Here is a 144,179-nt window from a genome sequence, read left to right as displayed (position 1 = left end):
CTAAATGTATTTCTGAATTAAAACTGCTTTCTGAAGCCTGCACGCTAGGTGCAGTCCTTGTTCTTCTGTCAGGTTGCCAAAATGGCCCTCAGGTGGGCAAAGCTTAGTCATTCCTGCAGTACTGAGTTTGATACTCTCTGGCTTTTCCTAGCGTAATGTAGGTTGTCACAAAATAATCCTTGTGGGCTGGGTTACACTGCATCAGCCTGGGAGTTTGGAGAAGTATTCCAACAATCCAGCAATTCTCAGACCCATCTTTTTGCACTTTCAGGTACAATGTGAGGATGCAGAAGTTGTTTACCATCAAAAGCATGAACGTTGGGAATGGCAACACAGTCAGCAATGAGCTGGAAGATGGTAATAAATGTTATGACATAAGCTGTGATGACCCATCCATGCCATTGCTATGGAAAGGTAAGGCTGAGCAGACAGGAGTTGGACAAAGAGTTGACATACATTGTGTGTGGAAGTTTTTTCCAATGGTGATCAAAACAGTGATAATATTCAACCGTAAGCAAGAAGGACAATGGCATATTTATTAGACTAAGTTGACAAATTCAGTGCAGCCAAGCCTTTGAGAATCATACTTCCTTCTAGAGGTGATGGAAACATGCTACTTTGAACACCTGCAGCATTGCTGTCTTCTACTCTCTGGTTCAGCAATAGGTGAATGAGTTACAAAACCATAAATGAAATAAATATTTTCTTGGCTGTGTATGCAGAAGGTAATTTTCACTTTAAGATGTGTAAGAATTAAGTTCCAGGCAGTAGGTGAAACCTGCATTGGGGTGCGATGGCCAGGGTGGCAAAAGGAACCATCCTAATGTGAGGTTGAGTTTGAGTACTAGGATGGCAAGGTCTGTTCCTAAACAGATGTGGAAAGTATTTGGGGGGGGAGGGGTTTTGGCAGCCACATGGGGAAGATGGTTTCCTGCTGCCACTACAGCATGAGAGAGTCAGCACGTTTGTTCTTCTTGAATCTTTCAGCTCTTCTGCATTTTCTTCTGTCTGGGGTTTATATCCCCTCCTGTCTTCAGAACCAAGTCCTTGCTGCCTGGCTCAGCCCCTCTCACTCCTTGAGTCCTTCCTGGCTAGTCAGGTCTTGCTGCTTCATTATTTTCAAGCAACTTCAAGTATCTGGAAGCTGCAACTTCTTGAAATGTGTGCAGCATTTGGATAGGGTGGCTAGTGGTATAAGAGAGGTGGGCTACGGCTCTGTTCGCTCAGTGCATTTTGGATCAATCCACCTCACCGCAGACTTGCAGTATGAATATGCCCCCTCCCCTTTTCTACTTTGTGTGTTTAGATTAGGAGCTGTCCAGAGTAGGCATTGTCTTTTACAATACTCTACTGTGCCTAACATAATGTGGCCCTGGTCTCAGTTGGGGTCATAGGCACTATTCTAGTATAAATATTAATAATCAAATAAATTAATCCATTTCTTATATGAAACCATGGCATGATTAAGAGAGAATCACTTTGTAGCAAGTATTATGATCCTCCTTTATGTTGGATCTTCAGGTAACAGAAGGACTATTGCATAGTGAACTATCCATTCTCTCTTGGATGGGAGATTCCCTCAGGATTAGAGAATAATCTTCCTATATGACAAAAAGCTGGAAGTGCTGCATATCACTTAATTGGTCAGAGTCCTTTCAAGGGATGTTGAGGTTGGTCTGCTCCACCAGGCAGATGGTTAGAATGCAGGCCTAGGAGTTGAAACACCTGAGTTCTGTTTCTGGCGTGGATGCCATCTTGCTGTGTGACTTTACCCAAGTCATATATGTTCTTTAAGCTTCAATTTCTCTAGCCACTGTGTAAATTGGGGCTAATAATATTGAATAGTTACTTACCTCATCTGCCTCATGGGCATGTTGTGAGGACTAATTAATGTCTGTAAAGTGCTTTGAGTTTCTCAGAGGCATTACATAAGGAGGCTAAAAATAGCCTAGATCCACCCAAATTTCATTCCCTTCAAACTTTCCCTACAACAGATTTCTTCTCTGTTAACTTTTCTGCTGTCTTGAAATCTGAGGCCAACCCCCTCCCCATATCTGATGCTCCTCCCCTTCCTCATCCCCAGCCGCAGTCTCCCCCTCTTACCACAATCTGAGACCACATGGCAGGGACCAAACCACGACTAGAACTCAGAGGTGGGGTAGTGTGGGAATGGGCATTACCATGGGGACAGTGGACAAAGGGAAGTAAGGGGACCTGCCTAGGGTGAGAGAGGAAGAGAAAACATGGGTGGGATAAAGATGAGGGGATAGAGAAGGAACTGTGGTGGGTAGTGGGAGAGGTGCTTCATCCAGGTTGTTCACAACTTTGTGCATCAGGCAGCAAGATCCTTCTCCTAAAGACAGTCACATGGCTGTCTGCTGCACCTCATTCCTCTTGGGCAAGAACGTGCCATGACCTTGCATTGCCTCTGCCTTGGCCTGCTCTTGGCCAGCTTCCTCCTGAGTTGAACTCCATCTTCCTCAGGTACTGCCAGCAGTCTTCAGGTGTGTGTGTGGGAGTGGGTGTGGTGGGGGGCTGCCATCAGCTGGCCTGCTGCCTTGCCTCCTACTTGTGGCAAGCAAGTTTCAGAATCCACTACTATACCACCCCAGGGTTCAATGGGCTGGATCTGACCTTAATCTGCTGCTGCCCGTACATACCAAGTCTGATTATTTTCTAACAAAGAACAGCTGCTCTCAGTTAGGTACTTTCTTCATACTGGTGATGGGAATTCTATTACTGTAGGTGCAGATAAAAGGGAGGTTCACATACTGTACAGCTGCCTTTGATGCTCATACATTTTATTACTTTCAAGAGCTTCCACTGGTGAAACATAAAAGGTTCCATTACTGGATTTTCATACAGAGAGCTTTTCACCCTGAGAAAAATTCAATTTCAAGGACGAGTTCTATATGCAGAAGTGAAGGCAAAAGATTTGTACTCCTGTTAATAATGCTCCCATTTTAAAAGTACAGGCACCGTGGCTCAGTGCTCTGGGCTTTTTTTATATATATATATTGACCCCATGTTCCCCTCAGATGGCGTGGGTTTGATTCCTCCCTGGTAACAGAAAACGCTTGCTAAGAGTGTGTTGTGTGAGTCTGTATTGAACACAGGCTAGATGCCACAGGGCTTGATCTAAAGCCTGTGGAAGTCAATGAGTCACTTTCCACTGATTCTAGTAGACTTTGCATCAGACCCTGAGTGCTGAGCAGAAAGTTTGCCTATTTCTGAAAAGAAAATACCATGGCTGGAGGATATTCCCCTTGCAGAATGTACAAAGGAGTTGCAGAAAATGCTTTTCCTTTATTTGTAAAAAACACTTATGCCATTTGTGAAATGGGACCCATCTGGACCATATGGAGCTGGGCCATGTGTCTCCAGAAACAGATGGAATCAGATTGAAGAGAAAAACAGGCAGAATAAATGTGCTGTGTTAGCCTTGGGGCTGCAGTAATTCATACTCCCATAATCTGTGCACTGTACCTCGATGGTGAGGTTTTTACCCTGTAATTCATCAAAGGTCCTTCTGACCTAGGGTGACCATATGTCTCGTTTTAGCCGTGACAATCCCTTTTTTAAGCCCTGTCCCGGCCATCCCAACTTTTTTAGCAAAGCCAGGCATTTGTCCCGTTTTCTCTTGCCAACTGATCATCCGCTGGCAAGAGAAAACTGGACAAATGCCCAGTTTTGCCAAAAAAAGTGTATCGCAATTCCTAGTGGGGCATGGAGGAACATGTGGGTGGAGGTGGAAGAGCAGCAATGCCAGCCCTGAGCAGAAGGGAGGGAGGGATCGGGAGAATGGCTTGGGCCAGGCCAATCCCATGCAGGCAGGCAGTAGGGGCCTTCGGGGAAAATAAGGTCACCCTATTCTGACCTGAGCATGTTTTGCCACAATCTCATTAGTGCTCCTAGAATTAGTTCCATTGTGACTGCAGTACTTCCGTGTTGTTTTCACTGACAAGTTGCATGATCAAGGAGTGCTTTGGAGATTTCACTGGAGAAACTCACTTGAGAGTTGCTAGTCTAGCAAGACTGCGTTAAATCAAAGTGTCAGGGCTTTCTTCTTTTCCAGGATTGTTGTGAAACATTTTTTTTTCTCAACTAAAGCAAATGTTAGGCTGCTATGGTTGAGTCTTCTTTAAATGAGAGTCAGATCACAACTGTAAGTGTTCAGGCTATCTTGGCTATACACTGCTTCACAGGAAAAATAGCCTCAGTGCAATCACTTCCTAGAGAGCCTTCGGAAGAGCACTGCTCTTTATTTTGCATTCACTGCAATATCCCATTAAATTTGGATGAAGATATTGGGAGTGTGAGGATAATTGCTGCTTTACCTTCACCCAATACAAAATTATTCCTAGTTTCATCCTTCATGGTAGATTAAACTGCAAGGCCAAAGCTACTTAACTGACGCTCTGGATAGAACATGTTTTCTTTTGAAACTTTAAGATATCTTTATGTGCTTCATGTGAGCACCATGCCCTCACCAAAAGCCTCATTTTAATGAAACACAAAACAGTGTCTTGTAAAGTTCTGCCTCCCCCAGTACCAAGAGGCTCAAGCACAGGAAGGTAAAAGGGTGTATTGCAGATTTACAATCTCATCCAGGAGTTTTTTGGGGGTGGACGTTAATGGGAGGATCTGTTCTCAGATCCCAAAACGTATGTGTTAGAAGATGCTACAAGTTGCAAAGCTTTAATAGATGATGTAGTTTGCACATGTATATTGAAACTGACCTCATCCTAAAAAAACAAAAATATTTAATCACTGGAGTGAATAACAGATGTAGGCTCAGTAACTGTGTAGCTTTCTATGCATTTACATGACAGATCAATTCTAATTCCTTCATTTGAGTTGAATGTTTTCCCAGATTTCCTTTGCTTCCTGACTGAAACTATGCACTAATGATTGTCTTTCACTTTTGCCTCCTAAATTCCGCTCCTCTTAATGTAAGTAACCTGCTGTCCAAAAAAAAAAGGGCAATAACCCAAGCAGTAAAGAATGCTGTTTTCTCTCTTCCCCCACACACTCAGGGGATAATTTTTTATTTCAATCACATGCATACTTCTTGCCCTGTTTTCTAACTGCACATGGGTATGTCTCCTGTCTGCTGAGCCTTGCTGTGCTTGCTATGTGTAGTTTGTAGCATTTATGGAAATACTGGCATGGATTTGTGAAGTTTAAGAAGCCTTTGATTACACTTGTATTGATTCCTAGTATAATATAGTGCCTTTTATTATTGTAATACCATACCACAACTCCGACCTTTGTATAATTTTAAAGTTCCTTTGTATTAAAGGATCAATTGTAACAATTATCCAGAAGTAATTGTGTTAAATTTGGATGGTTTGAAATCCCATATTGTTAGAGATATTGTTAATATTCTATTCAATTAAAGTGAAGTTCTGCAGAGACTGGGAACCCAACACTAAGGGACCCTGACAGGGCTCTAGAAGAGACCACAGGCTGCACAGCTGCTAAGCACCTTAAACAAACTGGATAGCATTACAGTTTTCAAAGAGCTGTATATGCTCTCTCAGTTGTGCGTGGTCTGTGCAACGCTTGCTAACCCATGATGAATGGTGATGGTCTGCAAACAAAGAAAAATGGTGGCCCAGTATGAATGGCTAGATGAGAGCCATACCAACCTATTTCTACTCAAGATAGTGAAAACCTCCTTCAACACATGATCTGAATCAGGTAGAGAGGGAGAGCCAATGATGATCAAATTTGTGAGACTCAAGAAACACTGTGGAATTGTTGCTAGCAAATTCAAGAACTCAGGTAAATGTGATCCCTTGCATGAGTCACAAGGGGGCAACTCTCGGCAAAGGGAAGCCTGGTGAAATGAATTTCCCAACTAACTCTTGGCATTGTGATCACTAGTGAAGGGAAAGCAGCAATATGGCAAAAACCCGGTGGTGATGGTGGATGAGATTATCTGCTCCAGTCCCCCGAAATTCCGCTTCCCTGAAGCTGGCTTACGAATAATGATTACAAATAAATTTGGACCCAGAACCAGGCTGCGGATGGCAAGCAGGCTCATTATTAACGAGGTAAGTTCACTAAGAGAATAACAAATGACTGCTTTGAAGGGGGTTTGCCAAAGGACCACTTTCCCCACTCAGTGTTCTTTTATAGAGATGCTTTTGGCATTGGAATCACAGGTTGACTCTCCAACTGAGCTCCTAGGGCAGCAGAGACTGAAGTCACTTTCTAGTGACTATACTGATTGGTGCCTAGGACAGGATGATAGGCGTCATACTAAGCCCTTTTCACGGAAGGGTAGGTCACGGTGGAAGGGGGGCCCTTGAAGGTACAAGGGGAGTAAAGATTAAGAAACTCCTCTTGCTAGAAGAAGATGGATTTTTTTCCTTTAGTCACTGGAAATGCATTTGAGCACTTCTAAGAGTAGTGAACTGAGGGAAGATAACATAATAGATAAATCAACCATAGGACCTTATTAGTTGTTTTAATAGTTGAGCTTCAAATCACATCAGACATTTGCCTAATGCGTTTAACCTTTATAGTCCTGAGTTATGTATAACAAAGGAGAAAGCAGATCAAACTTTTCACAGGGGACATTTTCTTCAGACAGAAGCAGCAAAGAATCCTGTGGCACCTTATAGACTAACAGACGTTTTGCAGCATGAGCTTTCGTGGGTGAATACCCACTTCTTCGGATGCATCCGAAGAAGTGGGTATTCACCCACGAAAGCTCATGCTGCAAAACGTCTGTTAGTCTATAAGGTGCCACAGGATTCTTTGCTGCTTCTACAGAACCAGACTAACACGGCTACCCCTCTGATACTTTTCTTCAGACAGGCTCAGATTAGCCCTCAGTGAACATGTTGTCACCGCAGGAGCCTGTCTTTCACATAACCCTGCCGCAGAAGTCCTGAGAATGGTCAAACAACAAGGTCCTGAGCTTAAATGAAGTCCATGGCAAAACCCCATTGACTTCAGTGGAGCTAGGATTTCATCCTTTGTTTCTGAGTAACATGAAGACCAAGTAAAGGGCTTTTTATTTTGTGATTTACAAGGATAGGAAAAATAGGTTCTTGCAAGTTCCAATAACATAGAGGAGATAACACAGCTCCCAGGACTATAGCACACTGTGAACAGTCCATGGCAGTTTAGCAGAAATTCTGCATGTTTGGGGGGGGGGAGGGGAATCCAACTAACAACCATACATAAATATGTTTTTAGAAAGTGAGCTCTGTGGTGCAGTACAAGGAGTGGGAGAAGTTCAGCTAAACCACTTAGCAGCAGCTGGGTTGCTTTCCAGCCAATTAGCTGATCCATAAGAAAGTATTTTTGAGTAGTGAAGTGGCCAGAAAGCTGGCATTTTTAGTTTGCAAAACTAAACCCCAAACCAGATGTGGGTTCCACTGTATGCAAACCACCAAAGTTTGGCAACGTATTGTGGATTTGAGTTCTCTCTACTTTCAATTCCCTTTTCAGTTACGTTAGGCTTAGAATTGTTTCACATGCTGGCAGCACCTTTCATGTTCAAGGTACTGTAAAGCACTTTCAAGTGAGTTGGAGCAGCTGCCATTAAAAAAGACAGCACTTGCCAATAGTTATTGCATCATTCCACCTCAGATAGCACAGCTCTCATGCCTTTCCGAAATGTATGAAATTAGTGCAGTGTCCCAGCTCTCATTATATGGTGAATATTTATTTTGAATAGCAACCATTGTAGCTACTGTAGTGCAGTGAGCATAGCAACATGTGCTCCACAAAAGCAATGAACAACCCTCATGTTTAATCAGACCAGGGATGCTGCAGGGCTAATCCTCACCCGTTTGAAAAGTGTCACAGGATCTTTAAATTCTACCTGTGGGGGACTGGGTGGGGAAGGAATTGGAGCGGGACAGAAGTGACCTCAGTTAATGTTTCATCTGAAGGACAGCACCACTGATAGTGCAGCAGTCCCGGGAGTACAGCACTGCAGCATCACCACTAGGTATGAGCCCAACTCCTGGCTTGAGGCCTGAAGACATAGGTGAGAAATGCTTCCAAATGAGCCATGTTCATTACTCTGTGCTAAAATAGGATTCATCTGAAAATTTGATCAGGGCCTCCAAGGTGGTAGGGTTTGAAAGAACAGAACTGACCAGGTGAACAAGATTAGCGAAGTTAAGAGTTTTTCAAAGATTACTTTGTTTTTTTGGTCTGTGTTCCTGTGCAGCGTCAGCGACTGATCCACTCTGCCAATGGCACAAGCAAAACGCTTCAAAATGGGAAACATGAAAATATTGAAAATGGGAACATCATTGTGGAAAATCAAGAGGAGGAGAATGAGCATGAAAACACATCTCCCTTTTCAGCACCAGGTAGGTTTGATCTTCAAGAGAATGAGGATGCTAAACAATGAACAACAGAACGGAATTAAAATGCCAAAAATGGGTTGTAGAGACAATCAAGAGTCAGTCAGGTGGAACTATGCAATTGATTTGAAGTTGTTTTGCTAGGGTTGAATGACGACAAAACCCAACTGGAGGTCACATTAAATGAAAATGGGCCATTGTTAGGTTCAGGCCATTGATTTCCAATTGCCATGTGCAGAAGTGGTGAAGGTGCTGCTTGAGTGGAGATCTAGGGTAAGAACTCAAGACTGATCTGGAGTTCTCCAGGGCTGGGCTGGATGTATAACTGTGGTAGTTGGAAGAGGGGAATAAATAAATAACCTACATAGATCAATCTAATCAGCATACCCCCAATAATAGCCTTGGAATGAATTATTTACACTGGCCTCCTGATGAAAGGTAAGCAGGTGCACACACGTATGTTAATGACAGGGCAGAAAGACTTCTTGGAGGAGAAGGAATTAAAAAGGAGGTTCAGAATAACAAGTGGAAACACAGGCCCTCATGGTTAAATACATGTTTGGTTCTCATATGTAAAAAGTATCAGAGGGGTAGCCGTGTTAGTCTGGTTCTGTAGAAGCAGCAAAGAATCCTGTGGCACCTTATAGACTAACAGACGTTTTGCAGCATGAGCTTTCGTGGGTGAATACCCACTTCTTCGGATGCAAGTAGTGGAAATTTCCAGGGGCAGGTTTATATAGGCAAGCCAGAAGCAAGCTAGAGATAACGAGGTTAGTTCAATCAGGGAGGATGAACTATGTAAAAAGTGTAAATATGTAAAAAGTGACTAATACTACCCACTTTTTGAAAGCACTTTGAAATCCTCTGATGAAAGGGGCTATATACAGGAAAAGTGTTATCGTGATGATTTACATAGCACTTTATATGTTGATTCATTTCAAAATGCTCTACAGATCATATAGCAGGGATTAATTCACCTGCCACTGAAATGTAGCCACATCTGGGGTGATGCACACCAGCTGTTTAACAGCAGAAAACAACATTTCTATACAGTGAAAAATAATGCCAACCCCTGTTGAAACTGAAGAAGGAATTTTAGATGTTGAACATTAAAGAGTTGAGAATGCTCTTTGATTTCTGTGGGGCCCCGTTTCTAAAATGTGAATGAGGAAAGCAGAAATGCTGTTGATTTTAGGAAATACACCTCTACCTCGATATAACGCTGTCCTTGGGAGCCAAAAAATCTTACCTCTTTAAAGGTGAAAGCGTGTTATATCGAACTTGATTTGATCTGCCAGAGCATGCAGCCCAGCCCCCCAGAGCTCTGCTTTACTGCGTTATATCTGAATTCATGTTATATCGGGGTAGAGATGTACTGGAGCCCACTGAAAGAGAACCCATTATATAATAAATACCTGTTCTCCTGTGAAGATAAAACATGGTAGACAACTGATCTGCTAAAGAAACACACCTGTTAGATGGATTGATGGCAACAAACGAGTGCATTTATACAGGTTTTTTTACTGTTTCTGAAGCAGAATAAATTGAGCTTATTTACACATATAGACGCACAGGACCATGCTAATATGACAATTTAAAATCACTGTAAACTTAAACAGATAATTATAAACACAAGGGTGAATGGTCACGTTTGTAAAGATAATTTTTCATCTAGATATTTTCAGCACATCCTTTGCTACCAGTTTTGTTTGGAGCATCACAGTCCCGTGTTTCATTTCCTATTTCTGCACAGAGCAGAACTTGAGCGCAAGGGAAATGTTACCCACAGCCTAAAGCTTTACTACTATTACAATAAATAACTCCTCTGGTGGCTGGAAGTTTTATCATTTCTGGCTTTGTTCAGTACCCAGGAGACTTGATTGTAAATGGGGGGACGAGGGGGGAGGGATCCGATAAAGGCTTCCTGTGTCCTACAATATCCATGGTAGCATAAGGGTTTGAATGAGGACAGGGCTGCAAGTTATGCCATTGGCGTTGTTTTAAGGCAGTCTTTCTGAATGTATTAAGAATGTTTTTCAGATAATTGAGGCCCAAGAGGCCGGAGTGGAATAGGTGATGAGACACTTCAGACTACGATAGAGCAAAAGTTCAGCTAGAACTGGAAGAGTTTATATAAGCGCAGAGAGACTAGATATTTAAAATCCTCATCATTATTTTCAGCTTTTCTTACTCCCCTTTTGTCTGTGGATGATTCTCTTGCTTGGATGCTCATACTCTGAGGGAGAATTCTGTTATTTTTTGCTCTCGAAAGCACCCACTTCAATAACATTGGGAAAACGTAAAGAAACAACACCATGCTTTGTTGTTGTTTAAGAGCCATGGTACAATCAGCAGCCTAAAAAAATCTGACATTCGAAATTGGCTTTAGGGAGAAAGGTAATTTTCAGACAGTTTCCCAGCATTCCCTCTGTCTATCTTTTGATGCATTTTCAGGCCAGGAATAAGGAACATACATTTTCTAAAGATCAGTAGTTCATGTATTCTTTCTGTACTATAAAGAGCACTAGGAAGAATAGACACTGAAAGGACTTTCCAAGTTAGGTGCTTGCAGTTTGCAAAGTAGGGAATTCACTTTAATTAAAAATATATTTTTTTTTTTTTAGCGCCCCAGTTAAGATGGCCAAGGATTAGTCCAAACTTTTTTCTGCTGTTCTATAGTCACATCTTTTTCTGATTTTGATTTGCTTCTTTAAGTTACACACCATGGTTACTTTTGTCAGAACATCTTTCTTCTGAAAGAGATGTAAGTGCAGTTTAATCTACCTCAGAGTAATGCTGCGTTTGAATGTACTGTCTTAAAGATCTACTCCCTGTTATGTGTGGTGCCCTCTCAGTGGTGGGGCTCAGTCGTAGAACTAAGGCTTTCGGGCATGGGAATTGGGAGTAAAGGGAGAGTTACATGAAGGAGGTAAAGATAGTCTCAAGCTACAAAATACAGGCAGGATCCTAGACTGAATTTCAAACACCCCAAATTTCAGAGAGGTTCTAGGTTTGGTTCAGGGCCATCTCCAAACACACAAGACAACAGCAGCAGTTGCTGGGGAAGGGATTATTATACTACCAGATTTTGGCTTTGGCTTGTATAGAAAAATAACCGTTCTCCCTAAAAAGAGAGTACCTTGATCTCTCCTCATCTGCAGGTTAACATTTGGACAATTAGCTCTTAAGACCTGAGGCTAAACAGCGCATGGGCTAAAAAATGTGACGAGTGAGACAGTTAAAGCCCTGTTACAACTAAACTTTTTTTTAAAAATATTCAGTTTATAAAAGTATTAAAAAAAAAGGTATAGTCCCCCCCGCCCCCCTCACCCCGAGATCACAGCTACTTAAATCCCTTTTATTCAAACCGGGGTTGTTAAATAACACAATTTAAAGTAGAATTTAAATTCAGCTCAGCCCTGTAGATTGTGCACAAACTAATAAATTGTTGTTCCTCAGGATGGTTTTAAAGACAGAATCCCCTCTGGTCTGTCAGCGCCCATTTAAGACAGAATGATCTAGGAGGGAAGGCAGTGCTCAGTGTTAAATGTGGAGAGACTGAGTTGAGGAATGACCACAGGATTATTTCATTTCCTGAGCAGGTGGAGGCCAGGTATACAGTTATGGAGACGGCTCACTTGACCTTGCAGGGGAGGTTTCCTTGTGAATCCTTTGGAGCAGCATTGTTAAGAAATGCTGGAGTACATCAGACTGAGATGGAGTTGGCATATCTTGAGAATGAACTGATGTGTAAGAGCCCTGGCACAGCTTAGCTGCCTTTTTAGAGCCCCGATTCAGAAAAAGCACTTAAACACATGCTTAGCTGTAAGCACGTAGTTAAATCCCATTTATTGCCACATCTTCAAGCCTCTTGTAAAAGTGTGGATTGTTTTGAACTCCCATTGACCTAATGGAAATTGAGAACTCCTTGTTGCACAGGATGGGTCCTAAATTCACTATAAGGAAATAGTATGTTTGTGAAGATAATTTTTTTCCAGAACTAAAAATATAGAGCTACTGTCCAAGGAGGTTAGCAAATCCTACCCATTATCCTATGGCACTGGCATCTTGAAAGACAATATTAAGAACAGACAGGTTTGGAACTAAAGCTTGCAGATTTAATGTTGCTCTAGGTCATTCCACTGGTAACCCACCAACTGAACAGAGCTATAACCACAAGACAAAGATACCTAAAAGTAATATGTTGTGACGAAAATTCTGTTTCCCCTTTTGGGCTGCATATGTGTCTCTGTTTGCAATCAGACTTTGGATTGCTGTTCTCTATCACAGCACAGATGTCTGTGCCGATTCACATGATACAAAATATAGACTGATTTTTCATAAATTAGACAGGAAAATGTCTGTGTTTGCCAATTGTTCTCCTCCTTGGTAAGAAAGATGTTGGTCCCTGTTGTGACTGGATTTATATTTGTAATTTTCAGTCCAAAGGTCCACATTAAGGGATGGTGAAGTAACAGGTTATGACTTTCTTTTTAAGTAGCACTTATGTTTTATCCATCGCTTAAAAAAAAAGCTATAGGAAGCCTGTTCTCTGCTCAAAGAAGTGGTAACAAAATAGACAGTAATAAGAAAAATCAAACAAACAGTGGAACTAACAACAGATATACTGAGCATCTCCACTCAATAACTTTATTTTTGTTGCATTCTCTCCTTTGTAGATCTGGAGTAACTCCATTGTAATGGACAGCAGAATTTGTCTTTGTAGGTCCCTGACGTGAAGAATTTATCTGTCTTCATTGTACTGGACTGAGCTTTTAAGAAACCCAGTCATGGCATACACTGAGAAGTGTAACATGCTGGATCCAGTCGTGGTGCAGGCAGAGTGATCTCTGAGGGGCTGTAATAAGGATCTGTTTGTTGGAAGTAGAACTGGCAGGGAAAACAGAATTTTCATCCCACAGAAACTTTTGAGGTTTTGGATACAATTTTCCAGTTTAGGATGAAAAATAAAAACCTAACGGTTTTGCAGATCAAACTCTGAAAAACTGAAATTCTGAAAGGGCATTTTCCATCAATAAACAGTCAAACGTAAAATTCCTGACCCGCTCTAGTCTGAATCTTTTGGGTTGTGTCTCTGGCTTCCATGATCGGTACCGCAGTAGGGATGTAACATATTCATTTGTTACATATTTGTAACATATTCATTTGTTAAGTGCCTAGCATGCAGTAGACTCTTAGAAACAAATTAGGCTGATTGGCTAATTTACATACACTAAATTTCACACACTAGTCCAATCAATCCTTAGCCCTTGAGAATAACATCATTTTGTTGCAGAATTATACTTCTTGCTTGGGTTAGTACAAGAGCTCCTATGTGGAGTTGTACACTCCTCATTACTACATGACTTAAGATCAAAATTTGAATTAAATATTACTGATGATGATTAGTCCTAAATCTCAGCTGTAAATTATATAGTATAATTAGGACCCAGGAGAAAGGGAACTTAAAATCCGTTTTCATTAGTGGAAAAAGACTGTTTTGTTTAAAAAGTTAAAGTAACAAATTTTGAAACTGATAAAATGAAACAGTTTTTAAAAAGCGAACACACTGACAGTGCCAGCTCCTCAATTGGTGTAAATGGACACAACTCGATTGATTTCAGTAGAGCTACTCTAATTTACACCAGCTGAGGATATGGATCAATTTATAATTAACCAGTGGAATTCATTGCCACCAGTTACACTGAAGTGAAATGCTTGGTAGAATTCAAAAAAGGACTAGAGTGGGGATGGCCAGCATTTTTTCTTCAAGTTTCAAAATTTCAAAGAAAAAAGAGGAAGAAATTGCAGAAAGGTCTACAAAATCTTTCCTGTTTCTCAACCAGCCCTACAGCTGAGATTTATGTGAATTAGTAAGAATATCTGTGGTATCACCAATTGGGATAAACATTTATAAGAGGTGTCAACACTCATGCTTCGAGACTCCGACTTCAACCACTAACTACCTGGGGTTAGAAAGAAGCTTCCTCCATAATTGTCCTTTTTTGAGGATTTTGACACTTTCTTCTAAAAAGCATTTGGTACAAGTCACTGTCAGAGAGCATACCAGCGTAGCTAGACCATTGGTTTGACTGTGTCTGGCAGTCCCTAATTTAAGTTACTCAGTAATACACTGAATAATGCACTCTTCCTGCTTACCTGCTCCTCCTTCATTCCCAGAAGAAATGATTCAGTGGCCTGCATATCAAGTTTGAAATACCTAAGCTCCAACAGTGCATTTGACTCCTGGCAGTGTCATCACAGCCTTTGGCCCATCTAAGCTAGATAAAACTAAGTTCCACGTGTAACGCTGCCTGCAGCAGCTCAAGAGTATGAGGACCAGCCTCAGGGCAGATTGTTAGGAACCAGGGCACAAACCCCAAATTGGCTGTGAATTCTATACTTAGAGTTTGCCAGCCAATTGTCAAGTGTAAACTCCTCAGGTACTATAAGAGCCTAAACATGGAGCCATAGACAGTCCCGTCGGTACGCCAATCTGTCTCGCCATACAGGTGAGCATACCTTTATGATAGATCGTCCCTTACACCAAGAATCACAGCAATATTCAGGTTACTCCCAGTCCCAAAGGACCAGTCACTTACCCTAGGTCAATGGCACTTTAGAGCTCACACCAAAGACAACAGTGGTAGCCAATTCAGTAATAAACTATATAGAGATTTGTGAAATAGAAAAAGGAAACAGCTATTTTCAAGGTGAAAGCAGGTAAACATATACACACAAATGAGTTACAATCTTAAGTTTCAAAAGGTAATAGAAGCCTCTGTGTTCAGCCAGGTCTATATATTCTTTACGACTATCCCAGGCTATAGACTATCCCTTCCCCTGTCTCCCCCGCCCAAGCAGCATAGAAAGACCTAGTTCCTTTTGTCTGGGGTTTTTATTTCCCTTCTAACATGTGCTCTGAGCTGCAAACTCAGCTGATTGGGGAGGGCAGAGGAATCCACTTGCATGACTCATCTTCATGGGGTTGGGGGAGAGCAGAACACCAAAGTATTTTATCCTCTTAACATCTGGTGTTGATGGAACTTTCCTGTTGGGAAGGATGTAAAACCTTCTGTTGATGAGCAGCCCTTCACACTAATTTAATGTCTCTCTCCTGTCTGGTGATTTACATAGTCACAAAGGCTCACAATACAACCACTCAAATACTGCCTTACAGTATGAGATACAGCTGTTACCAGTGAGATTAATGCATGCAGCAGCTCACATGCATTCAATAAAGCCTAAACACATTCTTATCATTCTAACACCTGACGTAAAATACTAACACACAGGCAAGCCAGACTGATTCCAGCTATGTATTTGTCAGTGTTCAGTTGAGACATGGGGACTTTGGCATGAGCTGGCACCTGGTCTTCCAGCATCACACTGTGTGGTTTACCAAGTGTGAGGGTTTTGGGTGAGACTTTAAAACTGAGCTCCTGTCTGCTATATGTGGATATTGCAAATCTTATAACATGTTTTTTAAAGTAGGGCATTGACCAATATTCCCTTCCCATCACCGTTGTGCTGTGTGTTGTTTACCTGTTATCTTTCACCTAGAGATGGCCACGTTTCAATGGGAAAGTGATTCCTGCAAGTATAAAGTCTGTAAAGCTCCTTTGTGAGGAAATAGTGACATACAGCATTAGAGGAATATACTGAAAATTAATATGACTTTTCATTGTAGCACTGTCTCTTTGGAATGTTCGGCTCCCAAAGCTTCTTATATACAGTGCAGAGCATATGGATTTGAAAAAGATTAAAATACTTTAAACAAGACAGGAATTATTCTGCTCTCAGCTACACTAGTGTAATTCACAAGTAACTCTGTGTTAGTCAGTTGCACCCAGGGCCACCCAGAGGATTCAGGGGGCCTGGGGCAAAATGGGGGAGCTGTGGTGCTTGTACTCACCTGGCGGCGGTCTGGGTCTTCGGCGGCATTTCTGTGGCCGGGGGCCCTTCAGTCGCGCTGCGTCTTCAGCAGCACTGAAGGGCCTCCTGCCGCCGAAATGCCGCCAAAGACCTGGAGCGACTGAAGGCCCCCCCCCCCGCTGCCAAAATGCATGCTGCCAAAGTCCTGGACCACCTGTGGGGCCCGGGGCAAATTGCCCCATTTGCGCCCCCATCCCCACCCCCTCCCCAGGCGGCCCTGGTTGCACCAGTGTAAAACTTGTGTAAGTTAGACCAGAATCCAGACTAATGTTTCTGGATGCTTTCTTTAATGAAGCAAAAATCCTCCAACTGCAGGATGAGTGGGCAACTGTCTCACTAAATTACTGGAAAAGCTAAGGACCTGATTCTGATCTCTCACTGGTGGAACACTTCGTTGGGCTTAGATCTGATTTACACTAGAGTAGAATCAGGCTGGCATGTTTTCCCTGTCACATGGGTAAGAAGAGATCCCTGTATTGCTAGATAACAAGTATGGCATTTGCAGTTGCTGTCTTTCATTTTCTTTGTTGAGGGCATGTACCCTGACAGGGATCCTACTTAAGGTCCTGAATCAACAAAGCACCTAAAGACATGCTAAACCAGGGGTCTCAAACACGCGGTCCGCAGAGTTATTTCCTGCGACCGCCAAGCTCCCCTCCTCCAGCACCCCTCTCTCCCAGCATGCAGCGTCCCTGCTCCTCTGCCTATCTCTAGGCACTTCCTGCTGCCAAACAGCTGTTTGGCAGCACTTAGCGCTTTCCAGGAGGGAGGGGGAGGAACGGGGAGTCATGCGCTCAGGGGAGGAGACGGAGAAGGGGCAGGGGTGGGGCGGGGATTTGGGGAAGGGATTGGAATAGGGGTAGGGAGGGAGTGGAGTTGGGGCGGGGACATTGGGGAAGGGGTTGGAATGGGGGCGGGGAAGGGGTGGGAAGAGGTGGGGCGGGGCCTCATGGAAGGGGTGGAGTAGGGGCATGCCTGGAGGCAGCGGGGGGGGAGGGAGGGTGTGCATCACTGATGCGGCCCTCGAGCCAATGTACTAGTCCTCATGTGGCCCTCCTAGTCATTTGAGTTTGAGATCCCAGTGCTAAACCATGAATGTTCACATTGACTTTCCACTACTTTTGCTAAATCAAGGCCTAAACTAATAGCGTTTCTATGACAAAAAATAGAAATCCCTATTACAAAGCATTGGTCCAGCTGTCTTCATTGCAGCGCAGGCTCATGTAAGCACTGGAAAGCTGGAGTTTCAGCATTACTACTATCTTTTAAAGCTGAAGGCAGCATAATATTGTTTGTTGCTCTCTCTGCAACTAATATTTGCTTCATTAAAGAATGCATCGAGGGACATTGATCCAGATTCTGGTCTCACTTACACCCATTTTACAGTGGTGTAACTCTGACTGCAGTGGCGATGTATCTGGTGTTTTAGTCTTTTCCTTTGGTGTGATTATCCATCTGTTTCAAAACAGCACATTTGTATAGATCTTGCACACACAATGATCAGGGCATTTATACTGTTTCAAGCATCAAGAAATCCCCTGCTAGCTTAAATATACCCAAAATAAAACTACATAAAGGGCACTTGACTGTGCCCCTCATTTGTCAGCCCAAAAAACAAACTTGTAGAATGCTTGAAAAATGTCTCAAGGGATATGAATATAATCCGTAGTCTGTGAAAATCCTGTAGCTTGCCTCTGATCTCAATAATTTAAATTTACATGCACATTTGCAACACTTCACACTTTCGAAACATTGGCATTTCATATGTCTTGTCTGTGAAGCAAGAGTGAGTGTATTGTTATGCAGATAGTAAACTGTGATTTGCAAATTCTCTAGCACTAGATCCTTCACAGGCACAGCTCAGAATGAAGGCCAGCGTCTGTTTTTATATCAGCTAAAAACGTTCACTGATATTGAACAGAAGTGGGCATTTTTTTACACTGTTCCTTTAAAAAAAAGTTGTAATTTGCTTTTTATTTCAGGTGAGGGGCTTAATGGTAAGATAACATGCCCTTGAAAGGGCAGTACTACCAGCCTTCTGTTTTAAATTCAAAAGAGCAATACGTTGTGGCTCAATTTCATCATTGGATGTATGTACATTGTCTGGTTTGAATCAGTGAGAACCCTACACATGCATCCAAGGGCAGAACTCGCCATATTATAAAGAGAGACAGAAATTGCGGACATGGGGGCAAGGGACACAAATGACCCTCAAACCAAAATGCACAGCTGCAACCAAGCCTATTTATTATTTTGTCCTCTGTCCACGTAGTGTGCATACATGTGTAACTGGACGTGGTGCGGCAGGAACAGGAAAGTTAAATAGGTTGTTTTCCTTTCTTTCTGCAGATGGAAAAATGAACAAAGTCAAATGGATTGTCACGTGGCCATTGCTATTCCTGCTCTTTTGTACCATTCCAAACTGCAACAAACCACGTTGGGAGAACTTTTTTATGCTGACATTCATTTTATCCACTCTGTGGATTGCTTTGTTCTCCTATTTTATGGTGTGGATGGTAAGTGGATGCAACAAAACCTTCTTTTAAGAAATGAAATGTACATGCCAGATGGAGAACGTCTTTAGCTCCAATCCCAGTTTGTTTTAGGTGAAGAAGAACGTAGCCACATTGGGATGTGTGCCATCTAGTAGTTATTCTAATATCTGACCTATGTGCTAGTCACTCTTCTGGACAGTACTTTTGGACCATACTTTTAAAGGTAGGCACTTAAAGATGCAGATGGGGGCCTAGTGTGATTTTTTTCAAAAGTTCCTCAGGGCCTGCTTCCTAATATTGGGAGTTAGGGCTTAGGTGCTTTTGATAATCCCACTAGGTGCCTATCTGTGTCTTTAGGCACCTAATACTTTTAAAAATATGGCCCTATGGCCTGATCTTGAAATATACTCACACAGTAACTCAGGTGAGTAGTAAGGGGTGCAGGATCAGATACACTAAGTGTAAAATGCTTTGGGTGGAATGGAGTATATTAGTCGCAAGTATTATTATCCTTCTTAGTAAGAGTGCCATAGAGGTTACCCATACATCTTTTCAGTTGCTCTTAACATGTGCAAAAATGTAGGCTCTGATGAAGATATATCAGGTATGATCCGTTCAGAAACACACTTACTTTAAACGCTAGTCCAGGTGATTCACTCTTATTTTCCCTCAGTTTTTATAGCTAAAATGTACATTTTCACTCAGAAGAGACATGAATAGTAAAGTAGCTCAAATTAGACTCTTTGTCATTAAAAAAATATTTTTGGAAGTTTAAAAAGGCATCTTTTTTCTATTCAAAGAGAGGCAAAGCTAATGAGAAGTTATGTTAGTACTGATGAAGGACTGGTAGGTCAATGGCAGGGTAGATAAAGTGTTCACATGCCTATATTTTCCTCCAATTAAAAATCAGTAAAATGAAAAAATCTAACTTTTTCATAATACGTACCCTGGAAAATGAAATATGTAACAGTTTCGTGTGACCTTTTGGAAGCATTTTCATTTATGAGCAGCTGATCTTCATGACTTGCGTGAGGCTTGTGTTATATGACACAGCTTTACCTGTCCGGGATACATACCGATAGCTCTGTCAGTATGTTATACATTTGGGAATTATTTTATTTTTCCATTTCCACTTGGATACAGTATTTTCCCTTAAGTTAGTATTTAAAGTATTGTATTATAAAATAAAACCCTCTTCCCCTGATTTTATAATATGTAGCAAAAACTGAGAGATTCATATTCCAACAATTCATTCTTGCTGATGTACCACATTGCCACAACTTCATAGCATCTGTACTTCAGTAAGACCTCTCTACCCTGGTTCCACTTTCAGAACTTCTGTTGAAAACAGTGGGAGTTTTGTGGAAAGACCAAAAGTAGGATGTGTTCAGAGATGCTGTAACAGTGTCTCTGATCTCTTTCAAGATGTGTCCATGCCTCAATGTCCCCATGGTTACTTGCCCTTTCAGTGGGAAAATGTCTTACTGATCGGATAACTTAATTTAATCCTCTGGCTAAGTTAGAAAAAAGACTCCATCCCTTCTGGGGTAACCACAACTCTAACAAAAAAAAGAGTCCAAGCAAACACTTTTGGCTTCTGGGCCACTGCCTGCTTTAAGAGTCTGTGGGAACTCTTCCACTTGACTGCAGGGGTTCCAAAAAGAGCCCCTTGATTGCACGGATCTACAAATAGGCTTTTCTTGTAGGAGTGCCAGCACAATACTTCAAGGTGGCAGCACTGAGGTTTATGGGAATCTATGCCACCCTTTCTACCCAGGCTCCAGCCCTAATCCCCTGAGCAATGAAGTAGCTGTCTGCTCCAGTCTCAAATGTTCCGGCTTCACTCTTACTCTTCCCACAGGCTACTTCCTAGGCTTGCTTAGGTTGCTGGCTATTAAGCCTTCTTTCTGGCCCCTTTTTCAGGGTATTTTAACACTCCCCTGCCTCTTGAGACCCTTCCTCCCATCCTTACTGGGATCCCCATTGCAGGCTGCCGTCTCTCCCTAGGCTCTTCCAAAGCTGCAGCTGGGCCATTTGTCTAGAGAGACTCATGTTCTGTTCCCTTTAGGAGTGTCTCTGTCAAGACCCTCAGAACAGGTCTCACTTCTTCCCAAGCCATTCTCTTACTATGGCAAAGGGAGCTCTTTTATAGTTCTTCGTTCTTCCCTCTTCCCAGCCTGCATTGCTGCCAACTGTACAGCAACCTTCAGACCTGGGAACCACCCAGCATTCCATTGTTCCAGGCAGAACATAAGAACAGGCTGCACCGGTCTGTAAGTGCCCTTAAGGGGCCAGCGCATCCTGTTACAAATGTATAAAGTGGAGCACTTTAAATGGCTTTCATAAAACCCTTAAGAATGTGCCTACAAGTATTTATTGTTTCCTAGTAGGAGGCTTTTAGTCAGATTGTTGTAATGATTTTGTTTCCTTATAGAAATGTGTGTGTGTGTGTGTGTGTAACTGTCATAACGGCCACATCCAGAAATTAAAGTGAAGAGTGAATCACAATTGTATTGGAAATACAGTATCAGAATAAGAGAGACTTCCCAATTATTTTAAATGGCTGGTTTTGCTTACTGTGCAGGTTACTATAATTGGATACACTCTGGGGATCCCTGACGTTATCATGGGCATTACTTTCCTAGCTGCAGGAACGAGCGTACCAGACTGCATGGCCAGCTTAATAGTAGCAAGACAAGGTATCATTTCTGTTCAAGTGTTCCAACAATTTCATGCTTTGCTTCTGTAATATGCAGGTTTTTTCAAACTGTTATTTGAATTACGATAGCACCTAGGAGCCCCCGTCATGGACCAGGGCCCCACTCTGCTTGGTGCTGTAAAAAAAAAAAAAAGGTTCCCGCACTGTTACATCTCTGGTTACGAGTACAGGGCATTTATTACATCCAAGAGGCATGGAGCATCAGGAGAAATTGCATAATGTTCTGGCAGTTCATTCAGCAACCAGACCTCACATATGCAGCATAGATCAGTCAGATCAGAAAGATGTAACATACACATGAGCTACACTAGAAAAGATCAGCCATAAAAATAGGATTGTACACCAAAAAGGTGCATAGAAAAAGGGTTTGCTTTTTGGATCATGTCCTAAGTCCTGCATGTAAAACTTGCATTGATTTCAAATTAAGTTGATGGGGAAAGATATTGGGGGAGAAAGTTAACAAAAGTTAACAAAAGTTAACTTGCTTCAAACATATTCCTCGTCCAACTAGAGACAGCCAGCATCTTCCTTTTGGCTCTATGAATATTAACACTGAGTAGGGAAAGATGAACCTTAACTATGGCTAGTTTAGCTTTCCGATTTAAAAGGCCAAAGATTTTTCCAGTTCATATTTACATGGCTGAGCTTTTGATTTTTTTTTTAAAGCTTTCCTTTTTTACATGAGAAATATTTATGGACACATCCTTTACCATTGTTGCTTAAAACAAGCACGAGTGTGTTCATTTGTATCACACTGAGAAAGGAGCAGATAGTAATAATAGCATTTTGCAGTATTCCAACTCCTACAGCCCTTAATGCCAAAGGATGGCTTTGTTCTCCCGGCTGCCTACAGGCTTCAAGAATTCTGAAGCCCTAAACTAGCCACCAGGAGCCAGTAGTGTCCCACATCTGAATGATGTGAACTGCATGAACATATTTAAAATGTTTCATTTATAACTGTAAGAGCTATACAGTTCACACAATCTGTTTTTAAATGTTTTGGATATGCCTAATAAAAAAGAATTGTATATTAAAAATCATCCATTCTCCACTTCATATTAAGAATTACATGCAGGAAAATCTCACAAAAATAGATCAGCTGTGTTAAGAACTGTTCTGGGACACTGCCCATTAAAATTGGTTTCTTCCGTGTATGATATTAGAGTCAGTAGATCTGTAGAGTAAATACGGGGGGGAAGTGCTAAAATGATCAGTGTAATGCCTTCATAATGCTTGAACCTGTACAGAAGATAAATGCTATCATTCTTTATCTCTGTTCACTAGAGTCTCTACCAGAAGTTTAACTCAAAATGTTAAATGAGTAATCAATGAGGAAAAAAAGATATCTGCTTAGTTTAGTTATTTCACAGTCCAGTTAATATTCTATTTGTAGTTTACTATTGATTTCTGTGGGCCAAATCTTTGCAATAGAACATCACCACATATCAGGCAAGGAACAGCTTGGTGAAGTGGCAGATGGAGAATCCCTGATTCTCCCATGTAACATGTGTGGGCCATGCATGGCACTTTAGTAAAGGGTTTCCCAAAGGGCAAATGCGGGTGTGCCCTGACAGTGAAGGGAAGCTGCAAGTAGCCATAAACACAAATCCCGAGGCTATCCCAGGGATGGACAGTCTGCGCTACTGACCATGTCCCACTGTGTCAGGCCAGGCCTTGGGAGCAGACGTCGTGCATGTGATCCAGCTGGAAGTCTCTCACGGACTTGAAAGTTCACCACAAAGCTGATCTTCTCTGCAGGGCACTTTCCAACAATATTAGATCTTTCCCGCCTTCCTGGCACGTGTTTTGTGGATTTGGCAATAGCACAGATAACTAAGCAGGTACTTGAGAGAGAAACAAATTGGGGTGAGCACTCCGGCCACCATTATTATGGTATCAGAATCAGACACCAGCTAATATTGAGCACAGGAGACAGAGATTCAGTAAGAACAAGGTTCTGGTGACCTTACCACCCACTCACACTTTATTCTCCTATTTTATTATTGTTTGGGGTTGTTTTTAAAAAATGAAATTTCTAAAGTGAGCTTGATGCTCGCACACATAAGGGCCCACTCCTGCTCAGTGCTGAATGTCCTCAGCTCCCACGCTGCTCAGCCCCTTTCACAATCGCCTTTCAAATTAGCTAGAGCCCACGTCCCCAAAGCACATCCCAAGAGACGAAGACAGACCACACACAGCTTCCTACAACGAAGCTCATGGCCAGTTTTGCCCTGGGACTACAGAGAAAACAGGACAAAGCTTATCAACTTGTTTTTTTAATTGTCATCAAACTCAAACACCAAAAAATTTCTGCTCACCCCTCAAGGATGATACGTGCACAAAGTATATTGGTTGTGAGCATTTTTTTATTTTAAAAGGTTATGTAAATGTCACGCAAAGTACGTTTTGATCTTAGGTACTTGGCAAATAGCCCATGTGGGGATTGCACGAGTGCTTAGTTAGCTAATTTTAAAGTGTCAGCTTACATTGCAAAGCTGCTCAACAGTCATTCTCTTTCTCTCTCTCCCTCCTCCTCAGACTTGTTACAGAATGTTTGTCCTGTGTGTTGTTTAGATCTGAGAATTACTGTTTGTTTGTTTTTGTTTCCGAGGTCTCGGTGACATGGCAGTATCCAATACAATAGGGAGCAATGTATTTGACATTTTAGTAGGTCTTGGAGTACCATGGGGCATGCAAACTATGTTGATTGATTATGGATCAGTGGTACGTATATATATATATATATATATTTTTTTTTTTAATTGTTTAAATTTTTTGTGTGTTTTGTTTTCAGAAGAAAACATTGTAAAAATGTTAAGCATTTTCATTAGTCATTAAATAAGACATGAGGTTATTTCCTGGCCAAAGAACAGGGAGACATGCAAACAATTTTCCTGTCACAAGATGCAATTAATTCCCATTGCTTTCAATGTGAGTTAATTGTATTGGGTGGCAGGAGAATATGAGCAATTGGGTTTATTCCTGGCTCTGCTATTGTCTAACTGTGCAGCTTTGAGCGAATCTCTTTGGCTCTCCATGTCTCAGTTTACCTGTTTGTAAAATGAGGATAATAAGGCTTACTCTCCTTGAGAGTTATTGACCAAAGGCAATATACAAGTGCTGAGGGGGTTTAGTTCAGCAAGACTGATTATTTACACATTTGTTCTGATTCTTTTAATCATGCTGGTCTCCCATTATTGTAACTTTTGCCATGAATTAAACATCTAGGATTTATGTTGTTTAAAAATGGTAAATGGGGGCTTGTCAATACAGTGAAGCAATGAGCACTAAGTGATGTGATTTCTAAAGTGTACTAACATATTGCACATTAATTGGGCCATGTAGACCCCTAGTGCACTTTAATGTAGTGCAGGCACACTAGGAAACCTTTAGTGCACCTGAGCAGGGTCAACACAGGCCAGTTAATACACAACATGTTAGTGCACTTCAGAAATCATACCCCTGTAGAGTGCGGAACGCCGTCATGTAGACAAGCCCTTCATTTTAAATTTTAGACATTACTTTAAAATAGAATAGAGAATGTGCTAAGTCAAGAGGCAGTTAACTTTCTATTGCACTTACTATGTCCTAAACATTTTAAAGTTCTCTTTTATGTCTAATTTTCACAGGTTAAGATAAATAGCAAGGGACTGGTCTATTCAGTTGTGCTTCTGCTGGGGTCTGTAGCTCTTACTGTAAGTATTTCTGTGGTTTAAAATATGACCCAGTTGAGTATTCACTTCATGTCATAATTTGATACATGTATTTACTTTGCATGTAGCAGTAGGAGAAACTGGAAGTACTTACCATTCTGACTAGCATTTGTTCATATAGAGCTTGATCTAGCAACCAGTGACATCAGTGGGCATTAAATCAGGCTCTCAGCACCCAGTGGGGGCACTGAGGACCTTCAATTCCCATTTATTTCAGTGAGAACTGAGGACCTCAGCTCCCAGGAGAAGCTAACTAAGTACCTCTCAGGACTGGGCCTTTATTTTGTAACAAAGGGCCTGGTAAGTGAAACATTAATTTGGGTCTGAAGTCGGTTCCAATGCATCTAGGGACTTCACTGGAATGCATTGAAGTCAGTGGCGAAACTCCCATTGAGCCTAATGTAGGCAGAACCAGACTCTGAAAGTGTAAATATCCATCCTCGTTAACACTTTGCTAACAGTGTTTCTCAAACTGTAGACTCCCAGTGGAGACTACATTGAGAATGTGGTCATCACCATAGACCTCACATTTCTGCATCGTGTCTGTAGCTTACCAATGTGTTGTACCAATGACACACTAAATTTGGTGGTAGGATGACCAGTATTGCAAAAATCAGACCCTAGTCAATATACAATTAACTTGCCAATGCATCTCACAAGTGACATGTATGGACATAATCTCTTTCCAGCCCAGCCCTCAGTAGACACCAACACTGGTACTCATCTTTGCCACACTGGGAAGCAAATGTCCCAATAATATCTTAAAAGACAACAGTTGTGTTGTATTGTGTCATAAATCTTCCCCTCCCCCACCCACCTGTCCAGCAGTTTGGCCAGGTATGGGAAGGTTAGCTAAACGTTATTTTCAAAGGTGTCCACAGGGTATTTATGGGCAGAATGACCAGGCTTCTGACACAGCTGAAGCAGTGTTATCTGAATGGAAAAGCTTCTGAGCATTCCCATAACTCTCTCCCTAAATGTCAGCCTAAATGTGGATTTAGGGGCCTAACTTTAGGCCAGTCACCCAGGTTTTGGAAATTTTGGCCAATGTCTTTGCACAATACAATTTGAGTGGCATATATTTTGGCAAACTGTCTGTATGAAGGAACAAGCCATCTAACTCTCATTACTTCTGACCGCCTTTGATACTATGTTCTCGGCTTCTCTGCAGCTATTGAAAGAAGTAACGTTCTGTAAGGGCCAGAGAACATAGTAGATCTAGGGGGCAGCACTGAAGGTTCTTTTACCTGATAATTTAGGCTGAAGCAATTAATGGGAGCTGCATGACTCAGAGTATATTGAAACTATACACTTATGGGCCTGATTCTCAGTTACATTAAAAGCTCTTCGCCGAGCTCAGATCCTGTTGAAGGGTTCTGAAAATATACCACTCACTTGCGGTACATCTATGCTGCAGCATGTGTAGACATACCTATACTAGCTGTGATCAGTTGTCATGCTATAAAATAACAGTGCAGCCACAGCAGTGCAGATGGCAGCATGGACTAACTGCCTGAATGTTATCTAAGACAGAGACAGCGCTATTCCTACCTAGGGCTCCCAATGGGCTAGCACCACCTCTGACCTAGGATCTCAGACCGCTAGCTTGTGTCACCGCCTGCACTGCCATGGCTACACTGCTGTTTTTAGCAAGTGAGCTTGATCAAAGCTAGTGCTTGTATGTCTGTCCAAGGACACCTCCAGTTGCAATGTAAACACACCCTAAGTTACAGCCACTAAAGGCCGCTTTATATGTTAGAGCAGTGTAAAGAGGCTTTAATCTATCTGAGAATTAAGCCCTCATGTTTAACTCGATCAGTTATGTGCCTTATCTCTATCTGAAAAAATGAACACTGTCCTTTTTGATCTGTAAAATACCAAGATTGCATTTTTAGCATGTTTAAGGACAGCAGATTCAAATAGACCTCATTTGAAGCTCGTAGCATTTGTGTCCTTTGAGACTCCATTAACTAACACTTTGTATACTTGCAGGTGGGTGGAATCCATATAAATAAATGGAAACTTGACAAGAAACTAGGCTTCTACGTGCTGTTTCTTTATGCCATTTTCCTGTGTTTCTCTGTATTGATAGAGTTTAATGTCTTCACCTTTGTCAACTTTCCAATGTGCCGAGAAGATCTTTAAAACAAGCCACAACCATGAGAGAGGCTGACATACTCTTTATTCCTTGTGCTATAAATGATAGGAGATATTTTACATTTCCACCTTCTCATCAGTAATCTGATTTTCTTTCCTGCTTTGTCATCCAACAAGCACTTTTACTTATCTGGAAGGAAAAAAAACCTTTCTTTTAACATGCTAGCTCAAGGCAACCAAAGCATTTTCCTCTTTGGGTATTGCTGTTCAGTCATCCAACTTGTGGATCTCATGCAGAGCGATCAAAAGTCCAATCTTCATGGTGTTCTGCTGTGGTTTTCATTCTCCTTATGTAGACAATAATGCACCACACTCAATTGGAACAAGACTAGAAAAAACTCTCCTCTCTCTTTTTTTGACATTTACTGCCCATGGAAGAAGAGGAGGCTGGCTCAGAACTTTTCTTGACTCCATTAAAGCATCGGAGCTACAGGACCAGAAAGTCTGATGCACATAACATGGCATGCACTGTTGTGGACATATGGTTTTTTCCCCTTCAAGTGCTCTGTTTATAGAGGAACTGCATTGACATTTATAAGCCTTTGTTGGTGATTTCTGAATATTTAATCACTCTTTTTTTAAAAAATGTGAAGAACACATGAACAATTTTACAGAGAAAGAAGAGAAAATGGTTAATATCGTATCACTTTTGATGATGCACACTAAGAATAATAGAATCTGAAATCTTCAAAAGAGAATATATGTGCAAAATAGTCTTACTTGAAAAATGTGTTTTACCATCAGCAAGGAATACTGTACAAATATAAATTAACATTTGTGGAATATTAAAGCCTGTAAGTAACATTTTGCATTGGTACTAGTAAGCCCACTTGTAATTTTACAAGAAACTAAAAGATTAACGCCCAACGGGGCGCTCAGTTTCTAGTGGCAATTGTTATCTGAAAAATAGAACATGAACACATTCCAGACCTTCTTGCAATATGATGCATCAGGGATTTGGGGGGGAATTTATTTCATTATTAGTATATTAATCTAGAAGCTGCTGCATCTTCTCCATTTTGTTTTGTTTTTGTTTGTAACCACAAACTTAATAGAGATGGGTACCCAACACTAAGTAATGCATATAATAAACAACTCTAACAAGACTAAGTCTGTCATGGGAACTATCTCCTTGATCAGATTGTATGCAGGAAGTTTTAAAGCTTGTCTTACTTTAGAGCCAAATTATTTTAACCCCACAGAACCAGATTTTGATTTTCTTTGCACCTGTATAAATCTAGATTAAAAGAGTAACTCTGAATTTTCCTGGGCATAACTGAGAACAGAATCTGGCTCAGAATAATGAGTAACATTACCAAAACTGTGTAATGTCACAGTTCGAAGTGGAGTTACAAAGAAGATTCATCAAAAGAATTTAACATATTTTGAAACTGCTACTTAACTCTAAAATGTATTTTAAAGTTGTATATGAACAAAATATATAAGGTTTCTAAAGAAGCACAATTAACTTTATACATAGATTTATTTTTTATTTTTTTAATGTTTATATAGCAAAACATCTATCGGATTACTAAAGATTTGATGCATTTTAAATGCATTAATATTTTGCACTTAAGATTATATATCAAGATGCCCATTATTTGTCAACAAAAATACTTTAAATCCTTAGGAAATAAAATTGATTAGAGAGGTTCCTTTACATATATTAAATTTATCTGACTAATATTTGACCAATAATTCCTTTCCAAGCAAAATTGCATGCACAACCTTAATTACCCCAGGCAATGTGTTATCATTAAGGCTATTTTTTGATGTGTGTGGGGGTACCAATTAATGAATGTATTTTGCTGTTGAATTTTAATAGGAATGGGATCCTTTCAACACAGTCCTAAAGAAAAAGGGCAACATATCTGTTATTTGTCTTACTGTTCTTTGTTACAAACATCAGTATTAGTAACCAAGCTAAGTTTTTGAGTTTTCCCCCGCACTCAAGTGGTTGAACTCACCAATCCTAAAGATGGCAACAAATGGCATTTGATTAAGAGGCTTTATCAAATAGGCACGTGTGACCAGTATGTGTAAGTCACTGGGATGCAAATGTAATGGCATTTAAAATACCTTCACTGTGGTTTAACGTGGGAAGAGGTGGAATCTATGCACACCTGTGTTATTCTTATATTGTAGAAAGGCTGCAAGCCAGGGCTAGATTGTGCCTCCAGGACACAGCTCCTGCCCCTTTTTCTTCCTTCAATTCCAGGAGGATAATTGTCCTGTTCTGGTAGTAATTTATTATGCCCCTTATATTGGCTCGTATGGGCTGGCTGGCGTGGGAGAGCAGAGACAAGGCTCCATTCACTCCCTACCTACTTACTGCTGGGTGGGTAGTGGGGAGTAGCAAGCTCACAGCACCCTCTCATATTCAGATGCAACTCCTAGGCAGCCCATGGTGGGGCATAATGGGGATTCCTAAACTACAGGAGAATGGCCCACGTTACAGTCTAGCCCCTAGTGATCAGCTGAGGCATCAGCGATTTGTGCAGCAACAAGTTGCACCATTTTACACATTTATGGGCTCAAAGACAGAAAAGCAGATTGGATCTGGATATTTCGGAGCCAAGCAAGCCTCAAAAGACTAAAGATCTTGTGCTGGTTACCTGGCAGCCAGTCCTAAACATGCTGCACAGCCAGGCATGGAATTATTGGGTGTGCTAATATGGATTAGAATTATGCTGCCTAAAAGGATGCTGTTATCATGGTTGAGTTAACCCATTCTACAGCTATCTGTTATATTTTGTCCTAACCAGAGATTGTCCCAAAACAAAATGTTCGACCCAAATTTCACAGGCTGGTCCCATTTCTATAATGGGCCCGACCAGAACACTGACCCATTTCTTCCGCCCTTCAATTTGGAGGATATTTGGATTCTGAATCAATTCTGACTCTGAACCCCAGGGCTCAGCCTCATGTCTAACATTTAAAATATTACAGATAATCTACCATGCTTACCAGAAATAATTATTGATAAATGTCTCGTCTAACGGGACCAGGTGAGCAGGGATATATGCTTTGCCAAAGAAGTATTATGCGCTGTATCAGGGCCTTGATGAAAAATTGTCATGTAAATTAGCTTACTCTGAAGATTTCTCTCTATACACTTTATCCATATACAAAAATAAAGAAATCAATATAATCCAAGCCATGCAGATAAACTGAGCGGCCTGAGAAAAATTGTTTTGATGGTCAGGAGCTGCTTGTTTTATGCTGTCTAAATATCTTCAAGATGATATATATCATACCAATAATATTATACTTGTGCCTTCTGAATGTAAAAAAAAACACTCATATGGTCTGAAAAACATGACACTTTTGGGAGCTTTCCAGTAAAAAACAAAAGCAGGGATTCATGTTTGCCTCCCTGAATTGGCAAAATTATAAATCACATCTGTTCACATTGTGTATGTAAAAATCTGCATCTGTTTGTTCTATTAATCATGGCAGAGAGTAAGCTAGCGGAGTCTGGAATTTGTTGTGTTTTTGCATAATATAGTTAATGTTTAGTTCATGAGTGAAAAGAAAACTGGTGGATGTGAGAGGGGAAACTGTTAATGTGATACAAAAGTTGCCAAGAAAATATAATTGAAAAATGGTACTACAGAAAAAAATATTCTCAATCCAGCAAAGCTTGACTTCAATAAAACTGGTCACATGCTTAAAGTTAAGCAAGTGTTTAAGTGCCTTGCTGAATTGGGGCCTAAATAAACAACAGATCATGGTCTCTGGGTTTTGTATCACTTTCATTTCCTCTCCATCTCGTATTTTGTAGACTCCCCCGCAGAAGTCACTGTGGATTTACATTGCTGTAAATGACAGAACTTGCTCTCTCCCCCTTGTTTTTAAAACTCGTGACAAATTGTGCACCTTTCTAAGTGTTTCACACTTAGAAAGTGTTTCACACTTATCTGTAAGACATGAAAAGTCATTTGTCTTCAGTGGAGCAGGTGTAAGGAAAAGAGTTACCCCCAAAATGCAGTAAACTATCAATGAAAAGGGAAGGAAAGCAGACTGAGGACCTGTTGACTGCAGAACAGTTCCTTTCCTCTACGACTCCTTCAAAGTAGCACAGTGACAAGTCATGGGATGAACTGCCCCGAGTGAAATCAATGGGCGTTTTGTCATTGACTTCAATGGGGCTAGGAATTCACACATATGCTGTAGTGTTTATGTTATAAAATTTTGTAACTTAGGGCCTGTTTCTGCAGTGGGAATCTGCATCCCAAGCTCCCACTGATTTTACTGGGAGTATTACCTGGATCAGGCCCTGAATTGTTTAACCTAAACTTAAAAGCTAGCTTTAGGCTGATTGTGACTATTTGATGATCTGAGCGCTGCTCTTTGATTGCAATCCAGCCTGGAAGAACATGTGAGTCTTCCCCCATGTACAGCAGAGTGGCCATTTTCCTCTTAGCTCAGTCATCATTAGTGTGCCAATTTTATTTTATTTATTTATATATAGTTTTATTGGTTTGGGTTTTATTTATTAAGGATCATGTTCATATTTAAGAGAAAACACCACATTTTTCCTAGTGTTATTTTTACACTCTAATTACACAGAATTTCCATTTGAATTCCTTTGTGAATGAGCTTAAAATTCATGCACTTGTTTCAATTTATTCTTCACATGTTTCATTCTAGTTGCACAAGTTTCTCACCTGTTAGTTTTGTCATTTTCCATCGCAAAGCTCATTCCTGGGTTGATTGAAATGGTATGTCATGTATTTGTAACCTAGGTAGGTGTTCTCAGTGGAGTTTATAAGCACTGCCTGGCAAGGAAAACCTCTGAGCTTCTTGTGTAATTTAAGGCAACACTGAATGAAATGTATACCCAGGTGAAACCAAAGAATTTTGCTATTAAATAATCCAGCACCTTGAGACATAAAATTCTGTAGTAGCAGGCTTAATATCCTTCACTTACATGTGATCAGACACTAAAAAGAAATTTAAAAATTTGTACATGAGTACTTAATATATATTTTTGTTTTTATTTCTTTAAGCCGGAGCTCTAACTTGTTCTAAATGTGCAGAGTGGTAGGATTGATGTTAGCTAACTGCAGGCTTCTTAAGGAATTTAGTTCCAGCAGTGCTGCACCAAAACCAGTTTTCAGCTTTTTTGAAAAACTGTCTACCCAAGTGATCAATGCTCCATTTGAAAAGAAAAGAAAAAATGCCATTCAAATAAGCCCAAGTGTACATTATAATTTCTAACATATCACCGCTAAAATATCGAGAGCAAAATATGCACATATTAAAAAACTTTCCAAGGGGGCATCTTGAACCTGCATTTATCTGTTTCCAGTAGCTTTTACTGTACTGGCCTCATCATAGTACCCATGGCAGAACACAGTGCACCAATGTGTGGAGTCCTGAAGCTTTTTCCCAGGGAAAACAGTAAGATCCTGCACATCTGTGCATTGAAACTGGTGGTATGTGTAGCACCCGCTACATTCGCTCAAATGGGTGATGAACATGGCCATTCATGTATCACATGTTCTGCATGTTACCATACTTCTGAAATGCAAATAATAATAATACTGTCTGAAAGAAGCAAATGGTAATGGGAAACTAGTGTCATTTTCATATTACCTTAAAGGTGATTGCTAGTAAGTAATTAATCATGTTTCTTTTTATTTCTGCACAAAGAATGTATAGAATCTTAGGTCTGTTGATCTTTGAGATGATCTTGGTAAACTTGAAAGGCAAATGTAGAGGTTGATGTATAGTAAGAGTATGTAAAGGTATCAGAATGTATCAGAGTCAGACAGGAAGCCTCCAAAAAATCTACATCCTGAGCCTCTTCTTTTCAGAGGATTGTTGCAGCAAGATTATGCCCATTATTCATATACTATTTCTGCATGAAAAGAAATAAACCTGCTAACATGGCAGCAGTTATGTTCAAAATGGCTCAAATTGTGCAACAAAGCTATGCCCAAATTCCTGCCCTCACTTACTCTGGATTTACACCTGTGAAACTACTGTAATGTCCATGGAGTTAGTTCAGGGTTACACCAGTGTAACCAAGGGCATAATGTGGCTCCCACTGTCTTCTCTGTTGCCAGAAACTCTTTGGCATTATTTGTGAACACTGAAGGTACGTCTACAGTGCAGTCATGGGGTGTGGTTTCAGCTCCTGTAGATACACATGAGCTAGCTTTAATCTAGCTAGCTCACGTACTGGAGCAATGAAAATGCACCAGTGCACACTTCAGTGAAGGTTGGCTCTCTGTCATTTACCCATGATTCTTGGTGGGCTTGTATAGCCCAAGCTGAAGCATGCGCTGCCCCCTGGCTTCGCTGCACTGGTACCTGAGCTAGCTAGATTAAAGCTAGCTTGGGTGCGTCTGCATGAGCTGCAGTCGCACCCTGCGACTGCAATGTAGACATACCATGAAATAACTTCTGATCCTGTTAAATTTCCCTTTATTTCACACTTGCAGGCATTTACAATGCACCCTGCAGAGGTGCGGTACCTCTTTAATACTATGACACATTTCTTGAGCTGCTCAGTTTGAAATCAAAGTGACAACTTTGTAAACTGTAAATAGCACAAATCTATTTATCACGTTATTTATTTTTTCAATGACTGTGACCTTATGCACTGTGATATGGGGTCCTTTGTACAGAGATGTATGTCATGAAAATCAAATGGAATTAATGTGATAATTTGTTACAAAATGTTGGCATGGTATTTGATTATTTTTATTGTGAAAATTTTAAGATAGTTAAAATGAACTATACATTTATAAAGAACCTAGCAGTCAGTATTGTAATGTACTATATATCAACATGTACACTGTCAATAAAATGTATAAGAACACCTTGAGTGTTGCTCTCCTGTTCTCTGGAACACACGGTATGAAAACAAGTGAAACACCGTCATGACAACTGTCAAAAATCTAAAAACAGAGGACTGGAATATGATACCCTTCCTTATATCTGGCAGCACCTCACTCTGCATTGGGTGAAATCCTGGCCCCATCAAAATCAATGGTAAAACTTCCATAGACGTCAGTGGAGTCAAGATTTTCACCTATTGACTTCAGTGGGGCTTCACGTAGAGTAAATGTATCACAGTTTGGGCTACGGTAATTCTGAAACACCTTTACTTTCACTGGACTGCACTATGATACAAAGTACAGCCCAGAGGTGTAGGAGCTACATCACCCCAGGAGGAACCATAGCCAGGAAAACACCTGAGTCACATTACCTCACCTGCTTCCTCTGGCTCTGGGGAGGGGGGTAATGCACTGCTGCCTGTGACGCTTCCTGGGGGAACCCAGAGTTGTGAGGCACCTCGCTGTCAGCTGCCCTTGGCATGAGGAGGCCATGTCTGTGCCGGCTGTGGGTCAGTCCCCAACTCCACCAGCTCCGGGCAATGCAAACACGTCCCTCAAGCCCCTGCTTTTACTTTTAGGATTGCCAGGTGTCCGTTTTCCGACCAGAACATCCGGTCAAAAAGGGAACCTGGCGGGTCTGGTCCACCCCAGTAACCAACCTCTGCCACTGCGGGGCGGGAAGAGCAGCAGCTGCAGCTGGAGCCACATGGAGGAGCTTCTGATGCCTGACAGAGCAGTGGCTGGCTTCTGGACCAGGTCCAAAAGGTAGGAGGTGCTGCCACCCTGGGGTGGGGGAGTCTCCCTGTTCCCTCTTCTGCTCCAGCCCTGGCCCCTCACTATGGGGACCAACCTGTCCTCGCCCTGGAGCATTGCTCTGGGGACCAGCCCCAGCCATGCCCCAATTGACCCAGCCCTGGCCCCTCGCTCCAGGGACCAGCCTCTGCCGTGCCCCAATTGCCCTGGCCCTCACTACAGGGACTGACCCCTGCCAGGCCCCGATTGCCCCGGCCCTCACTACAGGGACCCCTCCCTGCCTGTCCCCTTGCTATGGGCACTGACCCTCTCCCCGCCCCCTTGAGCCAGAGATCAACCCCTGCCATGTCCTGCTGTGCCCCAGCCCCTTGCTATGGGGGCTGATCCCCCCACACCTCTCTGGTTCCTGATTGTGCAGGTGGGCAGGCTCTGCATCAACTCCTCCCAGCCTGGCTCTCCCCCCAGCAGGTGAGTCCCAGGAGAGGAGGGAGTGAGCCGGGGGGCGGGGGGGCTGGAGAGGAGTGAGCGGGGGGCAGAGCCGTGGAGGAGGGGGCAGAGCAAAGGTGTTCGATTTTTAGCAGTTGGAAAGTTGGCAACCCTACTTACTGTACAGGTTAGCTATTAGCACACCCCAAATCTGAAGCTCTCCGAGCAGCTCCCTGGAGTGTCTAGTCCAGGGGTTGGCAGCCTTTCAAAGAAGTGCTGTGCCGAGTTTACATTTATTCACTCTAATTTAAGGTTCCGCGTGCCAGTCATACATTTTAACGTTTTTAGAAGGTCTTTCTATAATATCTAACTAAACTATTGCTGTATGTAAAGTAAATAAGGTTTTTAAAATGTTTAAGAAGCTTCATTTAAAATTAAATTAAAATGCAGAGCCCCCCGGACCGGTGGCCAGGACCCGGGCAGTGTGAGTGCCACTGAAAATCAACTCGCGTGCTGAAGGCGGCACGCGTGCCATAGGTTGCCTACCCCTGGTCTAGTCCCTGGTCCACTGGACACTGACCGTATTCACTGATCCGCTGCTTCCAAAAAGCAGCACACCCCAGCTTACCAGTTGCACCTCAGATCACCACTCCATAACACGCAGCATTTATACTTGATTTCACTGTAAACATATCTAAGGGCTTGTCTACATGCACAGCGCAGCACCGCTGCAGCTGCATTGCTGTAGCACTTACTGAAAACACTACCTAGGCCAACAGGAGAGCTTCTCCCATCAGCATGGGTACTCCACCTCCCCGAGAGGTGGTTGCTGTGTTGATAGAAGAAGCCAGGGTTAGGTAGGTATAACTCTATTGCTCAGGGATGTGGGTTTTTCAAGCCTAAATTTAGCATAGACCAAGCCTAAATTTAGCACCCACAGAGATTCAAGTAGCAGCAAGTTGAAGTACTGGAAACAAATGGTTACATATAAACTCATTCTAGAACCTAGACATAACGAATAAGAGTGAAGCACTTTACAGTCAGGCTGGCTCAGACTCCCCTTTCATTAGACAGGCAAACATGCTGTCAGTTTGCCTCCTCAGTGAAGGACCCAGTGTGTCACTTTGCAATCCAAGATATACGAGAACAATTCTTTGTCTGCGCGCGCGCGCACACACACACACACACAGAGTTTGTTTATTCTGGTAGATTTCCTATCTTGTAGATTTTGCAATCTCTTCTTCTGTGTGTGACTCGATATGCAAGTATGCATGCATTGTGAGGGATTCAATACACAGTATGCAAATAGCCAGACAGAGAGATAGGCATCCATTACCTTCTGCTTGAAAGCAACATCTGCAAAGTATGTCACCTGCTGGTGACCTGACTTAACTCACCTTGAGAACATAATTATCAGTATAGATACAGAGCCCCTTAAATATTATCCGTACACACATTTTTCAATGATTGTGACTGTAGAGATATGTTTGTGGAAGATTATAATTTAGAGACGCACCCTCATAAGGGACAGTATTATGAATCTAGGAATTTAGAGATGAGCCCCGGAAGCTGGGGTTGAGAACACGGTGCAGTTGTGTACAGCTGTTCACCACAGCTCTTTAGTTTGTTTTAATACAAGTTTTATTCCTATCTCATTCGCTGGTTTGTTGTAGAGTGAACCCTAAGATCATTACAGTGACAACCAGGGGGCTATTGGCTCTCAGTAGAGACTTCACGTGCCACCCTTCAGTGAACGATTGTGCATCAATCTGTCCCAGGATATACCTGTAAAACCCTATGTACCCCCTGTGCCCTCTGCCAATAGGCACTACGGGGTCACTGGGTCACACTGACCTATACTTTTGCCATGCTGTGAAGGATTGGGATTCAAGGCCCACAAACCCATTCCCCACCTCTCCCTCCTCCAGCAAGGGAGGTAGCAGGAGAGTAGCCCCACTTACTCCTATGCACCCTAACCCAAGACCTGGGCCACCCATATCAGGGTCTAAGCTGGGTGCAGAGTCCATGTTGCAATCTAGCCTGTATGTAAGAGAAACTGTCACATTCCAAAAAAAGAAATGAGATGTTAAGAGTTTGTTCTAAGCTTTATCTAAAGCCTTGCTAGGTAATTTATTTACAATTTAATTACACCAGTGTCTCTAGTCGGTGGTTTCACTTGGGTTTTGCTAGGTGTCCTTTACATGCCATGAAAGGTGCCTTTCTGACATCAACATTGGACCGCTGAATGCCTTTATTTCATCTATTTTTTCACCGCTAGCTTTATCTGTGATCAAAGAACTCTCCTGCTTGTAAGTGTGACTTGCAAATCAGCAGAGGAAATGATAAGACATCTCGAATCCTAACCTGTTGCTGGGCTCTGCCTAGATTATCAGGCAACAGCAGCAGCAGAGGAAGTTGAAGCAATTCAGACATGGAGATAGCAGAAGCAAAAGCAGATGGAGGAGACAGAAACTGGAATCACAGCAGCAGCAACCATACCAGTAGTTTGTGAAGGAGCCGCTACACGTGGTCTTTTTGGAAATGCATCCCAGAATATTCCCATTTTCTTTGGTCTCCAGGTTGTATTTTCAGGGTGAAGAACTGAATACTCTAGTGCAAGAAACTAAATGGTGATGGAGAAGGCCACACACTGCAGGAATCTGGAAAGAGTTCTTGCAAAAAAGAGATGACCCAGGAAGGACCTGCCTTCTGGTTGACTTTACTCACCTTTGTTATAGTGGCTATCTCAAAGGCAAGTGATGAGATCACTGAAGACCAATGGAAGAGAAGATGGGAGGAACGTAGATAATGAGGGGGAGAGAGAACATGGTGGAGGGAATGACATGCATTCATTAGCCCTGTTAAGAGAATGGTAGCACTCACGTTGACCATGTTCTACAAGGGAAAGCTGTGCTCTTTGGTGTACTGTTTTCAATAATTTGGGAGTTGGATGGGCTGTCTGTTGTAAAGGAGACACTAACCAGATATGCCTTATGCTGGGTCCTCTGCCTCAGAACAAGAGGGAACAGTTTGTTACTTCCCCTTAGAGCACAGTGGTTGGTCTCCTGCCAGCCCTCAGACCTTCCAGAACTCTGCAGTTTCTGGGTCCCCCTTTCTTTTAATTGATTGACAGTCCCTAAAACCCAACATTTACAGCCCCAATCCCCAGCGCTCAATAAACCTGCGGCCATTTTACATTAACCAAGAGCATATCTGATTAAGGCAGCCTTAGTCTGACAAATTACAGTGTTGAAGGGACAAAAGAAAAACTTTAAATTGTGAATGTGCTCAGAATGGCAGGAGTTCAGCAGTAATCTTCTCTCATGGAGACTGAAACAGGCCAGTTCTCTGCCAGGGGAGCAGCTCTGAGCATACAGCACATGCTGCATGGCCTGGTGAGCAGGGCAAAGGAGGCAAGGTGAAAGGGAAAGGAAGGAGAGCTTTGAATTTCTTTGCTTTTGTCTCTTTTTGTGACGTCTCCTTAACTGGGGAAATTAACAGGTTGGTTTTTAAACGTGCCATTGTTTAAACGAAATCAATACCTTAATGCAGGAAAGTCCCATTCTTCTGATCTGCCGGCAGTCTGAATGATGGCCCATTATGTGCTATGAAAGGCCCATGCTGTAAAGAGACACAATAGGCTTGACGGTTTCTTCATCCTTTTTTATCACGCATTATATTGATGATGCGACAGTGTGTACATGTATGGAAAATATAATTGTCATGTAATCTGCACATACATTGAAAGCATCTAATGCAGTCAATGCGCTTATTGTGCTTAAGTGCTTTCCCCAAAAAACCATTTAAAACCTAACTCAGTTGCATTAAAAAAACCTCAGATGTATGACAAAACATTGTGTTTTTAAATGAGGATGTGTGGACTAGTTTGCGGGAAAACAAGAATCCATCCACCACCTTGAATTTGCGTCAGTTTTTAGGCAAGATGTGGGCTTGACTAAAACACCAGATCTGCACACCCCCAAGTTTTGGGGAAATTCAGATCTGGATCCAAATGCTGAGTGGCTTGGATCCATCTCTTTTTCACAAGAGAACCAGGGTTTGTAATATCTGGATATTGCTCTGTCTTCTAGCTTTAGTATAATCTTTTCACTTCCAGGGCTCAATGCCATAGTGCAGAGCCAGATTGCACCCCCTAGCATATTGTTGGGTATAGCTGGTAAAAAGATATTTTTGAAAAAAATTGTTATTAAAAATTGGCCTTTTTTTCAAAAATGAAATATTTTTTTAAAAAGACCCTTTTTGCTATTTTTTGTGATCTTTTTATTGAAATCATTTTCAAAATGGGTATCAAAATGTTCACTTATTTAACAATCATTTATATTTTTTATTAAAAATGTCACCAGAAAGTTTGTGAAAAACAAACAATGGGTCCATTTCAAACCCTGTAAAACAGAAACAATGCCAAAAAATATTTTTTCAATTTTTAAAAAACATTTTTAAGGCGTTCTAGTCTTGGGGTTTGCGCTCCCTTAAGAAACATGTTTGGATGTTCCTGACATGTGGTGAATTCTGTTGCCTTCCCTGGGCAAAAATATTTGTTCTTCAAAAGTCTCTCCAAGCCTTTACGTATGGCGTGTGAGACAAGATTATGAACTGTGTGAGAGGCAAGGAAACATCTGAGCCCCCTTCACATTGGTGTAAGAGTTTAACAAGGGGCTCTGGGAGCCTGTTCATTGAATGGAACCTGAAACTCAGCTCGCAGCTGCTGAAAAGTGAGGCTGAATTCTGAAAGAGCCCAAGGTCATTCCAGGGTTTGGCCAGTGGGCAGGTGGAATCCAGCGATTTGGGCTGAGTTTTTTGTGATGCATTTATGAGTTTGTTCAAATCCAGAACCCAAAGTGAAACTCAAATGGTGCCAGCTTGGTGAAACAAAACGGGGGTAAAGTTTCACTCAAACTCCTGTGAACATAACTTGTACTGCTTTGCTCCAACCTTCACAATCAAGGAAAGAGCCCAGAAAAGAGCTACAAGACTGATTCAAGGTCTGGAAAACATGCTTTCCAATGTTAGACGATAGGAGCTCAATTTGTTTAGTTTTATCCAAGAGAATTTTGAGGTGACTTGATTATGGTCTACAATTACCTACACAGGGAGGAGTTTTCTAATAGCAAACAGCTCTGTAATCTAGCAGAAAAAGGCATAATGCTCTCCATTGGCCAGAAATTCAGATTAGAAATAAGGTACAAATTTTTAACAGGGTGGGTAATTAACCATTAGAACAATTTAGCGACAAATGTGGTGGATTCTCCATCACTCAAAGTCTTTAAGTCAAGACTGGATATCTTTCTAAAAGAAATGCTATAACTCAAACGGAATTTATGGGCTTGATGCAGAAATTATTGGGTGAAATTCTTTGGTTTGCATTCTGAAAGAAGTCAAAAGAGATGGTCAGATGGTCCCCTCTGACCTTAAAAATCTATTACTCTACCAATCACACCATGCCTGATTCTGCTGTCATTGCAGTTAATGTCAAAACTCGTATGGACTTCAAAGGGTGCAGAACTGGGCCAATATTCTATACTGAAACCTAAATAGTTGCCCTGATGCCGAGACACCAATGACAGCTAGTTATTACCATTTGCTGCTGTGGCGTGCAGTGCACAGCCAGCTTGCTTTTCTCTGTCGCTACACCGACTACTTCCTCAAGACATGGGACACTCATCCCAAGCATAAGAGAGGAAAAGAAACCTTTGCTCTTCTCTGTCTCTTATGCTGCTCCTCCCCTCAGCTCCCTGCCCAGCATAACTCCCATTTCAGTCCGATTACAGCTCTACTCCAATATAATGCCACCCTATATAACACGAATTGGGATATAATGCGGTAAAGCAGTGCTCCGGGCGGGGCGGGGCTGCGCACTCCGGCGGATCAAAGCAAGTTCGATATAACGTGGTTTCACCTATAACGTGGTAAGATTTTTTGGCTCCCGAGGACAGCGTTATATCGGCGTAGAGGTGTATTTCCATTATACATTTTTCTCAACTGGAGTATTTGCTGACTAACAGGAATACCATCCAGATCTGAATCTCCGCATATCTGCCAGTCCTTAAGGCGCACACACAGCGCTTCTATGCTCAATACATTTCCAGTGCTTCAGATACTGTAAGCAAGCACTGCTACTGTAACTGGGTTAATAATCCACTTGATGAGTAATTCCAGGTCAAATATCTGGAATAAATAGAGCTTTTATGTCGCACGCAGTAGTTTTCTTAGGGTATGTCCACACTACCCGCTGGATCAGACATGCTTCACATCGACTCTGGAACTCCGCCAGGGTGAGAGGTGGAAGCGGAGTCAATGGGGGAGCCGCGGCCGTTGATCCGGTGCCGTGAGGACGGGAGGTAAGTCGATCTAAGATACGTGGACTTCAGCTATGCTATTCTCGTAACTGAAGTTGCGTCTCTTAGATCGATCCCACCCACCCCCCACCCCCAGTGTAGACCAGGCCTTAGTAGCTTCACTGTAATATTAACATCCCTTCATTACCCTTTGCACTCAGTGGCGACCTCCTTGAAAAGCTGAACTTCTCCAGTGTTAGACGCCTCTTTCCCTCAGGTCCTGTGTAAATATAAAGGTTTCCAGACTCCATCTGGTTCCAGTTACTCACTCAATACAAATACACCCGCTTTAGGAATTTGCAGAAGGAGACTTACTGCCCTTGCATTGCCTTATAAAATCCTTTACAAAGTGCTCTGCTGCCCTGATCTACCTGTAGGTCTGCAAAACTGATTTCCCCCAGGGCAGGGATTAACAACCCCGGGCCCTCCTTTCTCAGATTCGGAGCCAAAGTTCACTACTAAAAATGGCTTTATAAAAAAAACCAAACCACACACCCCCCCCTTGACCACCAAGGACTGCCTCTTCCTGAAATCCCCCGTTCGTATAAATACAGGAAGTAGAAAGAAGAGGCTAAAAGCAGGTTTTTTTCTCACTTCAGTACTTGTTAGTCCACTGTCCCCTTGGTACTACTGAGGCAGAAACCGATCGTAAATCACCTCCCCCACCCCGGCTTGACATACCATCTTCCTGAGACTAAGCCATGAGGATGCGGAGGCTTTGCCCAGGGATGGGGAAGGATCGCTGGCTTGAGGAAGGAGCTCTAGCGCCATTCTGAAACAGAACGGCTCGCCAAGTTTGCTGGAACGATGAAAGCCTCGGCAGAAGCGGAGGGAGCCTGGGGTCTCGCAGGGTAAGTCTTGAAACTTTAGCGACGGCAAGTTTGGAACCAGAATGTTGCTCCGCTCGCTGCAGTTTCCGAACAAAGGGCTTGCTGCTCCCTTCAGAGGCAGTACGTGCAGTTATCAGCTGGTTCACACGATCGCCCCGCACTGCCTTTAGCTACTAGGTGCCTGTGTAAAACAAACTCGAGGACCTTATGTGAGGAGACAATGCAGGTATTTGGGGAGGGAAGAAAGCGGGTGAGCAGAGCGCGGTTGTCGCTTAAAAAGTGGGCACCAGGGGAGTTGGGTGCTTTTGCAAACATGGCAAATCGTTTCCAGGAGACTTGTTTTGATTTCGCCGAAATGCTGAAAGAAATGAATAAGGGCCCCATTCTGCAGCATGCTGCTCCCTCGGGCTCTGCTCCACCTTTGCATTTCGGTGCACACTTAACCGTAAGCACCTGAGCAGTCCGCTGCCTCCGGCAGGCTTCAAGTTAGGACAGGGTGTCAGCGCTTTCCTGGCCGAGGGGCCGCCTGCTCCGCACCTTGCAGGATCAAGCCCGAAGAGGCGGGAGCGAGGGACCAAGCTGGTCTTCGCATTTGGAAGAAGTCCAATTTCAAGGGCTGATTGGCAGCCGCCCAAGTCTCAGCTATATTGAAAAGTCCACGCTGAAGCTGGACATTCCTGTTTCCTATGCAAAACAATCAGGGGGAAATGACCTAATCGCGGAACCCTCTGGTTACCCAAGTGGAAAAACATAAGGTGCCAGGTATTGTGAGTGCCTCTTATCGCTCTGACACACTCCTTGAACGTTTCCCATTGCTAAAGACTGCCGGAAATCCTGGGGATGGGGGTGGTAGAAGAATCGGGATAGAGCTAGCCAAGGAAGGGAGACAGATACGTTTGCGTTATCAAACAGGAGACCATTGTGTGCCTGGAGGAGCAAGGGGGAAACCTCTGCAGCCAGAGGAACTGCCCTTAATGTCACCAACAGTGGATTGAGCCAAAGGGATACAAAGATGTGTGCACAGGTGGAGAGGAGGCGGGGGGGGGGGGACTCTGCTCTTGAAGTATCAATGTGATTTTAAGCATTGTGGGTATATCCAAGCTCCAGATACGTAAGGCTGGATTATGCAACCTTTATTCACAGGGATGAACACATTTACTCCCACTTAATAATAATAATAGAGTTACTCATGTAGGGAAGTGATCACTGAAGTGAGCAAGGGCTCCACAGTCTGGCCCTTAGAGCTGGTTGAATGATCTTTCTGTAACCTTTGTATCTTGCCTTTGCAATATCAAAACGTTTTACCCAATTGATATGAGCAAGGTTTGGTTCCGTTCCAGATTGCACTTTTCACATTACTTCGGTCAACTTAATGCTAACCAGCAAGGGACCAGGTTTACACAGTCACAAGATACCAATCAAATAGACCGGTTCTTCAGAGGATCGGTGGGGACCCAAAAGGGCAACGTATTAGATGCTGTTGTAAAGGAATAAATATGCACTTTGTAGATATTTCCTGCATCCATGATGATTAAGGTGCCAGCTATTGAGAAATGAAATGAATTAGGCTCTTTATGTCTTTCTCAGCTCAGCTGAAAGGATCCACATGTTTGCATAGCAGAGAGATTTGCTTTCAGTTTAGAGGTTCACGGGAAGTAAATATATCATAGAACAGTGATTTGGAGCGTAATGAAGCTGCTTTCAGGGATAATGCAAAGTGTATGTGTTCCCCGATCTTGTTCAGATACTAGCATTGGTTAGATTTATTAGGAACACATTTGATTTTACTTTTTTTCCCACTTACAGTTTCCCCTTCTTATCAATAAATCCCGACTTGCAGACAGTAACTTCCATATTAGGAAATTCCTGGTATCACTAACTCTTCAGATTTGTCACACGATTCCTGAAGACCTGTAATGTGATATTTATAATATATAATTTGCGGCCTCTTGCCTGATACACTATAGAGTTAAGAACTTGTGTGTGTGGTGCCCAAATGACCTCCTATTACAACCACATGGAATAGAGCATAGAAATCACAAAATGTTTATGGAAAATATTAAAAAGCTGCATTTTACATTTTTCACAAACAACTTTAAGATGATGGAAGAAAAATTTCTGGTGAAGGATAGAGAGCTGATTTTTAGAATTCTGTGCATAAAGAAATGCATGTGCAATTGACCAAACAATTTTCTTAACTGCATATACCAATGCACTACATGAGTCTGCAGGTGGCTGGCTAAATCCATAGTAGGCCAGTCAGATGCAGAATTTCTGTTTACATTTATAGTATCTGTATGAATATGGAACACACATATGTGCACTTGCAATTTACAAAGTATCGGTCCCTAGAAATGGCATCAGAATCAGCCCTGTGTAATCTAAATCAGTAAATATAGACATTTTTCCAGATGACACCTTAGAAATGTGAGAGAGATGCTGAAGGGATTACTGGTCTAGAGAATGGATTAATAGGTCCTTAGAGAGATGTGGGGAGGGAAGGGTAACTAGGAGCTGCGTAGCAACCAACCTAATCAAAGTCTTTAAGAAAGGGATACAGGAGGAACCAGGAAATTATACACCAGTAAGTCTGACCTAGTGTCAGGCAAGTTCCTAGGAAAATTAATAAGTGATGAGATCATAAAACATCTGGAGAAATGTGAGCTGATCAAAACTAGGGAGCATGGTTTCATAAAAAGTTACATGCTTTGACTCTAACATCTGGCAAATTTCTGGAGGAGATAATGAAGAGAGCAGGCAAGAGCTAAGTGAGAAACATAATGTGTAGTACTTGCATACTAAATAGTCATTTAGAAAAATAGATGGATGGGAACTTGGAATGAGTTATGGAGGTTTTCACTTATGGGTCACCAATTTGCATCCAGTTTAGTTCTCCAGTGACTCAGTTTTCTGTGTGAAATGAATTGATGGTCTCAGTCCATTTCTTAGTGACAATTGGCCCTGGCACAAAACATACCATCACAACTGGAACTAACTTTGTACCCATGTGACCAAGAACTGAATGATCTGGAAACTGAATTACCTTCATAGTTTCATAGGTTTTAAAGTCAGAAGGGAGCATTATGATCATCTAATCTGACTTGCTGCATAACACAGGCCAAAGAACCTCACCCAGTAATTTCTGCATCAAGGCCATAATTTCTGTTTGAGCTATAACTTTTAGAAGGATTGTCTCATCGGGTCAAATTGAGACACGTTGCAAAGGAGGACTGGAAAAGCCAGCAATGGTGCTGCCTGTGCTGTGTGGTTGTATAATTAAACAAAGATCTAATCTCTAGAACCATCAGTTTGGCACATCTCACCAGCACTAAAAACCAGAAGTAATGTGTCTTTTCAAAAACCCTCAACAGTCCTCAGTTCACAAGGGCCCTGATCCAAAGCTCACTGAAGTCCATGGAAAGATTCCTATTAACTCCAATGAGCTTTGGACTAGGCCCAAAGTTCCACTTAGTAAGGTAGGACTGAAGTATCCAACTACCACGTGTGATGCATCTTCTCGGAATGAGAAGGAAGGAGCTGGTCAGATGGTTACAGATAAATTGCTATGGTGAGATGTTACAAGTCATGGTGGAGAAAGGGGGCAAGCAAGTAGTGCCTAGATTAATGGTTTCCATTCTGATTCCATTCTGATTCCATGCTGCTGGAACAGGGCCCCATCCTCCCTGATTGATCTAACCTTGTTATCTCTAGCTTGCTTCTTGCTTGCTTATATATACACACCTGTCCCTGGAAATTTCCACTGCTTGCATCCGAAGAAGTGGGTATTCACCCACGAAAGCTCATGCTGCAAAACTTCTGTTAGTCTATAAGGTGCCACAGGATTCTTTTCTGCTTCATTCTGATTATAAATGACTTATAGCAACGGTGGGCAACCTGCAGGGATGTGCTGGCTGCCGCTTCCCGCAGCTCCCGCTGGCTGGGAACAGAGAACCGTGGCCACAGGGAGCTGTGCCTGCGGACAGTCAATGGAAACAAACTGTCTTGTGACCCGCCAGCAGATTACCCTGTTGGGCCGCGTGTGGCTAGCACGTCCCTGCAAGTTGCCCACCACGGACGTACAGGAAAGAAAGTACCACCACCGTGACTTACATGTTTGTAGGTAAGACCAAACATAGAGGCTTGCTATAAAGGTGGAAAGAAGAGATGATATTGAAATAAACCTGTGGGGGATGAGTTAAGAGTTTGCACAGGAAATGCCTCATGAAGTTAATTTTAGATAAATACAAAGCATATCTGCACCTGTGCCGCTGGAGCTTGTGATCTTATCAGCTGTCACAAACTAAGCAGGATTGTCTCTGGTCAGTATTTGGGAGGTGATGCTGGAGGGAGTCCTGCCTCTGACTCAGTCTTGACGCTATGCCTCAGCATGGTACTAGGGGACACTGTGAGACTAGAAGGTCTGTCTTTGAGACAACAAACAGAACTGAGCTCCTGATGGCCACTGCGTGGCTCCTGAGGGCCCAATATTTCTGTTCACAAAATTGGGGGGCATTAACCTGGGCTGCCTGTGCACATTCGAGTTCAACTAATTACGTTCTGCTTATCGAAATTTCCACTGCCGAGTTAACTAAATCGAGCATTCTTCATTTCCTGGCCTAAATTGCTAGGTGCTGCTTAACAGTTTTTGTGTTCCACCCAGAAGTCACGCAATGGTGGGTGAGATAAGGTGTGTGCATGTTTGTGTACATAAACTGATATTACATGTATGTGGAATCCTTAGTGGTGTAGTGTGACATAAAGCTTTTATCAGCATGAGTTTGAGATGGCTGCATTACTCATCAGTGTGCATTACTTATCATGCCTTTGTGCATTTTGTATTGATACATGCCATGTGTTTTACCAAAAATCTATTTTATATCGTTTTAACCTATTATATAGAAACGTCTTTTGTATCCCTCGACTAGTAAAGCCTGGTGGCTTAGTTTCCCAGAATCCAATCAAAGTCTTTGAGGGAGCCATAAAGATCTCTTAAAAATTACCTGAAATATATACATCAAGATGTCTCTCTTTTAAGGCCTGAATATCTGAAGACTTCCCATGGGAAAGTGGGGAATGTCCACTTTCCAATGGCACAAAATTTCCCATTTAGATTTCTAGAGAATGGTGAGTTATTGGACCTTAACCCTGAACCTGAAACGAAAACTAAATATTGTCCAACCTCAGCTTTGGACTAGGGCTGTCAATTAATCACAGTTAACTCACACAATTAGTGTAAACCAAATTAACTAGATTTTAAAAAATAGTTGTGATTAATTGCAGTGCTCAACAGGTGTTTTCATGGCACTATTATAGCCAGTGTTGCAAAATATACTAAACATTCATATGCCCTTTCATGTTTCGACCACCATTCCAGAGGACATACTTCCATGCTGATGATGCTCATTAAAAAAATAATGCATTAATTAAATTTGTGACTGAACTCCTTGGGGGAGAATTGTATGTCTCCTGCTCCATGGTTTTACTGCATTCTGCCATATATTTCATGTTATGGCAGTCTTGGATGATGACTCAGCATATGTTGTTCGATTTAAGAACACGATCACTGTAGATTTGACAAAAAGCAAAGAAGGTACCGATATAAGATTTCTAAAGATAGCTACAGTACTTGACCCAAGGTTTACAAATCTGAAATGTCTTCCATAATCTGAGAGGGACAAGTCAAAAAAGAAATTGCCCCAAGTCAGCAGTAATGATTCTACTATTCTGAAGGGATGTTTAGATCAGAGTTAGTATGCTGTATCCAATGTGGGGCACCATAAAAAAGGACATTGAAGAAGTAGCACAGGTCCAGAGGAAGGACTGAGACTGGAATAATTAGGACACTTGGCGGTCAATCCATTGAGAAAATACGGTTAAGATCCAATGTGCTTGAAGTTTTTAAGATGCTAAAGGAGCCAATGCAAAGACATAGATTTGCCCTTTGAATGCGCATGGAACAAAACCAAGAACACAGACAATGGAAAAAGACAATATATGCATGTAAAGGAGTGAGCTTAAGGGTTATTGGAAGCAATCAATCCAGAGACATGTTAAAACAAATGAAACAGGTGCTACAATAGAGGTTTAAGGGAGAGGGGTATGGTCTGAGCATTGGTCTGAGAACCAGGAACTCATCAGTTCTAATCCTAATGCTGACACTAACTCCCTGTCTGTTATTGGAGAAGTCATTTAAGCCAACATTTTTAAACTTGAGTAACTAAAGTTAGGTACCCACAGTTAATTCCATGGTTAGGGCCAGATTCTCTCCTGGACCAAGATCTTGGTGCAGGGAGGAGCAGGAACTAGAGCGAGCCAGTTTCTCCTCCCTGATTGTGAAACCACAGCACCTCTGGTCTCTGTCCCTAGGCACTAATTTAACTTACCATAGCTGACAAAAGGCCCTACAGGACCACATTCCAGATGAGAATTTGCAGTGTGCCATCCACCTCCTCCTTCTCCCACCCTCCCCTGCAAGCTCTCCTAGTCTGATTACGCATTGGATACTTCAGATGGAATCCACAAAGGGACTTCGGCATTGCAATGCTGAGCAATTGTGAGGGGGGTTTTGGACAGCAAGCAGTTTTTTCTTTCCTGGGTAGTTTTTGGCCAATATGTTTGGTTTGGAAGAGATTTGAGCCTCCTTTATCATGTATTTTAACATGTAAAAGACGTTCAGCCGCTGATGTCCAGATTGCCTTTTAACGCAGCTGGACATATGAGAACATGTCTCTATTCAAATTTGAGGCACAGCTGGTAATTGGGGGACTTAATATGTTAGATTTGCCAAATCAAAGCGTACTAACCCCCTTAGAATGCTGATGAGGAAGAACTAGACTAGCAGCTGTGCTACTGGAACCTATAGGGCGTGGCAGAAAGCCCATGAAAGTTAGTGGAATGACTCCCATTGACTTCAGTGCACTTTGCCAGAAGCTACGACTGGATGACAGGGGATGGATCACTCAATAATTGCCCTGTTCAGTTCATTCCCTCTGAAGCTTCTGGCACCGGCCATTATCGGACGACAGGATATTGGGCTAGATGGACCATGGGTCAGACCCAGTATGGACATTCTTCTGTTCTTGTGAATTCTGCAGGCCTGGTTCAGGAGTCTAGCACCAGAGCAAGGAGGATCAAAGTGTCTTCAGTCTCCCAGATCTTTGAGCACCTGTATGAATGATGAAGGGATGGAGAGAGAGTGAGGGGATGTGCAGTAGTAAGGTAAAGTACAGATGTAACCCCTCTCAGAGCTGAAATTTCAGCAAAAGCGGTAATACACTGTGCTTCTGAACAGGAAGCTGCTTTCACTACCTAACTTTTCATGAAGTGTTAGGAAACTGTGGTTTTTATAAGCTAGTGAAGTAATTTTATAGACTCTGAAATAAAGACAAAAGAAGTAAGAGGTCTTTGAGTTAATAGCCTTTTAAAACAGAGGTGGCTGTAGACAAAAATAGATTAAGGGCCTAATTCTGTAAGAATAATGATGTGCATTTATAGTGCACTTTCCATCCTGCAAGATCCCAAAGAACTCCATGAACACAGCACTGTTTACATGCAGCCACCTCTGGGGTGGAGCGCAACAGCCAAGTGTTACATAGCATGCTGTGCAAGTCTGAAGAGAAGAAAGTTTGATTAAAGACATAGGGGCAAAACCATGTGACATTTATTTTTTAGACAAGGGAATCAAGACTTTGTCCATCAAACTCTATCCAGCCCCTACATGCATACGCTGTCGATTGCATCTTCCTATGACAGCTGTGCCAAGTTGCAACTTTCAGGGTTGAAACCTCAGGAGGGAGGGTAGGTAGTTTAAGCTAAACTTTTGCACTGTTAAACCACCCCGTAGTACTTGGCGACACACAGACCATGCAAAGATGGTTGGGAAATGTACTGGCCAGTGAGAGAGTCAGCCAACAATGCTGTAGCACATGCTGAGTGTGCTAGAACACCTGCGGCTGGCCCATATCAGCTGACTGGCTCATAGGGCTCGGGCTGAGGGGCTATAAAATTGCAGTGTAGACATTCAGGCTCAGGCTGGAGCCCTGGGGGAAGCAGGGTCCCAGAGCCCAGGCTCCAGCCTGAGTCCAGATGTCTACACTGCAATTTTATAGCCTCAAAGCCAGAGCCCCATGAGCCTGAGTCAGCTGACATGGGCCAGCCCAAGGTGTGTTAGTGCAGTGTAGCCATACCTGAGTTGCTAAGGAAGGCACTTACTGCTACCCTCTAATTTCTGCATGGCACCTACTTTCCCTCCTTTCTCCCCTCCCAGCATCGTGCTGGACAGCACGGATGCTACATAAAAAAACTGGGAACACTTGAAACCAGTGGGCCGGATCCTTCCCTCACTTAGACCCTGATTCAGCAGAACAGTTATGCGCCTGCCCATTTATAACTGCATCACTGAATTGGAGCCTTACACTGGTTCCAATCCAGAGTAACTCTGCTGAAGTCAGGGGAGTTACATGGGTAGAGGTGAGGTTAGAATCAGGCCCAGTATGTGCTGTGCTCACTTTACAAAGAGAACGCCCTTTAATCTGGTATTTTCCACTGTGAAGTAAAAATGTGGGTTTTATTTTTTTGTCACAAAACAGCAATGCAAGCAGCTGTGGTCAAGCAAACTGCACGGTCTAAGCTCTGGAAATGTAGCAAAGCTTCAAGCTTCACCAGATGTGGTTACTGCTGTAGCCACTAGCACATTTTTTCTGTCCATCTGCTACCTTTCTGAGTTACCTAAACAATTCCAACTCACCCCAGACGCTCGGGCTTTAAATCAATATGAACTCTGAGTTGGGGATAGAGGGAGTTGGCATTTCCTTAAAGATTCCACATGGTGAAGGTTAACACTTAAAGTGATTTGCTCTGCTTTGGTCAGTACCAAAAATAGTATAAGTCAGATCTTTGTGTGAATGAAAATGATTACTTGAGCGGGAAGAGAACAGCAGATGTGAGCGCTGCATAGCTGATTGTGCTAGTCACATTTTCCTAAATGGGCTTTCTATTAAAGACCCTCATGCAAGCCAGGCAGTACTAGGGCATGTAGCTTGTTTAGATGTATATCAATGTGTCTTTCCCGGTCTTTTGGCATCTTTGCTAAACACGGAATGTATTTGCATCTGGGCAAAACACAGCGGGAAGCGGAAAACCTGGAGTTAAGACGCTGACCTGGCCTGATGTGAAATCCAGTCAGGGGAGAACACCCTCTGCTGGTCAGGGACAAGCACCCTCGTCTTCAGCCTCCTGGCAATTAGGATAACCACCCCTGCTTTGGGCAAATCACAGCAACAGGCTGGGAAGGGCCCAGATGAAACCTAACCAGAGCGGTTGGCCAACCAGCCCTGCTACCAAGAGGGGGTGATATGGACTTAGATGCCAGACCCCTCCAACAGGCAATCCCATCCTCAGATGAGAGAATGGGCCCAGACCATAACATGGTGACCTGTTTCTTGTGTGGGCAACCAGGACACATCTGAAGAGAATACTCCCTTATGAACGGCAAATATGCCAAAGTGTGGAGAAGAGAGAGCAAGGCATGGAAGAAGGGACTTAAAATAACAGTCCCCCTATGGACCAATGGGGTGAAAGCGCTAGGTCTGTTGGATGTAGTCAGACCTTGGTGCAGACTCCCTTGGTCAGGCAGAAGGAACTCTAGATGAGACAATTTTCCTCCAGTGCACTCATGGGGATGTGAAGGCCCATCATAGAAGATGAATACATTTAACTGCCCTTCTGGTAGCTCTGTCCTCCATATTGGCTATTTTGTTATTATCGGTCAGAAGGGGCATTACTTTTGGGAGATTATCTGTGAGTAGGAAAACTGGAGACTGGGGCTGCTGACCCAGTCCCAGCACCTGGGGCAGGTCTGAGACTGGAGGGACAAGCCAGGTTAAGAGAACTAGGGAACTCCTTTGAGGTGAGTTTGAGGTCCCCAGGACGACCATCCAGGTCACAGATGGGATTGGTCACTTGGGAATTGCCATTGCCAGGTTTAGAAGCTCTGATTCATGACAGATTTTGTCCGCGAACAAAAGGTGAGCTGGGCCTACGATTAAATTGCTGCTGGGAATGATGAGGTGATACAACCCCAACACATGAGACAGCGCCCCATCTTATACTCCTGGGAGAATGCCTATACTGCATCAATTACTGGTACCCTGGATATACCAGCTAACACATGACATCCCTTGTGCTGGGTAGCTAGACTGGGAGAATAGCTTGTCCCAAGTGTTGGCTCATTCTGACTGGCTGGGCTTCCCCTTGGAGGTCAGAAGAATAATTTGCCTCTTGTCCTGAGTGCCAATTAACCACCCCAAGGCTCCCTCAATACCACTTCCCCAAATTGAAACTCCCTTAGAACCAATTGGGATGGATATGGTGGATCCCCTGGAGAAAAGTGCAGTGGGATACCAATACAGTCTTGTGATTATAGGCTATGCCACATGGTACCCAGAGGCCATCCCACTGCACTCTACAAAATGAAGCAGTCACCCCAGAACTTGTGGCACTCTTATCTCCAGTAGGGCTCCCCTGAGAAATACTGGTGGAGCCGAGAACCAACTTTACATCCCAGGTGCTGCAGGAGCTATGTTCCTTATTGGAAATCAAGTCACTAAAAACCTCCATCTGTCATCCACAGCTGGACGGTTAGTTGAGCGATTCAACAAAACCATGAAGGAGATGTTAAAAAAACAATTTGGGGCTTCTTGTCCCAAGCATTGGGACCAGTTACTTCCTCCTCTTTTGTTTACTGTAAAGGAGACAGCACAAGCTTTCATTGGATTATCCCCCTTTGAACTATTATTTGGGAGACAGCCTCAAGGAATATTAGCCCCACTATGGGAGGGCTGCGAGAGCAGGATCCAAGGTATCCAACATGGCCCAGGATATTATCTAACTCAGGGAGCGCCGCAAGAAGCCAGGAGTTTTTGCTCTTGAAAATCTGTTGAGAGCCCAGCAGGCACAAGAACAAACATACAGCCAGGTGAATGTCTACAGCCCTTCCAACCCGGGGACACTATTATTGCTTCCTAGCACAGACCCTGAGTTGCTAACCAGATGGCAAGGACCTTTTGAAGGGGTTTGTCAGGTTGGCCTCATGGACTACAAGATCCACCTACCTGGGAGGCAGAAAGAACCTAGGCTCTAACATGGGAACCTACTTAAGCGTTGGAAAATCAGAGTGGGGGTGTTAATAGCTCTTTACCTGCCAGAGCCAGGGCTCCAAGTACCCATTTCCCCAAGGCTAGCACAGGTGCAGATGGGTGCCGAACTCCTGGCTGAGAAAAGAGCTCAGGTTTTACCCCTTGTTGAGGCCTTCTCCAATGTAGTTTCCTCTGTACCAGGCCAGGCCCAGCTGATACACTGCCACAGCGAGACAGTCCTGGGTTAGTGCTATAGAGAGACCCTCCCGGCCCTTATCACAGAAGATGTGGGAAACTGTTTGGGAGCAGATGCAGGCTACACTGGATCAGGGGTGGTTGAGGAGTTCCAAAGTGACTGGCCGAGTTCCATCATGCTTGTCCCAAAATCCAATGCATAGACTTCTGAAAAGTTAACGTGATTTTGACTTTTGATGGATACCCGATGCCACAAGTAGACAAGCTTTTGGAACAGGTAGGGCCTGCCAGGGTATTGGCACATCCCCCTGTAAACCACATTGCAAGAAAAAACAACCTTCTCAACACCCATCCGGCTCTCCCACTTCCAGACAATGCCCTCCGGCTTACACAGAGAACCTGGAATATTTCAACGTTTAGTGGACAAAATACTCAGGCCTCATCAGCAATATGGTGCTACATATTTGGATGATATCGTTATATACAGCGACCACCTGGAGTCTTTCTCCAGTCCTTGGCTGAAACAGGTCTCACAGCCAATCTGGCCAAATGCAAACTAGCAAATAAAGAAGTTTCTTATTTGGGTTATAATGCAGGAAGTGGTCAATGTATGCTGCTAGATAGCAAAGGGCTGGCATTGGCAGTATGTCCCATTGCTCAAACAAAGAAACAGGTAAGACACTTCCTTGGGCTAGCTGGCTATTACAGGCAATTTCTCTCTGGTTTCACTAGTATTGCAGCCCCTTCAACAGACCTAATAAAAGGTGGGAGTCCAAAGAAGATCCACTGGAACAACAACTGTGAAAAGGCCTTCAACACTGTGAAAAACTGGTTGTGCCAGGAGCCAGTCCTGTTCAATCTGGATTTCTCAAAAGAGGTCATTTTACCTCAGATGTAGGCCTCAGGTGTAGGCCTTGGCGCTGTTCTGTCACAGGAAGTGAATGGTGAGGAGCACCCAGTCCTGAACCTGAGTAGGAAGCTGTTTCCCAGGGAGAAGGCCCACTCTGTGATTGAAAAAGAGGCACTAGCCATCAAATGGGCCATGAGTCTCTTAGTCGTTATTTGCCTCGCTCGGGGCCACATCTCCCTCTAGCAGCTCAAAGAAAGAAAGAGACAAATACCCATCCTATGCAGTGGTACTTAGCTCTCCAATCCTATAATGTTAGGATAGAACATCATGCTGGAGCAAAACACAGCAATGTGGACTTCTTTTCACGGGAAGTGGGGGAATCCAGTCTCTGCACCGTGAAGTCTTTAAACCATGATTTGAGGACTTCAATAGCTCAGACATAGGTTAGGGGTTTGATACAGGAGTGGGTGGGTGAGATTCCGTGGCCTGCGTTGTGCAGGAGATCAGACTAGATGATCATAATGGTCCCTTCTGACCTTAAAGTCTATGACTCTAGCTAGGGGGGAGCCCAAGTTCCATCTTAGATAGTGGAGTATGTGGTGGGGCAGGTGCCCACCCTGGTCAGGGAGGAGTGAAAAAGCTCCTCTGCACACAATCAGCCCCAACCCAGCACACCTGTGAGGCCTGTGGCACATAAAGAGGGGTGGCTCCTTAAAAGGGAGAATCCAAGCCCACTGGGGGGTAGTGCTTAGATAGCAGCAGAGCTAGAACCCAGAGGGCTGTGCCCTATAGAGATGGGGCTGCTTGCATAGAAAGCTGGTGGTGAGCCTCTGCCAGCTGGACTCTCCAGAGAGGTAGAGGGACCATCTTCACTTTACTTAACTTTGCTTTTCACCAGTGCCCAGAGCACTGAGCCTGGGCTTCTCAGGGGGTCGGGAACCAGCTCCCTTTAGAAACTATTTACCTTTGGTCTGACACAGCCCAGGCTGCTTGTGGACTGCAGGATTAATTGGTTTGCCTTTTCCTTTGTTTTGGACTGTGATCACATCCAGTGTGTGGGATATCTCCCTCAGACTTGGAGCTGGGAGTCTGCTCTCCAAATCAGAGCTACAGCAACACCTGCAGCCAGAGATGCACTGTGCCCTGTGTCCTGGGGTACACCTGCTCTGAAGAACAAAGAGATGGCTCTCCAAAGGCTGCACACGTGTGGTTTTTTGTTTTGTTTTTTTAAATACAGTAAACTGTATTTCATAAAGCATGAGGCAGTTGCTGCAATGCAGCTATCTGAGAATTAGGTTATCTGTGAATCAGGTTAAGCAAAGAGCTGCTTGGGGAAACTTAACCAAGCAAGAGCAAACACTAAAAGGCCGGCAGCCTCCCAGCTTCGCTGGCTACCTGCAATATTGTTTTGCAAATCTCTATTAGTCTCCTATGTAGACAGCATCCCTAGTGACATAGGCACATTTGTCTAAGTTGCAGCCTGTGAGCTGGCTCAGCATTTCAGTCTAGCTGCCAAAAATGTGTGTTTTTTGTTTGGGGTTTTTTTTTGTGTGTGTGTGTTTTTTTAAGTCATCTCCAAGGAATCTGTCAGTCAAGATGCTCAAGAAAAAAACAGAAACCACGCAACATGCTGAGCTCCTCATGCTTACTCAGCTCTGAAATAGCTTAGATTTGGGCCACTTTTCTTCTTGTCCAGAAACTACATGTATTATTTAGGGTGGCTGCAATTTGAACTGCACTGGGTCTGGCAGTGAGCTTCAGTTTGCTCCTAATCATTAACTCATGGGATGCATTATGTAGTTTGTGAGGATAAAAAAAACCTAGACAGAGGGACGTGGACTTCTCTTCCTCACATTTAATGAAGGCATAGTGAAGGGATCCTCAGTGGGGTTCTGATCTCTCTTGGGCTAGTTGCTTTGCTAATTGCCTCATGCTCTAGCCATGTGTTCAGAAGCATATTTATTATGTGTTTAATTAACTGCTGATCATTTTTCATGTGAAACCACCAGTGTCACTAACATTTACTTTTGTGCAGCTCTTTGTAATGCTAAGGAAACTTTTTGTAGCGTACTTTGAAAATGAAGAAGGGCTGGATAGGTGCAGAGTATTTTTCTTATAATTGGGAACCGTTGCAAAAAACGTGGTGAGTTCCTAAAGATTCTTCAAATCAGCCTTGTTTCAGTGATGTCCCCCAGTGATTGATAACATTGGTCTGGCAAAAAAACCTCCAGAGTTACAGGTTCCTAAGGTGTGACAGGTATGCCTCAGTCTTCCATGTACAAGGGTCCCAGCTATAAGTAAACTATGGTTTAGCAATGCATGGATATAACTGTGTGACATCCCCTTGCTCTACGTGGTGGAAGACCAGTGTAGAGGTGTTAAACTCTTGGACTTTAAGCAGCCACCGGTGATTTCCTGCTTGCATACAACTCCATCCGGCTCTTACAGTTCAGATGGCCAAATTTTACTCTCTGTTACAACAGCATCAGTACAGAGCATCTCCACTGAAATCAACTAAGGGCTTGTCTCCAAAGGCAGTTATACCAGGGTAAGGTACAGTGTGAATTTACAATGCAATTGTTACACTAGAATAAGAGGACCCACACAGGGAGTTACACTGGTATAACTATTGTGCTGTAAATTTACCCCCTATTTATATAGGTATAAGTGGCTGGGGTAGGTGTTTTTTGTTGTTGTTGTTTGGTGTGTGTTTCTGGTTTAGCTTATGTTTTGCAAAGGGTTTAAGCTAAACTGAAAAACACTCTTAAACTGGGATAAGGATGTGCACACAGGCAGGTATATGGGTACAACTGTATTGGTTTAACTATACCGGTATAATTATACTGGTATAACTGTTAAAGCCCTAAATTATTCTGGATTTAAGTCAACATATCTAAGTAGAATCAGGCCCTCGGTCCTTAAAATGTGGAATGTATTTTAAGCTTCACTGGAATGGAGTCATGTAAACTCTGTAGAAGATTCACTGGACTGGAATTGCTATATCGTGAGCTGTATATAACTATTCTTAGTTATCTGAGAGCAAATGTAGGGCCCAGTTGGCCACTCCCCAGTTAAGCAGTACTTCACTCTGAGTAGTCTCTCATTTCAGGGGAACTACTCAGCAGGAGTAAGGATAGCAGAATGGGGCTCTTTATCAGCTGGAAACTGAGTGCCTGATTCTGTTACATTAAGGTCCCATTTCAACACTGGCAGGGTAAAGGGGCTTTAACTGTTTGTAAGCGTAACTTTTTTATGCCTACTTGAAGACGCCTTTACACTGCCAGAGTGGGGTAAAGGGACCTAAGTGTAACTGAGGCCTTGTCTACACTGGTGGCAGCGTATAGGGTATGCAGAGCTACGTGCCACAGTGACAATCAAGCTGCGTCCATGCTGCAGTGAGTGGCTACATGTGGCAGTGAAAGCCTCAGGCATAGGGAGGCAGCTGGAAAAGGCTCTGGCAGCTCCCTACTGCCAGAGCCTTTCCCCACTCCCTGAACGTTTCTCTGGGGTGGAGAAAGGCTCCAGCAGGAGGGAGACAGTGGGACACTACATTGCTAAAAATAGCCCTGCTTGGGCATGTAGAGGACATACCCACCGGGTTCAGGAGTGTCTTTATTCTCCTAAGTAGTGCCACACCCTCTATGCTGCTATTTATACCCGGGCTAAGGGTAGCGCACAGTGTATGTACTCTACTACACGTCGCCAGAGGCATAGCCTTAGGATCAGGCCGTGACGATGGTTCTTTTTCCATCAGTTCAAGGGAACCAAAAAGCAAATCTTCCTGAAACGAGGGCTCCACAGGTCTGTTTGCAGGGTAATTCTATTGCCAATTGTTTATGAACAAGGCACACAGGGATACAGTCTTTTTGTACCATAGCAACCAGAAAAAAAAGTGTAGGAAGGAAATTCTTGTAAGTAGTTACCTGGGTTTTTTTTAAAGAAGGGGGAACTAAAGCAGGTTTTCTGAACTTCCTCGTGCCATGAAGCAGCACACTAGGGCGTATTTGGAAAGCCACCAGCAGGGCAAAGGATAGACAAGTTTGCTTTGTTGATTTCAAAGCAGGTCAAGCAGTTTTAGGTTAAGACCACTCCAACTGTGACTGAATGGCCAGTGGTATTGACAGAGATTTCTACTCAATCCCCAGTCAATTGGGCCAAAGCTATTGAGTGGGCTACATACATAATTGATAGGGACACCCTCTGGTTAAAAAAGCATGCAATTTCTTTGGCCGACAGTGGTTAATAATACTTTATATTATGAAAATGGAAAACTTTTTTTTTAAATCTCATTTTACTTCTCATTAGTTGTGCTTTGTGTTTATATTTTGCCTTTGGGCACTATGTGCAAGGGAATTGATTTAATGTTAGGTGAGCAATCTTAACTATAGCATTTCCTGCTTTTTTTTCCTGCTGAGTCCTTCACTCTGCAACCTTTATGTTCTTCTAATCATGTACGTATATTGTCATGAAGGGGCTGAAAAAAATTTAGAGGACAGAGTGCTGACTGGTCAGTTTGGATTTAATGCCTCCACACCAGGGGTGGGCAAACTACGGCCCAGGGCTGTATTCAGCCATCCAGATGTTTTAATCTGGCCCTCGAGCTCCTGCAGGGGAGCGGGTTCCGGGGGCTTGCCCCACTTCAGCCAGGGAGTGGGGTCAGGGGCTTACTTTGCTCTGCATGGCTCCCAAAAGCAGCAGCATGTCCCCGTTCTAGCTCCTATGTATAGGGGCAGCCAGGGGGCTCCACACACTGCACCCACCCCAAGTGCCACCCCCACAGATCCTATTGGCCAGGAACCACAGCCAATGGAAGCCACTGGGGCAGCACGTGCAGACAGGGCAGTGCGCAAAGCTGCCTGGCTGCGCCTCTGCATAGGAGCCGGAGGTGGGACATGTCGCTGCTTCTGGGGGGCTGCTTGAGGTAAGCGCCCCCCAGAGCCTGCACCTCTGACCCTCTCTCCCGTGCCCCAACACCCTACCCCACCCCTGAATCCCTCAGTCCCAGCCCAGAGCACCCTCCTGCACCCCCAACCCCTCATCCTCAGCCCTACTCCAGAGCCCCCAACACCAACCTAGAGCCCCCTCCCACTCCTTGAACTCCTCATTTCTGGCTGCACCCCAGAACCCTCACCCCCAGCTGTAGCCCTTATCCCAATCCCCAATTTTGTACATTCATGGCCTATCCCTGCTCCATGGCAATAACTATACTGAGATGTTTGTACTCTGCACAAGATCATTTGTGAACAGATTCATAGATTGCTAGGCCAAAAGGGACCATTGCGATCATGTAGTTTGATACCTTGTATTATACAGGCCATAGGATTTCCCTTAATTAATTCCTATTTGAACTAGCCCATATCTTTGGATTTTTTCCTAAATCTTGTTTTAAAACATCTCCAGGGAATCCAGCATGACAATTGTCCCTATGGTTAGTTACCCTCACTGTTCTACTCTAGATTTGTCTAGTTTCATTTTGCAGCCAGTGGATCTTATACCTTTGTCTGCTAGACTGAAAAGTTCTGTTATCAAATTTGTGTTCCCCGTGTAGGTATTTATAGACCTGTGTGGAGAGATTCAAGTGGTGCAGAGCAGTCTGGGCTGTTAATCCTATAAGAGCAGCCATGCCTCACTCCAAACCCTGGATCCATTAGCCCCAAATTTAGGAAAAGTTTGGATCTAGATCTAAACTGTACAATTTGCCCTTATTTCTATAATAGGCTGAACCAACCCACAGATCCAAATACCTTCAAGCTTTTGAGGAAGTTTGGCTGCAGATCTACACTTTGCAGTATGGGCCTGAGATGGAGTGTACTTCCCACATTGACCCTCAGAAAGCTGAATTAGGCCAGATGGGCCCAATCCAAGGGAGAAATTTAGCCTAGGAGGAGGCCACTAATTGGAAGCAAATTCATATGTGAGGGAACAGGCGGGGCTTACATAAAGCCAAGGCTGGCAACAGCTGCAGCATGGAGAGCGGCAGTCATTCCCTTTCCTCCCTCTCAAGGGAAGGAGGCCTAGCAATCCTGAGACCTAGTAGGCCCTAGGAGAGATGGGTTTGACTAAAATCAGGGAAGCTGCACCCCTTGACTGCTTGGTGAAAACCCTAGGCTGGAATTCAGAGCAGCGGGTGGGTCTGGGTTCCCCTACCAACCACTGCAGAGAGGTACTGCATGGGCAGTGAACTAGAAGACTGCCTGAGTCACTGCAGGAGTGACAGGGTTAGGGCAGTGGGTGTGAGGAATGCTGGATGCCGCTTGAGCAGAAAGACTTTGAAGGACAGTGCCCCCCTCCCCTCCAAATGTGACTCTCGATGTGACCTGGTTAGAGGGGAAAGTTGCAAAGCAGCTGTGCTGCAACTCTGTGAGCAGGAGGTGAGCTGCGGATGGTGGAAAAGAAGAAAGGGGGTGCTGAACTGGGCAGAGCCAATCCCCAGAATTGCCTAAAGCGGGTGCTGCCCTAGTGTGAGTAGTGAGCCCTGTGACAGGGCCCATCTAATGTAACCATAGACTGTCATCTCTTCTACTGTAGTTTACCACAATCCTGATTAATCATTATTTTGAGATCTAGGATTGGAATTTATGATTAAAGCTAGGAGAAATGTTTTGGCCAAAAAAATGCCGTTTTGGTGACACCAAAACATTTCTTGCAATTGAGTTGATTTTGCTGAATTGTTCATTTTAAAATCCCCCTAAAAACTGAGACAGCCAAAACATTTTGTTTTGACATTTTCTAAACAAAATGTTTCAATTTTTTTCATTCAAAACTACTACTTTTCATTTTGAAATTTCCTCCAATTTTATGAAAATTGAATAAGAAACACTTCATTTTGACCTGAATGAAAAGTTTCATTTGACCCAAATCACTTTTACTTTTAAATTTGTCAAACAAGTTTTTTAAAAATATTTTCTTTGAGTCAGAATTTTTTTTACTTTTCAGAATTGTCAGTGGGAAAAAAAACAAACAAAAAAAATAAAATAAAATCAGTTATTTGCACAGCTCCACTTACTCCACTTAGTAGTTAGCTTCTATGATGGTCAAGGTGAAGGTCTGGACTCAAATTTGTTTTAACGTGGTTGGCTGTGAGATATGCCACAAATGTATATGTTCTCCTTCTCTGCCAGTCTTTGCATGCGTTACAGATAAAGCATCCTCCTCGTGTCATCCCCACTCAGCCCCTTGCTTACAACTGGACTCTCTCTAGGTTTGTAATTACCATCATTCTCCATCTAATTCCAACAGTGCTGTAACATCAGCTCCATAAGGTCTTAGCTTTCTCCCTGTATTGGATCTGATACTCCTTGAAGATAATATTACAGCGTTTGACAATCTCACCCAGACTTGTATGCTTCTGCCACAAGCTGGCTTGTCCTCATTTGCAGTCTCTTGGTATTTGATGCTTTTGGTACAAAGGTTAATCTGTTCTCATCCTTACAAGTGATGTTTGACAGCTGTTGCCTCTGTCTTTCTCAGTAGCATGCTGGCTGACTGATGCCTGCTCTTACGCCAATTCTAAATCTGTCTGAGCATCATTTTTCTCTAGACAAGGAAAGCATAGCAAAACTCTTGTGTTTCTCTCTCTCTCTCTCTCTGTCTGTCTAGATGTAATGTAAGATTCAAGAGAAATGTAGATGCAATAATTTATAAGAAAAGGAACAAATCAGTTAATTCTGACAAACAGCTTATTTCAAAAATCCCAAATCAAGACAAACTGACAAAATACTATATATGACTTTTTTTTGACTTGTGTTCATTCTTAAGATCTGATGAGTCTTCTCAGTATAACTGGTGCTGGCTAATGAACAAAATTGAAGTCATCTAGTGCTGTAGTTAACTGGCTAGTGTGAGTGTATACTACTGCCCTCTCATGGCTGGAATTGGAATAGCTCAGCTGTGTGTCATGGACCCTATACTGCTGACCATTGACAGGTTCTCATTCAGATCAAGTGATAAATATCTGTGCTTCTGCAGCCAGACAACATACACTCTCTTTATCTGCTCCAGCTGGTCTTGGTGTATATTACAAGTGACAGCCCTAAGTCCTAGACAGCCATGAGTTTTGCATTATTTTTACACAACTGAAGATCAGGACCCAAGTTTGCACTGAGCTGACTGGCTCACTGCCCTTGTCAATGCCTTTGACTTCAGTGAGGTTGTATAGATTGTAAATTTGGCTCCTTAATGGTAAAGAAATGAGTTATGGTGGTGACATGTATTTATTACACTGTTACCATGAGACAAAGCAAATTACCGTGCTATTTCCAACAGAGCTACCATGCAATCCTGCCAAAGAAGGCATGGTGTTTTAGTGTAATTATTATGCAATTAACTAATCCATGTTACCAATGAATATGCACTGTACGTGTTCCAGCAAGCTGCTTGAATTCAACTCAGCAGAGGGGCGAGGGGATTTAATCCTGATTTGCAGTAAGAACTCAATACAGAGATGTGGTGCAGGCAGCTCCAGGGCTGGCTTTTCACATTTACATTGCAAAGAACAAAAAGTCCGGGTTGGCCCAAACAAATATCTCTGCTGAGCTGGGGGGAGGAGGGCGGCAGGATGTCACTTCAGAAAGGCTGGGGATAAAAATCATCTGCTGTGTGTGAGGGCCGAGCAAGCGACGGCTCACTGTGGCAGGCTGCATGGCTCCTGACACTTGGCAGAGCAAAGGAAATTCTGAAGCTGTTCACTGCTTTTTCCTCTCCCTGCTCTGTGCAGCTACCTGTGGAGTCTGCTGTTAAATGACTGGGTTAAGCCCTTCCACAGCCTGGCATCTAGGTCTTGTGACTGTGGCACGCAGAGAAGAAGTCAAGTGTTGCTACCATGTACCGTATTGACTAGCATGGCATGGGGGTCTCAGCAATTAGAGCTGGAAAAGAGCTGTTATGTCACCCACTCCAGCCCTCTGCCAATGCAGGATTTGACTCTACAGTGCTTTCTAGAATTTAAAATGTGTAGCTTTGAGAGGTTCAAGCAATGGGGCTCCTAGCCCTTCCCTGGGGAGGTTATTCCACTGTCTAATACAGAGGTGAGCAAACTATGGCCCGTGGGCCACATCTGGCCTGCGGGACCGTCCTGCCCAGCCCTTGATCTCCTGACTGGGGAGGCTAGCCCCCGGCCCCTCCCCGGCTGTCCCTCCCCCACAGTCACGCCACCGTGTGGGCAGCGCTGTGGGCGGTGGGACTACACGCTCCTGCAGGGCAGTGCAGCAGCGTGTCTGGCTCCGGCCAGATGGCGCGGCTGCCACACATGCTGCTCTGCATGCTCTGCTTGGTGTGGTAAGTGGGCTGGAGCCAAGGGGTTGGATAAGGGGCAGTGGACCCGGGGGGCAGTCAGGGGACAGGGAGTGGGGGGGGTTGGATGGGGCAGAGGCTCTGTGGAGGGGTTGGATAAGTGTGAGAGTCCCAGGGGAGCCTGTCAGGGGGCGGGGGTGTGGATATGGGTTGGGGCAGTCAGGGGACAGGGGGCAGGGGGGGGTTGGATGTGGGTGAGGTCCTGGCAGGGGATTAGGGGCGAGGGTCCTGGGAGGTGGCTGTCAGGGGACAAGGAGCGAGGCGGGGGTTGGGGGTTCTGAGGGAGGCAGTCTGGGAGGGGGTGGATAGGGGGTGGGAGCCAGGCTGTTTGAGGAGGCACAGCCTTCCCTACCCGGCCCCTCATACAGTTTTGTAATCCTGATGTGGCCCTTGGGCCAAAAAATTTGCCCACCCCTAGTCTAATAGATCTCACAGGCAGGAAGTTTCCCCTATGTCCCTTTCTTCATTTTTCCTTATTACTTGCTCCCCTTTGCACCCCCTTTTACCACCCTAAATCATCCTTCTTGCTTCCACTGCCTATAGACTGGCTGTAACTGAGCCAAGCTATGCATGTTCAGCTCTTTTATTTTTACTCATCAATCAGCCCCTTCAGGCCCCTAATCTGTTCTGTTCTCAGATCTCCCTGCAATTTGACATTACCTCTCTGGTAATAAGGTGCAATATTCCCAATTTAATTGTATTGGAACTGTACAGAGAGAGACCTGCCCAATTCCTATCCCACAATGTGATGACTCTGCATTTGCAGCTACAAATTGGATTTATCTTTTCTGGTGTCCTAGTGCATTGCAAGCTCATCAGTTCACTCTTGCCATCAGGTTTCTCCCAGCAGTGCTGTTTTCCACATTCTCCTCTCTCATTGAACTGCTTTCAGTTTCCATTTATTAAACTTGCATTCTTCCACAATGAATTCTGCCTGGGTTTCTAATCTCCGACTCCAGGCTGCTTTGTCTTTGTCTTTTGGCCCTGCTGGTATTTGCATTTCCTCCCAGTTTAATAACTTCTCTGGATGTCATTAACATGGTGTGTGCTGTGCTGGATCACTAGCTGTGAACGCTAGATCTAAAAACACCAGTCCCTGCAATATGCTGCTTCACACTTACCCTCACCTTTATATATATATATATATATATGCGCCACTGATCATTAAATCTGGCCCTGATCCTGCAGTGTGTAGTAGACAGGTGGGCTAACAGCTCCAAGGAGCTCCACTGAAGTCAGTGGGACATGCACAGGCATAGCAGCAGACTGCCTGCATGCTACATACGGTATTAAAGGACTGGGGCATTGCGCCTACCCAGCTGTTTTTGCAAGGCCAGAATGAGGCCTCGGAGAGCGATGAGCTAGATTTTCAAAAGCAGCAAAGAGTCCCATGGCACCTTATAGACAAACAGACATATTGGAGCCTGAGCTTTCGTGGGTGAATACCCACTTCGTCAAAAGCTCATGCTCCAATACATCTGTTCATCTATAAGGTGCCACAGGACTCTTTGCTGCTTTTACAGATCCAGACTAACACGGCTACCCCTCTGATACTAGATTTTCAAAGGGATTTAGGCACCTAGGAGGCGGACACTTTTGAAAATCCCAGTAGGTGCCAGTCTGAATCTTTAGGCCCCTGAATATCTTTGAAAATCTGGCCCTTCCACAACACAGATAACAATGAACATTGTCCCTCTTTTCACATCAGTTTTCACTTTTTATTGGCAGGGTTCAGGATTCCAGGCTTGTTTGTCTGATTTTAATCCACATATTTTGCTTCTTCTGACTTCTTTCTTCCACTAATTATCATCATCTCCCATGTGTTTCCTTGGCTGGTATCTTCATGACTAAATTAACATGGGGATATTTTGTTGCAAAGGGGAAAAAAAAAGGAGGGGAGGAAATATAAGATTAATTGTATTAATTTGCCACAGCTCTAATTCATTTTTTGTAATGGATCCTTTGTACTTCTGCCTAAAGGGCACTGTCTGATTAAGCATCATCTTCTGTAGTTTTAAAAAGAAATTCCCTCACCTGTGGGACAAATAATTTTGTATTAAAATTGAAAATGTGTACGTCTTTCACTTATCCCTCTCTGTGCTGTTTGTCTTGTGTTCCTCTCTGCTTGGATAATGAAAATGGACTGATCAATATCAGGTTCTCCTGCACTACCACGAGGCAGCAATGTTTAGGCTTTGTAACAGGTTGCTTTGACAAAACCTGAATTGGGGGACCAAGTGTGCTGCACTGACTTAGTGCCTTTGACAGGAGACATTCAACTAGTTCAGGTCTGAAATGTGACCTATTTTACGACGTGCCCTAGATACAAAGAGCTGTATTTTCCCTTTTTCTGAAGTAATACCAAACCCAGAGAAAAAAAGGAGCCGGGTTAATTTCAGCTCTCGGATCAAAAGGATGAAATTCATACTAAAAGAAACAGAAATTTCCTGGAACCATGTGATTGTTTTTAAACCCCACCCCCCCACCCCACCCCAAAAAAGTGATCTTTTAAAAATAAACATATACAGAGGGGTCAGTGGTGGGAATGCTGATAAAACCTAGTGCTTTTCACCAGTAGGTCTCAAAGTGATTTACAAAGGAGGTTAGTATCATTATAGGTAGGGAAACTGAGGCACAGAGGTGCAGTGACTTACCCAAAAGCATCAGCAGGCCAGTGACAGAGCAAGGATTTGAAGCCGTGTCTTCTGAGGCCCAGCCCAGGCTCTATCCTTTAGGCAGCATTGCCTATGAATACAGGCTTTGATCCAACAAAGCACTTAAGCGTGTGTTTAACTTTAAGCACAGGGGTAGTCCCATTTACTTCGAAGTTGAGCATGTGTGTAAATTCTTTGCCAGATTGGGGCCAGGAGCCTGGATCAACCTTCGCTTCCGGGTGGTAATCTGACTGCAGTAAGATAATAGCAAATAGGAGTAACCTTTCTCTCTTCCTCCTCCTTCCAGACCCCTATTTAGGATCAGAGCCTAAAAGAACATCTATCCCTCGTTCTCAACAATGCTTCCACTTCACTATTCTCACGGTTTCTATCGGGCTAAAAATAAGCAGCCAGAAATAAAAGCTAATGAGAAGTAGCGATTGCACCCTCTTCCCAGCACTGCCCCTCACACCGCATCCCCCCCACTTCTCAGCAGTCTCAACAACGGTGCACACAGTGGAGGTCGCTATTATAAACCTAACAGCTGCCACCCGAAGGGTGGCGAGGACTGACGCAGTTTCTGTCTTTACTTTCTCACTTGACAAATGCTCCCTTTCCAGTGGTTTCTGAGATCAAAGCAAGCGCTGCAAACATCTTGGGCCTGGCTCTTCCCGGCCGTGCACCTTGTGCAGTCTTTACACCAGTGCAAACTGGGTGTGAGATGACACTACTGGTGTGTACTTGTGTGAAGAATTCTCATTGGGTAATCCTTTACCCAGGTGTAAATGACCATACACAGTGCAAGTGGAGTTCGCTGCTCAGTGTGCACTACCCACCACCCCCCTCGGTGGCAGATTCGTGAAGTGTGAGTCTGTTCTGCTCAACCTGTAGCTACTCATAGGGCTGTGTGTGTGTGTGTGGGGGGGGTGTATTTATTTATTTTTAAAGCTCCGGAGTTTCCCAGTTACATCCCCAATGTTGGGTAAGAGTGTAGCTGTCACACACAGGCCCCTTGGCTTTCTAGTCACTGAGCTCCCTCTAGTGTTCACATGTACGCATTGCAGGCACTCACTTCAGCTCTCTGGTTTAGTAGCATGTGAGGGAGGAGTTCCGCTGGTGCTCTTTGGGTCCAGTCTTGCAGTCTCTGCTGATCTGATCTGACCCACCCTGGATCCATGAGTAAGCTTTTTAGGATCGACCTCTTTTTCAGTTCATGCTTGGTGAGGAAGCTTTGTAAAGAAACGCACACCCTTACTCTGACGTAAATTAAACTGTGCACAAAAAACACTGAGGCCCAGCTCCTCAAAGGGCCTGCGCTCCTAAGCACACCACCCCCTTCTCTCAGGCCATTTGTTGCCAGGGTGTTAACCAGAGGTGGGGAGCAGCCCCACCCCACACACCTCCACCCAGGCTACACTGTGGCTGTGGGGTGTGCTCGCTGAACCCTGTCACCAGCATGTACAAGGGTGGGATTTCAAATGTCAAACTTTGCAAATACTGTCCCACCTGCTCCTGGCATCAGCAGAGAAAGGTAATTACAGAAGGGGGAAAATCTCAGTGTTACAGGGTCTCAATTTGTGCTTAGGTCAAGTATCTGTGAGGACCTTAGGTACAGAAACAAGGCTTTCCAGCTAAATTAGACCTTTCTAACTCATTGTGTCTTACAGGTGATGTACTCCTTTAGCTGGGCTTGGGTTAGGTGCTAATCATTAAAGCTACTGTATGATGCCAGAAATCCTGAGAAGGATAAAGAAGCAGGCTGACCCGGAGGCATTCTGGTGGCATGAGCTGTCAGGGTCCCTTGCTCTCTTTAAAAGTACAGTATAGTGAAGTGTATTTGGCATTCCTTAAAGCATTCCTGCTAGCTTGGGGCTCCTATTCTTCCAGTGTAGAGGACAAATACCTCGTTTTAAAGTCAAGGTCAGTCACTCAGATCCTTCAGCTGGTGAACTGGGCCCCTGGAGACTGAAATCTTGGATCCACAGAGGTACAGCATGGGGCAGTGCTAGCTTCCCCCCAGCTGCTGACAATCTGCCTCCACCCTGTTCTTTAGGTACCAGCACTGGGAGGTTGGGAGCAGGGTAAGTCCAAATACCACCAGCCCCCAGAGCAGAATACCCACCAATGTCTAACCTGGCTGGAACCCCAGAGGTGAATTTATAGCTCAAGCTAATCTTATTTTGGGCAGGAACTGTCATTTCCTGTATGTTTGTGCCAGTACCTAGCACAATAGGGCTCTGACTTAGTTGACTTGTAGGCACACAACAGAACTGTTAAATAATAATAATCTCTAGTCTGATGCCAGTCATGTAGTGGAGTGTGTGTGTGTGTATTTACATTTCTTCACAACAAAGTGTATTGTTCTTCACTTCTGCTTAACGGGATTTTCTTGTGCTGTTTCAGTCCTGTCACAGATCCTGGTGAAGAAGACAATGATGTGACACGGCCATCTCAGTCCATCACACTGCAAAACTGCCTTCCAGTGCCTGGCATCTGTGTCCTTGATAAACTCATCAAAACGTGCCCAGTCTGGCTTCAGCTGAGCATGAATCGGGACAGGGCTGGAGAGATACTCAGCAAAGAAACAGCAGGGGTAAGTCTACATTTGTCCAAAACAATTTCAGTTCAGATAACCATATTTCCTATTCCTCAGGGGAGATGGATAGCTGTGGTGTGTTTTTGTTTTTTTTCATGTGAAAGCAAACATATTTAGCAGGTTTTGGTGTTTGTTTCCTTTGTCCATGGTTGTTGGCTAGTCTTATGTTCATGGGATAGACATTTCCATTCTCTCTAGAGTGGTGGTGTGTGTGAAAGAGAAGGCTTATACCTTTGATTTACTTAGCAGTTGGTGTCTGGGAACAGTTTTCCTATTTGTTTCATAGCTCTGCTTGTTGTGCTTTCAGATATCTCCATACACACTCTGTAGTCTGATGCAGTATTTTTCCAATATCTCTGACTTGCAGCTTCCTTAAAAAGTGAAATCTTAAAGGTGAACAACCATGCCCCTAGTTTGCTTCTTTGGGGTGTCAATTTTGCTTGTTGATTTTTGTACCTTAGGAAAACCAGCAAAATCAAGCCTTGTCTTCCTTGTAGGAGGACATGAGAACTAGTCGCAGGTCTTTCAGCCCTTCTTGACAAGATATGGGGTTTGGAGCTATAAGAAAAATATTTTCTCCCAAGCACGTCAGGTGTTTGAGATAGAGAAGGGTTGACAAAAACAACAAACAAAACGTGTAGTGTTCTTTAAAGTTTTGATACAGTTGCTCAGATTTCACGTCCTTGGTACTGTGATATCATTATAGTACCTCTCCGGTCATCCATAGAAGCTCCCAAAGTAGACAAGAACAGAATTTCTAATGTAAACAAAGCAAGATATAAAATGCTTTTTGTATTGTTTAGTCTGTGAGGGGAAAGCTCTCAGGAATTCTTCATATGTCATAAGGAATTGGGAGGTGATTAGGAGGAAGTAGGGTAGATAAGCCCAATTTTCCCCTCTACTAAAAAGTGGCCTGCTCCCACTTCTCTTCATTCACTGGCTGGTGTTCTAAAGGAAGGTAACGATCCTGTGCAAACCAAAGAGACTAAAATAACTAAATGAAAACTGATCTGGAATGAGGCTAGGATTTGGGGTAGAGATGCTGCTGCAGGGAAACTTGAAGCACAGCCAAGCTGAAGGAGACATTTTAGGCTGAGTGTTATGGTTTCACTGTTCTTTGGCTTACCAATAAAGCCAAATCCCAGGAAGGGGTTAGGTGAGCACAGATGACACAGAGTGAGCCCGGGCCTGCCGCCTGTACTCATGTTGAGTTGTATATTGCCATCTGAGTAGTGTCACTGAGCTCAGTGTGACTCCTCAGTCTGAGTAAGCATAGCAGAATTGGGCTTATTGGAGAAAGAGTCTGTTCGGTCTGATCGTGTCATGGGCCTTGAAATGTTGCTGGGTTGTTGAGGGTTTTTTTTACATTAAATCCTCATGCATGAGGAGGCCTGATCAAAAAAATGTGGGCCTGGTGTTTGTGATAAGGGAGGTGTTTTCAGTAAAGGCTGTATCTGGGTTAGAGTAAAGCCTGTGCTAGGCTCAGCCCATCTCCCCAGATGAAGGGAGTAAGTCTCAGGCACACACGGTAGAAACTAGATGACTCAGACCCAGGCCCGCTGAGATAGATATATAAGGGCAGCTTGAGTTGCAGGAAGCAGGCTAGGAAGTCTGGGAGCCAGTCGACTGGAGGAAAACTTCGGCAGAAGGGAGTAGCTGGGCCGCCCGTCTCCACCCCTCTCCCAGAGCCTCAGCGCATCCAGGAGCGTCCCTGGATAACGCTGCAGTGTGGCTCCGGCGGGGCCCCTGAGCTCCGCCCCGCTCAGAGCCGCGTGGTGAGGGGGCGGGGCTGCAAGCTCCAGGCTGAGCTCAGCTCCTTCTGCTCGGCCTGGAGCTCGCAGCCCCTCCCCCTTACCATGTGGCTCTGAGTGGGACGGAGCTCAGGGGCCCTGCCGGAGCCACGCTGCCGCTATCGAGGGAAGCTCCTGGATGCGCTGAGGCTCCGGGAGAGGGGTGGAGACGGGGGTAAGGGGCCGGGGGGGTTGGCTAAGGGGCAGGGAGTCTCGGGGACAGTCAGGGGACAGGGAGGGGGCAGAGGTTGTGGGAGCGGTCAGGGGACAGGGAAGGGAGGGGTTGGATCGTGGGCGTTCCGGGGGTCTGTCAGGACTCAGCGGGGGGTGGGGGAATAGGGGTCAGGGCAGTCAGGGGACAGGGAGCAGGGGTGGGGTCCCAAGGTGGTGGTTGGGGGTGGGGTCTCTGGGGGACGGTGAGGGGACAAGGAACAGGATGGGTCGGGGATTCTGAGGGGGGCAGGAAGTGGGTGGGGGTCAGACAGGGGGCAGGGCTAGGAGGCTGTTTAGGAGGCACAGCCTTCCCTACCCTAAAGCTCATTCAGCAGTTTGAGGCTTGCAGAAGAGGCAAGCTGTTAGCTTTTCCATTAGGGCTACCATCCCTTTCACTTCCCAAATGCCAAATTATAGTCTATATTTAATTTCAGTGCCATAGGGAGATTCATGTCAGGGGAGGGTAGTTTCATTTCAAATTAGCCATTGGGGGAGGGATCACTTGAGAAGAGCAATATCCTTCACAACCCTACCAAGGGAGACCCTCCCCTCCCCTGCATTTCCTGAGGCTTCAAAGGGGTTAATTCAGTGGTTCTCAAACTTTTATACTGCTGACCCCTTTCATGTAGCAAACCTCTGAGTGCGACAACCCCCCCCCTAAAATTAAAAACACTTTTTTATATATTTAACACTATTATAAATGCTGGAGACAAAGCAGGGCTTGAGGTGGAGGCTGACAGCTCGCAACCCCCAGTAATAACCTCGTGACCCCCTGCGGGGTCCTGACCCCCAGTTTGAGAACCCCTGGGTTAATTTAATTTTAGCACCCTGTGTCCATTCACATGCATGTGCTATTTTGAGCATTTGTTTTCACAACATAGGCTCATCCCAGATTCTGGAACACGCTCAAATGCTCAGTTCGTGGAGTATGTACATAAGCTATACTAAAGACAAACCCACAGTGACCGTCTCCAATTTGTGAGGGACCCCATGGAGCCAGTCTCTAGGAAACAGATAAATGCATGGAGGTTAAGTCCATTAATGGCTATTAGCCAGGATGGGTAAGGAATGGTGTCCCTAGCCTCTGTTTGTCAGAGGGTGGAGATGGATGGCAGGAGAGAGAGATCATTTGATCTTTACCTGTTAGGTTCACTCCCTCTGGGGCACTTGGCATTGGCCATTGTCAGTAGACAGGATACTGGGCTGGATGGACTTTTGATCTGACCCAGTATGTCCATTCTTATGTTCTAACCTAAATGAACCCAAAGTTATGGAGACAGATATGAGTCAAGGAAGCCAGCGGAGTATCAGAAACCTGAACAAATCTCTGACTGGATGGGCTCAGGCGTTTGGTCACAAGCTGAGGTCGTTCAAAAGTTTTGGATTTTTTTTAAGCAGAATTTTTTTTGTTTCTTTAAACAATCAAACACAGCAAGCGGCAAATATTTGGCCACACACTTCTGAAACCCCAAACCATATTCAGGTTTTGGCAGACTAATTTCAGCTTTTCAATTAAAAAAACCACAACAAATTTGAAGGAAAGCAGACATCGTCCGTGATTTCTTTCTGCTTTTTAAAAACCCCTAGTTTTCGATCCAGAAAGTTTTGACGGAAAATATTTGTCCAACCCTTTTAATGAGCTTTAGTGCCTTTTAGCACTAGCTGATGCTGAGAACCAGTGATACCTTGTAAAGAAGTTTTCTCAAAACTGAGTTCGTGCCGAGATGCAGAAGGTTTATTTTTCCCAGGGCCACCTGTGGGTGCGGAGCAAGTGGGGCAATTTGCGCCGGGCCCTGCAGGGGGCCCCACGAGAATATAGTATTCTGTAGTATTGCAATTTTTTTTATGGAAGGGGCCCCTGAAATTGCTTTGCCCCAGGCCCCCTGAATCCTCTGGGCAGCCCTGGGGAGTAGAGAGACTCTCCTTAGCTCCCCGGCAGGGGGCCTGAAGAGTAAGACCTGCAGGAGTCCCTGGCCCTGAGGAAAGGACCTGGTCTGTATGATGAACCTGTGCTTCATGGTTTTAATTTAGAGAGAGAACACTGAATCCTGAAGAAAAGGTCTGGAAATCCTGATGCTGTTGGGCGGAGGGGGGTTAGCGCACTAGCTGGTGAGTTCTCCCTCAGGCTCATGTAGCCTCCCTGGACAGAGCATTAGAAAATAGCAGTCTGGCTAAGAGCTTGCCTCCCCCTTTTCCTTCTTTAATCTCTTGCTAGCAATAGAAGCCATAGTGGGTGTTTACACCAGTTCCTGTGGAAATAAACAAACCACCTTTAGCTGAAGGAAAGGTGGGAATAGGCTGTGCGGATTGCAGAGTGCCCAGGCTAAGTTAGAAACCAGCGTCTCCTCTGCCGTTTGCTGGTTCTCGCAATGGCATCCAGCTGCCACAACTTTAACATTTTTAAAGCTCTCCAAGACATCCAGGGATGGGCAGTGTCTCTGAAGGACATTCAGGGGCAAATCCCGCTTCTGCTCCCCCAGCCCACCTTTTCCACAGGCATGATCCCTCCCCCTCTGCAATAGGTAGCCAGGAGAGGAACCTGCACAGAGGTGTGCCTCCCAGGGGAGAACAGCTGGCCAGCAGCAGAGGGGAGCATGTGCTGATGCTGTATCCTGCAGAAGGGGGTGCAGTGGACATACACTAGTTAAATGTCAGAAAACTGGGGCAACACATGCTCAGCCTGCTCCCGGAGCTCATTTTAGGATGGAGCAGCTCTCCAACACCCCAGAGGCACAATCTCTTCTCGCAAAATCAAAGCTTTCCTGGTGTAGTTCCAGTGCACTGCAATTATTTAATTGTTTTTCAGAATCACACTTCTCCTCTATAATGTTAATACTGTGGTTCTAGAATTAGCTAAATCTTTGAAATCACTTTTATAAATACCATGACTCTCTCTTACCTAAAGCTGCTTTAAGGAAGAGGTGATGACAAAGAGTCTTTGCCCCTAGGATTTCAAGCTAGAAGTTAGATACATATTTGACATGGAAGTCTGATTAGAAACACTCTGAGGAAAGCACACAGTGCTTACAATGCACAGAGAAGGGACTGACTCAGCAAGAAAGCCCTTTCCCTTCTTGATTAAACTTGCTCCTGTGCTAGTCCAACACACCCACTCCTTTGAGCCACTCAGGACCAAAAGTTAGTCATTTGCTATAAGATCAACTTATGGCTATTTTAATCCTTTTTCCTGTAAAGGTCTAGGTGGCCCCTATTCTATACTCGTGCTAGAAACTTGGGGCAAATTCACCATCACTTAGGGCAGTTGCATCAGGGGTTGTCACTTGGCAAATTGTGTGAAGTTGTGCAGCTTTACCTTCAGGTTAAGTGGGATATCAGTGGTGCATTGGGATTCTCCTAGTCCCTACTGCAGGGCTGAATTTCACCAAGGGAAAATATCCCCTTAGTAGTAGTTATCTTTTTCATGAAAGGTTTGACATACTGGAGTGAAACTAGAATGAAATGTGTTAGATGTGAATTGAAAAAGACCTTTCTCTGGTTACCGGAAAGAGTCTCATTCTCAGATGCCTAACGAGCTCCTACTTCTTTTTCTCTGCTTTAGATATTCCTAGTTAGGAGAGATGGTAACATGAACAACATGGTACTCTTGGTCCACTCCCCAGCCCAGAATGCAGCTTCTGATGTGCAAGAGTACAACGTTAAAGAAGAAAAATCACGTAAGTTTTCTCAAGCCTTTTATCTCTTGCTCTGACCATCAGGTGGGCTCTTCTTTTGACTGCGAAGTATGTACACAAATGTGCTTGCAATGAAGAAGATCCTGCCACAGTTGGAGGAACGGTAGATCTTGACTCCTCCAGAAAAATTAGTTCAGATTCGTTGTGACCAATTGGCCCAATTCTCCACTGATCTGTACCTTGTGTCATCATGTGTACCTGTGCACAAGGTAGTGTAAAGTGCTACCACGTTCGAAGGGTCGCATTTTATTCAGGCAAATGAGAATGGAAGCATTTACACAGGTGTGAGTAGTGATAGAATGTGCAAGGCAATGGAGAATCAATCTCAATCTATCCAATTAATTTAGTCTTTATTTCTGCTCTTGAATTAGCTGCCAACAGACTTTGATTTTTGCTAATTTATTCTTTATTCATTTCTTATTCAAACACTTTGTACAAATATTTTGACCTATTGGTTGTTTTGTTTTGACTGTGTCTTCAGTATTCACAGTATACGATTGGTCCCCAAAAGAGCATAGTGTTGTTTCTATTCCCTGATTGGATGACTGAACTTTTTATAAGCAAAAAAGGGGAAACCAAAGAGACTCCAAAAGGCACATGTCCGGTGCAGACTTTTGTGAGAGCACAAAGTCACCAGAGCTTAATTTGTAACTTGGCTGAGCCCTGGCACCTCTTTTCATGGTGGGCCGCAGTCCGGGCACCTCTTCTGTCGGTGTGTGCAAGATCATGCTATGCAGAGGATGCCAATTTGTAAAACAAAATGGCATCCTCTATGCAGTGTGACCTCACACGTACGGTGCATGCAAGGTCACACTGTGTGAAGGAAGCCATTTTGTGTGCTCTGGCACTTCCCTCTTTACAAATTAAGCACTGAAATTCACACCTGTATTGCAAGACATTTTTGCTTTCCAAAAGATGTTTGCAAATAATTTCTTTGATAAGCTAGTCACAGAAGAAGGGTCCATGGAAGAATGTTCATCGTTTTAATTTAAAAAAAAAAGAACTTTCACACCTTCGGTTCCACAGTGTAAGTCCTGTGGCCTCAAGCCTACATGAGACGGGAGGTAACTAAGTGAGTGAGCTCTAGATGGCATCGACTGGAGAGCAAGGGGAGCTGACTCAGCGAGGCAGTACCTCATTTACATATTAACTATGGGTAGTTTGGGGACACTGGGGTATAATTTGACCAAGTTTTGTTCTTGGGGCCCATATTTTTGAGATTATCCTGTTGGGAACTCACCAGGCATGACTGGGCATGGGGTCACCCTGATGAAAACTGACGTTTGTTGAGGTGGGGTAAGAGTCCCTAGACAGAGCCATAGGGCAAGGAAAGAGAAATGGTGCGTTGCTGGGAACCTCTCTGAGTGGTAGGGACTTGGATAAGTTTTTAAGACCCTTGATCTCCTTGATTTTAAAAATCTGAGCTAAGAGATGTAGTGGCTTTATGTAAGCCAAGCTCACCAGAAGTTCCAGTTTTCTAGCCAATGGCAAGCAGAAGTGAGAGACCAGCAGCAGTTTTGATCACCTGAGCCTCAGGCAGAACAAAGCAGCAGTTGGACTCACCACAGGCCACAGCTCCTAACAGGAGAGCAGCAGACTGAGTAGCAGCATGAGAGCAGTTACATGCACTACAGTGGGATCAGAGGAATTCAGAGCAATAGTCTGTCAGCCTAGTGGGCTCTGGCAAGGCCCCCCCAGTCCTAGCTGCTGAAATCAATATAGCAGGAGAGGTGGCAGAGCCCCAGAGCAATCTACAAAACAGGGAGCCTGATTTTCCTGGACTCTTGGAACCGCAAACTGTGAGTGAGGAAGTTGGGGACCTATGAACTGAGAGTGGGACAGGGCCGCCCAGGGGGGGGGGCAAAGGGGGCAATTTGCCCCGGGCCCCGCGCTTCGCAGGGGCCCCCAAGAGAACAGCTGAGGCTCCCGCCTCCGCCCCTCTCCTGGAGCCCTAGCGCATCAAGCGCTGTCCTCAGACAGCGCCGCAGCGTGTCTCCAGCGGGGCCCCTGAGCCCCGCCCCCTCAGAGCCGCGTGGTGAGGGGGCAGGGCTGCGAGCTCCGGGCTGAACTCAGCTCCCTCCGCTCGGCGTGGAGCTCGCAGCCCCGCCCCCTCCCCACGCGGCTCTGAGCGGGACGGAGCTCAGGCCCCGCCGGACACACGCTGCAGCTGTCGAGCGAGGCGCTGAGACTCCGGGCGAGGAGGGAGCCGGGGGTAAGAGGCTGGGGCCAGTGGGGTTGGCTAAGGGGCAGGGAGTCCTGGGGACAGTCAGGGCACAGGGAGGGGGCAGAGGTTGGGGGAGCGGTCAGGGGGCAGGGAATGGCGGGGGGGAATAGGGTCAGGGCCGCCCAGAGGGCGCGGGGCAAGAGGGCGCAGGAGCTTCTTCGCTCCCGGTCTTCGCTCCCGGTGGGACCCGCCGCCGCCGTGCAGCCCGGTCTTCGGCGGTAATTCGGCGGCGGGGGGCCCTTCCATTCCGGGACCCACCGCCGAAGTGCCCCAAAGACCCGCGGCGGGGACTCCCCCGCCGCCGCCAAATTACCACCGAAGACCAGGCTGCACTTCGGCGGCGGGTCCCGCTTCGGCGGTAATTCGGCGGCGGGGGGTTCCCGCCGCGGGTCTTCGGGGCACTTCGGTGGCGGGTCCCGGAACAGAAGGGCCCCCTGGGCCCCTGGAATCCTCTGGGCGGCCCTGGAGTGGGAGGCCGGGAGATAGAACAAACTGCATCAACGAGTCAGGGTCCAAGTGCCTGGGACTGGGACTTATGCCCCCTGAGGTAAATGGTGGTGGTAAATTGTAAATATTTGTCCCCATTCAACCTGGCCTTTCCCTCCCCCACATACAGTTTGTTTGTTTAAACCTCTGTGCTCGTGCCATGAGTACAGATTTGCCTAGCAAATGTGCCTAGAGTAGTTATAGGTTCCAAGGTTACAGGAGGGGGTGGGCCGTGCTGGATTTACTATGGCGCCAGGCCCATGCTCCAAAGGGGCCCTGGCCCAGCCTGCTCTTCTCTGCCCCCTGCCCACCGCTCTCTCCTGCGGGGGCAGTGGGCCGAAGCTTGGTCCTGCCAGCTCCTGCTGCAGCAGGGCAGGCTCCACTGGCAGCCAAGCTCCCCGCTCCCCCGCCTCTTCCCTGGAGCGTGCCGCGTTCCTGCCCCTCCCCCTCCCAGCAATTCCCCTGGTGCCGAACAGCTGTTCGCCCATGCGAGGGAGGGGGAGGAGACAGAGAAGAGACGGGGGCGAGGCCTTGGGGAAGGAGGTGGAATCAGGGCATACCGCCTCTAGCCCCCTGCCCTGAGCACCCCCATGACCCCAGCCCTCTGCCCTGACTCCTGCACCCCGCCCACATCCCCACCCCCATCCTGAGCACCAAATGGGAGCTCCTGAACCCCCTCCTCACATTCCCACCTGCACCCTCGCACCAAATGGGAGCTGCCCCAGGTAAGAGCTCCACACCCCAACCTCCTGCCCCAACCCTGAGCCCCCTCCCTAACCCTAGCATCTGGCCAGACCCTGCACCCCAACCCCCAGCCTGCTCCTACACCCTAACTCCCTCCCAGACCTTGCACCCCCACCCTCAGCTCAGTGCAGAGAGAGACAAAGAGAATGGGCTAGAACCAGGGAGAAGGTAGGTACCCGCTTTATGTTTACCCCCTCCCCAGCCCTGCTGCGCTTGCAGTTAACCCCCAGCCCCTCCCTTGCTCAAGGGACCAACCCTAGCTCCTGCCCCGCTGTGCTTTTGCCCCCAGCCCCTGCCTTGCTCCAGTCAGCAGGGACTGATCCTCCCCCCATCCCCCACTGTGCTCATCTTACCCCTGGCCCCTGCCTCGCTCCAGCTGGGGACCAATCCTTCCCCCACACCATACCCCGCTGTCAGGGTGGATAAAAATCAATGACTTTAAAAAAAAATCAGATTTTTATTTAAATTGGATTTTTGAGGGAAAAACCTGTCTAAAGATAGTTTTAATTAAGCTACATTATATCTCATCATGGAATAGGGATTATAAATTCGAATTCTATAGTATCAGACAATATATTAATGTAATGTTTAAGAAAAGTTTTTTGTAAATGAGTTCCAATAGTTCATGGTTTAGGGACCCAATCTTACGGGGCTGCAGGGGCTTCTGTATAGATAATTTAGGTTAATCTTTCTATCTACCCCATGGGACTCAGTGCTTAGTCTAGAAGATACCATCAGAGATGCTTAGTTTTGCAGTTCTCAAACTGTGAATTTGTCTCCAGAGGTAACATGCTTGTTAACAGCAAAAATGTTTTTAAATAAATAAATAATATATAGAGGTGAGAAATAACAGACCTCAACCCTATTGTCCCTCTGCAAATTTGTGTACACAGAGTCAATCCCTTACCTCTCTCTAAAAGTGAACTTTTTTAAACTTTGCAATGAATAGAAGATTGTTGGGGGCGGAATAGATCTGGACAAGGAGAAGAACTCTGGAGATAAATGTGAGAAGCGAGGGACATATGCATTTTTGTTAAAATATTATGTTTGCTGTTGAAGAAAAAAATCCAGAATACTTAACGTTGTTTTTAGTAAAATAAAACAATTTAAATGTCTGTCTGGTGATGCTCTCCTCCTAATACAGCCTGGCAAGAAAATCCTCCAAATATTAATGATTAAAGTTTTCAAAATAAATCACTGTTTAAAAATGTATAGTGTGAACCTTCTAAAAAATGAAACCTACATCTATCTGAGTTGTGAAGAATATGTATTAAGGTTATAACAACCAACAAGAATGCACTTTTATGTAGAAATCCATGATTAAATCAAGTCTTCCTGACTAGTGATTTAAATCAAATCCACCCTGCCTGCTGTGCTCTTGCCCCTGGCCCCTTCATTCCCCCAGGGCCCCCACAAATATGTTTGGTCCAGGCCCACAAAAAATTAATCTGGCCGTGGGAGTGGGGAGGTCTGTAAAATAAATATCTGGCCCTTGTTGCTGCTGACACCATTGACAGAGGGGTTAAAACAGTATACCCAGCCCTGTTACATAGCCAGCCAGAACAAGGATTACGTTTTACTCTTGGATTCATCCTGAAATGCTTGATATTAATTTATGATAACCAGCATCACAAGCTGTTTCTTTTCCCTCACAGTTACTGGGTTTATTTTTGTATCATATATTTGTTTGACTGTCTGGATTATCAAACAGCGAGGGCACAGGAATATTCCTAGATTAATGGAATAATAGAATTTAAGGCCAGAAGGAACCTTTAGATTATCCAGTCTGATTTCCTGTATATCACAGGCCAGAGAATTTCATTGTTAGTCCTGTATTGAACCCAGTAACTTGGTTTTGACAATGTCTATCTTCCCGAAAGGCATCCAGTCTTGAATATGTGTGTGCATAATGGTATATCATGGCACAGAGTGGGTGAAATCACCTTGAACAATTTAAGAATTATTAAACTATCTATAACATCTATGCATTATTCATAAAGAAAATAATACGGGAACTTTAAGGAATAACTGCATGATCTGAAGAGAAAAGATCTGTTCTTTATTGTAAGTTAACCTATCATTTAGATTTTGCTTGGAGAGCTATTGTTTTTTGATACTACCAGTTATTCTTTGAAGCTGTTAGCAAGTTCCTTTCTTGAACACTGGCATTATCACAACATCAGATCCAGATGCTGCACTTGTTCAGCTTGTATCTGCACTATAAAATCTCTGGCTCCTGTGAATAAAGGTAAAATTAAATACTCTTATAAAAAAATCACTATATAATGCCTTAGCTATTTTTTTAATTTGCTATCTTAATGAACTATCAATAGAACCATGGGCCCTATTCTCAGCTGGCATAATTCACTGTCACTCCATTGGTTATATTGATTTACTCCAGCTGAGGATCTGGCCCCAGGAACGCTAAGAAAATGAAGGATTTAGTGTAGCATTTCTCCAAATTATTACCTCCCAGTTTATAATTCATGTATAACACATGTATAGTCTGGGGCGCAAACAGAAATGAGCTTCCTGTCATTTACCGCAAAAAATTAAATGCACACCATATTTATAGAAGTGGCACAATTCATGGAGCGGTAGAATTAAAACTTAGTTCCCATTCAGGAATATGAGAAATGGCACCACATAGTCATGCAGAAGTCAGATTCCTATCATGGTTCTTCATATTATTTTTAGCCTTGAGTCAGTGATGTGTCCTAGATACCTTGTCAGTTCTTGTACTAAGCAAGTTTGACAGCAGCAGACTAGAGCAAGCTCTAAGGGTCATGCTTTTGGGTGGTTCTTCATTTAGGGTAAGTTGCCCACCTTGTTGAATCTAGAGGAATACAAATGAATTCTTATTAATAAAGCTAAAGGATTGTATCCTTTGTATGATGCTACATGAGAAGACAGGAGAATTGGAAAAACCTAATACATCTGCTCTGATTTATGTCTTTTTGGACAACTGTATCTCCTTCTTGGAGGTTTTATACTTTGAAAGATATTTATTTTAGCAAAGAATTTCATGTTGTCAGAAGACTTTAAGTGGATTAAATACAGTTGCTGGGGTTTTGTGATTAGTATTGTGATAATTCATATTCTCTTTTTACTTTTCTAAAGTGCATTTCTTTTTTCCTTGGAACCCTGTAAGTAGTGTAAGCGTCAGGGTTGGGACATTTGCTGACGTCGGTGCTGAATGATCACAGACAAAAGAAATTGCCTAGCTTGGGAATGTGCACTGAAGGTGCAGAGTACTCTTATTATTATAATATACCACTGAACCCTGGCACAATCTGCCAGATCTATAGTTAGAGCTGCCATACAAGGAACTGCCAAACCTGGACGGGAGTGTCATGCTGTCTGGAGTGGATCACAACTGTGAGTGCCAGCCTCAGGGCAGACTGCCAATAAGCAGGGCAGACACCCCAAACTGGTGGTGTGTTCTGTGATTAGATTTCACCACCGCAGTAACAAGTGTGAACTCCTGAAGCACTACAACAGTCTTACCATGGAGTCACAAACAGTCCCTTGGGGCATTCCAGTCTGTCTTGGCACCCAGGCAAGCTGGACTTAGTGATAGTTGGTTGCCATAAACCAAAGATCACAAAAGATTCAGGTTACTGACAGTCCCAAGACCCCAGTCACTTACCCCACATCAGTTTGCATTTCAGATCTCCTACCAAAGACAATGCTTGTAGCCAATCCTATAGTAAGCTAACTAAGGCTTTATTAACTAGGAAAAGGAAATGAGAGGGTTATTTACAGGTTAAAGCAGACCATATATATACTTTTAAAAGATGACAGCATTGTAGTAATCTGTCAGTTCTGAATGTCTTTTACGGCTAACCCAGGTTGACCCTGGGGATCTCTTCTTCAGTTTCTTAGCTCCAGCCCTGTGAGTGTCCAAACAGCAAAAAGAGAGGAAAATTTTCTTGTGCCCCTGTTTTAGTCCCTTGTTCCAGCATTCAAGCTGATGGATGGACTTTCTTGCAAGTAGCACCTTCATGGGTGTGAGAGGGCCATTAACCAAGTCTTTGTATTGTGATGTTCCACAATGGCCCGTTTAGTTTTTGATAGTCCTCCTTGATGGGCAGTGGACCATTCCTCCTGTCTGGGCTCACAGGTTCAGAGAAGGCTTTTTTACAATTATAAAGCAATACTTACAAATCCCCTTATAGCATGGGATACAGACATTACAAGTGAAATTAATGCATGCAGCAACTTACAAACATTCCATAGGGTCTAAACACTAAACGCATTCTTCTAACACCTATCTTGACCAATATGAATGTACAGGTGAGCTGGTCTAGTTTTCAGCTATGAATTTGTCATTGCTAAGCTGACACCTACAGCTTTGGCAAGAACTGGCACCTGGTCTGCCAGCATCACAGGGGGTTTCCAAGGACATCACTCATCCTTTGACTTTGAAAAGTCCCTTTCTAGTTCCTCTGAGCATTCTAAATTGAGGCCTTGTTGAGCCACCCACTCCCCTCCGCCCCCCGCACATCACAAACCCGAGTTAATCATGGTGACTCCTAGCTGCTCTTTGGATCTACAGTCATAATGAAATAAAGGAATGTGATATTTGGATAATTGTGTACCAACACCACTCCCAGGATATTGCCACTCCTCAGTCTTGTGTAGAATTAGAGTTTCATAGCATATTCTTGAATGCCATCTATGACCCTTTATCTATTAACATCTATAAATCTTCTCTATGATTATAAAAGTGAGAGAGGGAGATGTCTTTTACTGAGCACTCCTCGAGCACCATATGTTATGTTTCCTGCTTAATACTGAGAAATTATGTGAATTCAATATTTTCATTCCTAAAATCCAGTTTCATAAAATGTCTGATTCAAGCTTAATTTCTTTCTGTAGTTCTGCAAATACATGTGAATTTTTAATGTGTACCATATAACAATTGTGTTTCCCCTTCCTCTTGACAAAAGAGAGGATGTGAGTCCTTTCCAAATGCGCAGAGCACAGGGTGAATAAGAGAAGTAACTCACCTCACCTACAGAATAAGGAAGAACAGATCATTTCTGATAAAGCCATTAGAGAATTAACCTGGCAAATAAACCAGTGCTGAGGGGAATTTTAGAGTATGAGACATCTAAATATGGCAAGTTCAAGTACTATGAGCATCAGGGCTTCAGCATGGGTATTGGTTTATTAGCCTAGGTTCCTAGGCCTCATTCTGCCACCCTGACTCATGTAATTAGTCCCATTGACGTCTGGACTGTTCATAGGACTGAGGGTTGCAGGTTTGGCCATGAGTTCTTGAAACTGACTTTAAATAGGTGCTGTTGATTTATTTTTTTTATTTTATTTTTAAGGCTTTAACTGAGTTGGCCCTGGATGTATTGTCTTCAAAGGTATCTGCACTCTGGCACCATCCGCTCTAGGGACCTCACCCTCAGGTGTTTAGAGTGACAGGTGCTGGAGCCTTTGTGGCGGTGTCCCCTAGGCTGTGAAAATCACTCTCCCTTTGAAATCTAGATCAGCAGCTTCTGCCTCACACATGAAATCTTTCTCTTCCTAAGGTGTTTTCTTTAGCACCTTCTCCTCCACTCAGACAGATGCACCTAAATCTCCCATTATTTTTATTTGAATCCTCCCTCGTTGTGTTTTTCTTTATTTTTGAGACTGGTCTTTTATTTATTGCTATAATGTGTATTTCATGTTGCTCTGATGAGGATGTTCTCTAATGTGTCCCAAGTACCTTGAGGAGGACAGTGCTTTAGAAACAATATTGGGCCCTCTCACTCCCTACTGCAATAACCCCCTTGGGAAAGGGGGTACAGGGTAGGGAATCTCCACTAGTTGTTTTAATTTTCTTGATGGAGATTTGTCCCCTGTCATTCTGTTGGGAGGCAGGGTTTGCCCCCTCTCTGGAACAGACCACAGGGCGAACCCACAAATCCTGTGATCACCCGGAGACAAAGAACTTTCCCAGAGTCCCTGTACCTCTGATCAGGTTCTATACCCCAGGTATTTCCTCTCCTGCCCCCAACTTTGCTCACTGGCAGAGCTCCAGCAGCTGATGACTGATCCAGGATGCCCCCTTTAAAAGCGAATCCCCAGAGAAGTAGGGCCCACTGGAAAGATAACCCAGCCTAAAATGTGTATTCAACTCATAAAATCACGCTGAAGAACTCCAAACACATAATGCAGATGGCCCATTGGATGTGGTCTGAACAAGAACTGTGGGCTTGATCGTGTAATACTTACTCACCTAAGCAACCCGCTGGAAGTCACACTAATGAATAAAACCCAACCACCCTCCTTCCAAAGTACATGTAACGTGGTGGTTGTGCTGTTGTAAAGAGGATGGTGATCAGTTGTTCTGTATGTCCCCTGAGGGTAGGACAAGAAGTAATGGGCTTAATCTACAGCAAGGAAGATTTAGGTCAAATATTAGGAAAAATTTTGCAGCTATAAGCTATCGACATCAGTGAGTTTACTCTAAAGGTATATTTGGCCCACTAACTTACTGTGTGTAAGACTTACTTCAGCAGTCGGGGCTTTTTTTTTTTTTTTAATTACTGTTCTAGTAAGAAAAATTCTGAGGTTTAAGCCAAAATAATGCCTGATGTAACTCCATTGACTTCAGTGAGATTACTCCTGGGTTGAATTTGAGCATAATTGAAATTCTTAAACAAATTTAACAAAAGCAAACAACTTTGATGTTATAAACGGAAATAAGATGTCCCAGATTATCCAAACATGGTATTATTTGTAAAGAGAGACAGTGCTGTAGGTACCATGCACCATAACCTTGGCTTATAGAATGCTGTGTATATCTATATAGTAGGTTATGCTAGTACCTTGGCTTATAAACAGCAATTGTACTTCGGTGCACACAAAACAGTTCTGCAGCAAAGCCGAAAAGAATACATAATACACCTTGATAAGAAAGGTGCTGAAAATTACTGCCCTCAGAAGACATTTAGGAGCAATCACTGAATATTCTCCCAAAACTTGCAGAGATAATAGCAGAGATGTTGACAAAGCAATCCAGTATCAAAGCACAGGTCCTGGTTGGACCAATCAGAGTTTTGTATCCAGCACTGATCACCTTATTTGGCCTCTCATAGAGATAGGCCCAATTCATGAAGTTAAGAGCTAGATCCAGATTCCAACTTCTCCAGAAGTGGAGGAGGAAGGATGGGATTTCAGAGATCAAACTTTGGACCACTCCATTCTGGACCCATCTCTAGTTTACGTTCATGTCAGGACCGCCCAGAGGATTCAGGGGGCCTGGGGCAAAGCGGGGGAGCTGCGGAGCTTGTACTCACCCGGTGGCGGTCTGGGTCTTCGGTAGCATTTCAGCAGTGGGGGGCCCTTCAGTCGCGCCACGTCTTCGGCAGCACTGAAGGGCCCCCCGCCGCCAAAATGCCACCAAAGACCTGGACCGCCGCTGGGCTAGGGCTCGCGGGGCCCGGGGAAAATTGCCCCACTTGCCCTCCCCTCTGGGCGGCCCTGGCTCATGTATATGTTCCCACAAGCAGATGGGTATTACTACTAGAAGCAGCTGTGAAAGCAAGCAGCACTGACGAGTCAAAACACCAATTCACGTAGCCGAAGGAGCTCCTGCAATAAGGAAGTTCAGAAGGGTGGGGATCAGTTAGGCAAAAGGAAGAGACAAAGAACAGTGGAGCAGGGAAGCTGGTCCAACAGCTGAGCTTCTGCAACTGATTTCCTTAGCTACACTATTTCAAGCGGATATGCTTTCTAATGCATCACGGCCAGCTAACTTAAACTAACTACCAAGTTGTTTCAGCTATCTCCTGACTCCTCCTTTCCAAGCACCAATGAAAAGAAAACACTGTGATTATGGACTGCTGTCATTTGAACTGAGTGATATGAGGAAAGTTTAAGATGAACTAATGGTGGCTTTGCGTGTACTGTGAGGTGCTTTGTAGCAATGGCTCTCAACCTTTCCGGACCACTGTACCCCTTTCAGGAGTCTGATTTGTCTCGCGTACCCCCAAGTTACACCTCTCTTAAAACCTACTTGCTCACAAAATCGGACATAACACAAAAGTGTCACACTACACTGTTACTGAAAATTGCTGACTTTCTCATTTTTGCATTATACTTATAAAATACCTCAACTGGAATATAAATATTGTACTTCCATTTCAGTGTATAGTATATAGAGCAGTATAAACAAGTCATTGTCTGTCTGAAATTTTAGTTTGTACCGACTTCACTAGTGCTTTTTGTGTAGTGTGTTCTAAAAATAAGCAAATATTTAGATGAGTTGTACCCCCTGGAAGACCTGTGTGTGCCCCCAGAGTACACACAGCCTGGTTGAGAACCATTGCTCTGTAGTGTGTAAGTAACATTGGCCAACAGCTTGTAGTTTTAAAAAAAGTCTGCATATTTTACACATAGACATGCAATAGGTTGGGATAGACACATCTGAGCGGGACGGGGGGCTCTGTATATTGCCTGTAAGCTCAGATATAAGTAAAAATGACAGCTGTGATCATAGCCCCTAATCAGTGAGAGGTGAAGGCCGTGTGCATACAGTCACATCTCATCCACATGGATATGGGGCTCAACTGCCTCAGAGGCTGAGTCTCCATTTCCCCCAGCCGTGCACAGGGTGTGCCAGGGTTCATAATGGGCACTGAGCAGGGCAGGGGAAGAGAGAGCAGTCTGAATATGAATTAAAATAAATAATACCTACATTGTTGTTAGATGTTCTGCATTGGCTCAAATTTCCACAAGCCACTTCTAGTGGAATTGTCTGCTGTGCTTTGCTTGCACCAGTAGAAAAACTAAATGTCACCATGGTAATCAATGGCAGATCCCTGTGATTTACTTTGTTTAAATTTTTTTCTAGTGCATATAGTGTTAAGGTTGCCAGGCATCCGGTTTTTGACGGGAACGCCTGGTTGAAAAGAGCCCCTGGAGGATCCGGTTGGCACCGCCGACCAGGCCATTAAAAGTCTGGTCAGCAGCGCAGCAGGGACCTGGGGCTAAGGCAGGCTCCCCGTCTGCACAGCTCCCAGAAGCAGCCACCAGGACTCTGCAGCTCCTACACGCATAGGCAGCTAGGGAGGCTCTGCGTGCTGCCCTGACCCCAAGGGCCGGCTCCACAGCTCCCACTGGCCGGGAACCATGACTGATGGGAGCTGTGGGGGCAGTGCCTGTAGGCATGAGGTCCGTGCGCAGAGCCTCCCTGGCCGCCCATGCGCCTAGGGGCTGCAGGGACCTGTGACCACTTCCTGGGAGCCGTGGTAAGGGCTGCTGGGAGCCCGCATCCCAAACCCTCTCCTGCAGCCCGACCTTCTGCTCCAGCCCAAAGTTCCCTCCCACACCCAAACTCCCACCTGGAGTCTGCATCCTGCAACCCCCACCCCAACCCCCTCTCCCAGCTCCAAACCCCCTTCTGCATGCCAAACCCCTCATCTCTGGCCCCACCACAGAGCCTGCATCCCCAGCCAGAGTCCTCACACACACACCTGCACCCCACCCCATGAAAGTGAGTTAGGGTGGGGGAGAGCGAGTGACGGAGGGAGGGGGATGGAGCGAGCAGGGACGGGGCCTCAGAGAAGAGATGGGTCAGGGGCGGGGCCTCAGGGAAGGGGCAGGGCAGGGGTGTTTGGTTTTGTGTGATTAGAAAGTTGGCAACCATAAGGGTTATTCTGGCATCTATAGCAGCCCTGGAGACTGACCTCCTCGCACTCTGAAAAAGATAGGCCCCTGGGAAGTTCTTCTGGTTTGGTTATTTATTTATTTCCCCCTATGTTAAACTTAGTCTGATTTCCTGTTATAAATGTTATTCCTAGACAGAGAGAGAGAGAGAGAGAGATACTGATGATTGTTCCTATGCCTGTTTGCTTTTCCAAAATATTTCACCAGTTTATGAACCTCTCTCTCTTCCTGATCAGTGAAGGAATACTTCTTTCTCCATGACCCATTCACTCCTTCGGGCTTGTCCACATAGTGTATTAGTCTGCACCAGAGGGGTGTAAATTCTAGTGTGCACAAGCGTGTTGCACGTTAACTGGCCTGTGTGGGTCCTGCAGGCACGCACTAAAAGTTCCCTAGAGTGCATTATTGTAATTCTGTTTCACACAGTACTCATTTAATCACTGAGTGGCCACTTGAGCTGATGATCTTTGTAATGTGAATATTTGTCTAGCAGGATTACCAACTCTTGCAATTTTATCATGAGTCTTGTGATGTCTTTTTCTTAAAGCACCAGCTGATGGAATCAATAAATTACATGAAATCTTAGCTTTCATTTTTTTAAAATAAATAAGTCCCTAACCCTCAGGTTAGGGTTGCCAGCTGTCCAGTTTTCGACCAGAATGCCTGGTCGAAAAGGGATCCTGGTGGATCCAGTCAGCACTGCTGACAGGACCACTAAAAGTCTGGTCGGCAGCTCACGGGGGGGCTAAGGCAGGTTCTCTGCCTGCCCTGGCTCCGTGTGGCTCCCAGAAGCGTCTGGCATGTCCCTGCGGCCCCTAGGTGTAGGGGTGGCCAGGGAGGTTCCGTGCGCTTTGAGTACTGGCTCCACAGTTCCCATTGGCCAGGAAGACCAGGGACATGCTGGCCACTTCCAGGAGCCACCTAAGGTAAGCACTGCCCAGAGCCCACATCCTCTCCTGCACCCCAAACCTCTCATCCCTGGCCCTACCCCAGAGCCTGTACCCCTAGCCGGAATCTTCACCCCCTCCCACATCCCAACCCCCTGCCCCGACCTTGAGCTCTCTCCCACACCCAAAGTCCCTCCTGGAGCCTGAACCCCAAACCCCCTACCGCACCCCAACCCCCTCATCCCTGACCCCACCCCAGAGTCCACACCCCCAGCTGGAGCCCTCACCTCCTCCTGCATCGTTACCCCTTGCCCCAACCCAGTGAAAATGTGTGAGGGTGGGGAAGAGCAAGCAAGAGAAAGAGGAAGATTGGAGTGAGTGGGGGCAGGTCCTTGGAGAAGGGGCGGGGCAAGGGTGTTCGGTTTTCTGCAATCAGAAGGTTGGCTACTCCACCTCAGGTTTACAGTGAAAAGCTTGTAAATGTGGCCTGAGAGTTTCCTAAAGGCTGAGAAACAAAAACACAAAGAAAAAGAAACCCAAATATATAATTTTTGGCAACTATCTGCTTAGAAAGAATTTGACCTATCAATTTTTGGGAGAAGAAGGAAATCCAAATTATCAAATGGGTCTGGACTGAAAGAATCCGTCATTCTACTGAAAAACAAGCTCTCTGAAGAGAATACAGGTGTTCTGAGTGTGACTCTCACCTCTAACGTGAAGTCTTTTAGGATTGCTGCAGTCAGAGAGAGAAATGACCTTTTAGATCACATCCATCCCTGTGACTGATCAGGAAGAGAGAGAGGTTCATAAACTGGTGAAATATTTTGGAAAAGCAAACAGGCATAGGAACAATCATCAGTATCTCTCTCTCTCTCTGTCTAGGAATAACATTTATAACAGGAAATCAGACTAAGTTTAACATAGGGAGAAATAAATAAATAACCAAACCAGAAGAACTTCCCAGCTTAAGATTCACACCACTACTATGACCCTGGCCATGGACTGTGACCTTTCAGAAGAGGGAGATGCCTTTGATCTACAAGTTTCTCCTGAATATGGGAAAGGGGAGCCCATGCTCAGGTCTGTCTAAACAAGGATATAGGTGCACTTTTCCAATTGAGTTAGCTCATTTGAGTGAGATTAATATTTTTTAAAGGTCCATTAACACCCATGTAGACAAGTTTAACACATTTAAAGTCATGTGGTCTTGTCGCAGGCTCCCACCTAGGATACAACGTGACCTGCTAGCAGCACTGAATGGACGTTAAACTGTGCACCTTTTCCTCCCTTGTAGGCAGGCCCCTGGAGTTAACTGCTTGCTCAATAGGGACTATGCAGGATCCCAACTCTGTCAAGGCACCTATCTGATATTACATACAAGGCACCCCGTATTGTAGCCCGTTCTTCAGAGTCTCCGAGAGAGCATTGTTCTTTTTAATGGCTGCTGTCGCCAAGACCACCAGCCTCTCTCACATGGCAACTCTGCAGCTTTAACCATTAGACAAAAGAATGCTTAATAATGTAAACCTCTTTATGATTTCCGGCTCGAAGGAGACTGAGTTTTTGGACATTAGGAAAAAGTTCCTGTCAGGATGGTTAAACACTGGAATAAATTGCCTAGGGAGGTTGTGGAATCTCCATCTCTGGAGATATTTAAGAGTAGGTTAGATAAATGTCTATCTGGGATGGTCTAGACAGTATTTGGTCCTGCCATGAGGGCAGGGGACTGGACTCAATGCCCTCTCGAGGTCCCTTCCAGTCATAGAGTCTATGAATTAATCTGTGACTCTATGATAAGCCGTGAATACAGAAACAAAGCAAAAGGCTATTTATGTCTGATTTCCCTCAAATAGTGTAAAGGCTAAACCTGACCTCGTAGAGCGGAACAATCAATGTTTATTTTAAAAAATAATTACTGTCATTCAACGATAAATGACACCAACAGACAATTACCATGGTAACCACCCCAGTGCACTATGTGGTGACAAAACCACTATCCACTGTCTATGAGCTTTTAGATTATGCTAGGGACCGGACCAGACTGTGGCCAGCCCCAAGATCAGAAGTTTAAAGTCACTTATGTCTCCACCTCTGCTGCACTAAGGGCTTCTCTCCACAGCAAATCAGAGTGTGAATATACAACAATCGCCTCACTATGCACCAACTGGCTGTGTGGACCCTGCTAGCATGCACACAAAGCAGTGCACTTTGACGTACTACAGTTTGAAATGGGAGTACATCAGAATGCACTAGGGAACTTTTAGTGGATGGTAGCAGGGTCCACGTAGCATGTTAGTGCATGGCAGGCTAGTGCGCTGTAGATTAACACCTAATACCATACACTGACTCCCTGTGGAGACACACCCTGACTGTATCTTGTCCGCAGCTGAAGATCCAGAGTGAAATCCAGGCCCCAGTTGAAGTCAATGGCTAAAGTCCCATTGACTTCAGTAGGGTCAGGATTTCACCCTTACCCTGTTTCTTTTCCGCAGCTCCCCCAAGATGAATCTATATAGGTGAGCCGTGGCAGAATTTCAGATTAAATATGTTAAGCATACAGCTTGGGGGTTTTTTGAATGATTTTCGGTGTATCCTAAAACTTAAGAACATCCTCCCAGAAATTCTGGGAGTGGAAAATGGGTTTTGAGATCTGTGTTAGGACATCTCTAATTTATAAGAGAAATGATTGTCCCAAATGCATTCAGTGCATTGAAATATTGCATCCGTGGTGCCTTTTGCAATCCTGATAACCGTGAACCTCCACGTAGGGTGAAGACACCTGAATCCGATCTCGCTTACACAGGTTTAATACCAATCTAACTCCATTGGGTGAAATCCTGGCCTCTATGAAACCAATAGCAAAACTCCCATTGATTTCAATGGGCCCAGGATTTCACCCATTACTTACAGTGGAATTATTCTTGATTTACACTCGTGCACATAAAAGGAGAATGAAGCCCAACTAGTTTAATGAAAAAATGGCGTACTGTGTAGATGTTCCATTGTTTTACAGAATAATAACACGCACGGACAGGTGGGGAGCAGCTAGTTAGAATGTCACTTGAAATCAGAGAATCCCAAAATGGAAATTTTACCTTCTATTCAACATTAGCTAAGGCATTCCAAATCTGCATAACCCTGCATGCATTGTAATACACTGCTATTCATAGTGGAGAGGAAAAGGAAGATTCATTCTAAATACTTTTAGTAGGTGATGCTATGGTAAATGTGGCAATATTTCTCTACTGCTGGGCTGTTATAAATATGTTGGTGCTCCATGTGTCACTTTGTTATTATGGAAGGAAATTCTGAATCAGACAATCAAACAAAAGATTCCCATCTAAGACTGTTCTAAAACTGATTATGCTGCCCTGTCTGAACCGTATTCAATGCGTTATGTATCCAAATTGGACTGAATTATATGAATCAAAAGCTCACTATGAAGCCTCTGAAATTCAATAATCTGAGGTGCATTGACATCCTATAATATAATTATTACTAAATGCTATGGGTCCTATGTAGTATGTTAGAATTCCATCTCTCACACACACACACACACACACAGAGTATTTGTAAAATTGTAGCATTCATCTATGTATAGTGGGGATGCTGAATGCCATTGAACCCCCTGTAAACCCTGTGTATGATGGAAACCATTTCAAGCCAGGGGGTGCAGCTGCACCCTGGCACCCCTAGTTCCAGCATCTATGCAGTGGCCATAGCATTTACTGGTAGCCCAAGATGGATATAAATATATATAGTTGATACAGAGGTTTTGGCCATTATTGTTTCTATTGTTACATGGTAATGGCCAAAACCTCTGCAATTACGTAACTATTTTGCACTATTACTGCAAAACTCTCTAGTATATATTTCTATGATGGAGGAAGCCTTAAAGAATCTTTGCAATAAAAATTTATACTCTCTTTAATCATTAAAAACAAATCTCTCCCATTGTGAAATACATAGAGAAAAGCATATACAGAAAGGGAGAAATATACTGACACACTACGGTTGCCAACTTTGTAATCACACAAAACTGAACACCCTTGCTCTGCCTCTGCCCCTTCCTTAAAGCCCCGCATCCACTTGCTCCATCTCCCCTCCCTCTGTTGCTCACTATTCCCCACCCTCGCTCACTTTCACTGGGATGGGGCAGGGGGTAAGGGTGCAGGAGGAGGTTGGGGTGCGGACTCCAGGAGGGAGTTTGGGTGTGGGAGGGGGATCAGGGCTGGGGCATGGAGTTAGGGTGCAGGAGGGGATGTGAGGTGCAGAGTGCAGGAGGGGGTTCTGACCTGGGGCAGGGGGTCGGGGCGTGGGAGGGGGTTCAGGATGCAGGCCCTAGCCAAGCGGCACTTACCTCAGGTGGCTTCTGATCTGCAGCACAGTGGGGCTAAGGCAGGTTCCCCATCTGCCCAGGCTCTACACGGCTCCTGGAAGCAGCCGTCATGTCCAGCTCCTAAGTGCAGGGGCGGCCAGCTGGCTCTGCATGGTGCGCGCTGCCTGTGCCTGCAGGCAGCCAATGGGAGCTGTGGAGCTGGCGTTCAGGGCAGAGCTTCCTTCATTGTCCCTCTGCCTAGGGGCCACAGGGACAAGCAGGCCACTAGGAGGAGCCATGTGGAGCCAGGGCAGGCAGAGAGCCTTCCTTAACCCCGCTGCACTGCCGACTGGACTTTTAATGGCCCAGTCAGTGATCCTGACCAGAGCCGACAGGGTCCCTTTTTGACCAGGCGTTCCCATAGAAAACCAGATTCCTGGCAACCCTATGAGACACACATACAGCAGAAAAATAATTATTTGCATTTTTAACTTCAAAATGCTTTTCCCAACCAGACAAACACACATGTAGGTATGAGGAGAGAAACATGCAAATGAGAACAGCCACATATATGTTCCAAAACTTCCATCTGTCAGTGACAGATTTAACTAGAACAAAGTGTGTTTGGCTGTGATCTATTTTTTTATCCCACTGTTTCTATTATCATCATAATACATTGACTTCCTCTAAATTAACTAATATTAAGTTAAGCAGGGAATCCAAGTGATGACTAGGAAACCACTTATGCTCAGATGAGTGAGCGTCAAACCCATCCAACTTTTTCCCCACAGGGCTCAGTGAGAGCAGTCGCTGAATACTTTTCTTTTTTCTCATCAGTACTGTACCTGGAAGGATCTGTTCTAGTGTTTGAGGACATCTTCAAACTGGTAGCGTTCTACTGTGTCAGTAGGTAAGTTGGACTCCTTGAGTTCATAGAGGGATTGGTTCATGCATGGCTGTAACACCATGGCCTGAACTGGTTTTTGCTCTTGTGGTGGTGTTTCTATACTTGACGTGAAGGCGTGCATAGGACAGAAGGAAGGACAGCTTGGTCTATAATATGCAAGTTTCTGTGTAAACTAATGTCATATTTAAGAGCATGCAGAGTAACCAATTCTTAAATGATCTTTCTCCTTTCCTTATGTGCACAGCTTCAATTGCAGAGGAAGGGGCAAGGTTTTGTTGTCAGGGTAACTCCATTGACTTCAGTGATTCACGCCGGTAACAAAGAGCAATATCTGGCCTTAGAAATGCAAACGTTGTTCTTCCTCCTTTTAAAAGAGGAAAATGGGATGACGGGGGGAAGAATATTGTCATTGAGAATTAATTTGAGATTGGCTCACATTGTGAAGTTCTGGCCCAGATTTAAATTCATACTTCCCCAGATTTTGGAGTTCAGACCATTATGCAGAGAGGCCCAGTCACAAGATTCAGGTCCAGGTCTGAGACCAGAGCCAAACTTCCCCAGTGTTTAGGGATAGGATTCTCACACACTGTATTCCCATCTCTAAAAGCTCTGCTACACTTTTGGCTTTCAGACTCTAGTTATTACTACAGAGCTGTCCTTAGTCATTACAAACATAACTCCCATTGACTTCACAGACAATCCAGGAAGTTTCTGAAAGTGTAGGAGACAATTTCCTGGTGCAAGTGCTGGAGGAACCAACTAGGGGCAGAGCTCTTCTTGCTGCTGCTTACAAATTGGGAAGAATTAGTAGAGAAAGCAAAAGTGGATGGGAACCTGGGAGGCAGTGACCATGAGATGGTTGAGTTCAGGATCCTGACACAAGGAAGAAAGGAGAGCAGCAGAATACAGACCCTGGACTTCAGAAAAGCAGACTTTGACTCCCTCAGGGAACTGATGGGCAGGATCCCCTGGGAGAATAACATGAGAGGGAAAGGCGTCCAGGAAAGCTGGCTGTATTTTAAAGAATCCTTATTGCGGTTGTAGGAACAAACCCCATCCCGATGTGTAGAAAGAATAGTAAATATGGCAGGCGACCAGCTTGACTTAACAGAGAAAACTTTGCTGATCTTAAACGCAAAAAAGAAGCTTACAAGAAGTGGAAGATTGGACAAATGACCAGGGAGGAGTATAAAAATATTGCTCGGGCATGCAGGAGTGAAATCAGGAAGGCCAAATAACACTTGGAGTTGCAGCTAGCAAGGGATGTTAAGAGTAACAAGAAGGGTTTCTTCAGGTATGTTAGCAACAAGAAGAAAGTTAAGGAAAGTGTGGTCCTCTTACTGAATGAGGGAGGCAACCTAGTGACAGAGGATGTGGAAAAAGCTCATGTACTCAATGCTTTTTTTGCCTCTGTCTTCACGAACAAGGTCAGCCCCCAGACTGCTGCACTGGGCAGCACAGTATGGGGAGGAGATGACCAGCCCTCTGTGGAGAAAGAAGTGGTTCGCTGGACGAGCACAAGTCCATGGGGCTGGATGCGCTGCATCCGAGGGTGCTAAAGGAGTTGGCGGATGTGATTGCAGAGCCATTGGCCATTATCTTTGAAAACTCGTGGCGATCCGGGGAGGTCTTGGATGACTGCAAAAAAAGCTAATGTAGTGCCCATCTTTAAAAAAGGGAAGGAGGAGGATCTGGGGAACTACAGGCCAGTCAGCCTCACCACAGTCCCTGGAAAAATCATAAAGCAGGTCCTCAAGGAATCAATTCTGAAGCATTTAGAGCACAGTCAGCATGGATTCACCAAGGGCAAGTCATGCCTGACTAACCTAATTGCCTTCTATGACAAGATAACTGCCTCTGCGGATGAGGGGAAAGCAGTGGATGTGTTATTCTTTGACTTTAGCAAAGCTTTTGATATGGTCTCTCACAGTATTCTTGCCAGCAAGCTAAAGAAGTATGGGCTGGATGAATGGACTATAAGGTGGATAGAAAGCTGGCTAAATTGTCGGGCTCGATGGGTAGTGATCAATGCCTCCATGTCTAGTTGGCAGCCAGTATCAAGCAGAGAGTCCTGCACTTAGGACGGAAGAATCCCATGTGCTGCTACAGACTAGGGACGGAATAGCTAGGCAGCCGTTCTGCAGAAAAGGACCTAGGGGTTACAGTGGACGAGAAGCTGGATATGAGTTGATAGTGTGCCCTTGTTGCCAAGAAGGCTAACGGCATTTTGGGCTGTATAAGTAGGGGCATTGCCAGCAGATCAAGGGATGTGATCATTCCCCTCTATTCGACATTGGTGAGGCCTCATCTGGAGTATTGTGTCCTGTTTTGGGCCCCACACTACAAGAAGGATGTGGACAAATTGGAGAGAGTCCAGCGGAGGGCAACAAAAATGATGAGGGGTCTGGAGCACATGACTTATGAGGAGAGGCTGAGGGAACTGGGATTGTTTAGTCTGCAGAGGAGAAGAATGAGGGGGGATTTGATAGCTGCTTTCAAGTACCTGAAAGGGAGTTCCAAAGAGGATGGATCTAGACTGTTCTCAGTGGTAGCAGATAACAGAACAAGGAGTAGTGGTCTCAAGTTGCAGTGGGGGAGGTTTAGGTTGGATATTAGGAAAAACTTTTTCTCTAGGAGGGTGGTGAGGCACTGGAATGGGTTACCTAGGAGGTGGTGGAATCTCCTTCCTTAGAGGTTTTTAAGGACAGGCTTGAGAAAGCCTTGGCTGGGATGATTTAGTTGGGGATTGGTCCTGCTTTGAGCAGGGGATTGGACTAGATGACCTCCTGAGGTCCCTTCCAACCCTGATATTCTATGATTCTATGATTCCCTGGAAGTTTTGTCTGAAGTCTGTAAGACTTGGACCCACAGCTGGTCCATAGCATTCTGCACAGTAGTTGGGCAAGGGAATTTTTGGTGAAAGGTGTCACGGTTAACCTAATGTTACAAAAAGTGCCATGGATTATTAATGTACATATAGAGCAGACAGGACCTGAGATTAAATTCTGCAAGCCTGAGGACAGACCTTGGTTTAGCTATTCCATGCTGAAAGTTTGGACTAATAAACTAGTCCGTCCACTTTAGAGGAATCTGAATCTAATCCAGATGGAGATAGAAGCCTCAGTGTTTCCTGGGTTATTTTTATTAATTGACCAGCATTAAACAAAAAAATATTGCAAGAGAGAAGAGTTAACAGCAGGCATTTATTTAAAGACAGAAATTCAAAATATACTCTATAGATGCTAGATCTGGAAAAGACTTATGACATCTTGTCCATTTCAGCAGGAATCCCTGGGTAACCTAGCCGATGCATCTACAGTAATCCAGTCTAATCTAATCTACACTTTTATGCCAACCATATCGCTGTGACAGTCTGAGCATCCTACTCCTACTTTATGTAGCTGAGTTTTAAATTCGATTTAAATCACAGAAGGAAGGGACCTCGAGAGGTCATCTAGTTCAGTCCCCTGCACTCAAAGCAGGACTAAGCGGTAAGGGAGGGAAGTGGGAGGAGGCAGATAGGGGGTAGGGGCCAGGCTATTTGGGGAGGCACAGCCTTCCCTACCCAGCCCTCCATACAGTTTCGGAACCCCAATGTGGCCCTCAGGCCAAAAAGTTTGCCCACCCCTGATCTAGACAATCCCTGACAGGTGTTTGTCCAACCTGCTCTTAAAAATCCCCAATGATGGAGATTCCACCACCTACGTAGGCAATTTATTCCAATGCTTAACCACCCTGACAGGAAGTTTTTACTAGTGTCCAACCTAAACCGCCCTTGCTGCAATTTAAGCCCATTGTTTCTTGTCCTATCCTCAGAGGTTAAGACGAACAATTTTTCTCCCTCCTCCTCGTAACAAACTTTTATGTACTTGAAAACTGTTATCATGTCCCCTCTCAGTCTTCTCTTCTCCAGACTAAACAAACGCAATTTTTTCAATCTTCTCTCACAGGACATGTTTTCTAGATCTTTAATCATTTTTGTTGTTCTTCTCTGGACTTTCTCCAATTTGTCCACATCTTTCCTGAAATGTGGTGCCCAGAACTCGGCACAATACAGTGTGTTGTAGAGTGGAAGAATTACTTCTTGTGTCTTGCTTACAATGGTCCTGCTAATACATCCCAGAATGATGTTAGCTTTTTTGCAACAGCGTTAAACTGTTGACTCATATTTAGCTTGTGATCCACTATGCTGTCATTCCTAGAGCAAAGAACATGACACTTACAGTGATTATTCACATTTTAAGAGAGGTCTGATTTTCATTTATCGTAAAGCTACTTTACACTGCTTAGGCTGTGTAAAAGGGCCGTAAGGTATATTTAAGGACACTTACACTGCCAGAGTGATGTAAACAGCCTTAGTGCAGAGTCTCTAATCATGTGATCATTGGAAAAAAGAAAAAGACAACTCAGCTCACTTCTGCGTTGCAATTCTAGTAACGCCTATCGCAGCTAAAAATGTACATTCCCAACAAAGAGGAAAATGTTTCTCTTAGTTCCTTTTATAAATGATATTACTGAATGTAACCTATGCTCTTGATGTTTCTGCTAATTTCAGAGATTGCTGTCAGATAAGAGAAGGTAAACGGGAAATAATTTTCTGACAGCACTAGATTGAAACAAAGGCTATTAGGCACTGGTCTTCCAGTGCTGGGAGTTTGTAAGAGTTCAGCATATGCTCCCGAGTGCTGATGAGTTGTGTGACCTCTGCTCAGACTCTAGTAAATAGTAATCTATAAATAATTGGAAACAATTTATCATAGCTGAGAGCCTCTGCTCAGGAGAAAGCTAAGTCTGTTCTGGCATGGTGGCTAAATTACCTCGAAGCACTAAAATAGTACCTGTAGATGAATGGGTGACTCGATGGCAGCCCAGCTAGTGAATAAAATAGATTTTTTCTAGGGGTTTCATTTCTTGGTATTTTCCAAATTACAAATATTTACCTAAATAAAAAATGAAGCCAATTCCCACTTACCCCACACCCATACGAATAACAGAATAAGAGAAGGCCAATGGCTCACACTCTGTTCCTCTTTTACACCAAAATTTTTTCCATGCAAAGAGATCCAAACGTGAACTCAGTTTATTAAAAATAGTTACACAATTAAGTGCTCAGCGATGCACATAATAGCCATGTTAAGGGCTTTCCCTTCTCCCTCCCCGGGTTCTTGTCACACAGACAGAAAGCAGAAGACCAGAAGTCCGAAGTGCCGGCAATGCAATGTTTATTGGAGTTAATCAAGCAAGCATATCCATAGCTCTGTACACTGCAGAGCCTTCACTGTGTCCCCTTTCCCTTCCTTAGCAGGCATAATTATACCTGTAGTGCACACCCTTGGTCCCACCCCTTACAATTTATGGTCGTGTTCTGTTTTGGAGGGTCTTGGGTCTGGAGGCTTCAGTACCACCTCTTTTGTATCCCATGGGAGGGGTAAGGAGTGAGGTTGTGCTTCAGTCAGGGACAGGCATTTCTTTGGCTTTTAGTGTTTCTTATACCTTTTCCCCCATCCCCCCTCACCCCTCCTGACTGGTTGCATGACCTTATCTCGGGAGAGGAGTTGAGGCAGGATTGTCCTTCAAGTGTGCGCTCGTATATTAAACTTCCACTTTACCTAGCAACACTTTAGTTCTATTTCTTCTCTCTTCTCACCCCATCTGCTTGTGGGCAGATGTACCACACACTGTTTTGTTCTTTGTTCACACATATTAGTAAGAATATAAAAATATCAAAAGTCAAATGGGCAAACAAGACCCAAAATTCTATTTCAGACAAATATACAGGCCTGAATACTACATTATCGTCACTAGCACTCCTAACAAGCCATGGCGTGTGCATTTCAGTCAGCAAAACATACACTCTTTTGTAAGGAGGAAGGCAGTTCACAGTAGGTTCATCTACCAACACACGGGACCTTCTCAGAATTGCAAAGTCATACAGTTTTTTTTTAAATAGAGACCATCCAGTCATGTGGTTAGTTTTTCTAAATAGGATTTCCTGCTGCTTGCAGAATGGTTAGCTAAGCTTTTTCACACACAAAGCTATCCAGACCCAGCTCTTCACTGTCTTGTTAATTTTATTATTGACTTTGAAGGGCCTTGTTAGGATGGGGAGTCGGGAGAGACAGCATAGCAAATTATTGTTAGACAAGGAGCAAACCTAAACAATTCGTAGCGATCCCAAAAGCATCATTACCATAGAACTCAGAGTGAAGGTGTATTTCAGTGGAATCCAGCTAACACCCGTCACATTTTCCTTATAAAACTTCTACACCTTCCAAAACCCCAAATGTTAGAAAGTCTGGGAATAGTCAACTGATGAAAGCAGCCAGTTTCCCACTGCCCAGCTGATCCTTCGCCAGTCGCTCACTGTCACGACACTCAGTATAGTCAGACCCTACTCCATAATCCTACCTTGCTATTTAGAATGTAAAATATGTTAAGGTCTGATTTTATGTAAAGGAGGGAGGCAGAGTAGGAAGTGTTGAGAAAAGTGATAGAGGAAAGTCTGTTACCCCACAATAATTTTAATTATAAATATTAATTAATAACTTTCTACATACTTATTATTCTGTATTATTTGTACTGCAGTGGCACCTAGCAGCCCCTACTAATGGGTCAGGCCCCCACTGTGCTAGGAACTGTACAAATACAGAACAAAAAGACGGTCCATGCTCCAAAGAACCTACCGTCTAAGTACTGAAGTGCTATAGGGGATTAGACTAGATGACACTTGAGGTCCCTTCTAACACTATGATTCTATCACAGCACTTTCCATCCAAAGGTCTGTTTGTGTTTTACAAACATTGCAAGCATTTAGCCTCACAGTGGACCAGGGTGGGTGGGTATCGTTATCCCTCCTTTAGCATGGAAGAAACTAAGATGAAGTCACCAGCCTGGCCCAAAGCAGCCTCACTGGGGCTGAGAATCTGCTTGAGACCAGAGTAATCTCAGCCAGTGCATCTTGCAGCTTTCCTTGTCTGAGCTTGGGGATTGCACTGGGGCAGCTGTGCCGCTGCTGACTTTAGTGGCATTAAGGGCCCTCCACACCTGTCAGAATTGAGCTAGAATTGCTAGCAAATCAGATCGCTAAAATCAAACTGCAAAACTCGGAGTTCTTAATGGTTGGGTTTTTTGCTTTATTTATTTTCACAGGGATTTGCTGCCCTTCACACTCAGGCTGCCTCAAGCAATACTGGAGGCCAATAGCTTTGCAGACCTCGAAACCATTGCGAGCCTGGGGATAGGTAAGTCTTCTATGAAGCAGCTTGAGGTTTACACAAGCTCACGGGAACTGGTAACTTGAAAGCAGTTGAGGGTTGTCATGGCTGGAGGATAGGAGAGGCAGTACAACCGCTTTATGCTGCTCTCAGAACAGGTAGAGATGCCTAAATGCAGGGGAGATGGATTTTCTTTTCTTTTCTACAGACACACTAAAAAAGGGCACCTGTTCAGGCCTTTTTTCAGGTGCCCAGGTACAGAAATACCCACACTAAAGGACACTCCAACATAACCAAAGTGCATGAGTGCCATTCAGCATAACAGGCAAATATTCAAAATAACTGGCAATCCAGGCAAATGAAAAGCTAAAACCACCCTCACACTCCAGCAGTTCATCACCTCACAATCTTTTCCTTGTTCTTAAGTGACTGGGAAAAAAAATAATTATGAGCTGTGAAGCCTCTACATTTGGATTAATCTCTCAGGACTCATGGGAAATGCAATGACCATTGTGGATGGGTCACTCACCAAGTGGTAGAGTTTATCTGCTTTTGATTACTTGGGTCAAGCTTCAGCTGGGACAGAGTCTTCAGAAGATTGGGTATTTTTGACTACTTGACCCACCTCCAAACTCATGACCCACAGCTACCTTGATTGGTGCCATTCTGAACAGTAATGTCATTTGGAGGATATCAGCCAATTTGCTGATTAAACACCATCTTCATTTATGTTGATGTATAAAGCTGACCTGCTTTCATTACTTCGCCTTGGAGTTGATCCTTGGTGGCTTTAAGGTGCATGAACTTGGTGCTCTCCAGGTAACTGATCAACCCAAAAAATTAGGTCTAGAGTGTAACATCTCTACTTTTTGCTGTAAATGATTGTTCAAAATCTTAGTGCCTTAGATAATAGTTGTACACATGCACTTTGCTCATTTTGTTTCCCCACTAAGTTCTGTGTTCTGTTAACTGAACTGGGCCTCTGGCTAAGCCACTCTGATTCCTTGCCACTGAACCCACTCCAGTTAAGTCAAAGGTTGCATCTAACAACCAGCTCTAACACTAGTTTCCTTCTGCTCTTTGATCCAGATGAGCTTTGACTTTTCTTTGAGATTACACCTGTAGCTTCTTTTATATCCTTGGTGAAGCCAGTGTCTGATATGTTTAATGAAGTGATGTAAACCTTGTTTGCTCAGTTACTGTACTCAGCAAGATAGTTCCTCCCATTGTTTTTTCTGCATGAACTAATGTAGCAGAAAAATTATGTAGCTTGGTGCTTTCTGTCTACTAAATATATATATGAATGCTTTATTCTGCACACAATATTTTTAATAGTCTCCCATTACAATATCCAATGGAAGGAACTGAAATCAGATATCCTGAAATCTGTATTGACCTAATTTGTCATTAATGCTATAGAATCACTTGGGAGTTTTCACATCTGTTTTTTGATATTCTGTATTATATTTCCAAGTAGGGCTGGGCAAAACCCACCAGTTTCAATTCATATCAGCTTTGATGAATTTAGCCAGCAGGTTCACTCAAGTTTCAGGATCCCCCATTATTGCTTTGAGTTTTGCTTTTGTCCAAACACCCTTGGCTCTGGGTATCCAGCCAATACTGAATGCTCAGAAACTGCTACTTTGCAGCTCAAAGTTATAACAAAAAATAAAATATCTCACCTACATTTTCAAAAATGGCTTGTGATTTTGGGAGCCACAATTTTTGGGAGCCCAACCTGAGACACCATAAGGACCCTGATTTGCAGAGGGCAGGGACTCAGCAGCTTCTGAAAAGGAGGCCTCTTTAAAGTGTCTCAAATTGAGCCCCCAGAAACAGAGGCAGCCAAAATTAGTACACCTCTACCTCGATATAACACTGTCCTCGGGAGCCAAAAAATCTTACCGCGCTATAGGTGAAACTGTGTTATATTGAACTTGCTTTGATCCACCGGAGTGCACAGCCCCGCCCCGCTGGAGCACTGCTTTACCACATTATATCAGAATTCGTGTTATATCGGGTCACGTTATATCGGGGTAGAGGTGTAGCTGCTTTTCAAAAAAGAAAGCTGGGGTCTTTTTCATCCTCTTCTTTCCACCATGATGATGTCAATAGAGCAGGAGTAAGCAACCTATGGCACATGTGCCAAAGGCGGCACACGAGCTGATTTTCAGTGGCACTCACACTGGCCGGATCCTGGCCACCGGTCCGGGGGGCTCTGCATTTTAATTTAATTTTAAATGAAGCTTCGTAAACATTTTTAAAACCTTATTTACTTTACATTCAACAATAGTTTGGTTATATATTGTAGACTTATAGAAAGACGCCTTCTAAAAATATTAAAATGTATTACTGGCACGCAAAACCTTAAATCAGAGTGAATAAATGAAGTCTTGGCACAGCACTTCTGAAAGGTTGCCAACCCCTGCAATAGAGGGATGGCATCTGAAATTGTGTACTGGATCCCAGTGAAGTTTCTGAAGACAAAGAACTTCCTGTAATATACAGTTGCCTAGAAGGGATGCTAAATCTCCAGAGCTCCTTAGAGCTCCATGACATCTCAGCAAGGTCAAAGAGGATGAAATATTTAGGATTGGGTTTATTGCTTCTTAAAACAAAATCTAATATGTACAGACAGATTGTGCTAGGTGGCAGCCACTTTTTTTCTTCCGGAAGGAAAGCTGGCATTGTTTGAAAGCCTAGGGTGTCAATTTCCACTTTCTCCAAAAGTGTTATGTATTCTCATGAGACAGAAATTAGATGTCCCACTGCAAGCTAGATTGCCCCTTTCAGGATCTGGTTATTACACAAAGGGTTAAAGAGTATAAGGTGTAGAGCACTGAAATGTGGTTTTAAAAGAGAGGCTTCATCAAAAAAAAGAATCTTCTTTTAACTGACGCATCACTGAGAAGACAGAGGAAAACCCAGCCCTTCTAAATGTGTTGGGAGGTGGATGGGAGGACAGCACTGGAGGAGCCAACCCCTGTGTGCAATGCAGACCCACTTGGCAGCAGGCTGTGGGTGGGAAGATGTAGGTTTATGGATGTGCCAGGAGAGAGGAGTGGGAGCAGATCATCCTATTCTTTCTTCATGGGAGGGAATATTTATTGCCCCGGAACAGCTTCTAGGAGACAGCTGTGTGGGGCCCTCAGTTACTTTGGGAAAAGAATTCCTCCTCCATTTTAACTCCAGGCATCTGCCCAATGCCCTGCCAGGCTATTCAGCCTGGGTGCCTAGCTCTGGGATTTCTGCATAGTGCCTCATCTGTGTATTTACTGAGAAAAATCATCAGCTTCCCCTTTCACAGGCTGATCCACGACATGCCTGTCACTTCCTCGACCCACAAGATGCTGTAACTCCCTCCTGCTGCTTTGATAAGCAAATTCCATTGTGCTGCATTTGCTGACGTGCAGTGGCGTTAAACAATTTAAAGAGAACTGTGCCCCATTTGCTTTCCTTGGAAGCAGGGTATTAGACTAGGTCAGGGGTCAGCAACCTTTGGGAAGTGGTGTGCCAAGTCTTCATTAATTTAAGGTTTTGTGTGCCAGTAAAAGGTTTTGCGTGCCAGACCGGCAGTGCGGGCGGCAGACGGAACCCCAGCCTGGCAGTGGGCTGGGGTTCCATCCGCTGGCCCCTGCCAGCCAGGGTCCCGGCCACCGGCCCTGCTCAGCCCGCTGTCGGCCTGGGTTCTGTCCATCCAGGCCGGCAGTGGGCTGAGTGGGGCCGGCGGCCGGGACCCCAGCTGGCAGCAGCGTGCCACTAAAAATCAGCCCGTGTGCCGCAGGTTGCCAACCTCCGGACTAGATGATGCCAAATGAATGGTCATGTTCTTGCAGTTGGTAGTTTAATTTGTTCTCAAACAGTTCAACTGCCCCCAACAATGTGTGTTTGTTTATTTCAAGACAGACATGTCCAGTTCATCATCATCTCTCCCCTGTGAGGAAATCACAATATGAAGTGACTGTAGTGTCAGCTTTCCTGAGTAAGAAAATACTGTGACATGCTTATAAATCAAAATTTGTCCTAGACACCAGCCCAGTCCTTTATGGGCTAAAGCAGTAGCTTGATCCTGTTCGAAGTAGGTGGTGAGGGTCCCCATAGAGAACCATAAGCTGACATCCCTAAGCTTCACTGTAAGAAACAGTGCTGTGGATGGGTGGTACCAGAGGGTTTTGAGCAGCACATGACAAATGGGAAGAAAGAGCAATTGCATTGTTAGCACTGGTGCGGCTACATCATGTGTGCAAGCCGGATGGTGGCTGAAGTTGCCTCAGGTGAAATCAAAGGAGTTACTGTGGTGTGAAAGTGGGGTAAGGCAGGGGTGAACCAGCCCTCATATACTGAAACTCCAAATGAACTCAAGAGCTATTTCACCGATTCCTGGCCAAAGGCTCTTCTGTTCCACCCTCAGCTGAAGCTTAAAGAGGTTATGCTGGTGTAACTGATTGGAGGCTTTGGCCCTCAGAATTTACCACGGAGGGCGCAGGCCTGAAAGCCTTGCTGCAGGCATAGCACCCACTGCTGGGAGCAGTTCCAGTCACATCAGTGGGACTTCTGGCAGAATGAGCATTATGTCTGATAGCAAGTGTTTGCAGGATCTGCACCCCAGGCCATTGCTTCCAGTCCTAGAATGGCCGGTTGGCTTCCCTTGCTGAAATGCAAAGATGTGCCTTGTCCACTGGGAGTGTGCAAGGCTCACCGGTTCTCTGTTTGGGGTCCTGGCTGGGTAAAATAAGATGTATGGATCCCCACTCTAATCTACTGTGTATAGCAGAGGCAGTGCTAGCCCCTCCCCCTCCCGACACATAATATCAAGTGAACAGGGGGGCCTCCTTGAACTGCTTGGGGCCCTAAGCAATTGCTTAGACTGATTAAGTCTCGCACTAGCTCTGGTGTCTAGCTATCCTCCACCTCTGTGTTTCCTATCATGCCTTTGGGTTGGGTGTGGGATTCCTGAGTTCATAGGCCATACAGTGGGTGCCCTTACAAATAAGTGTCATTTTTTCCCTTAGATCAATAGATAAGGGATTTGCAGTAGTCCCTGTGCTTCCTGATACTTCCTATAGGGAATACAGTGAAACCTGTACTGAGCAGCCACACAAGGGACTAAAAACAAGGGGTCTCTTCAGCTGTGTGGTCTTTTAATACAAGTGACTGAGAATTTATCTCCAAGAGAAGGGGAATCCTGTCAAAAGTTAAATTGGATGCTAAAAATGCTTATAAAACACTTAAATCCTTTTTTGTATACACTTACTGAAGACAGGTTTTCAGTGTGTCCAAGTCACTTGCATCTGAAACAATGGCTTCTCTGCCAATCAGGTGTAGGTGACATTGAAATATTTAAACTGTTGTCTGATACTTCAGTCTAATGCCTTAAAGCAATACACAGAATTCTCCAGGCTCTGTTTCGCTGCCATGAGCTGCAGTGATGGAGCTGGGCAGAGAGTCAGTTTCAATGAGAGATTCAAAGAGTGATCGGGCATTCTATGGATAACAGGAATACCCAGAGTTATAACAGTTATTGCTAACAACAGCTTGCAGAAGGGATAGGAACCTTCATGCTTCAAGGTTTAGCCAATCTTCAACTGTTGGAGACCAGGATAAAACCAAACGCATGTGGCAGATTAGGCTACGTGTGCAGGGTTCTTACACTTTCCCCGACACAGCTGGTGCTGGCCACTGTCAGGTTACCAGACTGTATGGACATGGGTCTGATCCAATCTGATCCTATGCTCCAGCTCTCTGAATCTTGACCGCTTGGCAATGATGGAATTAGAGTAGCAGGTGCTCTGCTCCAACTTCTGCCCTGGAGTAGGGAAACTCAGCTCCACCATGCCCACCCATCCCTGTCATGCTCCCTCCTTCCTTAGTTATCTAAGGTTACTGGTATATTTTGAGGACAATGACCATGGTAGGGGGCATACAGACTTTATTTTAATTGCTTCATATTTGTTATCTATTGCCTTCAGACTTAGCAATGGACAAACCTCATCAGGTCAATGGTCCTCTTTGGATGAGCTTCTGACCAGGGCTGCCCAGAGGATTCAGGGGCATGGGGCAAAGCAATTTTGGGGGGCCCCTTCCATAAAAAAAGTTGCAATACTATATAATACTATATTCTCGTGGGGGCCCCTGCAGGGCCCGGGGCCTGGGGCAAATTGCCCCACTTTCCCCCCCCCCGCCCCTCTGGGTGGCCCTGCTTCTGACAGTTGGACTATGAACAGTTTTCTAGTGAAATTTCTGTTTTTTTCCCAGTGTGGATGTGGGTTCAAAGTTTGCATCACTTCTTTCGATACAAAGTAGTTTTCCCATACCTTGTCAGATATGCATTCTCTCAGGGCATTGTCTCACTCTGTTGTTTTTTGACAGGCTTCTGGGACTCCTCTTTAAACCACAGAAGAACAGGAGGGGGGATTTCCCAGCCTGTGAAAGACTCTGCCCTCAGAACTGCCCAGACGAATAATCTAAGGTCTAGCCAGCAATTTGCAAGTAGCACAAACCACTGTTCATGTGAAATTGAGCTGTCAATAGGAAATGACAAGCTGTGGTTTGTGAATCCTATTTTTATAGAGGAGTGCAGCAATCCTCTTCCTCCGGATGTACCTCCTTACAAGAGCTCCAGTGCAAGCGCTGATCACTGTAGTGCATTCACACCAAATCCTAAGAGGTCTCCTCACCGTCCCCCTCCACCTCCTCCTCTTCCTCACAGTCAAGTTCTGAAGCCACCTGCAAAGCTATCTAAGGATTCCATGACTGCCTGTGAAGAGGACCAGCTGCTTCTTCAGCAACTGAGGAAGAGCACTAAGGAAATGAAAATTGAGGGCAGTAAAGGTAAGGAAGAAAAGGGAAAAGAACCCTACTCATCCAGTGGCCCATCATCAGCCGCCCCACCGAAATGTGCTCTTCCCTCCATACCTCCGAGGAGGCGGCCATCTGAAAGAGCTTCAGAAGCGAGCTGCGTTGGTAAGCCTGGAAAATGTGAAATGCTGAAAGGGGAACAGGCTCAAGAAGAACAGGATGTTTGTACAGAGAGCAATGATTCTCAGTGCAGAAAGGCAGTAAAAATGCTGGTTGCCATTAGTGAGAGCGCTACATCAGAGTGCCAGGAAGCAAAGGCCAAAGCTGCAGAAAAAGAGAACTTGACTGAGCTACAAAGGAAGCCGATGGCAAACGTAAAGATGCCCCCTGTCCCACCACCAAGAAAGAAGAGGCTTTCTCGGCTGCCGACTTCTTCCAGCTCCTGCAACTCAAAACAAATAAACATTGCAGAGCCAGCCACACACAATGCACAGCCTTCTTCCAAGGAGAGCCCACAGCCAGAAGGTGATGCCACCTGCCAACACACTCAGGATGAATCAGATGCTAGCTGTAAATCTGTTAGCTCATCTGAACTTAAAGGTTCTCATACCTCCCTGGACTGTCCAGGAAGCAATGCAGTGGCTCAGACCTCTGCTTCGGAGCCTGATTCTTACTCCACAAGCAGCACGGAGGATGACCTAGAGCAACTGAGCAGCCCTGCCGTTAAAAAGACACGTTCTGTAATCTTGGGCAAGGCCAAGCACAGGCTCTCCTTTGTCAGCCTAACCAATGTCTTCACAGTCTTCTTATCTGCTGACAGAAAGCTGCAGAAGAAGATTGTAGAGCTGTCACAGGACAAGGATTCTTACTTTGGCAATTTGGTGCAGGACTATAAAGTGTACAGTTTAGAGATGATGGCAAAACAGAGTTCCAGCACAGAGATGCTACAAGAAATTCGAATGATGATGACTCAGCTGAAGAGTTATTTAATACAAAGTACAGAGCTGAAATCTCTCATAGATCCAGCTGTTTATAAAGAAGAAGAATTAGGTAACGCTCACATTTTACTCTTTTCAGGGGGTGGATTTCTAGTCATTTGGGGGTAATGGTGACACAGAGAAAAGTTTTTCCTTATAAAATTGGTAGATGCCTGATGAAATGTAAATGCTGTGGGCTAAAGCTGCTCTCTGATTGGCTGCATTCAGGGTAGCAGTATTAAAACTCTGGAGATCAAATAAAAAAAAACCAAACAAAATTGCTTTAAGAGAGAGATTCAACTGAACAAGCGTAATCTTTCCTAAGCTCCACAAAAAACTCTGTCTGCAGCCACCAGGTCCATGGAGCAGATCTCTGCTACAAAGTTCTGCTCTTTGTGGACCTCCATGTCTTGAGAAGGTCCAGTCAAAGTAAAACATTAGAGTGGAGCTCTGGAAGCAGAAATTTGCCCCACCTCTGACATCCATTTCAGGTATTAGCAGCTGAACATTCGCTGGGAAAGGCAAGGTTATGGTTTGTTTCCAAAGGCAGAAGCCATGAATTCTTGCTCCATGCACCACAACTAGTAAGAACACTGGAGCTGCACTGGCAGCCCTAACCCCAAAATACAGCACTCACCTCATTTTTACCTCAATCACAACTTCTGTTCAAGGGGAATAACTGTTAACAATACAGTTTTTAATTTAAAATTCCCTGGAGAATATTGTGCCAGTGGCCTTTGTACAAAGACATGCAGTAGTTTAGAGCTTATTTGTGGGAACAGTACAAATAAATGTAAAATCCTTATCTCATGCAAATATGTGCAGATGCAAAATCACACACTCTATTTCTGTGCTGTGGCAGTTAGTGGAAGGCCTGCTGGCCACCCTGAGAACTTGAGCATTGCTTTAAGAAGCACCTATGTTGTAATGTTATCTTGGTTTTTAATCACTCCTGATCTCCATATCTGGACAGGTCATGAGCCTCTTTATTCAGTACCCCCAGGAATAGAAATTCACCTATATGAAGGAAAATGGAAACACCCATCCCTCCTTGCATAAGGCATTTGACCTAATACCATTAATGGTGACTGACATGTCCTGCAGTCCTGTCTTCTTTCTCTCTCTTTCTCTCTGGACATCTAGCCTATACTTCCCCAAACGTCAAGGCGTTGATGCTGCAAAAGCTAAAATCCGGGGTTGCAGGCAGACCAGTGAACATCAGGGAATTATATGCATTGTTAAGACAGACCTTGAAGTGAATAAACAGACCAAAACCCAACTGTAAAGTAGACGGTGACTGAAGGCTTGTCTTCAGTGCTAAAAAAGATGTGGGTTTTTTTCCTTTTTTTTTTTTTTTAACCTCAGAGTAATTAACACATGTGAGCTATCTCAAAAACACACTAAAGACAAGGCACGTTAGTTTTACCATGAGATAAATTTTGTGAGGTCAACCCCAGGGAAGGACATAGGTTGAACTCAGCGAGAATACCTTGTGGTAAAACTAAAGTGCCGGGTCTTCACTGTGTTTTTTACTTCAGGATAGCTTGCACGCATTAGTTACCCTGCAGTAAAAGCCACAGCTTTTTTAGAAGTGAAGACAAACCCTGAATTCCATGAGTTCTGATGTATGGCTACAGTTCCCATTCTCCATATGCTGGCTCCACGGTGGGTTATTCCTGTAGAGGATGCTGAAAATGGTGCAAGTTTTCACTGCCTGAGTTTTCTTCTTTCCACTGTGAGTGGGGTTTACACATAGCCCCATCACCTTCAGAACAGTCACAGGCTTCATCTTAAATAACCCACACATCGCCTGAGTTTCATCAGAGGCTAGGACCATCTGGTGGAGGTTCTGGGCCTCTATCCTGCCTCAGAGCTCCACCTGAACTCCTCTGGTCCTTTGTCTGCAGGGTCCCCACTGGTCACTGCTCTGGAACCCCCATCCTTCGAGATGGGAGAGGTTCAGAGCATGGAGAGTTATCTGCCTAAGTTAATGCTCACTTAGAGGAGGAATCTGTTTGTTATGGCTGGAAATGCAATGCTGCAGAAACAGAACTCCCTTCTCCCATGCCTCCCCCAACTCGTAGTTGGATGATGGGCTCTATTCCTTCAGACCAGCAAGAGGAGGGTTTGGCCCAAAGTCAGCAGACTCCTCACAGGTTAAACTTGGCCAGGGATAGCTCTTTTGAGGGCAATGGGGATTTCCATGGGAAAAGTTTTCAGACTCTGATTCTTCTCCAGACTAGCTGCTCATGCACACAGATTGTCTCCCTTGTAACCTGTAGTAGAGTCTTTAAAAGAGCTGCACGTCATGCCCATAAACATAACTGCTATGTTTTCATTGCTCCCTGTCTGAGCGGCTGCACTGTTCTGCAGTGCCATTGAACCATATTATTGTAGTAGGCAACAGGCGTAATGCAATTTCCCGTAGTTTCTCAAGCTTGCTGTTGTCTGGGTGTTTTTTTTTCTCCTGTTGAATATTAAGCAAGTGTTAGGAAATAGGCTTCATGGGCCATATTCACAGATGACGTAAAATGTGGTGTAAATTACTGCATATCGGTAAGTTAGTGTAACCTACACGAGGGTCTGGAAAAGCAGAGTTGTTAGAGGAAAGCAACCAAGAGTGGTGTGGGAAAGTGGGGTTCTGCTTTACTTTACACTTCCCCTTAGTTGGCTGTCCCATTACAGGATAGTAATGCACTTGTAAAATGTGTGTCACACTACTGCTTCTGGTTAATGGAGTTACTCCTTCAGTTCAACTGGTAGAAGTCTATGTTTTGATATTGTGCTCTGGTTCAAACCCTGCCCGTGGCCTATGGTGGGTATAGTTACACTTCCCCCACCAACGTCTGCCCCTTTGGTGTGTAAATTACCTGTGGCACACCTACTGAATGCCAGCCTGATGCAAATGACACTACTTTACCAACTGCATTTATATGCATCCCACCTGTAACTGACACTGTCCTTTAAATTTGCTTATGACATGGCCCAGGTTCTTGCATGGGAGTTGCACTAGGTTGGTCTAGGGATGCATCTGTGCTACTAAGTTAATTTTTTTTCATGGATCCCATGTTCTCTTATTCCCCTCTCCCCCTTCCTATGCAGAAGTGATTGTCGAGTCAGCGTTGTACAAATGTGTCCTGAAACCTTTAAAAAATGCCATTGATTCCTACTTACGGGAAATCCACAACAAAGATGGATCCTTACAGCTGCTGAAAGAGAACCAGTTGGTCATACAGAACACAACCACCACTGACCTGGGTGTCACCACCAGCGTGCCTGAAACTGTTGTGCTGGAAAAAATCCTTCACAAGTTTACAACCATGCACAAGTTCTACTCCCCAGAGAAGAAGATTGGCACACTGCTGAAATCCTGCAAACTCATCTATGACTCCATGGCTCAAGGAAACCCAGGTACAGTAGAGGTCTATTAAAACATTTGCTCTCCCTGTCCACTCCATCTCTGCTTTGCTTTTTTCATGGCTATGGTACCCAAGAAAAAAGGGTTTTGTTGTAGTTACATGGAAAGATTTTGGTTTGATAGTGAACTTGGTGGCTAGTATGTTTACTATAACTCCTTCATGGAGGTATGCTTAGACTTAATCTGTTAATGTTTGCAAATTACTCTGAGATGCTCAAATAGAAGATGTTATAAGATGTACCCCAAGAGAGTCAATGTTCTTTGAATCAAAGCACTGATAATGAGGTCCATGACTATAAGCTTCATTGATCATCATGTCTGTCCTGCACAAGTGTCACGGGTCCATTCAAGTGCCTCCTCTTGGCCCTCAGGAGTCTGCTGTAAGGGGATCCAGCTTTTGGATTCCATGTATTTTAAGCCTCTGGAATCTGGATGGAGCTTGGGCACTGGCACTGTCTTAGGGCTTCTTGGCGCACTCTTGGAGTACAGATCTTCTGTGTGGCGCAATGTCCAGTCCCTGGAAGCAGTGCTAACCCCTCAGACTTCCCCCATACAAAGAGATCTCTACAAAAATAATAAAACCTGCATGCATTTCCCTGCCTCAGTTTCCTCATAATTCCAGACCATTCCTTGGGCTGGGGTCAGGGTCTTCTAGTGCCATTCAAGGATCTTCTGTTGCAGTGCCTGACTTGGGTTCTGAAACATGGAACCTTCTCCCCCAGTTTGCCTACTCTGACCTTGGTTGATCTGTTGCCTTCCTCTCTACTTTCCAAACTTCCTGTGTGGTTCCCTGTGAGTCTTCCCTTCCTTTTATAACCTCCTGTTTGGTAACCTCTGTCTCTTTGTCCTGTGTGAGAAAGTTACACTCTATCCACTTCCCCACACCTTTCAGACAAGAGGAGGAAGTATTTTCTCCCAGCAAAAGCAAACCCATTGTCCCAAAGAGCTAGTTGTTGCATACCAGCAGCCCACCATTGTCCCTCGTTTGGGAGGTACATGTTGAAAGGTTTGTCCACAATGGTGGATACACAGAGACAGAGAGACATTAATGATGCATCAATTTTCATATTAACAGCTGCATAATAATTTCATAACAACAACCAGAATTCTTAAGTTGTCCAGACAGATTTCCTAAATTGTCACAAGTATTCACATAGCTCTCCCTAAACTCCCAAAGTCCTGTCCCACAATGCACTGGACTAAGTGTAAAGCCTGAGAGGGGTTCCCTGGGGAAAGTCTCTTGGGTTTTGTCTTTCCAAAACCTTGGCTGAAATGTGCAGAAGGTGTCCCCAGGACATTGTGTAGGTGCAAAGTGTTAATATTGTTTGTTACTATTTCATGATTGCTTCAGTAGGCTTAGAAAGCCATTATTGCACTTCTCTAGTGTATCTGTCCTATCAAGACAGACTTTAAATGTAATAAAATATGTTTGGACACATTGTGGTGGTGTACACAGCACTGTACGTTAAGAAAATTCATCATCATTTTAGTCTTAAAAACACATTTTGAATTGACTGGCCAAAGTGTTAACACTAAGTGCCACATATCTGGCATAATCTCCATGTGATTCTTGTGCATTGCTTCTGAGATATAACTAGAGCTATGCGAAATTCAGAATTTCTGTCCTACAGGCCATTCTGATATTTCAACATTTGTTTTTGTCTCAAAGGTCAAATTTTGAAAATATTTGATTCGAAAATGTTGAAACGTTTTGTTTTAAGATTTTTTAATCAAAACAAAACACAACATTTTGACATTCCTGAAATTGAAGTGTTTCATTTTGGTTTGTTGAACTGGAATTTCAAATCAATTCTACAAAACTTTTACGCTATCTTTCCCAGTTCAGCTCATTGCCTCATGGGAGCTGTAGGTTCGAAGACTGATGGCCCCATTCTCCCCAGGGGCTAGATCCTTGGCTGGAATGTATCTCCCATGATGCACCCAGATTCATATGGCTCCCATAATGTGCCATACAGTAGGTCAGAGGGAAATCCATGTTGCATTATAACAGATATAATCCTCCAGGGAGTCTAGTCCATAGAAGAGAGTTGGGGTCTAAACTACAACTTCCATAAGGCAATGAGCTGATTGGGAAAGGCAGTTTTATGTCTGGCCTGATTCTGATCTAAGCATTTTGGGGTTGGCTCAACAAAACAAAATATTCCAATTCAGGTGAAACCAACCTGACACAAAATATTTTGTTTTGATTTTCCTAACAGCAATTCAACATTTTTTGGCAAAAAATTTGCAGAAACTGCATTTTCTGTCAAAAAAGCATTCCAGTGGAAAATTCCCAAACAGCTCTAGTAATAAATTTAACTAAGTGTGTTAGGCTGTTCAGAACCAGATTTCACTGTGCTGGAAATTCTCTTTATCCCTCCTAGTCACCCAGAGAATAGGAACCCAATCCCTCTCATTCTTTGGGCCAGCTTCAAGTCCAGGCAGTATTCTTGACATAGGAAGAGTACACTCTGTGCTCAGCTTCCTGTATAATTATCTGTACTTCATTAAGTGTCTTTTGCTCATCACTGAATCAGTAAGTTTCCCATCTTTTCCAATTGCAGAGCAGATGGAGTCTCAATTCAACCTTTCCTTGTGCCAAAAAGACAAAAGTCTAGCTGTGACAAGAATGATAACTGTAGAATAACAGTAACTAATTACACTATCTGGTGTGACTTCCCCAGCTGGCTGTTTCTCCTTTGTGCTAATTCAGGGACAAGTCAGGTCTGAGAATCTACCTAATATTTCAAGATAAAACACAATTGCATCAATGTCCACTTGATTTTGTGTCATAACCCTGCAAAACTGCCAATTTCTTAAGATTTTGTTCCACACACATACATTAACCAAGTTAATTAAGAGGGTTTTGATGGGTTTCAAGTTTGCATTAAAACTAGAGATGAGCCCAGAGAGGAACACATTATATCTCTCCAGACTTTGCAGTGGGGAATTCAAACCAGAACTCTGAATCTTCACACCTGTGAAGTCTGGGAAAGTTCAGAACCAAATCCAGTAGCTGAGGTTCACCTCTATCAAAACCCCAAGCCAGGGCACTTTTGTGTGGTTTTTTTTTCAGCTGGATTGTGATAATTTCACAGAGCTGCAATCAAAACCAGGATAAACCCCTATATGCATGGTAAGAGAGGAATGTGTAAGCCCAAGGTAGAAGGCTCAGTTTTAACCATGCTGAATTCCCAGTTTCTTAAGATGAGATTTCAGTATATACATAGGTCAGCCCAGCCTGACTTAGAAGTTTCATGACCCTTTCAAAATTCATGACCGTATTTCTAAAAACTGTGAATCCCCATTCCTTATTTGTTCATAAAAATCAACAACAACCCAGGGCAGTTCCTAATTATTCCTCAAGTTATAACTGCAGAGCAGAAACGTAGAGTCTCCAGCTTTCTCGCTGGTGAAGCAAGGAAGACAAATGTGTGAGGTGGAAGTAGGGGGATGTGTCCTGGCAGAAAATGTTGCTCAACCCACATATATGCAGACTTGTTAGAGAGCTTTAACCTGATGTCAGAAGTTTAACTTGAACGTACACAATAAAAATGCCCAGTAAGTTTGCTGCAGTTAAATTCCCCAAAGCCCTACTTGCTATGTTTAGAATTTAAACACAATGGGATAGATTCTCATTTGGTGAAAACTGGAATAGCTCCATTGACTTGAAGTCAAAGGAGCTATGGCTCTGATCCACTATTTTCAGACCAGTACAAAGTATAGCTAAGACAAGATCCATCTTCCTTGCCCATCCCTTTCACCACGCCACCCTGTGAAGAGGCAGAACTCACCACGGAAGCAACTGGGCCTCATCCTCCATTAAGCCTGTCCCACTCTCCGGGCATAGCTCTGTATGTCAATTGGCCTCTTAGGCCCATTCCGAACCCGTGTGGGGTACACACACCCTCTTCCTTGAATCTCTCCATTGGCTCCCCTAGTTTTACTGCATCAAGGTCAAGCTTCTTGTTCTCATTTCCCAGGCCCTCCACAATGCTGTCCCTCCTTACTTGTCTGCTCTTGTGTCTCATCATGACCTCCTCCACTCCACCCGCATGCCTTCTCTGCCCATTTGTCAGCTTCCTGAACAAGCATCTCTGCACCTTTTACTCTGACCTTCATGCACAGAACTGATCCATCAGGCCACTACCCTCTCCTCCTCCAAATTCCTACTCAAGACGCACCTCTGCTACCATGCTGGTGAGAAATCAGCCAATTAATTATGGCTAGGTCTATTTATAACCATTTTTTTTTACAAATTGCACATTTATATATGTGTATATATCACTGTATACCTCTGCCTCCCCCCGGCCTTCACAGCTCACTGGTCAGATTAGATTGCAAGCTTTACAGGGTAGGAACCATAGGTAGCCCCATGTCTTCATATATGTTTATACAGTGCCCAGTGCAGCAGGGTGGCAGTCCTGCTTGAGGCCTCTGGGTTTTTCTGCAATATATATAATGTGGCAGCACCTGGGAGCCTCAGCCAGCTGTACAAACATTTAGTAGGTGATGGACCTTTCCTCGGAGAGCTTACGATCCAAAAATAACAATCGTGTAAGTAACTATAATGTGCAGGAAAAGGCTCAGAGAAGCAGATTTTGGCCTCTAATGCAATCCTGCTCTTCTTGCTCTGCTGAGGCTGTGTATCAGGCACATACTTTGCATGGTTATACTCTAAAAATAGCAAATCAAACAGTGCCACAGTTTAATGGATAATGTAAAATATGACTCACATTGGGTGAGTCTCTGGTGGCTGAGAAGAGAGTCTTTCATGTTAACTGCAGCACCAGCTCTCACAGTGTAAGGAATTTAAGCAGGATGGGGAAGTCAGCTTCATCCCGGAAGGCACAACAAGCTGTAAGAGCTGCAAAGAGTAGCCTGGAGCTCAGATCTCCTTAGCAGGGCTGCTGTCAGTGGATACCAGTTCTAGCTGTGGCTGTAGTTGGATATAGGATGTAAACAGCAATTCCAGCCCCTGATGAGGGACTCTACAATTGGTTAAGTCAGCTCTAGCATTTGCAGACACACCATCAGCTGCCTCCTTCAAGGGCAACTGGCAGGGGCGGCTCCAGGCCCCAGCATACCAAGCGCGTGCATGGGGCGGCATGCCGCGGGGGCGCTCTGCCAGTCGCCGGGAGAGCGGCAAGCAGGGTGCCGTTGGTGGCATGCCTGCGGAGGGTCCGCTGGTCCTGTGGCTTCGGTGGACCTCCCGCAGGCGTGCCTGCGGAGGGTCCGCAGGTCCCGCGGCTTGCCCCGCTGGGCTCTGGAGCCGGCCCTGCCTCCGCAGGCACGCCTGCGGGAGGTCCATCGGAGCCGCGGGACCGGCGAGCGGCAGAGCGCCCCCCGTGGCATGACGCCGTGCTTGGGGCGGCAAAATGTCTAGAGCCGCCCCTGGCAACTGGGCACATAATGAGAGCAGGATAACACTCATATCACATGTGCCCTGTGTTCTTGGAAGAAGCTCGCAACTTCCCCATTCTGTTTTACCCTGTGTCATTCTTCTAGCACAGATCCTTTCCCCTAACAAAACATGAAGGGCCTGATTTGCTGTACAATCAAAATCAGGCCTTAAATGCTTCAAACTCTACTCATAATGACTATGAAATGCAATGCAGATCTGGGGTGATAGTGAGACAGAAACATGCAATGTGCTACGGAGCAAAGAGATGACAGTCCTTCGCTATAAGGAACTGGTAAGACCACAACTAGAGCCCGGTGACCCGTTCTAGGCACTTTGGTGCCTGAAAGTTGTTGGTACGTAGGAGGGAAATGAAGGAAGAACAAAGATTAAGGAGCTACAGGGATTGGTATAGAGAGAAATATTGGAAGAGCTAAGGTAGTATAGATTAATCAGATGACTACTAAGTCTGCAAGTATATGAAAGCTGGAAATGCCAATGCTGGGGACAGGGGCGGCTCTAGCCATTTCGCTGCCCCAAGCACGGCGGCACGCCGCGGGGGTCGCTCTGCCGGTAGCCAGTCCCGCGGCTCCGGTGGACCTCCCGCAGACGTGCCTGCGGACGGTCCGCTGGTCCCGCGGCTCCAGTGGACCTCCGGCAGGCATGCCTGCAGATGCTCCACCAAAGCGGCGGGACCAGCGGACCCTCCGCAGCCACGCCTGCGGGGGGTCCACCAGAACCGCCTCTCGGCGACCGGCAGAGCGCCCCCCGTGGCATGTCGCCCCAAGCATGCGCTTGGCATGCTGGGGCCTGGAGCTGCCCCTAGTTGGGGAGAGCAATCATTTAGGGTGGTCCAAGGAATAAAGGAACAATTTTCTAACAGGAATAATCCGTGAGGGGAAGTGGTGGACACTTCCTCATTTGAGTCACCTAAAATTGGACTGAACAAGCACTGGATCATATACTTCAAGGAACAAGTCTGCACAGGCTTGGGGGATGGACTAGGTGAATTTAATAGTCCTATTTTGTAGGATTCCGTGCTTTGAACAGTTAGTATGACTCACACATACTGCGCTTTTAGTTTGAAAAGAACAAGAGTATAGTAAGGTCATATTGTATTAGAAACCTTTCCTCTCCCTGTTTTTGGAATAAGTTTTGTTGTCCCCTGTAAAACCAACCAACCCGATGAACATTAATTGCACCCTGCCCGTTCACTTTTTACGTAGGGTTCTGCAGTTGATAATGGCAGGTACCACTGAGCAAGGCATAAACGTGAGTAGCATACCTGAGCTACTGTTTGTGTATTTGAAAGAGGATTTAAGCACTGGAGGCATCAGCATAAACAGTTTATGCTGAAGCGATTCTAGAATCTATTTACAGTGAATCCAAGATGCTCCTGTACATTGCTCACTATCACATGTTGCTTACCAGGGAGAGAATAATGCCATGTATAAGTTTTGCCTTGTAGCGGACAGAGGCCTGGCAGAAGATGTTGTATGAGGGCTACTGTTAATGATAGCTGGTGGATTGGAGAGTATCCTTTATCTCATATGGTACAATTACTGCTTTGGGTTAAAAGTGCCAATATGAATTGATGCCTCTGACCTATAAATTAAGTTAGTGGCCCCCAAACATTTTAGTAAGGGGACCCACCAACTGCATTGTGTCTTTTTTGGCAACCCACTCAGGGTCCACATTTGTAGGGGTTGAAGGCCAGTGTCCTCTTCCTCCTTCTCCTCCTTGTCCTGCCCAGGGGGCATCAATTCCCCTGGCACTGCAACCCTAATCCCAGTCCGGTAGGGGGGTTGCAACACCCAGAGCAGGAAGCCGGGTCCAGGCCTATGGGGCAGGAGCTACTGATGCAGGGTCAGAGTGAGGTGAACTCACTCTCCAACGCCTCCACTCCCGCCCTGGGGACTCCCCCCTGCACCTCATTCCTAGGAGAATGTTGTAAAACTTCATTCATGTGCGTTTTCAAAATGCCTTGAAAGCATTGGATGGATGGATGATGCAATATCAGTGCAAAGTATTCTTACTATATTATGATTAGGCTTGGCAGAATTTGATTTTTATCTTTTTGATGGATGATATCGATTATTTATTTTTAAGCATTTTTTAATTTTTATCTATTTAGTTTTTCAGTTGCATGAAATTATGTGGCGGTCAAACAATAATTGTTTCTTGACAGAAGATGTTGAAATTCAAAACTTTAAGGTTTATAACCATTAAAACACAAATTGTCAACATCACATGTCAATATACAAAGTTAATATCCCTAAATCAAACTCCAAGAAGTTCTTAAGGAGCATTTTTCTTACTTTTCCTAGCTGTAGATCACAGTTATTATTGATGGAAATATTTTTTTCATCACTTTGTGTGTGTACGATGAAATCAAAGTTTACCAACATTGAATCCTTCCAAGCCTACTTATGATGATTATCAGCCCTGCTGGACAGAAGATCCACTGAAGAAGCATATACATGAATGTGTTAGAGCAGAGCCCTAATTTATTTATGGACACTTGGACAGAATTCCAATCGCATTAAACCATGCATTTAATTAATACCAATTCCAGCGCAGCCAGCCGCTGATATTGCAAACACTTTGCCTTGAGTGTAATAGGATGAGTTTGTGGCAGAGGAGAAGGCTTATTTTAAACCTCTTATGAATGTTAATGAAACAAATGTTTCCTGTCATTGAAAAAAAGCAAACAAGTCTGATTTGGAGTGGGACGATTCCACCTTGAACTCGAAACAGCAGTTGGGGCAGGGGAGAGGGGTGACAGCAGGATGTAATTCTGCAAGCTGTTAATGAGCTTTTCTGTGAAAGACACGAACTAAACATGGATGTTTTCAAAGGCTGGACGAGCCAGTTACAGTAAAAACGAACTGACCTGTGATCTAAACCCCACCATGTTGAGTAGAGATGGGCCTGAGCTCCGACACATCTGGATCTGTCCTCCTTCAAACGTCTCAAGGGTTGAGATCAGCCCATTTTAGAGAGAGAGCCAAATCAGCACTGACACAAGCTGCTGTGACTCCATTTAAATCAGTGGAGATGCACTGGGTTTCACCGGGGACGAATTGGTGTTTATCTTTTTGATCTGCCCTGGTGCAGGAAGAGCCTGATCCTGCAAGGTGCTAAGCAATATTGACTTTGCTGGGAGGTGAGGATGCTCAGCATGTCACATGAGGTGCTGAGAAATTTCTGGATCAAGTAGTAAATCAGTAATATGATGAAAAAAAATCATGAGCCCAATTTTCAATGGTGTTTTCTTAAGTACATATGTGCCCCCTGTTACTGTAGTAGCTAAGCCCCTCACAGCACCTCTGCGAGGTAGGGAAGTACTGTTATCCCTCGTGGGGATACTGAGGCACAGAGAGGCTAAGTAACTTGCCCAGGATCCAACAGGTACTTTGTGGCAAAACAAGGATTGAACCCAGATTTGCTATGGCTAAGGCTAATGCCATAGCCCCTAGACAATGTTTCCTCACAGCAAGTGCTTGCAACTCCCACTGATTTCATCTGCAGTTGTGGAGGCTCAGACATCAGGACCTGTATTCCTAGAGGTAGACTGAAATTAAGTCAACTATTATGTGCAAATTGAGAGTGTATGCCACAAACCTCCCTAGTTTGAGCTCATTAATAATAAAAAAAAAGAGTGGATCTCAGATTCCAATAATTAAGTCATGCAAACAGCTGGAACTGCAGAAGTCTTTCTCAAATAATATTTCTATCATGTCTTAAAATTGAGAGAGGTTTATAATAAGGACTGGTGAGCAAAGCTGCTAACTCAGCTTATGGAAATGAGATAGGATAGGAATGAAAAATCATTGACTCAAAGCCTGGTTGTAAATATAAAGCTTAATCAACCAAACAGAAATGAAGAGATTCTGTAAGAGTCCTGGAAGATTATCATCCCCTGTCAGCTCTAGCTGGCTCAGGGGAGTGTACATTGAACTATTCACTTCCATGTCCCTGATTTGAGTCTAGCCCAGGATGGCAGGTTAACACCACTAGGGAGCCAATTGGTGAGCTTTTTGAAAGAAGTTGGTGGTCTGAGTGCAGGTCCTAGTGGACAAATGTTCATATCACAAACAGATATCCATGTTGGGCATCTCAGCAAAGAGGACACACAAGGGTCATAAAGACTGACTTACCCTCTCCCTCCTAAGGGTGGTCCTTCCAGCTGAGATGTAGGGCAACAGGTTGAAGGCTGCACTCTTGCAGCAGTAGTGTATCTTTCTGCTCCCCAGAAAATTTGAGTTTCCAGGCATGCTGGTCTAGCTCTGTCCACCAGCTACTTCAGAACTTAAATAAAACATTTGAAGGGGCAGAAAAAATGAAGCTCAGTAGGTTCCTTGAGGCTTGATTGTATGCTCCCTCACACTGGTTTTACACCAGTGTGAACTTCATTGATAGCATTATTCCTAATTGATTCTGGTGTATGTGAGATCAGAATCCAGGCCCTTCTCCTTGAGGTTTTTCCAGTACTCAGTGTCTCCGTTGAGTAATTTTCCCAGCTGAATAATACTTTAATAGCAATAATATTAATACATTCATCTTAGATTAATATTTATGGTAGTGATTAATTTGGCCCTGTGTCGCCAACCAACTCAAGCTTTCATAGAAACATAAGCCTTACTAACAGTATGAATAAAACATCCAGCCAGACACTAATCAAACAATGAAGCCCTTTTATGGTTTGGCTAAGGATCTGCAACATCATTTAACTGACTGCACATTTAAACAACAGAAATGTTAATTCTACTTTCACTGAATAGAGCCGCAGATTCCTTCTACCATATGTGCTGACTCTGTACAAACTAGTCTAATTTACGGCTTCAGAAGTGAATATAACAGTCTCAGCCTCAGGCACTCTGTTTTAACTCATCTGTCTGTCTGCTCATTAGATACGTTTTCTGGTTTATTTTAAAGTCACATTTTTTATCGAGAACTAGGCTTGTATTTGTTTAAAACTCCAGCAGAAGATCTTCCTCTGCCAAAGGAGAACTTATGTCAACTATATATGACAAATAAGGAAAGCTGACTCATGGCAAAGACTTGAAACAAGTCAGTGGGAACAGCTGAGGAATAGGAATTTATTCCCTATATGGAAGGACATCTAGAATGTGGGCCAAAATCAGCCTTGGTGTAATTTACCAAAGCTACATTAGGGATAGATTATTTTTTTTGGAGTCCGGACAAATGATTAAGGAGTGAGACATGTGGCTGATCCCAAACCAATGAAGCCAAGACATGACATAGATGCATAAAAGAGAAAATGACTGAACATTGCAGGCACCATGAGTGATCACAGTGAGATTGAAAGTGATCTTGGTTTATGAAGATGGTACATATCTGGGTATCCTGAAAGATGGACTTGTGAAGCAACCTTATCATGTGTATACTGTACACTATGAACAAAAAGCATGCCAATTCAAAATAAGATGAACAGCTTCTAGATAAGAAATGCTGATCTCAGGTTCTTCATAGTTCATCTGATGGAACTTCTCCTTGGATCCTATTTTGAGCTGTAATGATTTATACTGATAAGAGTTTACATATAGTGCCTTTCATCTTAAAGGATCCCAAAGAGATTTACATACCATAAATATGGATCACTTCACAGACTCGCTGTCTCTATATGGATGCTTTAAGCACAAGACCATCCTCACCCCATCAGTATCACTTCCTGTAGAAGGTATGTTTACCTTAGACTGAGGTATCCCATCCAAATATTTACTCAGCCTGACATTGCTTAGCTCAGTAGCTCTGAGGAGAGCTCATCCCAAGGTACCATGGCTATAACAATATCTTAGTTCTGTAGTTCAGGATTCTACATCTCCAACAACAGTGGAGCCAGGTTTTGTAACTAAGGGCAACCAGGGATTTGGGGTGGGGGGAATGAGTGTGTGCTTGAAAAGATGCCATGCATGTACTTAAAAGATGCCGGGGGAAGGTGCCTATTCATAGAATCATAGAATATATGGGTTGGAAGAGACCTCAAGAGGTCATCTAGTCCAATCCCCTGATCAAAGCAGGACCAACACCAACTAAATCATCCCAGCCAGGGCTTTGTCAAGCCAGGCCTTAAAAACCTCTATGGAAGGAGATTCCACCACCTCCCTAGGTAAACCATTCCAGTGCTTCATCACCCTCCTAGTGAAATAGTGTTTCCTAATATCCAAACTAGACCTCCCCCACTGCAACTTGAGACCATTGCTGCTGCTCCTGCCATCTGCCACCAGTGAGAACAGCCTAGCTCCATCCCCTTTGGAGCGCCCTTTCAGGTAGTTGAAGGCTGCTATAAGAACATAACATAAGAATGGCCATACTGGGTCAGACCAAAGGTCCATCTAGCCCAGTATCCTGTCTACTGACAGTGGCCAATGCCAGGTGCCCCAGAGGGAGAGAACCCAACAGGCAATGATCAAGTGGTCTCTCTCCTGCCATCCATCTCCATCCTCTGACAAACAGAGGCTAGGGACATCCTTCCTTACCCATCCTGGCTAATATCCATCAACTCCCTCCTCACTCTTCTCTTCTGCAGACTAAATAAGCCCAGTTCCCTCAGCCTCTCCTCGTAAGTCATGTGCCCGAGCCCCCTAATCATTTTCGTTGCCCTCCACTGGACTCTCTCCAATTTGTCCACATTCCCTTCTGTAGTGGGGGGACCAAAACTGGACACAATACTCCAGGTGTGGCCTCACCAGTGCCGAATAGAAGGGAATAATCACTTCCCTCGATCTGCTGGCAATGCTCCTACTAATACAACCCAGTATGCCATTGGCCTTCTTGGCAACAAGGGCACACTGCTGACTCATATCCAGCTTCTCATCCACTGTAATCCCCAGATCCTTTTCTGGAGAACTGCTGCTTAGCCAGTCGGTCCCCAGCCTGTAGCGGTGCATGGGATTCTTCCTTCCTAAGTGCAGGACTCTGCACTTGTCCTTGTTGAACCTCCTCAGATTTCTTTTGACCCAATCCTCCAATTTGTCTAGGTCACTCAGGACTCTATCCCTACCCTCCAGCATATCTACCTCTCCCCTCAGTTTAGTGTCATCTGCGAACTTGCTGAGGGTGCAATTCATCCCATCATCCAGATCATTAATAAAGATGTTGAACAAAACCGGACCCAGGACCAACCCCTGGGGCACTCTGCTTGATACCGGCTGCCAACTAGACATCGAGCCGCTGATCACTACCCATTGAGCCCGACAATCTAGCCAGCTTTCTGTCCATCTTATAGTCCATTCATCCAATCCATACTTCTTAAACTTGCTGGCAAGAATGCTGTGGGAGACCGTATCAAAAGCTTTGCTAAAGTCAAGGTATATCACATCCACCACTTTCCCATATCCACAGAGCCAGTTATCTCATCATTGAAGGCAATCAGGTTGGTCAGGCATGACTTGCCCTTGGTGAATCCATGTTGACTGTTCCTGATCACCTTCCTCTCCTCCAAGTGCTTCAAAATGGATTCCTTGAGGACCTGCTCCATGATTTTGCTGGGAACTGAAGTGAGGCTGACCAGTCTGTAGTTTCTTTCTTCTCTTTTTTTAAATATGGGCACTATATTTGCCTCAGACACTAGTCAGCCTCCCTCTGCTATTGGCTTTGCCACTGGTCTCCAAACCAAGTCTGAAAACTGGTTTGATCATCAGTACTATAGAAAAGCTCTTTGTTTTCACAGCTTAATGCCCTGAATACAGAAATACTTCTCCTTGGCTCCCAGCTTCCTTGGGGCATCCATTGTAATTTAGTGCTCACAGTACGATAGTCACCTCCTGAAGGAACAGGAAAGCAGGATTCCAGCCCTAAGAACTGCTTTCACTATACTGCTTTCACTATTCCCCATGGTCTGTCTCACATTTTGTTGTAACCCCTGGTTCTACAGTCAGATACAGTGAATGAGGATGAACCCAAAGGGTACATGAGTTTGTAAACCACTCTGCTGATGGGAGCAACTCAGACCACAGGTACTGCACTTTTGAACAGCAACAGACTGAGCTTCCAAAGAGGAGAATTCAGCCTTTGTGTCAATCCACAATTCTCTCTTATTTGTGTTTCATAATAACTAACACATTTTGATTTTAGCTGGTAAAGAATCTATGTTCTTCTTTGTGTCTTCCACCTGATATTTTGTGCTTGAAGTTTAGTGTTGAGGGGTGTTTTTGCTTGTTTGACTGTTATTTAATTTTAAATTTTTCAGTGTTCTTTCATTGGCGTTTTTGAGCTATGAACCCTTTAGCTGATGTAACCCAAAGGAAATTGGCCAGTAGGAGCCATTTAATGGGAAGCTGGCACTTCTGTATCAGAACCATCGCCTTTCTGGATAACCTGTTGATACCTGGGTGTGTTCCTCTTGGTTGCAGGGAAGCCTTATGGTGCAGATGATTTCCTCCCGGTGCTCATGTACGTCTTGGCCCGCAGCAACCTGACTGAGGTGCTTCTGAATGTGGAGTATATGATGGAGCTCATGGACCCTGCTCTGCAGCTGGGCGAGGGTGAGAAAGAGCCTTCTCTCATGTTCCCTTTTGAAACGATTATGTACTTCTCTGCAGAATGCATGTAGGGTTTGTGAAATAGATAAAGAGCTCTAGCTAGGGTCAGGCAGCTGTAGGGTAAGCTTCCCCCATATGCCTCAAAACGATGTGACCCAAAGTTAGGTTTCTAAACATATCAGCAGATTTTAAAAAATGCTGAGCACCCAGAAGCTCCCACTGACCTCAGTTAGAGCTGCAGGTGCTCAACCTTACTGAAAATCAAACCACTAATTTAGCTACCTAAATACAGACGTAAGAGACAGAGACGTTTTGAAGACCTTGGCCCAGGTGTTAGAAACTGAACAGCTCTCTATTTAAAAATAAATTTTGGTAATACATTCTGCTAATGCTTTTAATTATTAATGAGAAAAGATCCCTTTGCTTTAATTGGTTGGTATGTCCTTGATCATGCCTAATTGTCAACCCCCAGGATGTTTATGTAACCCAGCTGACCCCTTTGGCAATGTTATCTGAGTGATAAATACCCAGTGATGTCCAAAGGGGGTGGAGTAACATTCACTGCAGGGGGGAGAGCTCTCTGAACAGGGAAAATTAAATTACTTTGCCTCCTGTGCTAGAGGACTGGTGTGTTTCTGAAAATATTGTTTTAAGTAAAGTGTTTTCTAAACATCATTTGTCTGGCCAGCCATGATAATTACTGTGAGTTTCATTAACAATCAGAGGAAGCACTAGAGAGAGCCCACAGAGCAAACAGAAGGGGGAGGATATGTATGTTTCAGAATTGCCATCTAGTGACCATTTTGGTCATCTGCAGCCTTTTAGTATTTTCATTTGTTTTCATAAAGAATGAGAGGACAAACCTGGAAGCAAGCAAGAACTGTGCAAGATACCAGTTAGAGATGAGTTAGACCAGGGGTGGCCAACCTATGGCTCCGGAGGCGCATGCGGCTCTTCAGAGGTTAATCTGCGGCTCGTTGCATAGGCGCTGACTCCGAGGCTGGAGCTACAGATGCTAACTTTCCAATGTGCTGTGGGGTGCTCACTGCTCAACCCCCTGCTCTGCCCCAGGTCCTGCCACCCCTTCCCCTTCCCCCAAGCCTGCCATGCCCTCACTCCTCCCCCATCCCCACCACAGCCTCCTGTGCACTGCGAAACAGCTGACTGCGTTGGGCAGGAGGCGTGGGGAGGAGGAGGAGGTGCAATTGGTGGGGCTGCTCCTACCAGTGGGTGGGAGATGCTGGGAGCTGGAGGGGGGTGGTGGATTGGGGGCTGCTGACATATTACTGTGGCTCTTTGGCAATGTTCGCTGGTAAATTCTGGCTCCTTCTCAGGCTCAGATTGGCCACCCTTGGGTTAGACTGAGGACCTCAAATCCAAATCGCTTTGAATTTGGGTTCAAATCCCTGGATCCGAACCTGCCCCTACAATTTTGTTTCTAGCATGGATCTCTCAAGAACAGCTCGTGAGACTTCAGCTCCATCCAGTTCAAATCGGAAAGTGAACACCAGTTTGATCTGGTCTCAAATCCCAACCTTTTACCTTAGTCTAAACAGGATCCTGGTCCATATATGGAAATTGCTTCCTTAGCCTGTCTCTGCTGTACAATGATACACTTGGCAAATCTGGAAACAATTGGTTTGATTTCAGTGGTAAACTAGATGACTGAGCATTACGATTACCCCTGCTGAGGGGAAGAGTCACCTTGTGGTGAATGCTCAGAACCAGAAATTAGAATGTCCAGCTTCTAGTCCTTGCTCTGTCATTAGAGATTTCTGCCTCCCTAGCACCTACCAGTAATGCTGTACCCGACCCCACTGCAAGTGCTGGGGCTCACCACCCTTTAGAGATTGGTCTGGTAGGGCACTGGGTGTACCATACGCTTGGAGACCAGCACTGCCAGTGCTCCAAGCACTAGGATCTTCAGGAAGTTCCACAGTAGACAGGATTGGTTGCAATATGCTCATTGTCAATGGCTAAGTAGATATTATACCCTTTCCCACTCTTAGTTAGTTAGTTAGTTAGTTAGTTAGTTAGTTACTAATAAACTGGGTAAAAATTTTTGAACCAATAGTACGTTCACTGAAAAATGCAGTTTGGAGTCAACTAAAACTATTTGCAAATTTGGGTTGAATTTGATGAATAGTTGCAGTTGGAAAAGAGAAGGGTTTTTTTCAAAAAAGTCAAAATGTTTTATCCCAACATTTTTTAAACAAAATATTTAATGTTTTCATTTTGAAACAAGGTTTCAGTTCAACATTTAGCTAGCTTTATTTAAAAAGGAAAAAAAGGTTAAAAAAAACCCCCAACCCTAGATTAAATGGGAAAAAAAGAGATTTTATTTCAGGTTGAAAAATGTTCTGTTTGACCCAAAATGAAATACTTTTTGGTTTTTCATTTGGGCCACGGAACCAAAATATAAATGATTCATTCCACTCTAGTTACTGATTCCTGCGCAGTTGTATGCAGCTACATTATCATTAGTTGTATTACCATGGCACCTAGGAGTCCCAATCATGGACAAGGAGCCCCATATTGCTAGGTGCTGTACAAACACTGAATGAAAGGACAGTCCCTGCCCCAAAGAGTTTACAATCTAAGGGAAGATTGGTGACTTGGGTTTCTCCGTGAAAGAGGATGCTGTATTCATTTACATGAATTCTATGTTTAACCGTAAGATATCAATGAAAACCCACAGCGCGCCAGCCTGCAGTCACTGCTCCTTCCCAGCTGTGAGTGAGGGAAGTGACACAAGCAGGTTAGGTAGCATGGGTTGCATCTGCAGCTACATCAACCAGAATGGAATGAAGAGCACTATGATCATTATTTATTAGTTCTATTGCAGTCACACCTACGCATGCCAAATAAAGGTCAGGGTCCTGCTGTACAACCAATGCAAAGACAACCCGTGCCCCACAGAGCTCACAATCTCAGATTTAAACAATTCACAACGGGTGAATGAACATAGCAGCAGGGAGGAGGGAAGGACAAAGTAATGGTAGATTCAGGTGTGATGATGTTTTGGGACCTTCTTGTCTTTTTGTAGGTTCCTATTACTTAACTACCACCTATGGGGCCCTGGAGCACATCAAGAACTACGATAAGATAACAGTAACTCGGCAGCTGAGCATGGAAGTGCAGGATTCCATTCACCGCTGGGAGAGGCGGAGGACGCTCAACAAGGCCCGGGCGTCCCGCTCGTCTGTGCAGGTCAGCAGCTCTGGGAGAAGGGGGTGGTGGAGAGTGCAACTTCCATAGTGTGAAAAGCAGATGAAAATTCCAACTGGAAACCAGGCTTCAAACAGGGCCCCAATTATTCCCCGCGATTAGTAATACTATTACTCAGCGCATGCCATCTGCTTGCTAGGCACTGCAGTGTGCACAGAGGACGTCAAAGTTCCTATCCGCAAGAGCTTACGTTCTGTGCTGGGCACCATGGAAGAAGCAAGGAAGTGCAGAATGGAAGAAAGCTACAAAGGGAGCTGTGAGAAGTGGGAGGTGTGAGCGGGGGGAAGAAGAGGAGGAGAAAGAATTGAAAATAAAGAACTAAGAGAGAGCGATATCAGCTGTCACAGTTTGGGGCAACTGCATCTGTATCCCCCCTCCATCAGGGCCGGATTTCCAGTTAGGCACAGTAGGCATGTACCTATCGGCACTGGCATTCTAGGGGCGCCTTATCTCTCTAAAACTGTGCAACACGAAAATCGCCTGTAGGGCAGATGGGGAGCGCTGAAGATGCTGTGCCTAGGTGCGTGTATGGTGTAAATCCGTCCCTGCCCTCTATGGCCCCTCAAGAGCAGCCAGTCTGGGCTCCCAACTCCTCATTTCTCCTGTGCGTAGACCCACGTTTCTGTCCCTCCTGACCAGCGTTTTTCCAGGCTTCACAGTTTCCTGCCTATACTGTGTGATATTCCCAGCAAGCCAGGCATCCTAGATAGGCCAGCAAGTGCACTTTGCTGTCTCTTCAAAGACTGTGAACAGCTGTAATTGCCAGCAGTCACAGGTTACCACGCAGATCTTTCTAAGTAAGTACCTTTACTCTGAAGGTGAAAGTACTACAGAGAAAACATATTCAAACCCATCAAAGAACCTACACACATGCTAATAAGCTTATCAGAGATCACCATCCTCCCCAACACAAACATGGGCTCTGGTAGGAGTCAGTGCTTCAGACCCCACCAAGAGTGTTTTCTGTGGGGAACAGTTCAGAATAGCCTCAGCTCAGAACTAGCACCTTCATGAATAGCTCCGTCTTTCCACTATACAGCTGGGGCCTTTGATCTTGGCCTCATGTAACAGGTAATCAGCAGACAATGCCCCCATACCTCCCATCTCAGGGCATAGCTTCTGAAGGCTGTTTTTTTTTAATAACCAAAGGTGAGGGATTTGTATTAACCTCCCCCACATATAGCCCAGGAAATCCAATCCAAAAATCGTTTGTTCAGTATAGTCCTTTGATCATCCAGCTCTTATATCTGTCACAGCTACTCCCTCAAGAAGTTACATGCAGTCCTGGCCCACAATAATACATGAACCATTAATCGAATACAATGGACGTCTCCCCGGGATAAGTCAGGAAATTGCCATATTTGTCACAGCAGCATCCGACAATCTCTTAATAGTGAGGCTGATGCGAAGGCTAGTGGAATCCATTGAGGCCCCACACTACAAGTTTTGGGCCCCACACTACAGGAAGGATGTGGAAAAATTGGAAAGAGTCCAGCGGAGGGCAACAAAAATGATTAGGGGGCTGGAGCACATGACTTATGAGGAGAGGCTGAGGGAACTGGGATTGTGTAGTCTGCAGAAGAGAAGAATGAGGCGGGATTTGATAGCTGCTTTCAACTACCTGAAAGGGGGTTCCAAAGAGGATGGATCTAGACTGTTCACAGTGGTACCAGATGACAGAACAAGGAATAATGGTCTCAAGTTGCAGTGGGGGAGGTTTAGGTGGGATATTAGGAAAAACTTTTTCACTAGGAGGGTAGTGAAGCACTGGAATGGGTTACCTAGGGAGGTGGTGGAATCTCCTTCCTTAGAGGTTTTTAAGGTTTGAGAAAGCCCTGGCTGGGATGATTTATTTGAGAATTGGTCCTTCTTTGAGCAGGGGGTTGGACTAGATGACCTCCTGAGGTCCCTTCCAACCCTGATATTCTATGATTCTATGAGGGGATGCTAACAGGGGTGTGGCCTGGTTTTAATATCAGAGGAGGAAGCTGATTTTTGCAGCAGAGTTTTGGACAGAGTTGAGAGGAGAAGTAGGGAGCCCGGACAGCAGGAGGTTGCTCTGATTAGACATTACACATACACAGAATTACAACAGGCATTGCCCTTGAGGAACATCAGTACTGATCATAAAGTTACCCAAGCTGGCTTTTAAACCCAGAAAACTCCTTTTCACTGGTGACCTAATTCAGGATCTGAGCTGTGGGCCATATCCTGATCTCTAGCACCCCACTTCAAAGGTCACTCCTAGGAATTCCCCTAGGGCAACCCAAAGGGTTTACTATTTTAATGATGGAATTCAAAGAAATTACAAGGAGGCTGCACTAAAGGCAGGGAAAAGAAAAAAGAGTGGAGAATGTGTAAATCTGTAGGCAGGCAGAGGCAATGGGGTTAATGCCAGGGCAATATGATCTGAGTTCTGAAGACGAGCTGAAAATCTGAATGGATATATTCTTCTGGATTAATGGATCTATTCTGTTGTGTGATTCTCATTAGCATTATCAACAACCACATATACACACTGATGGGAGAATGTGTCCATAAACACAGTTTGGAAAGGATCTATTTGAAATAGATGGGATAAAGAACATAAATGCCGGTTATGTAATAGCTGATGTACAAGAGGGTGTAACTGAAAATAAAAGCCCACTCCACCCCCTTTTTAATAGGCCTCTTTTCCGTCACTAGTACAATACCTCCATGTAACACTTCCTCTAGTTGGCTTGTGTGGGTGGTGTAATAAATTTACTCCTGGAGGAATTCTGCACCACGGCCCATGTATAGAATTTATGTCCCCCACAGATTTCTTTGCTTCCCTGCAGAAAAATGACTTTCTGATGGGGAAGCAAAAGGAAGCTACAAGAGCGGTCATGCAGCCCTCCCCAGCAGTATGTTTTGGGTGCCCAGGCAGCCAGCAGAGAAGTAAATCACTGTGGGGCAGAGGGCGAGATGGGGGAAGATCTGGCTGGTGGCTCCTACCCTGCGCTGCACTCAGCTGCTAGTCCCAGCTGGGCTGGGGAGGACAGGACTTCCTCTTCCCCGGCACAGCATCCAGGGATGTGTCAGACCCACCCCCAGATTTTTCCCCCGGCTGAAGGAAGCTCTACAAATTCCCCCTCTCCCATGCTTCCTGCACCCATCGCTCCTCAGGGGGAGGGATCCCTGTACAGGGAGCTGCTCCCCCATCCGCCCAACTGCCGTGCATCCAGACCTACCCCCATACCCATATCCTCCTGCCGAGCCTCAGCTCACCGCACTCAGAAGCCCCCCTATAAGCCCCACTCCCCCTGCCCCTGGACCACCATGATGAGCCCCAACCAGTTGCACCTGTATCCCCACCCCACTGAGCCCCACTCCCCCAGCATCTGGACCCCACCGTTGAGCCCCCCACACCCAGACCCCCTGCCGAGCTCTATCCCTCCCACACCCCGACACCTCTCCTGCTGAGCCCCAGCTGCCTTCACCTGGACCCCCCTGCAGAGTCCCATGACCGTTGCACCGAGAACCCCCCAACAAGCCCCTGTGCATCCAGATCCCACCCGGATCCCCCACTGAGCTGCCCGCACCCAGATTGCCCCCCACACACAGAACCCTCTCAACCCACTCCTGGATCCCTTCACACTAAGGGATCCACACTTGGATCCTGCCTTGCTGAGCCTGCCTGCCCACACCTGGTGCATGCTGGGGCTGGGGCATGGAGGGGCAGGGCCCTGGGGTGTTTCTGGGGCAGGTGCTGTGTCAGGGTTGGGTGCAGCCTCACTACGGAGTCTGTGTCCCCGGGGGAGCTGCACAGTGATCTCCCACCTCTGTGCAGCCAGCAGTCTGTGCTTCCGAATGCCATGCTGGAGCCTCCACATTTATTTGACAAATAAGATTTGCAGAATTTTTTAAATATTGTGTGCAGAATTTTTTTTTTTGGTGCAGAATTTTAATTTTTGTTGGCGCAGAATGCCCTCGGGAGTAAATAAAGACTGTGGGATGTCCTGGAGATGGAAGTAACTAGCCTACCCAGGGCTGCTGCTTTCCCATACTGTGGTGTTATCTCAAGAAGCAGCTTGAATAGGGTTTATGCCAATGGAGGCTGACAATTGTTACTAATGAGATGGCTGTCTCTCTCCAGTGACTACTTCATAGAATCATAGAAGATTAGGGTTGGAAGGGACCTCAGAAGGTCATCTAGTCCAACCCCCTGCTCAAAGCAGGACCAATCCCCACACAGATTTTTACCCCAGTTCCCTAAATGGCCCCCTCAAGCAGGCCAATGCTCAAACCACTGAACTATCCCTCCCGCCAACTTGGAGAGCTAGCCCCATTATAAAAAACATTCTCAGAGTTGACACTAATAAGCACTCTTGTCAGTCTCGGCAGAGAAGCCAAGGACAGAATGGGGCAGGGAGACTGGGTTATCCTCTCCTCCCTAGATGTCCTTCCAAGTCAGAGGTGTGGCACTCGGGAAGGGCAGGCTGTCAATGCTTCTGTAGCTGCTCCCTGTGTTGCACCTGGCCAGTGAGTAAATATGCTGCCAAACCAGCACCTTCCCCAAGCACAAAATGAATTTTAAAAACACTTTACATTAACCCTTATTTTCATCCACAAGGTGGTAGTAAAGATCAGAGGCCTGATTAGTTACTAACTGTTTATAGGGACGCCCTTAAACAATGAGTGTTGAAGCGGAGAGTGAACAGAAGTTGCTGTGGACAGGCCTAGTGTTTTGGCAGTGCCAGGGTTAGCCAGTGCTCTCTTTGTCACAAAGAGAACGTCCATGAAGAAACACTTCACTGTCTGTGAGCTGTCTGCCTTTTAGACATTCGGCCAAATTACCCTTCCCTTGAGCCATTTCACGATAGGCTGGACAAATCACTGGAAAATGTACAGGAGAGAAGACCCCGCTACTGGCTGGGGAATGGTCCAGATCAGTGGTTCTCAACCTATTTACCATTGTGGGCTGCACATGCTGCTTTTTATGTGTTATGTGGGCCACATCCACACAATATATATACTACCCTTATGGCCCTGAGGATGTCACATGGGCTGCAGCTGTGTGCTGATTGGGCCATGGGTTGAGAACCACTGGCCTAGATGAACTGTTAGTAAGAATACTTTGCAATTCTATAGAAGTTTTTACTCTGTCCCTTTTTAGAGCTGAGTCTCATTTTTCAAGAGTCAGAGCCCTCCACCTGGTCATCTTTAAAAAATCCCACGTTTCTCAGCTTTCCTTCTTGAGCTGGGAGACCAGAGGGCTTTCCAACCAAAGGGCAGGGAATTTTTAATCTTCGTGCATAAGACTGAAGTTGAAACTTGTGCTTCCCATTGGGGCTATGAGCTGACCAGAACTGTGATGCAAGATTCTTCCCTGGGAGAAACCAAGTATGGTTTTCTTGGCCTGACTGTTGAGGCTAGGACATGAATGGAATTTACCACCACAACAATCATTCATTTATTTCCACCCTACTGAAGCAAGAGAGTGAAGACACTATACCACGTTGTTACCTGACAGGTTTCCCATGAGCCAAGTCTTCTCTTGCCTCTGTGAGACATCTGGTTGTGAGGCTTGATGTCTTGAGGAGAAGCTTGCGGATTACTCATGATGATGGCACATTCCTTTGCTTCCTGGCTTGCTGAATCATGTCTCACAGATGAGGGTGGGAACGATTTCAGAGTGCACATTCTGCATAGCAGGAGATTCTCACTAGGGCCCCAAAACATCAGAATAGTTACATGTGCTTAACTTTAAGCATGTGAGGAGGCCCACTGATTTCAGTGGGGTGGATCACTTATTTAAAGATAAGCGCTTCGCGGGATCGGGGTCTAACAGTCAGGGCCAGCTCCAGGCACCAGCACAGGAAGCAGGTGCTTGGGGCGGCACATCCGGGTCTTCAGTGGCGGATCCCTCAGTCCCTCTCGGAGAGGAGGACCGGCCACCGAATTGCCACCGAAGAATGAAGCGGCGCGGTAGAGCAGCCGCCGAAGTGCCGCCAATGGCGGCTTTTTTCTTCTTTTTTTTTTCACCGCTTGGGGAGGCAAAAAAGCTGGAGCCGGCCCTGCTAACAGTGAATTTCCTTGGTTGTGTGTTTTCTTAATGAAAATCCCTAAATGCTCCAGAACTGGGTCTGAACCAAAATCCTAATTCAAACTTTTCTGAACATGGCATCTCAGGCCCCTCTTTAGTATCCAATCTATCCTTATTGCCTGAACTTGAGTGTTATATTTAAATCTATATTTTTCTTTGCAGGATTTCATCTCCATCTCCTTTTTGGAGACTAGTGCCCAGACACGGACGATGGCCTCGCGGACAGACACGACAGCTCAGCAGCTAGGCCAGCAATGTGCTGAGAAGTTTGAGGTGTCGGATCCCCAGAACTATGGGCTCTTTGTTCACGTTGATGACAGGTGCCTGCAGCTTGCTGATGATGCCCAACCCCATCATATAAAATCCTACCTTCTGAAGAGCGAACCCAAAAAAGATTTCCATTTTATTTATAAACTGCTATGCAAGGAAGAGACACAGATTCCAGTCATCAAAGAGCCAGACTTTTTATAATGGCAGAACTGCTCTTGTATTGTGTATGCTGCAGTCTTTGAAAAGACTGAGACACTTTATCTTATGAGATCTTCTGACATCAGGAGCATGTTGGAACTCAGCCTTTTAGCAGTGGTGGACAGGGTAGTAGTTGTAGATGCTGTCTCACTATTGGGCATTTCTCAGCAGAATTCATTTGCAGAAGCAAACAGACCATTCATAGGAATGTTCCTACTTTGGAAAACTTGAAGTATTAAACCTCAAAACCTCCCTATGGCAACAAGCAAACTCATAATGGATGTGGACAATGGAGCTTAATCAGTTGCTCCTGAGTTTTTACAGAAGAGTGATTATCTATCCTATTATAAGTTATATAGGTGAGAGTCACCTATGCAGAAGGCCTGTAAAGGGTCTATGCACAACTTAAACCCTATTTTTGAGGACTTATGTGGTGTGAGTGCCTAGAGCTGGTTCCCTGCACAGGGTTGAATTTCACCCTGCTTGAATAAATTATGACTCATGATTGATCTGTTCAGCAGCATAGAATCATATCATGCAGCAGAACTCCATCTGTACCCTGGGATGTTATGCTATATGTACTGACCTTTGAAATACATGTAATAACAGAACATGAAATCCAATACCGTATGTGCGCGAAGAAGCCTTTCTGTGTGGCATACATTTTACTGAATTACGTAATTTATGCACTTCCATCAATGTATTTTTTCCTTTTAAAGACTGTGACTCCGTCACCATCATTTTAGATGTACAACAGCCTTAATCAAATCTGTTGTACAGTAATGTCTGGTTAAATGTATTTATTTCCATGTGTGATCATTCTAAAATCACTTCCTATTTGTGAATAACTTGATAGTGTAAAAACACTGAGGGAAAAGGCAACATTCATTATAAAAAACTGATTTCAAATAGATCAGTGAAAGGACTCAAGGTCAGAGACGTTTTTTAAAAATACCACTTCCTTTTCAGCCAGTACTGGATGCTTCTGTTATTTTCACAGATGTTTTTGTATCTTCAGGTTGTTACATGAGTAAATACATGCTGTTGCATACTGAACTTGCTGAAGTTCCTTTTGATTTCTCCGCTCCTGTTCTCCAGGACTCAGAACCTGCCAATGAAATCTCACTGCAGGCTTGAATTTTCCATAAAATGGCCTGATGCAAAAGCACACAAAACCTCAAGCCAGCTTTCTGCTTCTTGAGTGAAGAATGGACATGGGAATCCTTGGCTTAAGCACAGACATTAATCCATCATGGGCCTGATCCCACAGCCCTTACTCAGCCAAAGTTCCCACTCATGTTAATGTAGGCAGGATATGAGTAACTGTCGGTGCAGTGGGAGTAGCCAACCCAAGGATTATAGGAACAGGCCAACTTTGATTGATTTGTCTTTAGTAGGAAAAACACATTGTTGTGATTAGAAAAGGGGGTTGTGTAAGTGTGTTCAAACAGCACAACTTCTACATCCAGCTAGCATTAAGGAGGAAATGGTCAGTGTTTTGCGGGGTGGGCTGGAGCCTACAAGTCCCACTACATTTTTATTACATTACTTTTTAAAGGGTCCCAGCCTCATTACTGAACAATGACAGTCTACAGTCGTTCTCTCTGAGGTTTGAAATCCATGTCCCTATATTCACTAGTACTGTAGTTTGGCATGTATTTGTGTGTGTGAAATAAATATATATGGATCCTTTGTACTGGTCACCAACCAAACGAGCATAAAAATTACAAATTATTACCGAGGCTGTTACCTTGTAATGCATTTAATCTTGGGTGCATGTAGCCAGGAGAAAGTGATATTACATTTAGGAAGAGTAAATAATATATTGTGGCTTCAAATATATCATGTGCAGCACTGAGGGATTCTTTATGAGAGAGATTTGCCCCAAAGTCTTTGATTCATTTTCCCGCCCTCCCCGGACACATGCACTTGTGCTGTGCAATTGGCTGGCACCCTCCACTTCTGGTACCCTCCACTGTGGGAAGAGCCTTGGGATCCTTCCGGATCAAAGGTGCTGCATACGTGGTGTTATTTGAAATACAGCCCAGGGAACAGGGACACGGCTGAGCTGTGGCATCTGGAGTTTGGGCTGGGGGTGGGGGAGATGACTCTTGGCAACTTTTTATTGGGAGTGAAAAGGGCATTTCTGCATCTGGGGCAGGTGGAGGGAACCTCTTCTCTGCTCTAAGGGGGAAATTCAGGATGCCCAGGGCCACATGAAGCCTGAGTGATTCAGCTTTATGTACACATCCTGTGCAGTGGCTGGGGAAAGGAAATCCATCATCCAACCAGTGGGCATGCCATGGGGCTGTAATATAGCCCCTCCACAACCATTATTCCAGCCTATAGGCTTGGATACAAGCTACTGCCCCAACCCCTGGATTTTGCATATATTTATACATTCTTAGTCACTATAGTTTGCCAAGCTGGGTGAAATAATGGCAGCAAGGTATGGTTTCCTTTTAGCACAAAAGCTGTAAGCTCATACAGTAATTTACATACCCTAACTCCTCTGATTCTGAAGGATCCCAAAGTACTTTATAAGCTGTTTAGCGTTAGTAGATCTGGGAGTCATTTATTCCGCTGCTCAAACATAATCACCAGTGGCCAGACAAATGATACCCAGCACAGCATGAGTGCATGGAGTATGGTGAGGGGGCCACCTATCTTTTCTAAAAGTGTCATGGGATTATTTATGGCCATACACATCCTCATCTGTATAAATCTTATGGAAAAAAGACAACCACCCATCCCGCCTGAATTAAGCTGCCTCCTAATCAACATAGCTACCTCGAGATTAAGGAGGATAATACTTAGCTGTCACAGTCCAAAGGGCACAACTTGGGCACCTAAAATTAAGCACACAGGCCATGATTTTTCAAAGCTAAGTAATGATTTTGGGAACCCAACTTGGGACACAGAAAGTGCTGAGCATCCCGTCCTTTGAAAACTGGGCTCCACTAATGTGTTGCAAGTTGGGCTGCCCAGAATTGAGGAACCCAATGTCATGAGTCATTTTAAAAATGTCCTTAAATCCATATTCAGACCTGTCAATCAGTGGCTTGATTTTTAGAAGTGTCATATCTCCCATTGAAATCGAAGAGACTATTCACAGTAGTAAGGGCTTACTACACCTGGTGGATAAGTGCTTGTGGGCACAGTGTCTAGACCAGGGGTCGGCAACGTTTCAGAAGTGGGGTGCCGAGTCTTCATTTATTCACTCTAATTTAAGGTTTTGCGTGCCAGTAATACATTTTAACGTTTTTAGAAGGTCTCTTTCTATAATATATAACTAAACTACTGTTGTATGTAAAGTAAATAAGGTTTTCAAAATGTTTAAGAAGCTTCATTTACAATTAAATTAAAACTCAGAGCCCCTGGACCAGTGGCCAGGACCCGGGCAGTGTGAGTGCCGCTGAAAATCAGCTCTCGTGCCGCCTTCGGCACCCGTGCCATAGGTTGCTTACCCCTGGTCTAGACTCTCAGGGCTTTGAAAGGGGCTTCTCTCCTATATGTATGTAGAGCACTTGGCCACTTGAGGGCGCACTATATAAATGATTAAAACAACACTAAAGCAAATACTAATAAGACCTGGGGAGGAGTTCTTTGAGGGCAAAATATAGGCTACTTGATCTCTACCTGAGGTCTTCCAAAAATAAAACAATCTAGCCTGAATTCTGGAATTTTTCATCCTGAGAAAAATGTCTATTCTGAGTCCTGGAGGGTGCCATCCCTGACATTCCACAGCTCTGCCAGTATGATCCCATTCCAGTGCAGTAAATCATCTTAAGGGCTTGTCTACACTTGGAAATTTATCAAAATAGCTAGTCTGGAATAGATTTTCCAAATTAGTTTAATTGACAAAGTGGATCCACTTTGTGGCTTAAGCCTGTTATACCAGAATGAGTGGCCACATGAGGTCTTATGCTGAAATAATTTTTCTGGAATGGCTATTTCAGTAAATTTCCAAGAGTAGACAAGCCCTAAGTCACCAATAAATGAAAACATAAAAACAAAATCATATATTTCAAGAAACGCACAGTGTCTCCCTCTCTCAAGGCAGCCACAGAGAGCCAGATTGTGGCAGGTGACTGTGAGTGCTCAAGTGAGGATAGAGCGTATGACCCCCCTCCACTTACATCCACTGGGGGGCACACGCGTAGGCCCTGCACTTTCCTGACTGCAGGGGCTACTCCCTAGCACCACACTCTGTGCACTGCAGCCACCCCAAGGGCAGCAAGGAAGAGTGTGGTGGGACTCTTTAACTGCGCCCAGCAAGCAGAGCTGGTCAGCCATACTAGAGAGCATTCACTGTACAGCTTTGATTCCCATGCACAGGCGGGAGCTCTCAGGGGCATTGTGTTGGCAGTACAGCTTTGCATAACTGCCAGCTCAGGGTTGTTGCTTAAAGTTTCAACAGATGCCAGCACCAGCAGTGATAGGAAGCAGTTAAGACTTACCAGACCTAATGAGATGGTAGTTTCCTAGCTGGCGATGCAATGCCAGCGCTAGAGGGATGTTCAATGAACATGGCCATATGTCCATTGGCTTCTTTACTGAGACTGTCAGTTGTGATACAGACATCTTCCACTACAATGAGCAGCACATCTAGTCATTAGTGACCTGTGTCAGAAATGAACCAATGAACAGGAGAGGAAAGGCTTCACAGCCCAGATCCTCAGAGGTATCTAGGAGCCTAACTCCCATTGAGCTCAATAGAAATTAGGTGCCTAAAGACCTTTGAGGAGCTGGGCCCACATGTCTTGGGCCATCCTGTCACCATGTTGCGAGATAGTCCTAAGTCATTGTGTCTCAGCTGGAGGCCGAAGTTACGGGTACTGAATATGGCAAACACGGAAGAAACTGTTTGGATTAAAAGTGATTTATTTATTTATTGCTTAGTGTCTTCCACAATTCTCCCTTTACCTAAAAGAAACTTACGTGACAATTTAACTGAAGGAAACTTCCTGGTCTGATGATCCAGTGCCATCATGTGATTAGTCAAGGCACAATTACTAAGTGACTCAAACACTAGCCCTCACATGATTGATCAGCAGATCGACTGCGCGTCATAGACTTTCAGGGGACTTTACCCTATGAACAAGTGAAGTTGTGTAAGCCAGCCAAGTGCTCCTCAGGCGTTAGTTTCCACAGAAACATTGTGAAACTATTTGGACATAATTTACTCGCAAGGCCAGGAATAATGCCCAAGGGAAACTTGCTGAGCACAGCAAAGTCTGTAAGAACACCCAGCTTTTTTAAAGTAACCCTTCCGTGCATGGAAGCCTTTAGTGCCACGCTTAGTTGCAGCCAGTAATGCAATCTGGCAATAATTTACTAACCCAATTACACATGCTGGTCATTTAGGGCCTGATCCAAAGCCCATTGAAAGCAATGGAAGGCATTCTACTGATAGACAGAATCATAAATTAATCCACAGCCTGTATTTTGAATACATAGAATAATTGCTTGTCCATTCTTATTGCCTGCACAGGAAAGAGAGAGAATAGTACATATGCCACAAGCACAGTAAGACTTAGCACTGTGGCTGTTATTACCCATAATCAGACACGTGCTGCGGTCCTCATTGGGCCTTTCCCCTGAGTAAGCATTGCACAATTTAGCCCAGACTGGCCAATTGATGGAAGCAGATGCACTAGCACTAGGCTCAGCATTGCCATTTGGGCACTGCCCTGCATTGGGGCAGGAGTGGCTTGGCACTGTCCTGGGGGCTCACAATGCCTCCCAGGGATGCAGACCCTGCACAGCAGCTAGCATGCCAGTTTGTGAGGTGCATCCAACTCCACATGTGCAGCTGGACAGCTCCTCTGGCCAGTGCCTGGCAGTATGACAGAGCCATGGCAACTCAGCCCCTGAATTCCCCTGAGCACAAGGGTTGAAGATTTGCTTGGCCCTTACTGAAGCCACATAGGCTCTTCCCCCATGGTACATGCACATGCGAGCCAGACAGGCCTGCAAATCACTGGCTTTAAATGGGACTGTAGAAGGGGCTGTTTGTAGGGTTTGGGCACCCTAGGGTGATGAACACATTCAATTCAGCTTGTCTTGGCCTGGACTGAGATAACAATAACATGGCATTTGTGAGTATCTATGGAGCAAAAATGCACAGACTCCAAATGAATGTTTCTTTTGCCTTTCTTAGCGTTACGGAAGTGCACGCAGCTACAGGAGCGCTCTACACAAGAGGCATCTGTATATCTGGAAATAGTTATTAGATAATGTGCTGGGGTACATGGGGTGTGGTGGGAGTTCAATGGCTGCATAGCACCCAGCCACACCTGTACTGGGCTGAGCCTAACAACTCACTCAGTGCTCACAAGTGACTTCAAGTAGCTGCAGGGGCACTGCAGCACCACATCGCTGGTCCTTGCCTCAGTTGCTATGCTAACCCTCATGAGGTAGCTAGTGGCAGCAACCACTAGTGAAGGGCACATCGGTCCCTACAAGTGCATGCTAAGGAGTCATGGTCAAACATTTGGTGCATAGTGAACCACAGAAACCAAACGAACAATGGAACAGGCTTCATTTGCTCCCCGCTGTTGTTGAGCTGATGGACAGGAATCGAAGAACATAATGTGCCAGTAGATGGTGCTCAGGAACCTGCTACATTGTTTAGAGAGCTTTTCTAGGACAAGTAAAGGAAGTTGTGCACTGCAAATGACTTCCTATGGGTCCCTTTTTAATGGATGTCTTGAAGTTGATCCCATACAAACAGCCTGATGCCTGGAAGCTACAATTGCGAAATAGCGGCCTTGGACTTTCATACAGGCATCTAACGTAAGAGGAGGAAGCGGTGAAACCAACTTAGATCTAAGGTGTGGAGGGCACCCTTTGCATAGCTTTAATAAGAAATAACGCTTAAATTCAAGCAATGTACGGTAAACTTTGCCCAATTTAGGGCAAGAAACCTTGACAGAAAGCTGAGAATTGCACAAAATGTGCATAGAAGGAACATCCAATTACTTTAATATGTATGTGGCCACATTTCCAAGTTCAGATGAAGCATTGCATACTGGGAAATGTAGTAACTGTAGCCACATATTAAACTTGAGGCTGATGATTGCAGTGCATTGCATTGTAGAACTCCATGGCTCATTGGCCAAACTTTGGTCATTGCTGAACTAGTTTTTGAACACTTGTTTCTGAAAACCCCCTCATGTGAACAGGGAACTGTTGTGTGTTAGCATAGGCATGCTGGTGCTGAGTGGATCCTTCCCTGGTGATTAAGTGTCAGGCAGAATGGTGAACCTGCTAACCTACATTGGTTTTTAAATGAGTGAAGTTTTTTTGGTAGGGCTTTAATGGAATTGCTGCTAAGAAAAAGACGACTTATGAAAAGGCCTAAAATCATCAGCAGATTTGAGCGCTTTTGGGGTGAGAACTCAGCTGAATCCAATGAGGTGTGGTGCATCTCCCACAGTTTTTGACTTCTCTTCCATGCCATACTAGTTACTTAGGAATGGGTGCTACACAACCATGAGTAGCCATGTTATGGAAAATAGCACTTTGGAAATTATTCTTGCAGAAAAAAGTTTATGGATGTGAGGTAAGAAACTAAAATTTATGCTTTGTCATTCCAGTTCTGCTCTCCTGGGGCAGTGAAGCTCTACACTGCCCCAGTGCATTAGTGCCAAATCATGTAATGGCTGCTCAGGCACAAGTCCCACCTGCGTATAAGATAGTTGTGAAAATAGAGTTGAGAGGTAAGAAAGCTGAGCCAGGCCATGTGTGCTGTGTAATCTTTGGCAGGTCACTTAGCCTCATTTTTCATGATATATATTTGTTATGGGGCTTATTTAAAGAGCATTGAGACCCTCAGATGGAAGATGCCATATTATTATCTGGTAGACATGGG

The 144,179-nt window shown here is 44.5% G+C and overlaps 2 protein-coding genes across 6 annotated transcripts in view; both read left to right on the top strand.

Moving 5' to 3' along the window:
• SLC24A4 (solute carrier family 24 member 4) overlaps positions 1-28,549 on the top strand; it is a 149,149-nt gene extending 120,600 nt beyond the window's left edge. For 3 of the 4 annotated variants that reach the window (XM_045017112.1, XM_045017114.1, XM_045017115.1), the window contains 8 exons: positions 272-414; positions 5,890-6,059; positions 8,198-8,342; positions 18,621-18,787; positions 21,351-21,465; positions 24,097-24,209; positions 25,115-25,180; positions 27,191-28,549. In XM_045017112.1, coding sequence (XP_044873047.1) covers positions 272-414; positions 5,890-6,059; positions 8,198-8,342; positions 18,621-18,787; positions 21,351-21,465; positions 24,097-24,209; positions 25,115-25,180; positions 27,191-27,343 — 1,072 coding nt within the window. In that variant the 3' untranslated portion in view covers positions 27,344-28,549. The remainder of the gene's footprint in view (positions 1-271; positions 415-5,889; positions 6,060-8,197; positions 8,343-18,620; positions 18,788-21,350; positions 21,466-24,096; positions 24,210-25,114; positions 25,181-27,190) is intronic. The other variant, XM_045017113.1, reaches the window with a different exon arrangement.
• A 13,802-nt stretch (positions 28,550-42,351) lies between these two features.
• RIN3 (Ras and Rab interactor 3) lies at positions 42,352-138,015 on the top strand. 2 transcript variants are annotated; one of them, XM_045016993.1, is made up of 10 exons: positions 42,352-42,592; positions 69,100-69,289; positions 74,855-74,969; positions 94,156-94,228; positions 101,375-101,466; positions 107,809-109,287; positions 112,317-112,625; positions 126,412-126,543; positions 129,587-129,750; positions 135,998-138,015. In XM_045016993.1, exons 1-10 carry the CDS (start codon positions 42,549-42,551, stop codon positions 136,304-136,306), a joined length of 2,907 nt encoding a protein of 968 aa, XP_044872928.1. In that variant the 5' UTR covers positions 42,352-42,548; the 3' UTR covers positions 136,307-138,015. The 2 variants fall into 2 exon arrangements, with proteins under 2 accessions (XP_044872928.1, XP_044872930.1); XM_045016995.1 differs by lacking the exon at positions 42,352-42,592 and adding an exon at positions 43,244-43,333.
• The last annotated feature ends 6,164 nt before the right edge of the window (positions 138,016-144,179 follow it).

This window comes from Mauremys mutica, chromosome 4, assembly GCF_020497125.1.
Source record: "Mauremys mutica isolate MM-2020 ecotype Southern chromosome 4, ASM2049712v1, whole genome shotgun sequence".
NCBI classification, from domain to species: Eukaryota; Metazoa; Chordata; order Testudines; family Geoemydidae; genus Mauremys; species Mauremys mutica.
Note: the sequence above shows the minus strand (reverse complement) of the source record. Positions and strands in the feature narration are given on the sequence as shown.

Coding starts and splice junctions, on each gene's coding strand:
- RIN3 (XM_045016993.1), top strand. CDS start 42,549: ATGAAAGCCTCGGCAGAAGCGGAGGGAGCCTGGGGTCTCGCAGG. Junction 94,229..101,374: donor GCGTTCTACTGTGTCAGTAG/GTAAGTTGGACT, acceptor TTATTTTCACAG/GGATTTGCTGCCCTTCACAC. Junction 126,544..129,586: donor TGCTCTGCAGCTGGGCGAGG/GTGAGAAAGAGC, acceptor GTCTTTTTGTAG/GTTCCTATTACTTAACTACC.